Source organism: Pongo abelii, chromosome 13 (assembly GCF_028885655.2).
Source record: "Pongo abelii isolate AG06213 chromosome 13, NHGRI_mPonAbe1-v2.0_pri, whole genome shotgun sequence".
Lineage (NCBI taxonomy): Eukaryota > Metazoa > Chordata > Mammalia > Primates > Hominidae > Pongo > Pongo abelii.
This window is the reverse complement of record NC_071998.2, coordinates 123,588,027-123,693,921: the sequence shown is the minus strand read 5'-3', so window position 1 is coordinate 123,693,921 and position 105,895 is coordinate 123,588,027. Positions and strand designations below refer to the sequence as shown.

The window sequence follows — 105,895 nt, the reverse complement described above, 5'->3', positions numbered from 1 at the left end:
TTGGTCAGACTGGTCTCGAACTCCTGACCTCAGGTGATTCACCCGCCTCGGCCTCCCAAAGTGCTGGGATTACAGGCGTCAGCCACCGCGCCCGGCCTCGGTGGCTGTTTTAATCTTTTTTTGTAGATACGGGTGTCTCGCTATGTTGCACAGGCTGGTCTCTCTGAACTCCGGGCTCAAGCGAGCCTCCCGCCTGGGCCTCCCAAAGCGGTGGGATTAGAAGCGGAAGCCATCGCGCCGCCGCAGGATTTACTCTGCTGTGTTGCGCATCGCGCGCATTGTTCGCAAGACCTAAGGTCTCCCTTTCTGTAATATAAAGGATATACACATATTCCTCCGAAATTACACGTTTCCAGAATTTACATTACATTTTAGGTCTTTAAAGGAAATCTAAAGAGAAAAATTACTTCGTCACCGTAGTACATCCGCTGAGACACCTGAGGCGTGGAAAAAAGAAGAAAAACGACGGAACGGAAATGGCCAGGGGGTAAGGGCTGACCCCACCCGCAGCAGAGCTCATCCCGGGGCCGCCCCGCCCGCAGGAAGCCCGGGGCGGGGCCGAGGTCAAGGTTCCGCGGCAAACTCTCCCCGTCCACCCTGACGGAGACTCGTGATTGGTCGGGCCCCAGCTGCCCGGACGTGACGCCAGCGCCCGGCGTGGGCGGTGCACCGCGGCCTCTCTTCCCATGCCCCCCCCCCGGGGGGCACCAAAACCAGAAAGCAGCGGCCGGGGCGGGGCTTGCGGCCGGCCGACTCGGTGCGGGGGCGGGGCCTACCTCGCGGCAACGGCTGGTTGGTAGTTGCGGCTGCGGGCCCGCACTTCCGCCGGTGGCCGAGAGCGGGGCCCGGTATGGAGGTGGGCTAGAGGCCGACGCCAGGCAGAGCGCGGTGAGGGTAGCGGCGGGCTGGAGGTCGCAGGTCGGGCGGGCGTGAGCGCAGGCGCGGCTTGTGCTTGCAGGGCCGCGTCGGGGAACCATCGCGGCGCTTAGGTCCCGGTGGGCGGATGGGGGAAGAGTCGGCGCGGGCTCGGCCGCTTCTCTCGGCGCGGGGGCGGGAGTACCTCTCGACGGCTGGCGGCCGCCTGTTGCCTTCCTGCGCGCTGGACCCGGCCGCTGCGACCCCCTGTCCTTTCGTTATCTACACTGCGGTCTCGTGTGAGCTGTTTTTTGGTGTGGACACTGCGTAGTTTCCTTGGGGCTGAGCGGGAGGTCTCGGGGTGGAAAGTGTCGATTCCCTCCACACGCTCGTCTACCTCCCGCCTGGCGTCCCTCCCTTTGTTGTTTTTTCTTCTTTTTTTTTTTTTTTTTTGAGACAGGGTCTCGCTCTGTCACCCAGGCCGAAGTGCAGTGGAGCAATCACGGCTCGCTGCAACCTCGTCTTTCTGGGCTCCAGCGATCTTCCGCCTCATCCCCCCGAGTAGCTGGAACCATAGGCGCGCGTCACCACGCCCGGCTAATTAAAAACAAAATGTGTTGCAGAGACGGGGCCTGTCTGTGTTGCCCAGGCGGGGCTCAGCTACTGCAGGGATCCTCCGAGCCTCCGCGGCCGGCCGGTCCCTTCGTTTGGAGGAGAGTCTATTTCTCCCACTTGGAGGGGCTGGAGCTTTTGCTGCTGGCTTTGTCCGACCTCCCCAACTTCTGGGATCTAAGGATGCGCCCAGAAATTTGCACGACCCAAGTGAAACGGGGATGACTGCCGTGAGGAAAGGAGCTCCACAAGGAGAAGCCGAGTGTGGTATTTTATCAGTGACACAGCTGAGGATCCTAGGACTGATGTTACCTGCGCTGGCTAGTAACTTGGGGGATTTTTGGCTCGGTGCCTAGTTATCCCCGTGAGTGGGGACAGCCCCCTGTGGAACTGGGAGTCAGAATTGCAGTTCTGCTGTTACCTGGAAGTCCACAGCCAAGTTGTCTAACCTGACTGGGCTTCCTCATCAGCCAGCAGTATCTGTCTGTAATAGGATTGATACCAGGCTCAGATGAGATAAAGAGTATAAATGCCACTTACCAATTTTGTTTTTTGTTTTTTAATTTCAGAAATGTTCTTTTGGGGCCAGAATCTGGGCATATATGAATGCAAATCCGTGTTTGTTCACAACTAAGTCCAGCTGAGGCGATCACTTTTCTGTAGGCCATTTGCCCAGGTAATAATTTTTTTTTAAATAAGAGTTCAGAGCACCAAGGTGAGTGCAATGATGGAAACATGTGCAGAGTCCTAAAGGGATAGAGAAGAAGGTCATCGGAGACAGACTGGAAGAGAGGACGGGTCAGACAGGCCCCCCGCAGACGTGATGACACTCAGGAAGGGCTTGCACACTGGTTGTTCTCAAATCCAGCTTTCTCTTGGAATCTTAGTGGAGTTCTTTAAAAGGGAAACAATTTTATCCATAGGATCTTTTCTACTTTTTTTTTTTTAAGTTCCTGAGGTAAGTCTGATGTGCATTCACAGTTAAGTACCAGGCAGAGGTAGGAGGGTGGGTTTCCAAGGCCAATGGAAGAGCTTCCATAAAGGCAGGGAATACCAGTCACCATGAATGGTTTTAGGAAGAGCAAGTCAAGGGAGGTAAGTGTGGAGGAAAGAGATGATGTGGAAGCTGGATCATCGCGGGCCGTGTGTGTGTTGAGCTCAGCAATTTGAATTTTATCCAGACATTGGAGGAGGAATCATTTGTGCTTTCGAAGTCCAGTTTGGGGCTTTGGCCTCTGGCACATTTTGGAGGAGGAATTGGTGGCGATCAAACAAGAGATAGATCATTTAGGCTTCTTCAGTAATCCAGGCAAATGATGAAAATGTTTTGAACTAAGGCAGTGGCGATTGCACGGAGAAGAAAGTAGAGATGTAATTAAGGGGTAGGCTCTGGAGTTCAGAGATTGCGGCTGAGGGAGAAGGAGCATATGGGATAATTCCTAGGTTACTGGTTTGAAAATTGAATGGATGGTAATGTCATCAACAAGGGAATATAGAACAAATAACAGATTTAAGGGAAGGACTTCGTTGGGTTCTGGTCATGTTTACTTTGAGGTGTCCGTCAGATATGTGAGTAGAGATACACTGTATGCAGTTGGATGTTGAATATATCTGGAGTTCTATGCTAGGCTGTCAAAGTTATTGAGTAGGTGGAACAGTGCATCATTGCACTCAACCTCCCCAGTAGCTGGGACTACAGGTGCGTGCCACCATGCCCAGCTAATTTTTGTATTTTTAGTAGAGACAGGGTTTCACCGTGTTGGTCAGGATGGTCTCGATCTCGGATCTCTTGACATCTTGACCCCGCGCGCCTCGGCCTTCCAGAGTGCTGGGATTACAAGTGTGAGCCACCGCGCCCTGCCTGCATTAAGTTTTACGATACATTCTCAGTCGGGGCAGCTTCAATCTAGGCAGTAGTTGAAGCAGTGGTTTGAAGTAGGTCACCCAGAAAGAGAGTACTGAATGAAGAGGTGAGAATTCTCAGGACAAGCCTTCGAAAACTTTTAGCATTTATATGAGTAACAAAGGCAGGGGTAATTATGAAGGAGATTGGGTAGAAGTGGTGTCCGAAAAATGGTGTGTTGTAGGTAAGGAAAGCATGGGCAGCATTTTCATATGGTTTAGCAGGAACCTATTGGATTGGTAATGTAGAGATTGTTACGGACTTCACATTCAGTGGAGTGTAAGGGTAGAAGCCAGAGTGCAAAGGAGCTGAAGAGGTGGGAGGTAGTGAATCTAAACTTCCAGATGTTTAGCTGAGAAGTGTAGAAGAAAGAGATTGTTATTTGAAGTTTCTGGCTAGCTAATATTGAGAAATGGGTAGCCTAAGGATAAGTCTGTAGAAAATTACAGTTATACCTATGGTGAAGCATCCTATATTTTTGGTTTTGACACATTAGCTCTCTTTTTGGTGGGTGCTCAGAGAGTTGCTTTAATTTTGGTTTTGCAACTTGAGTATTGTCTGGACACACCCATTTGTCATTCAGTAATGATTCCAAGCAGTTGCAGTCTGATGAAACTAACAAAATAGACCTCAAGAAGAACTGAGTTGTATAAAAGCTTAAGAGGATTCACAGTAGTTTAGAAGCAATAGTTTTCTCCCTAAAAGACAAAATATGCCCTATTGAGGTTTCCTGGGCTTAGCCATTAGGCCAGTGATGATTTTAAATTTGAAAACAAAACCACACACACAGCCTTTTGAAGAAGAACCACGGAAGCCTATGTTATCTTGTTGGTGTGCTCTGCAGCAGTATTCCGTATCTTCTAGCGGCCATGACACTCACCTATTTTGGTAGTAACTCCTATATATTTTGAGAAAATTTAGTCTTGCTTTTTTGGTTGTGGAAATAGGCTAGTTTTCTAAGTGAAATAAAAAGCAAATTCTGTAGTTTTCTTAATAGAAGATTTCTTTTGTTGTCTCCTTTGTTAGTAATTATTTTAAAGTACACAACATTTGGAGCTTCAAGTAAGGTAAGTGAGAAAAGAAGTGTGCAACATTTTATTTGCATGGTAGCCTCACTTTAAGTTTTTTAAAGCTTAAATTGGCTGCAGTCTGTTAGCTGCTGAAATCACGCATCAAATGTTTGAGAAACCTCCATGAGTTTCACTTTCTGTTCTTACGTCTTCTGAGTTCACTTTCTGTATTAAACTAGGTTACCGGAAAAGAAACAGCTTCTGCAAGCTGTTGACTTACTAGCAGTGTGATGTTGGCGTCTTAGGTATAAGTAATTCTTCTTTTGAATAAAATAATTTTAAATTCTGCAGAAATACATTGAAGACCTTATCCCATGTTACTTGGCATTTCCTAGTCTGCAGTGCCCTTGTACTAGAAGGCATTAATAAAATGTAATTGAATTAGAGTTAGTGTCAGGAAAGGGCGGTACTCTGCGGCTATCACTGCATACTCTTTTTTTCCCCCACGTTGATGAGAACTGTGTAACTCATGTTATCCTTTTCCACTGCTTTCAGGAAGCTCCTCACGTATAATTTAGTGAAATTAAATTTCTTCTAAAGAAGTTTTGATTTTGTTTTTTGAAATCTCATTTTTAAATGTCCTTTTGTGTGTATGTACTTTAATGTTGAAAGCTACCCTAAATTCTTTTTAGAACCATGAAGAAAGTATACCTCTTCAAAAGCGTAAGTAAAAGTAATATTTAATAAATTTTTAAAAATCAATTCATATGACAATGTATTTGATTATGCTTATGCATTTCTAAATAATTACTTAATTGTGGGTATACGAAGAAATTAAAGAATTTTTAAAAATCACTTTATTTTAGGAACTAGCTTTATGCCACAGAAGCCTCAGCAGCCAAGCCTAGTTTCTGTTGAGATGTTTTGTATTTCCTGTTGGTAAAGATTATGTATTCTGAATTTTAGGGTGATGGTGATACTCAAAAATCTCACACTGCCACGTTTCCATTCCCACATACTCAGTGTCTTCACTTAGGTTTCTTTTTTTTGTTTGTTTTGAGACAGAGTTTCACTCTGTCACCCAGGCTGGAGTGCAGTGGCGCAATCTTGGCTCCCTGCAACCTCTGCCTCCCACGTTCAAGCAGTACTCCTGCCTCAGCCTCCCGAGTAGCTAGGATTGCAGATGCGCACCACCAGCTAATTTTTGTATTCTTTTTAGTAGAGACGGGGTTTCACCATGTTGGCTAGGCTGGTCTCGAACTGCGGACCTCAAGCAATCTGCCCACCTCAGCCTCCCAAAGTGCTGGGCTTACAGGCATGAGCCACCGTTCCCAGCTTACTTAGGTTTTTTAACCTCCTTCTAACCTTCTTTCTCCCTGAGTGGAGAGTTTCTAAACATTTTTAAAAACTGTCTCTCCTGTGAATTTTATTACCACCAATATATTGTGTCTCTCTTTATGTACTGTATGTTTATCTGAGCTTTATATCTAAAAAGAGGAGAGCTTTTTCACGTCCCACTAACTAGTTTTAGATCTCTTTGAGGGTGACATCACTCCTGATGAGAATGCATGAGCTAGGTCCATTCAGTTTATGAAATGAACTTAAGTTTGTAGTTGGTAACTTTTTTCCCCATTCCAAAATCTGTACTTTGAAAATATTGGTAAGTCTGGGTCTCTGTATATTTTCTATCAGTACTGTGTAGTTTTGAGCCTTCTCTGTAGCACAACTTTATGTTGCCTTATGATACTTATTCCTTATACAATGCTTTCATTTTTCTGTATTTTTCATATGTCAAAAATAGAAGGATTTTTTTAGTTTAGTGAATCAGTGATTGATAAGCCAGCCAGCAGAAGATTTGGGCTTTAGTGACACATTTTACATTGAAACCAGGGTCACAAGTTGGAAGTGTACCTATTCTTGACACACAGTAGGTCTGAAGTTGGTTTTCTTCTTGATGTCATCTTTTCTGGCTGTAGGTACAGAATGAGCACATGTTGTTGGTGTACGCCAGGTGGTGCTTCCACCGTTGACTTCCTAAAGCGCTATGCTTCCAACACACCGTCCAGTGAATTTCAAACAGCTGATGAAGACCTCTGCTACTGCTTGGAGTGTGTGGCTGAGTACCACAAAGCAAGAGATGAATTGCCATTCTTGCATGAGGTAAAATATATTAGATGGGCAATATTTTTCAGAGCTTGATAGCTAGGAAGAGAATAAGTTTGAACTCTGTTGGAAGTATTCAGAGAAATGATACGATTTCAACTTTGTGGGGGTTTTTGTTTGTTTGTTTTTGTTTTGTTTTTGTTGTTGTTAGAGATGGAGTCTCGCTCTGTCACTCAGGCTGGAGTGCAGTAGAGCGATTATACATATATCATTTTACACATTCGAGTATATTCTTAGGACAGATTCCTGAAAGTGCAAGTGCTGTCTCATGATTTTCCATGGGCCACATGGGTTTTCATAGTTTGTTTTGCTATGTTTTGGAGACAAGGTCTTTGCTCTGTTGCCCAGGCCGGAAGTGCAGTGGTGCGATCACGGTTCACTGCAGCCTCAACTTTCCGGACTCAAGCCATCCTCCCACCTCATCCTCCTGAGTAGCTGGGACTACAAGCATGTGCTACCATGCTCCGCTAATTTTTAAAATTTTTTTGTAGAGACAAGGTCTTACTATTTTGCCCAGGCTGGTCCTGAACTCCTGAGCTCCAGTGATCCTCCCGCTTTGGCCCCCCAGTGTTGGAATTACAGGCATGAGCCACCATGCCTGGCCGACTTTGAAGGCTAATATAAGTCAAGTTCCTAACTCATTGCCTGGTATATAGTAGGTGCTGAGTAAATGTTTATCACTGATGGAATTGAAACCTGGATCAGAATTTTATGATCTGTCACTTTTAGTCACATTGGTATAAAATAATTGAATGAAATAAGAGTCATTGGGAGGGGATTTGTTTCATAATTTTTTGGTCAGTGCTATAATACATGCATGTATCTGAATATCTGAATGGCCTGGGTTTTTGTTAGTGGGTTTTTTTTTTTTTTTTTTTTTTTTTTGAGACAGAGTCTGACTCTCTTGTCCAGGCTGGAGTGCGGTGGTGCAATCTCAGCTCACTTCAACCTCTGCCTCCCAGGTGGGTTCAAGTGATTCTCCTGCCTCAGCCTCCCAAGTAGCTGGGACTAAAGGCACGTGCCACCACACCCGGCTAATTTTTTATTTTTAGTAGAGATGGGGTTTTACCATGTTGGCCCAGCTGGTCTCAAACTCCTGACCTCAGGTGATCTGCCCACCTCGGCCTCCCAAAGTGCTGGGATTACAGCTGTGAGCCACACTGTGCCTGGCCAGGGTTTTTTTTTTAAATTGGTAATAATAACTTCTTTTTTTCTTTTTTTAATGGGCAAATGGCATAAACCTCTAAGGGCAAGCATATTTTCCAGTCATGATAACAAAAGTGAAAGATATAATTCTAATATTTGGCTTTGAATATTTGGTTTATTTATTTGATGAAAAACAGAATGTAGACCATAGAGATATGTATAGTGTCTAGAGGAGAGGATGGTTAGTAATGGATTCGTGCTGAGAAACGTGCATTTTATAAGGTTTTCTAATTATGAAGCTATCCAGCGTCTTTTATACTACAAGCTGCGCTAAGGTAGTTAGCTATGGCTAGAACATAGAAGGGAAGACATAGAAGGGCCTCGGTTTTGCATTTGACAGAGAAGCTCCAGCTTCTCTTTTTTTTTTGAATGTAGTTGATAGGGATGTTGAGATATTTATAGAAAAATTCTACAAGAGAAGTGTTTAAGGCTGAGCGCTGTGGCTTACACCTGTAATCCCAGCACTTTGGGATGCTGAGGCAGTTGGATTACGAGGTCAGCAGTTTGAGACCAGCCTGGCCAACATGGTGAAAGTCCGTCTCTACTAAAATACAAAAATTAGCCAGGCGCGGTGGTGGGCGCCTGTAATCCCAGCTACTCGGGAGGCTGAGGCAGGAGAATCGCTTGAACCCGGGAGGCCTAGGTTGCGGTGAGCTGAGACCACGCCATTGCACTCCGGCCTGGGTGACAGAGCGAGACTCTGTCTCAAAAAAAAAGAAAAAAAAGTGTTTAAACATATCATACTGTTTTTTGTTTTCTTGTTGTTTTTTTTCGTTTGTTTGTTTTTTTGTTTGAGATGGAGTTTCCCTGTTGTTGCCCAGGCTGGAGTGCAATGGCGTGATCTCGGCTCACTGCAATCTCCGCCTCCTGAGTTCAAACGATTCTCCTGCTTCAGCCTCCCGAATATGGGATTACAGGCATGCACCACCACGCCTGGCTATTTTTGTATTTTTAGTAGAGACGAGGTTCCTCCATGTTAGTCAGGGTGGTCCTGAACTCACGACCTCAGGTGATCAGGTGATCCGCCCACCTCGGCCTCTCAAAGTGCTGGGATTACAGGCAGGAGACACTGCGCCTGGCCTGTTTTCTTTTTCTCTTAGAGACAGGGTTTCCCTCTGTCATCCAGGCTGAAGTACAGTGGCACAATCATAGCTCACTATAGCTTCAGATTCTTGGGCTCAAGTGATCCTTCTGCTTCAGCCTTCAGAGAAGCTAGGATTGTAGGCATGCACCACACCTAGCCAATTTTTCTTTTTTTTTTTTTTTTTTTTAGTGACAGGGTCTTGCTTTGCTACCCAGGCTGGTCTCGAACTCCTGGCCTGAAACAGTCCTCCTACCTCAGCCTTCCAAAATGCTGGGATTATAGCTGTGAGCCACTGTGCCTAGCCAATATCTCATACTGTGTGTACTCATTTTTCATAAAATGAGTGGCCACATTTGAATAGTTTTCTTTAAATCTAAAATATAATCTCTAATACTTTACATTTCAGAATTTTTGTACTTAGGAAAAGGCTTTCTAGGTCGTCACATTCAGTGTATTTTGTTGATGATAAGACATAACGCATGCTGCCCATTTTATTTTCCTCTAGGTTTTATGGGAATTAGAAACCTTACGTCTCATAAATCACTTTGAAAAATCCATGAAGGCAGAAATTGGAGATGATGATGAGTTATATATAGTAGACAACAATGGAGAGATGCCACTGTTTGACATCACTGGGCAAGACTTTGAAAATAAGCTTCGAGTTCCTCTTCTTGAAATACTGAAATATCCTTACTTGCTTCTACATGAACGTGTTAGTGAGTATCTTGATGGTTCCTCAAGTTATATCAGTTTTATTATTTTAGTATCATAAGAATTTAGGCTTATCTATATTGCAAATTTGTTTACTAAACATACAATTAGGATATATAATTAGGACTTCATTTTTTTCCAACATTTTTTATTTTTTGAGTTCAAACACAAAATACCTATTTTTAGGGGTATAGTTCAAACTTATCTTGTTCAGAGGGTAACTGAAGATCGTTTTTATTTTTTTTGAGACAGGGTCTTGCTGTGTCTCCTAGGCCGAAGTGCAGTGGCGCAGTCATGGCCCACTGCAGCCTCTACCTCCTGGGCTCAAGTAATACTCCTGCCTGAGCCTTGTGGGTAGCTGGGAGTACAGGTGTGTGCCATTGCGCCCAGCTAATTTTATGTTGTATTTATTGTAGAGATGAAGTTTCACTGTGTTGCCCAGGCTGGTGTTGAACTCCTGGGCTCAAGCAGTCCTTCCACCTTAGCTTCCCAAATTGCTGGGATTATAGGCACGAACCACTATGCCTGGCTCTCAACATTTTATTGTGAAAGTTTTTTAACAAAGAAAAGTAAATTATACAGTGAACATGATATACCCATCACATAGATTATACAGTTGTTAACATTTTGCTATATTTGCTTTATTACATATCTGTTCATCTCTTTGTTCAATTATTAATAATTTTCATTCTCGCCGGGCATGGTGGCTCACGCCTGTAATCCCATCATTTTGGAAGGCTGAGGCAGGCAGATCACCTGAGGTCAGGAGTTTGAGACCAGCCTTGCTAACATAGTGAAACCCTGTCTCTACTAAAAATACAAAAATTAGCCAGGTGTGGTGGCAGGCACCTGTAATCCCAGCTACTCAGGAGGCTGAGGCAGGAGAATCACTTGAACCTGGAAGGCGGCGTTTGCAGTGAACCAAGATTGTGCCACTGCACTCCAGCCTGGGTGACAGAGGGAGACTCTGTCTTAAAAAATAGTAATAATAATAATAATTTTCATTCTTGTAGTATGTCTGTGGCAGGGTTCTCAGCCTTGCATTGGTGACATTTTGGATAATCCTTTGCTGTGGGCTGTGTCGTCCATTGTAGGATGTGTAGCAGCATCCCTGGCCTTTGTCTACTAAATGCCGCTAGCACTCCCTATCTCCTTTGTGACAACCAAAAATGTCTCCAGATGTTGCTGAATACCCCTTTTGCAGAGTGAGGTATAAAATCACCCCTGGTTGGGAAATGCTATTCTGTAGTAATTTTCATTAACCACCATAGCATGGCTTATTATAGCTCTCTAGGTTTTGGTTGTTGATATTTGCATTTCATAATACGAATCTCTTGAAAGTAAAGGCATTTCCCTAACCTATCAAATCTAACAATACCTTTTTTTTTTTTTTTTTAAAGAGTCTTACTGTCGCCCAGGCTAGAAGTGCAGTGGCATGATCTTGGCTCACTGCACCCTCTGTCTCCTGGGTTCAAGCGATTCTCCTGCCTCAGCCTCCCGAGTAGCTGGGATTACAGGCGCCTGCCACTACACCTGGCTAATTTTTTGTATTTTTAGTAGAGACAGGGTTTTGCCATGTTGGCTAGGCTAGTCTCAAGCTCCTGACCTCAAGTGATCCGCCCACCTCGGCCTCCTAAAGTGCTGAGATTACAGGTGTAAGCCAGCGTGCCTGGCCCAAAATAACAATACTAAAATCTAGTTCATTTTCATATTTTCCCAATAGTTACAAAATGTGTTTTTGGCTGATTTGCTTAAATTAGAATCTAGTCAGGGACCACACATTGCATTTGGTACATAGTTCTTCCAGCTCTTTTAATTCAAAACCGTCTTCTCAGCCTCGGCAGCTTAGCAACACCCTCCCTCCCCCATCTCTACAAAAAAGAAAATTTAGCTGGATATAGTGGCACGTGCCTGTATTCCTAGGTACTCAGGCTGAGGTGGGAGGATCATTCGAGCCCAGGAGGTTGAGCCTGAGGTGAGCCATGAGCACACCACTGTACTTTATTCTGGGCAACAGCGCAAGACCCTGTCTCTAAAAAACCCAAAAACAATCTTCAGTTGACCCTTGAACTGTGCAGATCCAGTCATACATGGATCTTTTTTCAACCAAAGTGGAATCAAAAATACCATATTTATGGGTTGCAAAACCCGCTTCTCTGGAGGGTCGACTTTAGACATATGCTGATTTCTCAGGGCCAAGTGCAGGAGTCAGCTGTGTGTGGATTTTGGTATCCTGGAACCAAACCCCTGCACGTGCCAACTGTGTTTGTACAGAAACCAACATGTGCCCTCATCTTTTTTTTTGGCCATGAGTTTGACTTGTTGGGGGAGGCCATATATTTGCCCTGTAGGATAACATACTTTATGGATTTTTCTGATTTCTTTCCTGTACGGTTTGTCTAAACCAATAAATTCAAAGTAACTAGATTTGAAAATTCTAAGACTTTTTCAAGTATTAAAGAATAATCTATCCATAAAAGTGTACAAGCTTGATGTTTTTTTGCAAGTCACAGATTTGTGTAGCCAGCATCCAGATAAAAAATCAAAACATCAACATCCCAGGAGTGTCCTTCATGCTTTTCTACTCATTATGCCTCCCCATCCCTAAAGCCAACCGCTGTCACTAGTGAAAAAACTATGATATTGAAAATGTAATATGAAAAAACGACAATATTTTTTGAAATTTTACCACTAAAGTTGATTCATCTGAAAGGGTAAGTGCATTGTTCAGTAAATGGGAGTGGGATAGCTAGTCACTTAGGGGTCAAGCTGACTTTGTTCCTTAGTTTTGTATCAGATAAAGTCTAGGTGGATCAAAACATAAAATACAAATGGAGTTGGACCTATAACCATATGGTTACAGGTCCTTTATACGTTCCCTATGAAGATAATTATCCTAAGTGTGAATAAAGAGCTACATTCTTTTTTTTTTTTTTTTTTTTTTTTGAGTTGGAGTTTTGCTCTTGTTGCCTAGGCTGGAGTGCAATGGCATGATCTCAGCTCACCGCAACCTACACCTCCTGGGTTCAAGTGATTCTCCTGCCTCAGCCTCCTGAGTAGCTGGGATTACAGGCATGCGCCACCACACCTGGCTAATTTTGTATTTTTTTTGTTTTCTTTTCTGAGACAGAGTCTCGCTCTGTCGCCCAGGCTGGAGTGCAGTGGCGCGATATCGGCTCACTGCAAGGTTTGCCTCCTGGGTTCATGCCATCCTCCTGCCTCAGCCTCCCGAGTAGCTGGAACTACAGGTGGCCACCACCACGCCCGGCTAATTTTTTGTATTTTTAGTAGAGACAGGGTTTCACCGTGTTAGCCAGGATGTTCTCAATCTCCTGACCTTGTGATCCGCCCACCTCAGCCTCCCAAAGTGCTGGGATTACAGGTGTGAGCCACCGCGCCCGGCAAAAAAGGGATCTATTCTAATAAGGTCAGAATAATTTCTAAGAACACCCTGTGATCAACGGATTTAGCCTGTCAGATAAATATTGTTCCTGCATTTTCAATATAAGCATTTTTATGCCTCAATTTGGAAAAATAAAAAGCAAATTTTTATTTATTTACAGAATAGCCCAAGGAGCCTAATTTAGGGAATCTTGATGAGGTGATAAGATTTATGTATTTTACTTATTTTTTTCTTTTTAGACGAGTTATGTGTTGAAGCACTTTGTCGGATGGAACAAGCCAATTGCTCCTTTCAGGTGTTTGACAAACATCCAGGGATCTATTTGTTTTTAGTCCATCCCAATGAAATGGTGAGTGTGAGTGTTGGGCGATAGAAGGGTATATTGTACTTTTGTACCTATAGATAGCTTATAATAGCGGTTTTTGGTGTGGATTTTGTTTAAAATGTTTGCTAAAATTTTTCTTGCTTTAAAATTTACTACAGTTAAGTAGAGGGCGCTCTGGGGTCAAAGAAGAGGAGATCTGAGAGGGTAGGGGATACTTACCGACAGGTGATGCTTGAGCGTAAAAGACAAACAGGAATAACTTGATGTACTTTCAGTATGTTGAATTGAACTCAAGGAGACCTCTTCTCTTGACTTTCTCACCTGCTTGACCCACTGGTCAACACATGGAGATACCGGTTAAAACATTTGAAAAGTTATTTTGCTGATAGATTAGAATTAAAACAAGGGAAGGTAGGGAGGGGGACTGGGAAATTCTGGTGCTAGAGATGAAGAAGGACAAAATCCAGAACAATGAGCAGGAACAGAAGCAGATAGCATTGAAACCTGACATAGCCCTTTGGCTAAGGTTTGAGATCTTGTCACCTTTTGTGGTAAGACAGTCTGTGCTTCAGGTCTCATGCCTAGTGCCACCTAGAACTGAGTGACTACGTTAAGCCAGTAGCCAGGAAGGGCTGCTCTGCCAGTGTAAGGCAAGAAAAATTACGTTTTTTTAAAAAAGCATGGTAATGGGATTGCCAGTCAAGATGATGGTGAATTTCAGTTTCCTCTGGGCCAAACACATACCAATGATATAAAAAAATGCAAAAGGAGGAAATTAAAGAAGTATAATCACATTCCTCCAAAGGAAAACTTATTTCTGTGGACCAGCAATGAAACAGAAACATAAAGTAATAAATGAGTGGAAACCTGTAGGCCTGGGTGGCAGTGGGTAGCTGGGGATTCAGCTTGTGCAGGACAGCAGGAATTAGAAGTATACTCCAGGCAGGGCAAAGAACCAAAGCCAAACTCCGCACTTCAAACAAGGGGCGGATGGGGGTGCTCCTTTGCCTGTGAAAGAAGGTTGCCAAAGTATTAAAAAGGTTCACTGGCTTTTTAAAAGCTGTTTACATATGGAGGAAGCAGGTCTGGTCTTGTAACCAGTGCCTGGGCGAAGCACTTGCAGCCTTGGTGACTGAGTCTACCTAGCCCTTGTGTAACCAAAGGTTGGGAGCCCTGAGCTGCCGACAGTAGACCTGGTTCTGGAGCAGGACTCTGAAGGATGGATGGAAAGCAGCCCAAATTGATATTTAGGAAGGGGAGGGGTAGTCGTAGGAGGGACACAGAATTCCTCCATCGGATGAGCTTGCAAACCAAATCCCTGAAACACACGAGGAAAGCGCATGCTCTGACAGAGAACAAAGACCGGCGCTGTTGGTCCTTTCCCTAGGTTTAACTCTAGAGGAACTTGAAAGAGAAAATGGAGACCATTGAGAGAAACTCTGAGTTGACAAGGGCTGGTTTATTAAAAAAATGTTTTATTATTATTATATTTTATTTTTTGAGACAGAGTCTCGCTCTGTCGCCCAGGCTGGAAGTAGAGACAGGGTTTCACCAGGTTAGCCAGGCTGGTCTCAAACTCCTAACCTCAAATGATGCATCCACCCTGGCCTCCCAAAGTGCTGAGATTGCAGGTGTGAGCCACCACGTCCAGCCAACAAGGGCTGTTTTGAAAGGTGAATGTGGGAGATGGGGAGGAGAACATCCTTAGTTTGTGAATTCCTTTTCACTCTGGGGTATTGGGTCCTATCTGGCAGTGCCTATGGGAGGCACTATGGAATTAGCTCTCAGAGCATTCTCCCACAGCCAGAGAATAAAATGGGCTGTGGGAGAATAAACTAGAAAAGGAACTGTTAAGGTTCTGCTTCCATTTCTCCCTCACCATTGCCTTAGATGAATAAAACCTGCATCCAAATCTGTTGTCAACTAAAAGATCCGATCCAGGTGAAGGTAGGAATGAAATCAGCACAGTGGATAACCCCTAATGTTTGTGAGGCACTGAGACAAGCAGGTGGAGACCAGTTAACCACCGATAATTGCTTCAGTATCATCCCCTCTTAACCCCAGGACTTGGGGGATTACAGCCCAGTAGTGTCTTCTAATGCTGCTTCTGCCCCGGAGTAAAGGGTGACGACCTGACTTAGAAAATTAAAATGCATGGCAGTGAGTGATTATGTTTTTCTGGCTTGGATTTTATCCACCACTCAGCCCTGAATTGATTGGGCATAAGCCAGTCTGGAGTCTGGCCTTCCATAGGCACTGCCTGATAGGAGCCAGTACCCCACAGTGAAAAGGAATTCACAAACTAAAAATAATAGACATACGAGAAACATGAAGATTTCAGTAGAAGCAGATATATTAGGACACTTGTCCAATAAGTTTAAAATTATTATAGTAAACACGCCAGAAGAAATACAGGGAGATACTAATGTGAAATAACTAGAAAACGTGAGAACCAACAAACTTACACGTTGTGCACATGGACCCTAGAACTTAAAAGTGTAATTAAAAAAAAGAAAATGTGAGAACCAAGCCAAGTTGTAACATTGAAAAATGAGATATTTAAAATAAAGGCTTCAGGGGATGGGATAAATAATAAGTGGATACAGCCAAGAGAATGAGTGACTGAATTAGAAGACCAGATTGAGCAAATCCCTAAGAAGAAAAAGAAATAGAAAATATAAAAAGAAAAGCTAAAAGATAAATGGAGGGTAGAAGTAGTAGTGTTAACAAAGATGTAAGACGTCCCAGAAAGAGAAAAATAAAAATCAGGACAAAGAAATACCAGAGATATGCTGGGCACGGTGGCTCATGCCTGTAATCCCAGCGCTTTGGGAGGCTGAGGTGGGCAGATCACCTGAGGCCAGGAGTTCGAGACCAGCCTGGCCAACATGATGAAACCCTGTCTCTACTAGTAATACAAAAAAATTGGCCAGGCATGGTGGTGCGTGCCTGTAGTCCCAGCTACCTGGGAGGCTGAGGCAGGAGAATCGCTTGAACCCGGGATGCAGGGGTTGCAGTGAGCCGAGATTGCAACATTGAACTCCAGCCTGGGCAACAAGAGCAAAACTCCACCTCACAAAAGGAAAGTTGTACTATATGGAAAGAGAAGTTAGATCCCTACCTCATTATCATTCATAATGACAAAATCTATCTAAAAAACCATAGTTAGGTTCAGTTTTCAAACTCTTCGCAGGAAATAGAGGTGTACAGCATTTAGATTGTAAGGTGAGGAAAGGTTTGTTTTATTTTTTTGAGACAGGGTCTTGCTCTGTCACCCAGGCTGGAGTGCAGTGGCGTGATGACAGCTCACTATAATCTCTGCCTCCCAGGCTCAGGCATTTCACCAAAATCTCCTTCCTCGGTCACCATGCCCAGCTAATTTTTTGTAGAGCTGGGATTTCACTGTGTTGCCCAGGCTGGTTTCGAACTCCTGGGCTCAAGTGCCCCCGTAGCTCAGCCTCCCAAAGTGTTGAGATTACATGCATGAGCCACCATGCCTGGCCTGAGGAAGGGTTTTATAAAAACAGAAGCATTGATTATGAAAGGAAAGTTGATGAACTTGACTATATTAAAATGAAAAGTTATTTATCAAAAAACACCATAAAGAGAGTGAAAATACTAGTTAAAAATTGAGAAAAGGGCTGGGCATGGTCGCTCATGCTCGAAAGCCCAGGCCTTTGGGAAGCCAGGGCTGGAGGATTGTTTGAAGCCAAGAATTCAAGACCAGCCTGAGCAACATAGCAAGAACCTATCTCTACAAAAAAAAATTTTTTTTAATTAGCTGGGCATAACGTTGCACACCTGTAGCCCTAGCTACTCAGGAGGCTAAGGTGGGAGGCTCACTTGAGCCCAGGAGGTTGAGGCTGCAGTGAGCCCTGATCATGCTGGTGCACTCCAGCCTGGGCAACAGAGTGAGACTCTTTCTCAAAAAAATAAAGTAAAAAATTGGAAGAAGATAATCATATTACTAACAATATGAAAAATATGAAGCTCTGAACAGGCATGTCCCAGAACAGAAGAGGAACTACCAATAGCTAATAAATATATGAAGGAATGTTTTCTATTTAATCATCAGGGAAATAAGAAGACCACAGTGATATGCCATTTTATTTTTGTGTGATAGCCTGAGAATACAATTTTGGAGAGGTCATGCATTTGCAAAATCTCTTGTTATTGCTGGTAAAAGGTCTAATTTAGCTGTCATGTCCGTTTAGTCCTCTTTAATCTGGAACATTTCATTGTCTTGCATGACAGTTACTTTTCTGAAGAATACAGTCATTCCTGCTCTGCCTCTTTTTAAAAAAATAAGTGAGGCTGGGCACGGTGGCTCACGCCTGTAATCCCAGCACTATGGGAGGCCGAGGTGGGTGGATCATGAGGTCAGGAGTTCGAGACCAGCCTGGCCAGCATGGTGAAACGCCGTCTCTACTAAAAATACAAAAGTTAGCCAGGCGTGGTGGTACACACCTGTAATCCCAGCTACTTGGGAGGCTGAGGTAGGAGAATGACTTGACCCCGGGAGGCAGAGGTTGCAGTGAGCCGAGATGGTGCCACTGCATGCCAGCCTGGGCGACAGAGTAAGACTCTGTCTCAAAAAAAAAAAGTGTGTTCCTCACTTTGGGTTTGTCTGATGTTTCCTCATGCATAGGTTCAGGTTACACATTCCCAGCTGGAGTACCATGTAAGTGATGTTACTGTCCTTCTCAGCTTGTCATATGTAGACAGAGGCACGCCATATCCTTTGCAACTCATGGTGATGTAAATTTTGAGCATTCAGTGAAGGTGCTGTCCCATTTCTCTGCTGTGTAATTTCTATTGTTTAGATACTTTAAGACCATGTAAATACTCTGCATTTCACCAACATCTCCTCCTAAATTTAGCGTTCATTAATGTGTCTTGCCTGAACTATGATGATTGCAAGATGGTAATTTCCTAACTCCAGCACTCTCCATGTTTACTGGTTACCACTTGACATTGATTGTACAGTAATCAAGAGTCTTTTTCCCTTCTACCACTTATTATCAGTAAGGTCTCATGGATTCCAAAACTTTTTCAGTAGTTTATAATTTGTTGCTTATGTTGGCATAGAGCTCATGCTTTTACCTGTGGGGTCTGTATTTTTCCAACTTTTTGATTACAATCTGTAGTAAAAAATGTTTTCCTTGTGTGTACATATGCCTATATAATGTATTTTGTAAAATAATACTTTTACTATGAAGGATGCACTCTTGATATTTTTCTGTTCTATTTAGTTTTTTTTTTTTTTTTTTTAAACGCTGGTTGTGAGCACTAAATTTAATTCATAGTCTCCAAGAAATTTAAAATCACTTTTTTATGCTATTCTGCCATTTAGAACTGCCCTTTTATTTCTTTTGAGATTCCTCATTTTGTGTTTTCTTTCCTTTTTTGGACATTCTGTTATGGAAAATTATAAACATAAAAGTAGCAAGAATGGTGTAATGAATCCCCTGTAATCCATCAGTTAGCTTTATCAATACATGGTCAACATTCCACTCCCCTTTGGATTAGTTTAGAGCAAATCTTAGACATCAGAGCATTTCATCCACAAAATATTTCAGTATGTATTTCTAAAAGATAAAGACTTAAAAAAACCGAAAAATATTATTATATATATATTTTTTGAGATGGAGTCTTACTCTGTCGCCCAGGCTGGAGTGCAGTGGTATGATCTTGGCTCACTGCAACCTTTCCCCACCAGGTTCAAACAATTCTCCTGCCTCAGCCTCCCAAGTAGCTGGGACTACAGGAGTGTACCACCATGTCCAGCTAATTTTTTTGTATTTTTAGTAGACACAAGATTTTGCCATGTTGGCCAGGCTGGTCTTGAACTCCTACCTCAGGTGATCTGCCCGCCTCAGCGTCCCAAAGTGCTGAAATTACAGGTGTGAGCCACTGCGCCCAGCCAGAGAAATACTATTATTGTATCTAAAAGAATAATTCCTTAATGTTGTGTTGCCAGTCAGTGTTTGAATGAATGGAAATGATTGTCTAAAACTGTTTATTAGGGGTTAGTATGTTCAAATCAGGATCAAATAAGGTCCACACATTGCATTAATTAATATCTCACATGTGTTTTAAAATCTGCAGAGAATCCTGTTTTCTTCTCTATGTTCTTGCTGTTTGTGGACCATTGTTTATTGAATTAAGTAATAAATATATTCTGCATTTAGGTTCGGCGTTGGGCTATCTTGACTGCAAGAAACTTGGGGAAGGTGGACAGAGATGATTATTATGACTTACAAGAAGTTTTAATTTGCCTTTTTAAAGTCATTGAGTTGGGGCTTTTAGAGAGTCCAGACATTTATACTTCTTCTGTCCTAGAGAAGGGTAAACTGATTCTTCTGCCCTCACACATGTATGATACTACCAACTACAAAAGCTATTGGTTAGGTGAGTATTGTTCCTACACTAATATAATTAGTATTTTCGTATAGTTCTGTTTTTTGAGACAGGCTCACTCTGTTGCCCAGGCTGGAGTGCAGTGGCACCATCTCCACTCACCGCAAGCTCCACCTCCCAGGTTCAAGCAATTCTCCTGCCTTAGCCTCCCGAGTAGCTGTGATTACAGGCAGCCGCCACCACACCTGGCTAATTTTTTGTATTTTTAGTGGAGACGGGGTTTCACCATGTTGGCCAGGCTGGTCTCGAACTCCTGACATCAAGTGATCTGCCCATCCTGGCCTCCTAAAGTGCTGGGATTACAGGCGTGAGCCACCGCACCCGGCCCTGTGGTTCTTATGAGGGTCCTAAAAGGGAAGTGTTCTCTTTGGTGATCTGTTAAAACTTGCTAAAGATAGGATTTTATAGTTCTCAGTTCTTATTCTGTCATTAAGTTGACTTAACTATTACATATCTTGTTATTAAACAGTATTTATATCCTAGAAACTTTTCTGTAGTAAGCGGTACGTTTTCAAGCACTGGCAAATGAATCGAATCTTGTTTACGGCCACATTTTATTAATAAAATATTAGTGTAATGGTTGGCTTTAAATAGGATTTGATTGTTAATACTCCTTTTTCAGTGTGTAAAATATTTCCTGGTAGAACTGGGCATGGTGGCGCACGCCTGTAGTCCCAGCAACTTGGGAGGCTGAGGCGGGAGGATCATTTAAGCCCAGGAATTTGAAGCTGCAGTGAGCTAGGATTGTGCCACTGCGCTCCAGCCTGGGTGACAGAGGGAGATCCTGTCTCTTAAAAAAAAAAAAAAAATTAAATTTTCCTGGTAGAGTTGTCAGTATTGTTTACAAGTCCTATAGTGGCTCAAAATACTTTTTTTTTTTTTTTTTTTGAGACGGAGTTTTGCTGTGTTGCCTAGGCTGGAGTGCAGTGGTGCAATCTCGGCTCACTGCAAGATCCGCCTCCTGGGTTCACGCCATTCTCCTGACTCAGCCTCCCGAGTAGCTGGGAGTATAGGCGCCTGCCACCATGCCTGGCTAATGTTTTGTATTTTTTAGTAGAGACGGGGTTTCACCATGTTGGCCAGGGTGGTCTCGATTTCCTGACTTTGTGATCTGCCCGCCTTGGCCTCCCAAAGTGCTGGGATTACAGGTGTGAGCCACCATGCCCGGCCTCAAAATACTTCTATACCATTTCTTTGATTCCAAATCTTAAGGTCACGTGTCATAAATGGCAGTGATTTTTTTTTCTTTCTTAGTGGTATATAGAATATGGTACATCTTAAAATTGAAGGCATTTTATATTGATGAGATGCAAGTTACATGGTAGTTATCTTAGAAATTGTTTTCTAATCATTTTCTACTTTCACACTTGAATTAGTCTAAAGTTCTATTACTTGGGAGCAGTTGTGTATGAATATCTGAGACTTAAATGTTTGAGAATCTAAATACTATCTTGCTTCATCTTCTTGCCTTGTTATTCTTTTGCAAACTAAACCAGGGATTAGTATAGTATTATTTCATCAATTCAAGATAACTCTAAATGATCTTACAGGTATTTGCATGTTGCTGACCATTCTTGAAGAACAAGCCATGGATTCCCTATTGTTGGGCTCAGACAAACAAAATGATTTTATGCAATCGATACTTCACACTATGGAGAGGGAAGCAGATGGTAATAAACTTTACTTGCTGAATGTTTTTGAATATAGTGATGATGATGCACTTTAAAAATGATAGTGTCACTGCAGGAATTGGTGTATGTTGTGGAGAAAAGAATTTTTCTGGTTTAGTAATAGATTCAGACTTTTTGTTTTGTTTTGTTTTGTTTTTTGATACGAAGTCATACTCTTGTTGCCCAGGCTGGAGTGCAATGGTGCAATGTCAGCTCACTGCAACCTCCACCTCCTGGGTTCAAGAAATTCCCCTGTCTCAGCCTCCCAAGTAGCTGGGACTACAGGCGTGCACCACCATGCCCGGCTAATTTTTTTGTATTTTTAGTAGAGGATGGGGTTTCACCACGTTGGTCAGGCTGGTCTTGAACTCTTGATCTCAGGTGATCTGCCTGCCTCAGCCTCCCAAAGTGCTGAGATTACAGACATGAGACTTTTAAATCAGAAAGGACCTTTATAATTTAATTCAATACCTTCCTTTCGTAGAAGAAGGGAAGTTAATCTACTTCTTCATGATGAAAAAGTTGGTGGTAGGATGAATATCAGAACCTCTGGGGGACCCATTTGTAATGACATTGTGGTTAGCATTGTGGGGAAAGCCTTCTCTGTCCCGTGGCCTCCCTTTGCCTGCCTCTGTCTCTCTGTGGATCTCTAATGCAGTAGCTGCCGGCCACATGTGATTATGAAAATACATTTAAGTCCATTAAAATGAAACATGCAGTTATTTGCTCCCACTAGTCATATTTCAAGGCTCAATGGCCACACGTGCCTGTACTGTATCCTGTACTGTATTTGAACAATGCAGAGACAGAACATTTCCATCGTCACAGAACATTCTCTTGGATATGCTGCTCTAGATAGTCTAAATAATGAGGCCTAAAACTTGTAGTCATGTTTATTATTAGATCCTGACCTCCTTTTGCTGATGCTTGTATCATGCTAATCATGAAGGATCTGTAATTAAATAAGTGCTTCTAATCTTTATGAAGTAATGAATTAATAAAGACCAAGTATACCAGATCCTATGAAAACATAATGAATATAATTTTTTCCCTTCATTCTCTTCTCTTCATGCAACTTGAATGTAGTATATAAACTCATTTGTGGGAGATTCTAATATAAATATATTAATATTATTCTTTTGTTGATAGGGGCGTATATGTGTGTGTGTGTGTGTCTATATATATATATATATATTTTTTTTTTTTTTTTTCTTTTTGAGACCAAGTGTTTCTCTCTCACCCAGGCTGGAGTGCAGTGGTGCAGTCTTGGCTAACTGCAGCCTCCGCCTCTGGGTTCAAGCGATTCTCCTGCCTTAGCCTCCCAAGTAGCTGGGATTACAGGTATGCGCCACCATACCTAGCTAATTTTTGTATTTTTAGTAGAGATGGCGTTTCACCCTGTTTTCCAGGCTGGTCTTGAACTCCTGGCCTCATGTGATCCGCCTGCTTTGGCCTCTCAAAGTGTTGGGATTACAGTTATGCGCCACCATACCTAGCTAATTTTTGTATTTTTAGTAGAGATGGCGTTTCACCATGTTTTCCAGGCTGGTCTTGAACTCCTGGCCTCATGTGATCCGCCTGCTTTGGCCTCTCAAAGTGTTGGGATTACAGTTATGCGCCACCATACCTAGCTAATTTTTGTATTTTTAGTAGAGATGGCGTTTCACCATGTTTTCCAGGCTGGTCTTGAACTCCTGGCCTCATGTGATCCGCCTGCTTTGGCCTCTCAAAGTGTTGGGATTACAAGCGTGAGCCACCACGCCCGGTCTTTGGCATATATTTTCTTGCTAGATAATGTCTGACCAGGGCTATTACTCTTTTGCCAACATTTACTGCATAAATTATTCATTTCTTTCCCTGTGCCTAACTACATGTATAATTCCATCCTTTCTGTTAAGCTAGCTCCCTTACCGTCTTAAAAACAAACAAACACCTTTTTTTTTTTTTTTTTTCCTTTTGAGACAGGATCTCACTCTATCACCCACCCTGGAGTGCAGTGGCTCAATCAGGTCTCACTGCAGCCTTAACCTCCCAGGCTCAAGTCATCCTCCTGCCTCTGACTCCCTAGTAGCTGGGGCCACAGGCATGTGCCACCTTACCCAGCTAATTTTTAAATTTTTGATAGAGACGAAGTCTCACTGTGGGTATAGGCTGGTCTTGAACTCCTGACCTCAAGCAGTCCTCCTGCCTCAGCCTCCCAAAGTGTTGGGATTTACAGGTGTGAGCCACTGAACCCAGCCTTGTCTTCAAAATTTTAATTACCTCTTTGAGAAACTTTTCATAATCGTCTTCACCTAACTACTTTGTTTTTTGTGAGCTTGCTAGACACAGGCACTGTTTCAGATGCAGTGGAGGATACAAAAATATATAAGAAAGTTCAAATGACTGTGGTAAAGTCTGAGAAGTATGAGGGAAGTAAAGTCACAAGTTCTAGGATGACATAACAATAGCAGTAACTGAGTGAATTCAAGCACTTGCCTCAGAAGAGTACTGTAGATGACTGAAGTGGGGGAATGTTTAATACAGGAGGAGACATTTAAGCTGGACTTTTAAGGATGGATAGGATTTTGATAGGTTGTGCTAGAAATGAGGGCATTCTAGTGCTTATTTTGGAAAAAGCCAGTGATCTATTTGTGCTGTAGATAGTGTATGATTATAGGAATATGAAAAATAAAAATGGAAATAAACAGTAGATCAATGTCTTTTAAGTTCTTGACTGAGGATTTTGAATTTTCTTGGGAGACATTAAGTAGCCATTGAAGGTCTTTGAGTAGGGCAGTATCTTGCTAGTGCATATTTGATAGAGAAGCAGGAAGTTGGATGAAAAGTAGATAACAGCAAAGCCATGTTGAGATACAGATGGATGAAGAGTGTATCTTTGCCTTATTCCTTAGCTAAAGAATTTAGTCATTTACACTAGATGCATGACACAAAATTCAGGATCATGCTGAAAGAGAATTTCTTGTATTATGGGCTTCATGGAGATCTGTAAATACCAAGTTTCTTTCTCTTTCCTTTATTTTTTTCCTCTTCTTTTCTGTTAGTTATTGGAGGATGGGACTACAAAGTTTTGGGAGGGGTTGAGGAGCTGAGTTAGAAAAGGTTGTTTCTGGTATGGCAAACAGAGTGTGAAAAGATTGTGTTTAGCTAGACTGTTTTCTTGCCCATTAAGTAATTTGTTTGCCATTAAAATTTTTTTTTTTTTTTTAATAGAAGTATCATAGTATTGCTTGCAAAAAATCTTGAAAATGTGGCTGCTTTTGAAACCCTCTGTGTGTCTGAGGACTGGCGGCGGCGCTGCTTTAAATTATTTGCTCCTTGGCTTTTAGTTGGGTTGCTACTCACCAGATAAAGAATATGTTTAATTCTCAATATATTGTTGTATGTTTTTCTGTTTAGTAATTCAATGATTGTGCCATTGTATTTCAGATGATAGTGTGGATCCTTTCTGGCCAGCGTTACACTGTTTTATGGTGATTCTGGATCGTCTTGGATCTAAGGTCTGGGGTCAACTTATTGATCCTATTGAGGCGTTTCAAACCATTATCAACAACGCAAGCTACAATAGAGAGATCCGACATATACGGAACAGCTCTGTAAGGTTAGTTCAGCTAATGTCAGGATTTAAACATCATCTCTATAAGAAAGTGTGTTCCAGCTAAATTACTTAACAAGAGGTGTTTCTTCCTTTTTTTTCCGCCTTCAGTAATTTCTATTTATTCTTAATATTTAAGGACCAAGTTAGAACCGGAGTCCTATTTGGATGATATGGTGACTTGTAGCCAGATCGTATACAATTATAATCCTGAAAAGACCAAAAAGGTATAAAACACTTTGAAAATTCAGATGCTATTTTATTGCCTTTATATTGTGTAGACTATTTTATATGATTTGTTGAGTTGCAGATTTTGTGATATGTAGCTGTTCTCAATCTACTGCTATGTAAAAGTCCTTCTCATTAAACAGCAGAGGTATTGTGTGTTGGGGAAGATGAACTCTAACTATAGTGTGCATACTTCGGAAAATTAATTTCTAAGTACATTTAGGGAAGATGGAAAGTTTATGGGGACATACATGGCATGACTAGAAATCAAAACTAGCTAGTGGAAAGAAGGTGAGAGTACATAAAGGTGTTATCAATTTGTCTTTATGAAACCTCAAAATTCAATTTATATTTTCACTTTCTTGGGAGTTAGGTGTATTACGATTGTGATATAATTATATGCCACAATTATACCATTGTATATCATAATAATGATGTGGTAAACCAAAATAAGAGAGTTGAGAAATGTATTTTTCTTAACGACTTGGGTGTTGAACCTGTCGTAAGTGGTGCTTATTTATCTGAACATCAGCATTTCTTTCATTTTAGGATTCTGGATGGAGAACAGCCATTTGCCCAGATTATTGTCCTAACATGTATGAAGAAATGGAAACATTAGCCAGTGTACTTCAGTCAGATATTGGTCAAGACATGCGTGTTCATAATAGCACATTTCTATGGTTCATCCCTTTTGTCCAGTCCCTCATGGATCTTAAGGATTTGGGTGTGGCTTACATAGTAGAGGTTGTTCATCATCTGTACTCTGAAGTCAAAGAAGTCCTCAACCAAACAGATGCCGTGTGTGACAAAGTCACTGAATTTTTTCTTCTAATTTTGGTATCAGTGATTGAACTGCATAGAAATAAAAAATGTTTGCATTTGCTGTGGGTAAGTTCCCAGCAATGGGTGGAAGCCGTCGTCAAATGTGCCAAGCTTCCTACCACTGCGTTTACACGAAGTTCTGAGAAATCATCTGGAAGTTGCTCCAAAGGAACAGCAATGATATCGTCACTGTCGTTGCATTCCATGCCATCTAACTCTGTACAACTGGCTTGTGTGCAGCTGATCAGAAGTCTCCTTAAAGAAGGTTATCAGCTTGGGCAGCAGTCTCTTTGCAAGCGATTCTGGGATAAGCTCAACTTATTCCTTAGAGGAAATTTATCTCTAGGTTGGCAGTTGACTAGTCAGGAAACCCATGAGCTGCAAACTTGTTTAAAGCAAATTATTAGAAACATAAAATTCAAAGCACCTCCATGTAACACTTTTGTGGATCTGACTTCTACATGTAAAACCTCTCCTGCATCTTATAGTAAAGAAGAAAGTGAACAAATAGGGAAGATGTCTAGAAAAGATATGCATTGTTTGGAAGCTTCCAGCCCAACATTTTCTAAAGAACCAATGAAAGTGCAAGACAGTGTATTGATCAAAGCAGATAACACTATAGAAGGTGACAATAATGAGCAAAATTATATAAAGGATGTGAAACTAGAAGACCATCTCTCAGCTGGGTCATGCTTAAAGCAGAGTAGTAAAAACATTTTTACTGAAAGAGCTGAAGATCAAATTAAAATAAGTACAAGGAAGCAGAAGTCTGTAAAAGAGATCTCTTCATATACACCAAAGGATTGTACTTCAAGAAATGGTCCAGAAAGGGGATGTGACAGAGGAATAATAGTATCAACACGTTTGTTGACTGATTCTAGCACTGATGCTTTGGAAAAAGTGTCCGCATCAAATGAAGATTTCTCTTTAAAGGATGATGCTCTTGCTAAAACCTCAAAACGAAAAACTAAGGTAAAGAAAGATGAAATCTGTGCAAAGTTATCACATGTAATAAAGAAGCAACACAGGAAGAGTACTTTGGTCGATGATACTATCAACTTAGATGAAAATTTGACTGTATCTAACATTGAGAGTTTCTATTCAAGGAAAGATACAGGAGTTCAGAAAGGAGATGGTTTCACACACGATCTTTCTTTAGACCCTGGTGGTGTTCTGGATGATAATAAGAATGGAGAACAAAAATCTCAAAACAATGTATTGCCAAAAGAGAAACAATTAAAGAATGAAGAATTAGATATTTTCTCTTCCCATGAAAACAATTGTAAAATACAGGAATTTCATGATGATAAAGATTTGATCTCCTTTACAGAAATGACCAATACTTCAGAGAAGAAATCATGTCCCTTTAAAGATCTTATGACTGTACCTGAATCAAGAGATGAGGAGATGAGTAACAGTACCAATGTGATTTATTCTAACTTGACAAGAGAACAAGCCCTTGGCATCAGTCCTAAATCCGACACCTTAACGGATTCTCAGATAGACAGAGACCTTCACAAATTATCTTTACTAGCTCAAGCCAGTGTTATTACGTTCCCATCCGATTCACCTCAGAACTCATCGCAGCTGCAAAGGAAAGTAAAAGAGGATAAAAGATGTTTCACAGCTCACCAAAATAATGTTGGAGATACCTCCCGTGGACAGGTTATTATTATTTCAGATTCTGATGATGATGATGATGATGAAAGAATCCTGAGTCTTGAGAAACTCACTAAACAGGACAAAATATGCCTTGAGAAGGAACGTCCAGAGCAGCACGTTTCAACAGTTAATAGTAAGGAGGAAAAGAATCCAGTAAAGGAAGAAAAGACAGAGACTCTCTTTCAGTTTGAGGAATCTGATTCTCAGTATTTTGAGTTTGAAAGTTCATCTGAAGTGTTTTCAGTTTGGCAAGATCATCTAGACGATAATAATTCAGTTCAAGATGGTGAGAAAAAATGTTTGGCTCCTATAGCCAATGCCACAAATGGTCAGGGTTGTACAGATTATGTATCTGAAGTTGTTAAAAAAGGAGCAGAGGGCATTGAAGAACACACAAGACCACAGAGTATTTCTGTTGAGGAATTTTGTGAAATTGAAGTAAAAAAGCCTAAGAGAAAACGATCTGAAAAACCAATGGCTGAAGATCCTGTGAGGCCTTCATCTTCTGTCAGAAATGAGGGCCAGTCTGATACTAATAAGAGAGAGCTTGTTGGAAATGATTTTAAAAGTATGGATAGAAGGACTTCAACTCCCAATTCACGTATTCAGAGAGCCACTACGGTTTCACAGAAGAAGTCTTCAAAGCTCTGTACTTGTACAGAACCCGTCAAGAAAGTTCCAGTTTCTAAGACCCCTAAGAAAACTCATTCAGATGCCAAAAAAGGACAGAATAGAAGTTCAAATTACCTAAGTTGTAGAACAACTCCTGCTATAGTGCCACCAAAGAAATTTCGTCAGTGTCCTGAGCCAGCTTCAACAGCTGAGAAACTTGGCCTGAAGAAGGGTCCTCGTAAGGCGTATGAGCTGTCCCAGCGGTCTTTGGATTATGTAGCTCAGTTACGGGATCATGGCAAAACTGTTGGAGTAGTTGATACCCGAAAAAAGACTAAATTAATTTCTCCTCAGAACCTGTCTGTCAGAAATAAGAAGAAACTTCTGACTAGTCAAGAACTTCAGATGCAAAGGCAGATCAGACCCAAATCACAAAAAAATAGACAAAGACTTTCTGATAGTGAAAGTACAGATGTTACAAGAGCAGGGTCACATACAGCACATAATTCTGACGTATTTCTACCAGAATCTGATAGGTCAGATTATAATTGTACAGGAGGAACTGAGGCACTCGCCAACAGTAACAGAAAACAGTTAATAAAATGCATGCCTTCTGAACCAGAAACCATAAAAGCAAAACATGGGTCTCCAGCAACTGATGATGCTTGCCCTTTGAACCAGTGTCATTCTGTAGTGTTAAATGGAACAATACCAACAAATGAAGTAATTGTCTGTACTTCAGAGGACCCTCTGGGTGGAGGTGATCCAACAGCACATCATATAGAGATGGCAACTTTGAAAGAGGGAGAACCTGACTCCAGCAGTGATGCAGAGGAGGAGAACTTATTTTTAACACAAAATGATCCTGAAGATATGGATTTATGTTCACAAATGGAGAATGACAATTATAAACTCATTGAACTAATTCATGGAAAAGATACAGTTGAGGTTGAAGAAGATTCTGTAAGTCGGCCTCAGTTGGAATCTTTGAGTGGCACAAAGTGTAAGTACAAAGATTGTCTTGAAACCACAAAAAACCAGGGTGAATACTGCCCAAAACACTCTGAAGTGAAAGCAGCAGATGAAGATGTATTTCGTAAACCTGGCTTGCCTCCTTCTGCATCTAAACCTTTGAGACCTACCACTAAGATTTTTAGCTCAAAGAGTACTTCACGAATTGCTGGTCTTTCTAAATCTTTGGAAACTTCTTCAGCACTTTCACCATCTCTAAAGAATAAGTCAAAGGGGATACAGTCGATTTTGAAAGTGCCACAGCCAGTTCCCCTCATAGCTCAGAAGCCAGTTGGTGAAATGAAGAATTCGTGCAATGTTCTTCATCCTCAGTCTCCGAATAATTCCAACAGGCAAGGTTGCAAAGTTCCATTTGGTGAAAGCAAATATTTTCCATCTTCCTCTCCAGTAAACATTCTCTTGTCATCACAGTCTGTCTCTGACACCTTCGTTAAAGAGGTCTTAAAATGGAAATATGAAATGTTTTTGAACTTTGGTCAGTGTGGGCCCCCTGCAAGTCTTTGTCAGTCCATCTCAAGACCTGTGCCTGTCAGATTTCACAATTATGGAGATTATTTTAATATTTTTTTCCCTTTGATGGTATTGAATACTTTTGAAACAGTAAGTATATGTTTCATTTGTGTGCCTCTCCAAACTTTTCAAGTTACCTCTTTACCTTGCTGAGTGAAAATGAGAGTATAGTTCAAAAGATCAGCCGGGCGTGGTTGTGGGCACCTGTAATCCCAGCTACTCGGGAGGCTGAGGCAGAGAATTGCTTAAACCTGGGAGGCGGAGGTTGCAGTGAGCCGAGGTCGCACCACTGCACTCCAACCTGGGCGACAGAGTGAGACTCCGTCTCAAAAGAAAAACAAAAAAAAAGTATTGTTAAATTAAAATTGGCCCTTTCGATTTAGATACTGGTTTTAGATTTCATGTTGAACAGACATTTGTGCCAGCCACTGTTTTAGATACTGGCAATACAGAGGAAACACTTTTTTTTTTTTTTAGGTGGAGTTTTGCTCTTGCTGCCCAGGCTGGAGTGCAATGGTGTGATCTTTGCTCACTGCAGCCTCTGCCTCCCAGGTTCAAGTGATTCTCCTGCCTCAGCCTCCCAAGTAGCTGAGATTACAGGCCTGCGCCACCAGGCCTGACTAATTTTGTATTTTTAGTAGAGAAGGGGTTTCACCATGTTGGTCAGGCTGGTCTCGAACTTCTGATTCTGACCTCAGGTGATCCACCAGCCTCGGCCTCCCAGAGTGCTGGGATTACGGGCATGAGCCACTGCCCGACTGGAAACACTTCTTAACTGCTCCTTGGAGCTGATAGACACGACTCTTAGTGCTAATATACTAAGTCCAGAGGTAACACAGAAGGAAATGTTTATTGATGCACAGGTAAAGGAAGACTTCTCAGAGGAGATAGTTTCCCTTCTGCATTTTTGTTTTTAAGTAAGAGACCTCTGCTGTAGTTTTCTTGAGGAGGTGGCAAAGGGTGAATTACATTGAACACAACTTAATGAATCCTAAATTTCTCTACACATCAGACTTCCCAGTTTCTTTCTTTCTTTTTTTTTTTTTTGAGACGAGTCTCGCTCTGTCGCCCAGGCTGGAGTGCAGTGGTGCGATCTTGGCTAACTGCAAGCTCTGCCTCCTGGGTTCACGCCATTCTCCTGTCTCAGCCGCCGGAGTAGCTGGGACTACAGGCACGTGCCACCACCCCTGACTAATTTTTGTATTTTTAGTAGAGACAGGGTTTCACCATGTTGGCCAGGCTGGTCTCAAATTCCTGACCTCATGATCCGCCCGCCTTGGCCTCCCAAAGTGCTGGGATTACAGGCGTGAGCCATTGCGTCCAGCTGCCAGTTTTTTACTCGTCACAGCAGCTGCTGTGTGTAACAGCCTCCCCAACCCCAGCACATCCTATTCTGGTTCTTCTCTCCTTCTTACTCAAGTAGAGTTGACAAACGATAAGATTCCCAGTTAAAATTTGAGAAAAACAGCAAATAATTCTTCAGTGTAAGCATTCAACTGCGTTTGGAAGGATTTTTGTGTGTTTTCAAGGCAGGTAAGAGGTGGGAGCAAATTTTTAGTTAATCCTCAAAAGAAATCTTCGTGATACAGTAATACTCTTAAAACCAACAATGTTGAGGTAAATAGTCATGGTTCATTAGCTTGATACATATTTGAGTGCCTAGTATGTGCCAAGTGCTCTTACAAGCATGGGAGATAAAGTGGTGAACAAGACAGATGAGGTCTCTGCCCTCTGGAAGTGACCATTTCAGATTGAGATAAAGACTCTAGTATGATCTAGAACAAAGGGGACAGGGCACTTTCTGGAGAGATCAGATAACCTCTATGAGCGGATGTCATTTATACTGAGACCCAGGTGACTAGGAGTTAACTGTGGGAAGTATGTTCCAGGCAGAGTGGAGTGCAAAGACAGTCTGGTAACAATAAGATTGGAGTGTTGGAGAAGGAAGTGTAATGTACAAAGGGATAAGTCTACAAAAGAAGAGAAGTGAGTTGTTAATACTGTACATGGCAAGATAAATGGCTTTTGTAAAGCTTGAGTCAACGTATCTTCATAAATGTACTTTATGTTAAATCTTTTGATCAATTTGTACCTCAAATTTTAGCCATTTTTGAGAGTTGCTTTATTATTTTTTTTCCTAAGGTACTTTTGTTTTAGCAGGAGTTGCTTTATTTTCGCTGGAAAGCACTAAATTGCTTAGAAGCCATTCATAACCCTATGAAGGGTAGACACATACTTTCATTTCCTAAGTTAAAAGATATTTATTAAGATTTATTTCCTTCAGGACATTTTTGTAGTCTCAGCTTTTTCAAAACAGAATGAGCACAAGTTCCATTTGTACATACACAGAGTTTAAAATAGTCAAAGATTTCTATCTGGCCCATTATAAAGAACATCAGGCACCCCTCATCCCCCCAAGTAACTATTTTCTGTTCTTAATGAGTCCTTTGGAAATTTCTTTACATTTTTCTTTATCTTTTTTTTTTTTTTTTTTCTTTTTTGGAGACAGGGTCTCACTCCTGTCCCCCAGGCTGGAGTACAGTGGCACAATTATGGCTCACTGCAGCCTCAACCTCTTGGGCTCCGGTAGTCCTTCCACCACAGCCTCTTGAGTAACTGGGACTACAGGCTCACACCATAATGTCCAGCTAATTTTTGTATTTTTAGTAGAGGCAGAGTTTTTCCCATGTTGCCTAGGCTGGTTTCAAACTACTGGGCTCAAGTCGTCCACCTGCCTTTGCCTCTCAAAGTGCTACGATTACAGGCGTGAGCCATCCCGCCTGACCCTCCTCCCATATTTCTGAATAACATGTCCATATTGTAACTCCTCGATTTTTCAGTTTTAGGCATTTCTATTTCCTGCTTCAGGAACTACCCCCGTTTCCAGCCCAACCCTTGCACACACCCTTCCTGTTCCCTCATCCTCGTTATGGGATTGTCTTGAAATTTTTAGATCCATTTTTGTTATTTTGACTATGTGAAAGATATCTTCAGCTAAGCCATGTAGTATGCTGTAATTGCCTTTCCATTTCCTTCCAAACTCTGTGTTTTCCTTGGATTTATTGTTTTATATGTTTATTTAATTTTCTACTTATCACTAAATTAATGCCAGGATGTCTTTTCTTGAATGTTTAAATCTCTCATGATCAGGTACATTAGTTAATCTATAAATTTGTTCTGTGTGTGGTGCATGATGCTATTCCTGAAATAGTAGTCCTTATCCTTGGGTTGGGTCTGTATCTCCTCCACCCCCGTCATCTTTCTTGGTTACTCATGTTAGTGAGGCCTGTCCTTTAGGCTTCCAGAGAAGAGGGTATATGAGAGGTACATTTTTGAAATCTTGCATGTCTTAGAATTTCTTTAATCTTCTCATTTTCTTTAATTTTTTCTTTCGTCTCATTTTCTTTTTGTTCTCCTTTCTTGGAGGCCACCTCAACTTTTCTCCCAAATCTGTTGAATTCTTTTTAGTGTATTTTTAGTTTCCTGGAACTCTTGTTCTCTGAATAGTCCTTTATTCTATTTCAGGGATGTGGTATTTTTTATTAGCTAAAGTTTATTAATGATAATTTTAAAGTTAGCTAAAAGTTTTTCTCTTTTTGCATGGTTCCTGTTTCCCCGGTTGGTTTTTTCCTGTTCATTTTAGTGTTTATAGTCCTTTCTATTAATTCCTTTTTTCAGGTGGTAATGATTTCTGGTGGTCTACTCACATTTAAGAACAGGAAACTAAAAAGTAGATTGGAATATTATTCATGGTAGCCAAAAAGTGGAAACAACCCAAATGTGTGTCAGTTGATGAATGGATAAACAGGTCTGTTCATACAATGAATGGAATATTATTCAGCCATAAAAAGAAGTGAAGATCTGTGTTCACTAATGAACCTTGAAAACATTGTGCTAACTGAAATAAGTCAGGGACAGAAGGGCACATGTTGTATGATTCCATTCATATGTATTGTCCAGAATAGACAAATCTGTAGAGACAGAAAGATGAGTAGTAGTCAGGGGAAGGAAGGAGGGGGGAATTGGGATTGCTGATAGGTACAATGTTTCTTTTGGGGTGACGGAAATGCTGTGGAATTAGGTAGTGGTGATGGTTGCACAGCATAGTAAATAAAACCATAGTACTAAAAACCAGTGAGACGTACACTTCAAAATGGTGAATTTTATGTTGTGTGAAATACTATCTCCATTTAAAAAATATTACTTTAAAAAGAATAAATTTGATTAGCAATAGGTTAAAAAAAGATGCTTAGGAAAATATGAAATCTTCAGATACTTTTACAAAAACGAACCCCTTTATGGTTGCACTCTGGAAGGCAAATGTGATCTGAAGGGCGCCATAGCATGGTAAAACCCAGCATTAGTTTCATTCTTCATGGTAAGGTTTTGTGCTTAGGTGCAGTTATAATCTGTATTTTGTTATATATATAAAAGATGAAAACACCAGAAGCTCTGAGTGAAAGGGTGGGCTTGTTGACCATTGGCACTTCATTAGGAAGCCCCACCCCACCATTATGTCAATCAATGTCTTTTTTTCTTTTTCTTTTTCTTTTTTCTTCAGACGGGGTCTCACTCTGTTGCCCAGGCTGGAGAGCAGTGGCACGATCTCGGCTCACCGCAACCTCTGCCTCTTGGGTTCAAGCATTTCTCCCGTCTCAGCCTCCCGAATAGCTGGGACTACAGGTGCACACCACCACACCCGGCTAATTTTTGTGGTTTTTTTTTTTTTTTTCTTTTGAGACAGTATCGCTCTGTCGCCCAGGCTGGAGTGCAGTGGCATGATCTCGGCTCACTGCAAGCTCCGCCTCCTGGGTTCATGCCATTCTCCTGCCTCAGCCTCCAGAGTAGCTGGGACTATAGGCACCTGCCACCGTGCCCGGCTAATTTTTTGTATTTTTTAGTAGAAACGGGGTTTCACCATGTTGGCCAGGATGGTCTCGATCTCCTGACCTTGTGATCCGCCCACCTCGGCCTTTCAAAGTGCTGGGATTACAGGTGTGAGCCACCGCGCCCGGCCCTAATTTTTGTGTTTTTAGTAGAGGCGGGGTTTTGCCATATTGGTCAGGCTGGTCTCAAACTCCTGACCTCAGGTGATCCACCCGCCTTGGCCTCTCAAAGTGCTGGGATTACAAGCGTGAGCCACCGCACCCAGCCTCTCAATGTCTTTCGTCTTTATTTTTCCTGTCAGGTCTCAGTTCCCAAAAAAGAATCGTCAAATATTTTACCTGGGAAACGTAGGCCTGGCAGGAAGCTGAGTGGGAAGAGGGCTGGAGTAGGAGTAGGGGACAGAGGAGAGGTGTTCAAGCATTCAGTGTATAAACATTTACTACTTTCTCTCTTTTTTTTTTTTCTGTATGGTATCCTCATCCTTGCTGTCCTCAAGGTCAGAGACTGCTTATCCTTTCTAGAGACAAAATCTCTTGTCATTTTTTGCTGGGACCAGGGAGGAACAGTTTCCCTCCAGCCATCCTTCTAGAGGTCTGTTGCTTCCCAGTTGGAGTTCACATTCTTGGGCTTGCTAAGTTAGTTCCATTCATCCCTCTGCTTTGCAGCTTCCAAAGTTTGGTTACTGTTGTCTCCTCTTCTGTCCTTTTTGTTCTAATTGGTCAATGCTGTTTTTTAAAATCTCTTTGGTGTTTTAGTGGGGTTTCAGGAGGGAAGGAAATGGTGTGTGTTCAATCTACTTTGAAGTTACACCTTTCTTTTTAACCATATGATTTCAACCGTCTTGTTTAAGCATTTCTGGTTTATACAGGCCAATAATTATTGGTGGTATTAAGGTGCCTTGTTTATTTATTTTTTTTTTTTTGAGACGAAGTCTCGCTCTGTCGCTCAGGCTGGAGTGCAGTGGCGCGATCTTGGCTCACTGCAAGCTCCGCCTCCTGGGTTCTCGCCATTCTCCTGCCTCAGCCTCCCGAGTTGCTGGGACTACAGGTGTCCACCACCGCGCCCGGCTAATTTTTGTGTATTTTTAGTAGAGACAGGGTTTCACCATGTTAGCCAGGATGGTCTGTATCTCCTGACCTCATGATCTGCCTGTCTCGGCCTCCCAAAATGCTGGAATTACAAGCGTGAGCCACCGTGCCCGGCCAATGCCTTGTTTAATTTTAGTTTTTAGTCTTTGTAATAAGCTGTGGGCTGTGGCATCAACTACGACCCTGAACCAAGAGTCACGCCCTATTCCTGTTGTAATTTGATGCAATTTTACTTTCACTTTGTTAATGAAATGCTATAGTGTGTACAGATTTTTTTTTTTTTTTTTTTTTTTTTTGAGAGGGAATTTCACTCTGTTGCCCAGGCTGGAGTGCAGTGGTGCGATCTTGGCTCACTGCCAGCTCTGCCTCCCGGGTTCACACCATTTTCTCACCTCAACCTCCCGAGTAGCTGGGATTACAGGCGCCCGCCACCAGGCGTCCGGCACCACGTCTGGCTAATTTTTGTTTTTGTATTTTTAGTAGCGATGGGGTTTCACTGTGTTAGCCAGGATGGTCTCAATCTTCTGACCTCGTGATCTGCTCGCCTCAGCCTCCCAAAATGCTAAAGTGCTGGGATTACAGGCGTGAGCCACTGCGCCCAGCCTAGACTTTTTTTTTGGGGATTACCAAATTTGGTTTATATCCTATTTAGAACCTGAAACATAGATTTAATTATTTGGTTATGTTTTATTGCAAGTGGAATGTAGTGACATTACGTAGAATTATCCCTCACGAAAGACAAATGAGAACAGATTCAGCTTTTAGAAATGAGTCTTTTGTATATTGATGTGACTGGAAGAAGAATTTTTTTTTAATCCTTGTATTTAACACATAAAAGTGTTAACTGGATACATGTTCACTGTTTTGCCAGGGGCCAATTTTTTGCAGTCAGTTGTGGCAAATGCTCTTTTATTTTAAAACTTAGGTGTGCTTTCTGTTATCTGCAGTCCTCTACTGTTGCCTCTCCTGTGTAGAGGTCATTGTAGGTTGCATGAACAGGGAGCAGGCAGGCAAGGAGTACCCTTAGGCACTAACTTAGTACCATTAGGCACTAACTTCAATTCTCAGTGCCCAGTAGGGAGCTGGCTGTATTTCTGTGGCTAATTTCTGACAAGATTGGGTGAATTTAGGGTGGTATGGCTATGGACGCTTTGGCTAATTTCAGATTGTAATCAGTTCTGTGAAGGAAGCAAATAGGCTGATATGATGAATTGTTGTGAGTGGCGATATTGGGAGGCTGCTCTTGAGACCTGGCTGACATCCAGAAGAAGAAAGTATTGTTCAGGAGGTGGGGTGGAATGTCAAGAATGTAATGCCATGAGATGGGAACTGAGTCTTAGGCTGGTATGGCCGAAGTGAAGTAGCTGATCAGGGGTAAAGAGAAATGAAATAAGATTGGAGAAATAAGAGCCAGATACAGCCCTGTAAGCTGCAGGTTGATATTACATTCTCAGTTCAGTGAGAAGGTACTGAAAGATTTTTATTTGGTTGGTCATTTAGACTGGGGGAATAGTAATAGTGACCAGTTTACGTTTTTTACACACCATTTGCTGTTGCTGTGGAGAGTAATCTTTAGAAAGGTAAGCATAAATGCAGTTGACCAGTCAAGGGGCTACTATAGTAGCCCAGGAGAAAGATGATGGTGGCGTGATTTGGGTGGGAGCTGTAGAAATGGAGAGGAATTCAATATATTGGGGGTAAATTTTGGAGAGAGTACTTAGAAGACTTGGTGATAGAATTGATGTGGGAGTTAAGAGGGAGGATGATTCTGAAGTTTTTGGCTTAAGCATCTGGTGAGATTGTGATGGTGCTTACTTGATGTCAAATGGTGATGGGCTAGTGCCCTCTCTTTTGGGAGTGACATTGCGGAAGCCAGGGAGTGTAGTTGAAGATGTTAAACTGATACACATTGTGAGAAACTCTGCGGCAGCCTAGGATGTGATTGGGTTCTTGGGATGGGAAGGAAATAGTAAGTAGAGCAGACTAGAATTCCTATAGATGGGAATTAAAGTAGAACATAATTTCTTAGGTTTTCCCCCTTTTTTCTTCCCCTCATTACCCTGGGCTAGAGTACTACCCTTATGTTACCTTGTGGTGCAGGGCAGAAAAGTTGGAACTAGCTCATGTCTGCAGTGGGTAGCATTAGAGTGGCATTGTATCCCAGCTCCTGTGAGGAGTAACTAACAGTGGATATAGTTGGATTGCTTGGTTCTTGAAAGTTCACTTGTTCCCTCCCATCCCTAGGGCTGAATTATTGTAACCAAGGAAGTCAGAATTCAGAAAGGTAAGTATCAGGGTAGACTTAGAGATTATAATACTGAAATGCTTACTCCCAGAGTTGTATCCCCATGACTCTCTACCCTACTCATCAGTAGAAATACAAAAGCTAGGTGGTGCTAGGCTATAGCCCCTTGTTCCTGCAGTGTTCCTTTGTAGCTGATGTGCCTGGTCTCCCTGGAGAGTATGAATTCAGAGGGGGAACATCTGCATTTCCAGTCTGAAGTGTAGTCACTATAAGAGAAAAGTAACAAACTGAACAACATGGAGCAGGTAAAGCAAAATTATTGGAATAGTCAGAATAAGATTTAGCTGTAAGCATATTAAATCTTCTCGAAGAAATAGGAGAGCATGCTAGAAACATGAAGCAAGAAGGAGAAACCATAAAGAACAACAAACAGGAGCTAGTTGGGGATAGAGGACACAATCATTAGAGAACTCAGTAAATGGAGTGGATAGTACGTGGATACAACTGAAGAACGTGTAGGCAAGCTAGAATGTCCACTCAGATCTCCCACAAGTTATCACGAAAGGATAGAAGCAGAAAATAGAAAAGAAAAAGCAATAAAGTGGATAGAGAAGTGTTAATATATGTGTAATAAGGATCTCGGAGAGAAAAAAAGTGATAAATTAAGACCAAGATTTTCTTAGAAATAGAGAAGGAGTTGAGAGTTGAGATTCAGAGGGCTTTTAATGCCAAGGGAATAAAACTGAATAAGTGTATACATAAGCAGTTATATGGAGACCTTTAGAATGTATTTAAAATCATAAGTTCCAGGAACAATGTTACCTGCCAGAAATAAAAGCTAGAAAGGTTTAAGATGAAAGAATGGAAAAAGATGGCCAGGTACAGTGGCTCATGCCTGTAATACCAGCATTTTGGGAGGCAGAGGCCAGAGGATCGTTTGAGCCTGGGAGTTTGAGACCAGCCTGAACAACAAAGTGAGACCCTGTCCCTTTAAAAAAAAAAAAAAAAAAAAGGAAAATGATACGGCAAACAAACATGAACCGAAGAAAGCTGGAGTTGCACTTTTACAATCAACATTTACTTTAACATGAGAACAATTCAGAGGGGCAAAGACACTAGATATCAGTAAAAGGAACAGTTACCCAAGCGTATATAATTGTGAACATGTATGTATATAATAATTTCAAAATGTACGAAGCAACAATTGATGGAACAGTTGTAGATGATGACAGCTGCTACAGATATTCAGTGATATAGTTCATAAAAATGACAAAAATGGAGCAATGAATAATTGGAAAAGACACGATTCTGATCATTTGCAGATGACCTACACAGAAACCCCAGTAGCATCAATATTTGGGCACAAGATGGATGTGCAAAAAAATAAGTAGTGTCCCTGTGTAGCAGCAATAGCCAGTTAGAAAATATGAAAGAAAATATCATGGTAACTGGAACTGCGTACCTGTTAGTAATTAGTCTAATGATGAATGCATGAGACATTTATGGAAAACACTTTAAAAGTATTTTAAAGCTGATAAAGGAAGATGTTTAGTCTTTTGTTCAAAATGGAGAGCTGCTATGTGCATGGATGTGATAGCTTCACATTGTAAAGATGTGACTTCTTTCTGAATTCATTTATAAATTTGATGTAGTTCAAGTTAAAATCCCAGCAGGATTGTTTTGAGGTGATTGATAGACTTATTTTAAAATTTGTAAGGAAAAGCAAAATCTATTATAATAAAGTCACTTTGAAAAGAACAGCATAACTAGGGCATGGGGGGAATGATAGTTGCTTTATCTGCTATGAGGCTGTTTCAAAGCCATAGTAATAGACACATATGAGAGTGGCATGGGGCCGGCAGATACCCGGAGAAACAGTGGGAAACCCTTTGGCTCCTAAGAAGGAACTCCTTCTTGCATATATGTCAATCTTAGATAAAACGAGATAAATAGGACATCACAAATCAGTGGGGAAAGGATGGATCGTTAGAGGAAACTGGCGTACTTCGTTGGGGAAAAAGCAAATTAGGCTAAGATTCGTACTTTATAGCACATAAACTTTGGTTAAATCACATATGTTTGGAAAGTAAAACTAAACGAAGAAAATATCAGAAAACATGTCAGTTTAGGTGAAGAAGGTAATCATAAAAACGTAAAAAGCATTAGCCACATTAATGGATTAATGAATATTAATGGATTTTATTCTGTCAAAGTTAATGTCTTTTTAGTGAAGGACTCTATATTTGGAGTTAACAGATGTGAAGAAGAGAGTTTTAAAACATTCCTAAACTGGCAAGAGATTAGTAGCTAAAACACACAAAGCAGTTTTGTAAATCGACAGCAAAAAACAGGGAAATCAGTAGAAGATGGACAACAAATAGACAGTTTGCAGAAAAGTTGGTGGTAATAAGTATATGAAGTATTACTGAAAGGAGGAAAGGAGGTTAAAATAACAGGTGAGCAAAAGTTTGTGGTCCTTTATGATCTAGCAGTTTCATTCCTGCGTAGCCTCACCAGAAGAACATATACACGTCTGTCTATGAGGGTTCTATGTCTTAAGATGTCATTTATAGGATATAGAGTTGGAGCTGGTTAAAAGGATGGATGAGTAAAATGAAGCCATTACATACTAAAGAGTACTATGTGAGTCAGTCCCAGAAGACTTAAAAGTTGGTTGAAAAAAACAACACCTAGTTTATGGTAGATTACTATTTGTCTAAATCTCACACGCACCCCTTCTGGATTTTTCAGTTAAACTAACACAGCTGTAGTGGATACCTAGGGTGGAGGTTGTCATGGAAGTGGAATCAGGGACAAAGGAGAAATCAAATGATGAGGGCCTTGCATAGACTCCTGACAGTGCATCACGAACCGGAGATTTGGATTAGCTCTACCTGAGATGGGTAAGGAAGAATAACAGCAAAGAGGTCATCATTGAGTTTGATGGGTGGACAATTTTTGTGCAGCAGTGGTTAAGTTGGAAACCAGATGTACAAAGAAGTGAATGGAAGGAGTGTTTTGAAAACATACGTATTGATTGGGAGCAGGAAAAAGGGGGCACTAAGCTGAATGGTCATTTGGCGACAAGGAAGGGTTTTGTGTATTGGTGGCGGAGTGTTCTTAGAGCGAATTCAGTGTGTATGCTGATGGGAATGAGCATTGGGCAGGAGGAAATTGATGCAAGAAAATGGAGAACTCTAGGAGTTGAAGTCCTCAAGGGAAGAGGGTTCCAGGACAGAAATCAGTGAGTTTGCCTTAGACTTTTGTATTGAAAGGGGACAGGACATGGAGATGAATGTCAGTTGCTTTGTCTGTCTTGGGGTTTGTGTTTGGCTGTCTTATGTAAGTCAAGGACAGTCTAGGTTATTGGGAGCCAGTGCTGCAGGAACTTCTTTTCCCCAGTGAAACAGCTGTTGTTTTAATAATGTAATTTTTTGGTCAGGCACGGTGGCTCACGCCTGTAATCCCAACACTTGGGAAGGCCACAGTAGGCGGATCATCACTTGAGATCAGGAGTTTGAGACCAGCCTGGCCAACTTTGGTGAAACCCTGTCTCTTCTAAAAATACAAAAATTAGCCGGGCGTGGTGGCACGTGCCTGTAATCCCAGCTACTCAGGAGGCTGAGGCAGGAGAATTGCTTGAACCCGGGAGGTGGCGGTTGCAGTGAGCCGAGATTGTGCCACTATAATCCATCCAGCCTGGGCGACAGAACAAGACCCTGTCTCAAAAAAAAAAAAAAAAAAAAAAAAAAACAATAAAAAATAATAATTTTTTTAAGGAGAATTTTCTTGGGGTCACACACACACACAAAAAACCCTCATTATAACCAAACAGTGTATTTAGTCTATGTGGAAGTATTTTTATCAAAACATAATATTAAACTATTTGATCTGAAAAATGTTAAATTACTAAATTATTAGGAACCTCCAGTTTTGTAGAATAATCTATTCTTAGTTACCGGGAAAAAAGAGAACTCAGACCTCCTTTGAAGATGAGGCCTAACTGGATATCTGTCTTTCCTGTCTGGAGTGGGAAGAAAAGGAACATAGTTTGCTTCTTTGAAGTGACAGTGCTTTGTGAGATTGTTACAACATTACCACTGACCTTTAATACTTGGAAAGCTAGCTAGGCTTGGTGGCTCACGTCTGTAATCCCAGCACTTTGGGAGGCCAAGGTGGGTGGATCACCTCAGGTCAGGAGTTTTGAGACCAGCTGGCCAACATGGTGAAACCCTGTCTACTAAAATACAAAATGTGGGCCGGGCACGGTGGCTAATGCCTGTAATCCCAGCACTTTGGGAGGCCAAGGCAGGTGGATCACCTGAGGTCAGGAGTTCGATACCAGCCTGACCAACGTGGAGAAACCCTGTCTCTACTAAAAATACAAAATTAGCCAGGCGTGGTGGTGGGCGCCTGTAATCCCAGCTACTTGGGAGACTGAGGCAGAAGAATCACTTGAACCTGGGAGGTGGAGGTTGTGGTGAGCCAAGATCGCGCCATTGCACTCTCGCCTGGGCAACAAGACCGAAACTCTGTCTCCAAAAAAAATAAATAAAAAGTGAGCCAGGCATGGTGGCACATGCCTGTATTCCCAGCTAATGGGAGGCGGAGGCGGGAGAATCACTTGAACCCGCGAGGCGGAGGTTGCAGTGAGCGGAAATGATGCCATTGCACTCCAGCCAGAGCAACAGGACTGAAACTCCATCTCAAAAAAAAAAAAAAAAAAAACTTGGAAGACCATTGTATATTCATCTCTGTTCAGTGTATTCTAAATGTTCTTATGTTCAGGGAGCTTGTTTTCTTTTTATTGTTTATTTTTTACAGCAGCTGACACCTTTTGAAAGGAGTATGTTTTCTAACGATCTGCATGATTTTTCATCCTCTGAACCTGGTTGATTACTTTTAACTTTGATAATGCTCTGATGGACCATAAGCATACACTTGTTTGTACTTTGAAGTTATTTCATTTCGTGTGAAACTACTAGCTCATGCAATTTATGATTTCTTAATTTCCCAGGGCCACATGAGTTATGAAACAGATAAACCTGTAACTGCATCAAATATACAAACCTGTGAATTATGTAGTATATTGAGTATATATTAATTAGGACTTTTTACCTAGCTAAGTTTCTCTTTGATAGCTCCAGAATTTCAGCTATCATTAGTCAGTCATTGTAGCTTGACTGTAAGAGATCCACTTAATCTCTGGCTCCTGGGGTTGCTGTAGAAGTTAATATTAGGCCCAAATGATTTCAGACTAAAAGTAGTTGTCCTCCTTTTTCCAAGATGGGAACTATTTAGGATCTTCTAGGTACTCTCAGGTAAATCTCTTGTGATAAAATTTTAGTGATCCATTTTTTTAATCTTTGTTGTACACACAAGGATGCATTTTAACAGCTTTATTAAGGTATACTGTACCATAAAATATACCCTTTTAAGGTGTATAATTGAATGGTTTTTTTAAGTAAATTTATAGTTGTATAGCCATCACCACAACCCAGTTTTAGAACATTTCTATTGACCTAAAACAATCCCTTCTGCCCATTGGTAGTCATTCTTCATTCCTACCACTACCCCAGGCAAACACTAATCTCTCGTCTGTCTATAAACCTGCCTCTTCTGGAAATGTCATATATATAGAAGTGTACGTATGTGGTCTCTTGAATCTGGCTCCTTTCACTTTATGTAATCTTTTTGAGGCCCATCCATGTTGTAGCATGTATTAATAGGCCATGGCTTTTTATTGCCAAATGAGATTCTATTGTATGGATATATTACATTTGTTTATGCATTCACCAACTGATGGACATTTGGGTTGTTTCCAGGTTTTGGTGATTGTAAATAATGCTGTGAACATAGAATGCACTTTTGATGATGATTCTATGGAGTTGCCTTACTGTAGGGTATTCTGGGTGATATAAACTGATCATGACTATCATGGTCCAGAGTCTGACCTTACTAGCAGATAACACAGATTCAGTATTGTTTTGTTCCCCTGTCCGTAGCATAACCCTTGTGGAGTCTTGGTTGGTTAACCAGTGCAGAAGCAGTTCAGCACCAATAGTCTTTGATGATAAGTTTCTTCAGAGGAACTGAAAGACTGTTTGTTGATTTAAATACTTAATGACTAACTGTTACGTTTAGACAAAACCCTCCTTAGGGTCCAAAAGGTAATATATTTGTTAGTTTTTTAAAAAGTGAAAGCTAATATGACTTTTTTATACTAGTAGTCTTCCTAAATTTGGGATTGGTAATAGTCTTATTTCTCAGAAGATCCTTAAGGGTACTTCTGAGTTTGGAGCTTTGACAGATTGGGAGATGGGTATAGAGCATTTTATGAACTGGCAGGATGACATGTTGGTGAGAAATCCCTAAGGTCTGCAACAAATCTAGGTCCTTTTGGACTTGTGAGCTAGCTGATCTGGTTGGGAAGTAGCATTCTACCGGAGCTGTCCAGCAGTACGTTATGCACTGCTGGAAATGCTCCACATCTGCGCACAGCAGAGCAGCCACAGGTGGCTGTTGAGCACTGCAAGTGTGACTAGTTTGAAGAACAGAATTTTTATTTTTTAACATTTTTATTAAATGTAAATAACCAGATGTAGCTAGTGGCTACTGAATTGGACAGGACAGTTCCAGATAATTTTATTTACCTGCTGCGAGTCAATTTTTAGTTTCTGTCACCTAGATTCTAGGTTCTGGATTTTACTGTTGCTTAACTTTGGAAGATGTTACTATTTAGCATCACTTTCCAGAATGTTGCTTTCTTAATTTGCTTTTGTGCTTCGTATAGGTGGCACAGGAATGGCTCAACTCTCCAAATAGAGAGAATTTCTATCAGTTGCAAGTACGAAAATTTCCTGCCGATTATATAAAATACTGGGAGTTTGCAGGTAAGTTTTTTCTTATGCAACTTGGAATATATGATGTAATAATTGGAGATTTCTAATTAAGAGGAGATAGCATTATTTGAATTTAGGGGGACACAAATTTTCTAAGCTAAACTTGTGACTTCTTAGAATATGCTTAAAGTCTTAATGAGGATAGTTACTGGAACAATTATGAATGTAAAATTTATGATTTTTTTCCCCACTCTGGTTAGAATACTACAGGCTGAATTGTCAGTGGGGGCTGGGAATGGGAGAGAGGGTGGGTGGAGGGATTTGGTGGGGGTGTTGCGTAATAGTCTTTACAGATTCTGAGTAAATCTTCCTGGCATCTGTCTTTTCATTTCATGATTGATCTGAACCACATACCACTTTTATATACTAGTTATAAATACACCAAACATTCAGAACTCTTTAAAATAAAATGAATAAGTCCTCTTTTTACCCCCAACCCCCATCCATCCTACTCTGTAGATGTGCTTAAAAAAAAAAATGAGGCTGGGCGCGGTGGCTCACGCCTGTAATCCCAGCACTTTCGGAGGCCGAGGTGGGCGGATCACCAGGTCAAGAGATCGAGACCATCCTGGCCAACATGGTGAAACCCCGTTTCTACTAAAAATGCAAAAATTAGCCAGGCATGGTGGCGGGCGCCTGTAGTCCCAGCTACTTGGGAGGCTGAGGCAGGAGAATCACTTGAGCCAGGGAGGCAGAGTTTGCAGTGAGCCGAAATAGCACCACTGCACTCCAGCCTGGCAACAGAGCGAGACTGTCTCAAAAACAAAAAAAACAAAAAAAAACAATAAACAACAACAACAATAATATGTTATATGTATTATGTACTGTATTCTTATTACAATAAAGCTAAAGAAAAGAAACTAAAATCATAAGGAAGAGAAGATATATTTATTCTTCATTAAGTGAAATGGATCATCATAAAGGTCTACATCTTTATCATCGTCATACTCAGTAGATAGATGAAGAGGAGGGGATTTGTCTTGCTCCCTCAGGAGTGGCAGAGATGGAAGAAAATCTACGAATTAGTGGACCTGTGCACTTCAAACTCATGTTGTTCAATTGTCAGCTGTACATTGAGATGCAATAGCCCAAAGCAGAAAGAAAGCAGATGTTTGGCGGGAACTTATCATTTTCACACATGGTTTAGTAACAGTGAGCCATTTTTATTAGGGAATGATGAGAACTGTCCTAAAATCTAAGTTCCTAGATACCAGCCAAGGGGCAGCCTTGCAAGCAGGTCTTTCGAAGGATAGCATGCCTGCTATGTTAACTCTTTTCTGCACAGCATGTTATGAATAATGCTACTGTGATCACCCATGTATCTCTTAGTGTTCTGAACGCATTTTTGTTCAGTTTATATCCAGAAGTAGATTGTGGAATATTAGGGTGTGTATAAGTTCAGCTTCAGTAAATAATGCCAAGCCTATTGTACAAAATTATATTCCACCAGCAGTGTATGAGAAGTTGCATTTTTCTGTGTCTTCAGCAACACATTTGTATAGATTGTTTTGAGATTTTTAGCTGTTGGGCTGTGTGTATTGATGGTGTTTTGTGGGCTTTTGTAATGTCCTCATTAGGGAGATTGAGCATCTTTTCACGTATTTAGTAGCTGTCTCAGTAACCTCTTTTGGAAAGTGCCTGTTCAAGGCTTTTGGTCATTTTCTGTTGTCTTTTTTTCAGTTGATTTGTAGGAGTTCTTTATATAATCTGGGTAGAAGTCATTTCCTCACTTTGACTTACATTCTGACTCTTTTTAGTGGTGTCTTAAAAATTTCTTTTTCATTCTTATTGAGAATTGCTTATTTGAACATAGTAAATACGTCAGTCTTTTATTGTCAGTGCTCTGTGTCCCGTTTCTTAAATGAAGAGTAAGAAATCTTTCTCTGCTGCAGGTTGCAAATTACATTCTCTTGCCTTCCTTTGCCCCCACCCCTATCACCCATGGATCAGGATCTCTCTTACCTTCTAGAACAAAGGTTGGCAAACTACAGCTTGCAGATCCACCTACCCCATGTATTGATTTTGTATTGCCCTAGGGTACGTTTTTTACGTTCCTTTTTTTTTTTTTTTTTTTTCTTAAATGTAGAGGTGGGGTCTTGTGCTGTTGCCCAGGCTGATCTCAAACTCCTGGTCTCAAGTGATCTTCCTGCGTCATCAGCCTTCTGAAGTCCTGGGATTGTAGGTGTGAACCACCTCGCCCAGCTGGTTTTTACGTTTTTAAAGCTCTATGAAAGAGAGTATGTAACAGGCATTATGTGTGGCCCCACAAGCCTATCTGGCCCTTTACAGAGGAAATTTGGGAACCCCTTCTCTAGAAGCTTTCTTGTTTTGTTTGTGACTGAGGCATGTGGGTTGGGTTCCATTTTTCTTTTTTCCCCCAAGTAGAGGTCTGATTATCCCAGTAGTATTTATTGAAAGACCATTTGTGCTTCACTGCACTGCTATGTTTGTCATGAGTCTGGAGTCCACTTAATGTCTGGGCATCAGTCTGTTCTTCTTGAGATCATTTGCCTACCCTTGGGCTCATATCACATTGTTTACTTAATCTAGCTTTATAAGACGTTTTAATAACTCATAGAGCAAGTCCTCCTACCTTGTTTTGTTTGTATGTTTGTTTTTTGTTTGTTTTGTTTTTTGAGATGGAGTCTTGCTCTGTCACCCAGGCTGGAGTGCAGTGGCGCGATCCCAGCTCACTGCAACCTCTGCTTCCCGGGTTCAAGCGATTCTCCTGCCTCAACCTCCCAAGTAGCTAGGACTACAGGTCCGCACCACTATGCCCGGCAAATTTTTGTATTTTTAGTAGAGACGGGGTTTCACCATGTTGGCCAGGCTGGTCTCAAACTCCTGGCCTCAAGTTATCTGCCCGTCTTGGCCTCCCAAAGTGCTGGTGTGAGCCATGGCGCCTCACCCCCTCCTACCTTGCTCTACTTTTTGAGTGCTTTGGCTATTCTTGGCCCTTTGCATTTCCATATAAATTTTAGAGGAAAAGAAGTGGAAATTTGGCAAGAATTGACAACTTTTAATACTTTCTAATTCATGAATAAGGTATATATCTTCAGTTATTTAGGTTAAATTTTTCTCAGTGTTTTATAGTTTTCTATGGAGAGGTTTTGCATGTCATCTTCGGTTAGTTTGTCATTTGTAACGATGTTAGTGACTATCTTTAAAAAATAAGAGCTTAAACATAACAGTCGTACCTAAAAAGTTACCAATAATCCCTTCATATCAATCAGTGTTCAAATTTTCAATTATTTCATAACACTTTTTTTCAGCTTAAGATCCAAAGTAGTCCACCCAATGGCATTGGTTGATAGGTCTTTTTAAACTAGAATTCTCTCATTTTCTTCCCTTGCAATTTTTGTGTTGAAAAAATTGAGTTAGTTTTATAGAGTTAATCATGGTCTGGATTTTGCTGATATTGCATCCCCTTGGTGGTGTTTAGAATGTGTCTCTGTCCTCTGTGTGTTTCCTATATATTGATACCTGGAGCTAGAGGATTGATCCAATTCAGGTAAATTTTTATTACTTGTTTTTGGCAAAACTATTTTATGGTTGGTGGTATGTTCCATCAGCAGCAGCAGGTACGTAGTATCTAGTTTCTTTTTCTGATAATCACAGCTGCTTGTACTTGGTCACTGATTTATTAAAGGGAGCAAAATGGTGATACTTGAATCATTTTATGTTAGCTGAACTACTTCTCTAGAGAGAAAATTCTCTACTACTACTATTTGGTTACTCAGTAGTATAGTTTATAAAGGAAAGGCAGTATAAATACTTGATGCTTGATCACTTTTCAGAATAATGAGTTTAATTCCCTAGTAGTCCAGGTGCGGTGGCTCACGCCTGTATTCCCAGCACTTTGGGAGGCTGAGGGGCAGATCACCTGAGGTCAGGGGTTCGAGACCAGCCTGACCAACATGGCAAAACCCCGTCTCTACTAAAAATACAAAAATCAGCTGGGCATGGTGGCGCATACCTGTAGTCCCAGCTCCTAGGGAGGCTGGGGCAGGAGAATCACTTGAACCCTTGGAGGCGGAGGTTGCAGTGAGCCAAGATCATGCCATTGCACTCCAGCCTGGGAGACAGAGCAAGACTCCATCTCAAAAAAAAAAAAAAAAAAAAAAATTCACTAGTAAGTGCCAGTGGTGACTGGTAAGCTTAAAAAAGAACTATGAGTGCATGGATTGGTATGCTTGTGTTTCAGTCCATTTCAGTCAGCTCATTCTAGTTGGCTCTGAGGCTATGTGCTATGACAAGATGTTCCAAGTTCATCATATATATTGTTTTTATCCCATAACTGAACTTACAGTTTTCTAAGGAGCCTTGCTATATTTTAGTTGAAAGCAGTATTTCAACACCAATCTGGGCATGCTATATGCTGTTAGTGGGTAATACATCTAAACATAAGGATACATAAAGATTGTAAGTAAAAGATAACCATGCATATCCAAATTAAAAAAAAACTTATTTATCTCTGTTAATATCAAACTAAATAGACATTAAGGCAGAAAGCATTATTATTGTTGTTGTTGTTATTATTATTATTTTTGAGACAGAGTCTTGCTCTGTCGCCCAGGCTGGAGTGCAGTAGCTGATCTTGGCTCACTGTAACTTCTGCCTCCCGAGTTCAAGCGATTCTCCTGCCTTAGCCTCCTGAGTAGCTGGGATTACAGGTGCTCACCACCACACCCGGCTAATTTTTGTATTTTTAGTACAGACTGGGTTTTGCCGTGTTGGCCAGGCTGGTCTTGAACTTCTGACCTCAGGTGACCCGCCTGCCTCAGCCTCCCAAAGTGCTGGGATTACAGGCTGAGCCACCACGCCCAGCTCAGAAAGCATTATTTGAGATAAAAAGGGAGTATTTCGGTTCAACAGAAGATATGACAATTCTGAATACATATACCTAATAAAATAGATAAAGAGCTGGGCACAGTGGCCTGTGCCTCTGTAGTCCCTGCTACGCGGTAGGCTGAGGCAAGATCACTTGAGCTCAGGAGTTTGAGGCTATACTGTGTTATGATCACATATGTGAATAGTCACTGCACTCTAGCCTAGGCAACATAACAAGATCCTGTCTCTAAATAAATAAATAAATAAAACTGATAGAACTAGAGTATACTTTTTACATATATGTGACTTTTGAACAATTAAATCAACAAAGATGAATTTTAAAAAGCAAACCTTAAAAAGAAATACAATTGAAGTAGGTGAACCTAATTATATTTTAAATTGGTCATATGTATAACCCACAGAGAAAAAAATGATACAAGTACTTTTAGAAATAGTAGACTCAGCTGGGCAGAGTGGCTCACGCCTGGAATCCTAGCACTTTGGGAGGCCAAGGCTGGTGGATCACCTGAAGTCGGGAGTTCGAGACCATCCTGGCCAACATGGTGAAACCTCGTCTGTACTAAAAATGTAAAATTAGCTGGGTGTGGTGGTGCACATCTGTAATCCCAGCTATTAGGGAGGCTGATGCAGGAGAATTGCTTGAATGCAAGAGGCAGAGGTTGCAGTGAACCGAGATTGCGCCATTGCACTCCATCCTGGGTGACAAGAACAGCCAAAATTTGTGAGATTTGTTGTCAGTAGTAGAACTGGCTTAGTATTGGTAGTTCTTAGATGATTTTGTGTATTGTAAAATAGAGCTAATGTATAAGAAAACTGGTGTTAGGAGGCAGGGTTCCCTCGTTATGGGAGAAGGGAGTTGCATGGGATGGAGTAAGGTGATGAAGAATCTTATGGGGTTGGATTTGCCTTGGAGGAATTAATTTTTTATTTTGAAATAATTGCAGATTTTTCAAAAAAATTGCAAAATTAGTAGAGTTCCTATAACCTTCACCAAGTTTCCTCAAATGTTAATATCTTACGTAAATACAGAACAGTGATCAAAACCAGGGTTTTATGTTGGTATAAACTAAGAGCTAATTAGACCTTATTCATGTTATACCACTTGTCCCACAAATGTCTGTTTTCTGCTCCAGGGTCCAATCTAGAACCACAAATCCCATTCAGTTGTGATGTCTTCTTAGTTTCCTTCAGTCTAGGACAATTAGGTCCTCATTCTCTCTTTGTCTTTCATGGCCTAAATGTTTTTAAAGAGTGCTGTCCAGTTACTTTGCAGAATGTCCCTCCATTTGGGTTTCTCTGATATTTCCTTGTGAGTCAAATTCAGGTTTTGCATTTTTGGCAAGAAAAGCATAGAAGTAGTTTGTGCTCTTCTCAGTCTGTCAGATCGGGAGGTACATGACGTTGATAAATTTGATTGCTGGTGATACTAACTTCCATCACTTTGTTAAGGTGGCGTCTCATGTTTCTCCACTGTGAAGTTACTATTTTTTCATTTGTAATGAGTAAATATCCAGTTTCTTGTCCTTTTTTTAAAGAATTCTTTTTCTTTTTATTTCTTTTCATTTTTGAGGTTTTTGTTCAAAATAGTTTTTTTTTTTTTTTTTTTTTTTTGAGACGGAGTCTTTCTCTGTCACCCAGGCTGGAGTGCGGTGGCACAATCTCAGCTCACTGCAAGCTCCACCTCCCCGGTTCACGCCATTCTCCTTCCTCAGCCTCCCGAGTTGCTGGGACTACAGGCGTCCACCACCATGCCCGGCTAATTTTTTGTATTTTCAGTAGAGGCGGGGTTTCACCATGTTAGCCAGGATGGTCTCGATCTCCTGACCTCGTGATCCGCCCGCCTCAGCCTCCCAAAGTACTGGGATTACAGGCATGAGCCACCGCGCCCGGCCCATAATAGTTTTTTATATCCCCAAATAAGTAGCTAATATGTTTAATTCAGTATTCTTTTTTTTTCTTTTTTTTTTTTTGAGATGGAGTCTCACTCTGTTACCCAGGCTGAAGTGCAGTGGTGTGATCTTGGCTCACTGCATTCCTGCCTCCTGGCTTCAAGCGATTCTCCTGCCTCAGCCTCCCAAGCAGCTGGGATTACGGCACGTGCCACCATGCCCGGCTAATGTTTATATTTTTAGTTGAGATGGGGATTTGCCATTTTGGCTAGGCTGGTCTTGAACTCCTGACCTCAGGTGATCCTCCTGCCTTGGCCCCACAACGTGCCTAAATTACAGGCGTGAGCCACTGTGCCCAGCCTAATTCGGTATTCTTTTCCTTCCCGGTTGTTGTTTTGGGGAGAATTTTCTTTTTCTTTTCTTTCTTTCTTTTTTTTTTTGAAACAGGGTCTTGTTCTGTCACCCATGCTGACGTTCAGTGGCGCAATCACAGCTCACTGCAGCCTCAAACTCCCAGGCTGAGAATTTTCGTTAGTTTGTTGGATCTCCATTTTCTTTTTGTAATCTTTACTTATGGATTTATTAATTTTATTTCTATTTCTGAGGTAATGAGATGATTTACACAATTACAAGTTCAGTGACACCCTTTTCTGCAAGTGTAGTGAAGTCCAGAGTTTGTTCCACTTTTGAGGGTCTTGCAGGACCCTAAATTTTCTCCCCTTTTGGTTCTACCTACAGTATGCAGTTATAAAAGGGTACTTCTCCCTTCTCTTGTCCCTCAGAAGCTTTGAGTTTCAAGTACTGCCAGTTCAAACCCCATGGACCATTAAGACCCTGCGCTGTATGCTGTATTCTGATTTTTGTCAGGATGCTGCTTTAGTGTTTTCACACTTGAGCTTGTCTTACCCTTCTCCTGGTAGATTTGGAGCTGGCTGAGGCTCCTGAGCTCTCTCTTTTTGAGACGGAGTCTGTTCTGTCGCCCTAGGCTAGAGTGCAGTGGCTGCAACCTCCGCCTCCCGGGTTCAAGCAGTTCTCCTGCCTCAGCTTCCCAAGTATCTGGGATTACAGGCGCCCCACCATGCCCGGCTAATTTTTGTATTTTTAGTAGAAACAGGGTTTCACCATGTTGGCCAGGCTGGTCTCAAACTTCTGATCTCAGGTGATCCACCCGCCTCGGCCTCCCAAAGTGCTGGGATTACAGACGTGAGCTACTGCGCCCATGTGGTGTTTTTAATTTTGGTGATTCGAACGGGTGTGTAGTAGTATGTCATTGTGGTTTTAATTTACTTTTCTAGAATGGCTAACAATGTTGAGCATCTTTTCACAGACTTACTGGCAATGTACATATCCCCTTCATGTATCTTCCATTTTTAGTAGGATTGTTTGTCCTCTTATTTTTACTTATTTTTCAGTTCTTTATATATTCTGGAGACAAGTTATTTATTATATTTATATATTGAAAATATTTACTCCTAATCTGTGGAATGCCTTTTAATTTTCCTAACAATATCTTTTGAAGAGCGAAAGTTTTGATTTTGATGGCATCCAGTTTATCAGTTTTTTTTCTTTCATGGTTCAGGCTTTTTGTGTCCTAAGAAGCATTTACCTAACCCACGGTCACAATTTTCTCCTTTTTTTTTTTCTAAATTTTATGGTTTAATTTTTGTGTTTATGTTGATGACCATTTCAATTTTATTTTTATATATGACGTATGTAAGGATTAAGGGTTTTTTTTTTTTTTCTTTTTTAAAGGTAGAAGTCAGACGCAGTGGTTCATACTTGTAATCTGAGCACTTTAGGAGGCCAAAACAGGAAGATCACTTCAGGCCAGGAGTTTCAGAGCAGTCTGGGCAACACAGCAAGACCCTGTCTGCACTACAGAAAAGTAAAAAAAAATCAGCTGAGCATGGTGGCACACACCTATAGTCCCAGTGACATGGGAGGCTGAGGCAGGAGGATTTCTTGAGCCCAAGTGTTCAAGGCTGCAGTGAGCTGTGATCATACCACTGCACTCCAGTCTGGGAGATAGAACAAGACGCAGTCTCTAAAAAAATAAAAACAATGTAAAAATAGGTGCTCAGTTTTAGTGTTACTTCTTAAAAAATGTAGCCTTTCTTATTGAATAACCTTGCCATTCAATAACTTGGCATGTTTGTCAGAATATCAGTTGATCTTGATTGTAGGTCTGCTTTTAGACACTGTTTTCTTTATCTGTATAGCTGCCTTCCACCAATACCACAGTCTCTTATTGTTGCTTTATAAAAAATACTGAAATTGGATAGTTTCAGTCTTCCAGTTTTGTTCTTTGTAAAAAGTTTCTTTTTATTGTCATCAGTTTTAGAATCAACTTGTCAACATTTATAAAAATGCCTGCTGGGTTTTTTTTTTTTTTTTGCTTTTTTTTTTTTTTTTTTTTTTTGAGACAAAGTCTCACTCTTGTTGCCCAGGCTGGAGTGCAATGGCATCATCTTGGCTCACAGCAATCTCCACCTCCCAGGTTCAAGCGATTCTCCTGCCTCAGCCTCCCAAGTAGCTGGGATTACAGGCGCCTGCCACCACGCCTGGCTAATTTTTGTATTTTTAGTAGAGATGGGGTTTCACCATGTTGGCCAGGCTGGTCTCAAACTCCTGACCTCAGGTGATCTGCCCGCCTCGGCTTCCCAAAGTGCTGGGATTACAGGCGTGAGCCACCACACCTGGCCTTTTTTTTTTTTTTTTTTTTTTTTTGAGATGGGTTCTTGCTCTGTCGCCCAGGCTGGAGTGCAGTGGCGCGATCTTGGCTCACTGCAAGCTCCGCCTCCTGGGTTCATGTCATTCTCCTGCCTCAGCCTCCGGAGTAGCTGGGACTACAGGTGCCTGCCACCATGCACGGCTAATGTTTTGTATTTTTAGTAGAGACAGGGTTTCACTGTGTTGGCCAGGATGTTCTCGATCTCCTGACCTCATGATCTACCCGCCTTGGCCTCCCAGAGTGCTGGGATTACAGGCATGAGCCACTGCGCCTGGCGGCCACCTGCTGGTATTTTTACTAGGATTGCTTTGACTCTAAAGATTAATTTGGGGACAGCTGACATTTTAACAGTATTAAGTCTTAGGCCTTGAACTTAGTACATTTCTTCATTTGTTTAGGCTGTCTTCAGTTTCTCTCAGCAGTGGTTTGTATTTTTCAGAGTATAGGGCTAGATTCAGCAGTTGGTACTGAACTTTATTCCAGTGCTTTCTCTGTTTTCCTAGTCCCACGTAGTTTACAACCATCTTTCCTCACTTGTTTGAAATGCGTAGAAGTTGCAGAATTCTTATATGTACAGTCACATGTCACTTGATGGGGATACATTCTCAGAAATGTGTCAGGCGATTTCATCATCATGCCAACATCGTGAGAAGTAAGAGTGTGCTTAGAGGAACCTAGGCGGTGTAGCCTACCACACACCTAGTCTGCCAATCTGTACAGTATGTTACCGTACTGAATACTAGGTAATTGTAACATGGGGAAGTATTTGTGTATCTAAACATAGACAAGATGCAGTAAAAATATATTATAATCTTATGGGACCCTTGTTGTATATATCCGGTCCATCACTGACCACAACATCCTTATGCGGTGTATAACTACTTGGATCTGTTTCCGAATTTTCTTTGGGGGTTTTGAAAGTTGGAAACAAATGAGAGAAATTTAGTTAAAAACCAGAATAGGCCGGACGCGGTGGCTCACCCCTGTAATCCCAGCACTTTGGAAGGCTGAGGCAGGCGGATCACGAGGTCAGGAGATCGAGACCATCCTGGCTAACACGGTGAAACCCCGTCTCTACTAAAAATACAAAAAAATTAGCAGGGCGTGGTGGCGGGCGCCTGTAGTCCCAGCTACTTGGGAGGCTGAGGCAGGAGAATGGCATGAACCCAGGAGGCGGAGCTTGCAGTGAGCCAAGATCACGCCACTGCACTCCAGCCTGGGCGACACAGCGAGACTCCGTCTCAAAAAAAGAAAAACAATAAACCTAAAGAAAAGAAAATTTATTAGCTACTTTTCAATATTATGGTTTTATCTGTTTTGGCCTTATAGCAGTTTTGAAGAAAACTATATTCTATAATTGATATTTTTAATATTTTAAGTTTTTGATTGGATTAGATTACCATTTTAAAGTATATGCAGAGTCCTTTAGTGCTGTGTATTTTTGAACTTAATACAAGGATTTAATTTCTTTTAAGTTAATCTTATTTAAAATAATTCTATTAGAGTTATATAAATTCTGACTTCTTGTTTCATAGTTTATCTGGAAGAATGTGAACTGGCTAAACAGCTTTATCCAAAGGAAAACGATTTGGTGTTTTTAGCTCCTGAGAGAATAAATGAAGAGAAGAAAGATACAGAGAGAAATGACATACAAGATCTCCACGAATATCATTCTGGTTATGTTCATAAATTTCGCCGCACTTCAGTCAGTAAGTAAATAATGAGGCATTGACAGGAAATGTGAGATACAATCTCATCTTCCAATTTACTTCTAAATTGTGTATATCAAGTGTATTTGATATACATTTACCGAACATGTTTTTGCTACGTTGATTACTTGGCCATTCAGAGTCTCTTTTCTAGTTTTTCTAGACTTACCTGGAAAAGACCTTGTATTTATTTTTGTAATGTTCTATCCTTTTGTTACATTTCTTTATCCATCATTGTGTTTGCTATAAAATGGACCATTTGCAGACCATCTGTTGTTTGTTAAATTACATTTCATCCTTGGTTTTGTAGCCAATTACTAATGAGATGACCAAACATAAAACTCACTGTAAGGCAGCTTGAGGAATCTGCTTACATCACTTCCATCCATTGTATGTTTCTCCCTAGGTAATTTAATAACAAAAATGTTAGCCTAAATTTAACGAATACCAGATGTGTGCAGTGAGACTTTTCCCTTTTTTTTTTTTTTTTTTTTTTTTTTGAGCCTTAGTTTCACTCTTGTTGTGCAGGCTAGAGTGCAGTGGTGCTGTATTGGCTCACTGCACTCTCTGCCTCTTGGGTTCAAGCGATTCTCCTGCCTCAGCTTCCCAAGTAGCTGGGATTATAGGCATCCGCCACCAGTCCCTGCTAATTTTTTTTTTTAATTTTTTTATTATTATTATTATTATTATACTTTAGGTTTTATGGTACATGTGCGCAATGTGCAGGTAAGTTACATATGTATACATGTGCCATGCTGGTGCGCTGCACCCACTAACTCGTCATCTAGCATTAGGTATATCTCCCAATGCTATCCTTCCCCCCTCCCCCCACCCCACAACAGTCCCCGAAGTGTGATGTTCCCCTTCCTGTGTCCATGTGTTCTCATTGTTCAATTCCCACCTATGAGTGAGAATATGCGGTGTTTGGTTTTTTGTTCTTGTGATAGTTTACTGAGAATGATGATTTCCAATTTCATCCATGTCCCTACAAAGGACATGAACTCATCATTTTTTGTGGCTGCATAGTATTCCATGGTGTATATGTGCCACATTTTCTTAATCCAGTCTATCATTGTTGGACATTTGGGTTGGTTCCAAGTCTTTGCTATTGTGAATAATGCCGCAATAAACATACATGTGCATGTGTCTTTATAGCAGCATGATTTATATACCATCTCACACCAGTTAGAATGGCAATCATTAAAAAGTCAGGAAACAACAGGTGCTGGAGAGGATGTGGAGAAATAGGAACACTTTTACACTGTTGGTGGGACTGTAAACTAGTTCAACCCTTGTGGAAGTCAGTGTGGCGATTCCTCAGGGATCTAGAACTAGAAATTCCATTCGACCCAGCCATCCCATTACTGGGTATATACCCAAAGGACTATTTTTTGTGTTTTTAGTAGAGATGGGGTTTCACCATGTTGGCCAGGCTGGTCTCGAACTCCTCACTCCCATCGACCTACCAAAGTGCTGGGATTACAGGCGTGAGCCACCACGCCTGGTCGAGACTTGTCCTTCTTATGTACATTTATAATCTTCCCCGAAGCCCCAAAAGGTAGAAGAAATTATTCCTTGCTCCTCAGGAAATCATGGTTCAGGCATGTTAAGTAAACCTGTTGAAGGCCGTCATCAGTGTTAAGTGGTAAGTCCAGAATTGAGGCCTCTGCTTTTGTTGACTGCAAAGTCCACACTGTTTTTCTTATGCCAAACTGCCTTTTTGGCAGTTGCAGCTTTTTTAGTCTTAGTTATGTGAAGAGAAGAACATTATTTCATTATTCCTTCTCGTTTTTGCATGATATCTTAATATAGCAATAAAGTGTGTCAACATTGTACTGCATTATAACAGGTGTACCGTGTTTATTTGTGTGATCAGGGCTTAATTCTGTAGAATATAGGATACATTTAGAAGAGTTGCAGTGAGGATTGATGGCTTACTCTGTGCTTTTGGCTCTTGAAAATGATTACCTTTGCCAAATTTATAGTTCTAAGGCAGTCTCCTTCCCTGAACTCCTCATAGATCAAAATCATCTCTCGGATATCTCCATTTGGAAATGTGTTAGACATTTCAAATCCACTAGTCCAAAAGTTAACACTTGATTTTCTGCCTGACATCCGCACTTCCTTCATTCTTTCCCATCTTGTTAATTGGGGCCTCCCTTCTTTCAGTTACTCAGGCCAAAAACCTTGGAGTTATCCATGATCCTTACTTTCTCTCACACCTCACTTCTAATTTGTCAGCAGATCTGATTGACTTTTCCTTTGCAATATATCCCAAATCCAGTTCCCACCTCTACTAGTACATCCTGGTCCAAGCTGTCATTAACTTTTACCTAAATTACTACAGTAACCTTGTAAGTGGTCTTTTTGTTTCTGTACTTTTCTCATTGTAGTTATTCTTTGTTCTGAGGTAAGAGTGGTTCTTTTGGTTTGTGAGATAGAGCATGTTATTTCCCTACACAGAGTGCCCAATGGTTTTCTACCTGATCCTGAATAGCGTTCAGAGTCATTACTGTGATCTGCACAGCCCTCTAAAATATAGCCCCACTTTACTCCGAGTCGCTAAGCATTCTTCTCCCTATTTTTCCTTCTAGCCATGTTAGCCTTCTTCCTATTTCTAAAATATTCCTGGCACATGTCTGTCTTATGATCTTTGCAGTTGGGGATTTTCTGCATGTAGTACTGTTTACCCCCTGCTAAGTGCATACTCCCTTACTTCAAGTCTCTGCTCAAATATTTCATCAGGAAGACCTTCTCGGACCAGCTTATCCGCCTCCATCTCCATCACTTCCTCCCTTTGTCTGCTTTCTTCAGAGCACTTAGTACCACCTGACATATTTATTTGGTTATCTGCCTCCCTCTTCTAGAAAATAAGCCTCCGGAGGATAGAACATTACTGGGTTCAGGAAGCAGTCCATAAATATTTACTGGGTAAATGATGTAAATAATATCCAAAAATATGTTAAAAATACCTAATTCTGCATGGCCTTTTAAACTAGGCAACATTATTCAGTGATAACTGAAATTGCTTTTTCTCTTTCTTGATGATAGTGCGTAATGGGAAAGCTGAGTGTTACCTTTCCATCCAGACTCAAGAGAACTTTCCGGCTAATTTAAACGAACTTGTCAATTGTATTGTAATCAGTTCTCTGGTAACTACACAAAGGAAGTTGAAAGCCATGTCTCTGTTGGGTAGTCGGAACCAACTGGCTAGAGCTGTTCTGAATCCAAACCCTATGGACTTCTGTACAAAAGATTTACTGACTACAACATCTGAGAGAATTGTGAGTGATGATTATATGATACTAGATAATTTCACGTTAGGATGTTAAAGGATCATATTTTTTAGCTGCTACATATTCCTATATGTCTACAACAAAAACGTGTTCACGGTGAACAGTTTAGTGTTAGTGTTCTTTAATGTTGCAAAGTATGTAATTTAGGTTAAGTCAACTCACTTCAGGAAAAGGTACAGTACAATAAGAGTCGAAGGTTGCTGGAAGAGCAGCATTAAAATGTTAGGTCAGCAGCCTACTTAATGTGCATTAGGTGAGAAGTCTCAGGTTTAGTGGTGTTAAATTTACATTTGAATGATTGATGGAGAATTGGCTGGTATTGTTGGAAATGCAAAGATGAAGTTGTCAACTGAACATGTGAAGCTGTGTATAAACTCTAGGAAATTAACAGAGAAACTCAAAAGGAAACTATTTTGAAACTCTACTGTATGCTATGGCTTTCATGTGCATTATCTCAGTCTATTCTCACCTTTTAAGGAATCGTAGATTTAATGAGTAACAGAGGCCAAGGCTTGGGTTAGGAACGTAGTGGCCTAGCTTGTAAGTGAAAGTGAAGCTTAGACTCAGATCTGACCCTGAAATCCATGCCTTTTCCACTGTATCACATGTGTTAGGAAATAAATAGTGTTGGGATGTTTTCACTAAGGAGAAAATTGACTAAAGAAGGAAAAAAACAGAGTAGTAAATAGAAGAAAAGTTATGGATTAGTAAATGCAGTTTATTGTGATTATCTTTGTAAGAATAAAAAATAAAAATACAGTTGTATTTGTAAGTACTTGAAGCCTTACAGACACTAATTAGTAATTAGTAAGTAATTAGCTTTCTTTCCAGTAGTGAACGTGCTTTTTAGATTAAAGGTCACTTTGGTGTCCTTGTCTTGTCTGACCATAACCAAAGCTTTTGTCTGACGCATTGAAAGAAATTTGGACAGGTCTTTTTCATGGTCTTCCTTTCAAATTCCACTACAGAAACAGCAACTCATTCTCAAAAATGTGTTTTTTATATAGATTGCGTACTTAAGAGATTTCAATGAAGACCAAAAGAAAGCAATAGAAACTGCATATGCTATGGTGAAACACTCACCATCAGTTGCCAAAATCTGCTTGATTCATGGACCACCTGGAACAGGAAAATCAAAAACTATTGTTGGCCTCCTCTATCGTCTACTGACAGAGGTAGGAATGGGTGAGGGCACTGATGGTGTTAACTAGGTGCATCATTTTACTTTACTTGAGTTAACTGACATGTAAATAAGTATTAACATGCCATTTCCTCTTTGATTTGTGTATATTTTTTATATTGTGTGTAAGTGTGTCAGAGAAAAGGGTGGCAGAGGGAGGGAAGGTTATGGGAAATAAAAAGAGGAAAAAACACCACTATCTTATGTGAAACAAATCGTAAGGACTAGAATGATTGTCTTCAGGCTTCGCTGTAGGTCACATTGAATGCTGTGAATGTTGGGCTGCATTTTGGTTGGATTGTGGTTTTTCTTTTTTTTTTTTTGAGACAGTGTCTCGCTATCATCCAGGTTAGAGTGCAGTGGCACGATCTTGGCTCACTGCAGCCTCCGCCTCCCAGGTCAAGCGATTGTCCTGCCTCAGCCTCCTGAGTACCTCCCTAGTAGCTGGGATTATAGGTGTACACCACCACCCACAGCTAATTTTTGTATTTTTAGTAGAGATGGGGTTTCGCCATGTTGGCCAGGCTGGTCTCGAGCTCCTGACCTCAAGTGATCCGCCCGCCTTGGCCTCCTGAAGTGCTGGGATTACAGGCTTGAGCCACTGTGCCTGGCCTGGATTGAGTATTGATTAAAGTAAGTGGATGATAAAGTAAGGCTCAGAGCAGTTATGACAAAATTTTTTGCTGGAGTAGTTTTAAATATCAGTGTTAGATGTAGATGTGTTTATTTATTTTTAACTTTATTATGAGAACTTTCAAAAATACATGGAAGTAAAGACAAACTTTAAAGCTATGTAATAAAGCTCACCCATATTTTTTGTGTGTTTGTTTGGTATGTGTATGTGGCAAATTGTAGAACCAGAGGAAGGGGCATTCAGACGAAAACTCCAATGCCAAAATCAAACAAAACCGTGTCCTTGTGTGTGCACCTTCCAATGCAGCTGTTGATGAACTCATGAAAAAAATTATCCTTGAATTCAAAGAAAAATGTAAAGACAAGAAGAATCCTTTAGGTATGATACTTTTGTGGATTTTTAATTTGTTTTTGTTTTCATTGTTAAGTGTAGGCAACTTTGAATGACAAAGGAAAGAGCAAGCCAGTCCTGGTAATAGCTTCTACTTGAATCTGTGGCTCGTGAGTTCATTTAGCAAGTATTTCATTGAACATTTACCCTGTGCCAGGTACTGAGGTTTCATCAGTGAAGCCTTCAAGGAGACACACGGCCTAGTGAGGAAGTGGACAGGTCAGTATAGAGTGATAAATTCCACAGTGGGGCTAAAATGTGGGGTGTTCTAGATACCTTAGAGGGACCCCGATTCAGTTGTGTGAGGGTTAGAGAAGGGCAGTTAGGAGTTAGCCACAGGAAGTAGAGGGTTAGGGAGTACTTGAGCAGCAGAGATTGCCATAAAAAAAAGAATCAGGGCAAGAGAGCCTCAGATGGTTCACGAGGTTCCTAGAGCATTAGGTGGCGGTGAAAGATGAGGCTTTGAGTAAGCACAGGCTTATTGAAAACAGTGAAAACAATCATTGTTTACAGTCACTGAGTGTTGACTATGTGTCAGTAATTCTCAAAATAATCCCATGAACTTGGTGTTAACCCTACCATCTGTATTTTATAGGTGGGGAAACTGAAGCTTAGAAATGTTAAATACACTAGAGGGATAACTTTTTTCGGTAGAATGTACATAATAATGAGCATTACAAGGGATGATTCAGGGCACTAAAGTGAAGATGTGAAGTTATTTCATTTTATTTAACCTTAATACTTATTTTTCATATCACTCGTGTTGAGTGGTGTAGTTATGGCTTTGTATTTGATGACCTTTCCAAGCTCATATGTCTTGTCTTCCCTACCAAATTTAGTTTTCCTTAAGGATACCTAACAGTGCCTTTTAACAGAATTTGATTTAGCAGACTTCCAAATACAGTGGCTTAAATATAATAGAAGTTTACTTCTTTTTTTTTAAATCAAAAACCCAGAGGTGAGCAGTTCAGAACTGGTACCAGAGTCACTGGTATGGCTACTCTGCCTTAGAGAGTCCTTGGAGAGCCAGGCTCCATCTGGTTGCTGCACCATGTGTGGCCTCCATTCTCCAGTGCAGCTGTGGTTAGGGTAGCCACTCCAGCTCCAGCAAGCGCGAGGAAAAGATGAAGAAGGGGCAGACGGAACATACTAGCCATGTTATAAGGAAAGTTTCTGGGTCCTGCCAATAGCGCCTCTGCTTATTTCCTTTCGGCCACACCGAGGTATAAGAGAGGCTGGAACGTGTCATCTGTATTCTGAGGGATCACATACATTTTCCCTTATATCACATATGTATTACATACACGTAGAATTCATTTGCTCCTAAAACATACAATACATTGTCAGTCTCTGATTTACTTTTTTCCACTTGCCTTTACATTTGTGAGATTGATTTTGTGAATAGCTGCAGTCACTCATATTAACTGCTATAGGGTGTTTCATTGAAGGTGTGCAAAATTTATTCATTGATAATTTAGTTTCTTTTCAATTTTTTATTTCAAACTTGAGCATTAAAAAAACTTTATTAAAACATGGGTCTCTAGCATATGTATATCTAGAAGTGAAAATGTGGGGGTTCAAGAGTTTGTACATCTTCAGTTTTCTAGGTAGTGCCAAATTCTTCTTGAAAGTGATTGTACCAGTTAGCTCCTGAGAGCAGTCCCTGTGCAGCCTGCAGTTGGTAGTTTTAATTTAACTTTCCCTGGTGGCGTGAGCTTAAGCTGCTTTTCAGGTGTGTATTGACTGCACAGCTGGGCCAGGACTAAGGTGAGGCAAACGAGGTGTCTAGGTTGGATATTTATTTATTTATTTATTTATTTATTTATTTATGAGATGGAATCTCGCCCTGTCGCCCAGGCTGGAGTGCATTGGCGCGATCTCCACTCACTGCAATCTCCGCCTCTCAGGTTCACGCCATTCTCCTGCCTCAGCCTCCCGAGTAGCTGGGACTATAGGCGCCCGCCACAACACCCAGCTAATTTTTTGTGTTTTTTTAGTAGAGACGGGGTTTCACAGTGTTAGCCAGGATGGTCTCAATCTCCTGACCTCGTGATCTGCCTGCCTCGGCCTCCCAAAGTGCTGGGGTTACAGGCGTGAGTCACCACGTCCAGCCTTATTTTTTTTAAATTAGAGAGCAGGCTGGGTGCAGTGGCACATGCTTATAATCCCAGCACTTTGGGAGACCAAAGTGGATGGATCACCTGAGGTCAGGAGTTTGAGACCAGCCTGACCAACGTGGTGAAACTGTGTCCCTACTAAAAATACAAATTAGCTGCGCGTCGTGGCACAGGTCTGTAATCTCAGCTTCTCGGGAGGCTGAGGCAGGAGAATCACTTGAACCTGGGAAGTGGAGGTTGCAGTGAGCTCAGATCGCGCCCTTGAACTCCAGCCTGGGCAACAAGAGTGAAACTGCCTCTAAATAAATAAATAAATAAATAAATAAATAAGAGAGCAAATGATATCCTGAGTACAGAGACCTTTTTTTCTTTTTCAGTACTTTCATTTTCACTATTTCCAGTGGTCCTGGGTCTCCTTTAAGGAAATGACTTGAACGTCTCTCCATTAAGTATAATGCTTCTGGGTTTTGTGTATACCCGTTACCAGGTTAAAGAGTTGCTTTCTCATTAGTGTTTTTATTATGAATGGATGTTGAATTTTATTGCATGCTTCAAATGGTAATGAAAATTTTCTTTAATCTGTTAATATGGTAAATTATAATATTTTTCTGATGTTAAAATATCTTTGATTCTTAGAGAATAAGGTCACCTTGGTGTCTTGTATTAGTTTTTAATACACTGCTAGATTGCTGATGTTTTATTTAGGACTTTGAAATTAATGTTCATAAATGAGGCCAGCCTGTAATTTTTGTTACACTGTATTTGTCTAGTTTTAGTACTGAAGTTACACAGGCTTTAAAAAATGAGTTGGGGCCAGGTGCGGTGGCTGACGCCTGTAATTCCAGCACTTTGGGAGGCTGAGGCGGGCGGATCACCAGGTCAGGAGATCGAAACCATCCTGGCTAACACGGTGAAACCCAGTCTCTACTAAAAATACAAAAAATTAGCCAGGCGTGGTGGCGGGCGCCTGTAGTCCCAGCTACTCGGGAGGCTGAGGCAGGAGAATGGGGTGAACCCGGGAGGCGGAGCTTGCAGTGAGCTGAGATCGCGCCACTGCACTCCAGCCTGGGCGACAGAGCGAGACTCAGTCTCAAAAAAAAAAAAAAAAAGAAAAAATGAGTTGGGAACTTTTTTGTTATTCTTTGGAATGTTTCGTATAAGACATCTTGTCTATTTCTTGAAGGCTGATTTGTTATTAGTATTGTATTTGTTGTCTTTTTTTTTTATAACAGAATGAGTAAATTTCTATTTACTGTTTAAATGTCATTAATGATTATAAGTCTAATCATGTTTTCTTTTTTTTTTTTTTTGTACCCCAGCTCAGGCTGGGGTACATTGGCATGATCATGACTCACTGCAGCCTTGCCCTCCTGGGCTTAAGTGATCTTCCTGCCTCAGCCTCCCAAGTAGCTGGATCTGCAGGTTTGCCACCACACTGGGTTAATTTTTAAATTTTTGTTGTAGAGACAGGGTCTCATCGTGTTGCCCAGGCTGGCTTCAAGCAATGCTCTTGCCTCAGCCTCCCAAGGTGCTGGGATTACAGGCATGAGACACTGCCCCGACCACATTTGCTGTATTATATATTTATTCCCTAAATGCACATGTGACACAGACTTAGGGGTAGGAAAGTACAAGGAGAAAATTTATTTTTTGTAAGCCAGAAAAAATAAATTATTTTAAAATTATTTTATCTAAATCAGTAATTAATAGATGGAATTAAATTTAATTAAATCGCTTGGTTAATAGTTTATATTTTAATTAAAATCATTTTTCCTGGCCCAGCTGAGCCTAAGCCAAGATAATTACACTTGTTTTTAATTCTTCCACCTCTTCCAGGGCCCTCTACTTTCTTGTGGGCATTACCAAGCTCCCATTGTAGAAATTTCTATGTTTTTATTGGAATGGTAGCTTTAGCAATGTCAAACTCAATAGAATTTTAAAGTCTGTTCATTTTACTGAATGTAAATTATACCTCAAGAATGTTAAAGAACAAAACAGACACCCAGGCACCTAGACACTGCCCAGCCTTGCTCCCTTATGGGTGCCACAACAGCTCAGGGGCTTTCAAATCTGGTTTTCAGCTCTCTCTCTGTTTTTGGCCTCTAGGGATTTCTCTTAACATTCCCCTGAGCTTACCCAGCAGTGTAAAGGATGTCTGTTATAATTTGCGGAACATTTCTGGGTGCTTATAGTAGGTAGGTTTCCAGGTAATCTCATCTACCTTTCTAGTGGAAACGTAAGTGCATTAAGAAGTTTTCAGGCCGGGCGCGGTGGCTCACACCTGTAATCCCAGCACTTTGGGAGGCCAAGGCAGGTGGATCACGAGGTCAGGAGATCGAGACCATCCTGGCTAACACAGTGAAACCCCATCTCTACTAAAAATACAAAAAATTAGCTGGGCATGGTGGTGGGCACCTGTAGTCGCAGCTACTCGGGAGGCTGAGGCAGGAGAATGGCGTGAACCCAGGAGGCAGAGCTTGCAGAGAGCCGAGATCGCGCCACTGCACTCCAGCCTGGGAGACAGAGCAAGACTCCGTCTCAAAAAAAAAAAAAAAAGAAAGAGGTTTTCAAACCCTCAAGTAAATGTTGACCTTAAATTTAGGAAAATGAGCTGAACTGGGATAAAAAATATGCCGTAGATAACTAAAAATCAGCCATTTTTCATATAATCATTGTATTTATTATGTGCCCACCACTCTTCTAGGTGGTGGCCAAAACCGTATTCTTTTGGGGCTTAACATTTAAAGGATGGAGATAGTCAGTAAACAAATAACTGTGACATGTCCAGTTAGAATAAATGCTGACAAACTCTACATGACTGCATAATTTAGCCCAGTGATATAGTGGGGAATATTTATTTATGAAACTGGTCTTGCCTCCCCTCCTCAAGTAATAACCCCATCTCTGCCTTCCAAGTAGCTGTGACCACAGGGGGAGGCCACCACACCTGGCTAATTTTTGTCAATTTTGATAGAGGTGGAGTTTCATCATGTTGCCCAGGCTGGTCTCAGACTCCTGGATTCAAGCGATCTGCCTACCTTGGCTTCCCAAAGTGCTAGAATTACAGCTCTGAGCCGCCGCACCTGGCTGTAGTGGTGATTTTTATTTTTTATTTTTTGAGACGGAGTCTCGCTCTGTCTCCCAGGCCGGAGTACGGTGGCGCGATTTCAGCTCACTGCAACCTCCACCTTCTGGGTTCAAGCAATTCTCCTGCCTCAGCCTCCCGAGTAGCTAGGATTACAGGCATGTGCCACTACGTCCAGCTAATTTTTGTATTTTTAGTAGAGGTGGCGTTTCACCATGTTGGCCAGGCTGGTCTCGAACCCCTGACCTCGTGATCCACCTGTCTTGGCCTCCCAGAGTGCTGGGATTACAGGCGTGAGCCACTGTGCCCAGCCTTGTAGTGGAGAATTTTTAGATAAAATAATAACGTGGGAAAAAAAAATAAAGACTAATAAAGGTGTTTTTTTGTTTGTTTGTTTGAGACGGAGTCTCGCTCTGTCACCCAGGCTGGAGTGCAGTGGTGCAATCTTTGGCTTACTGCAACTTCCACTTCCTGGGTTCAAGCAACTTTCCTGCCTCAGCCTCCTCAGTAGCTGAGATTACAGGTGTGCACCACCATGCCTGGCTAATTTTTTTATTTTTAGTAGAGATGGGGTTTTGCCATGTTGGCCAGGCTGGTCTCAAACTCCTTACCTCAAGTGATTTGCCCGCTTCTGTCTCCCAAAGTGCTGGGATTATAGGCGTGAGCCACTGTGCCCGGCCAGAAAAAAGATTTTAAAAAACCCAATAGAAGAAATTATAATAAAAGAAAAAAACAAAAACATTAAAACCAAAAGGACGAGAAAAGCAAAAAGAAATGCGTTAACCTGAGATTAAAACGTGGTTAGTAAGCAGGCAGGTTAAATTGGTTTTTATAGTTTTTGCAATTATTATATCCAAGAATTTCTATCATCTTGTGTCCCTTAGTTTCTAGAGTATCAAGGTGATGTGGAACATAGTTTTAAAAGCTTTATTCTGAGTATTCTACAAAAGAAGGCTCGATGGTCAAATAAGATTCTGTTCTGAAAATTACATATTAATATATAACATACAAAAGTTCTTGAAATATTCTGCAGTTAAGAGTGTTGGGGACCAGCCTCAGTACCACCTGTAGGGTACCCGAAGTCCAGTGGTGACAAAGGAATGAGAAGAGACAGGTTAAGAGTGCATAAAGGAGGGAGCCGGGGGCCAGAGCAAATCAGAGGCTGCAAAGGCACCAAGCTCTGATCTCCACACTATTTATTGAGTACAATCACTTAGATTTAAGAAGCAGATGTTCAGGGGTGAAATGGTGAAAGGGTGGCGGGTGTGTCATACACCTAATCTATAGCAATGGCAGTTTAGGTAAATTTTCTTTGTGCTGAAGCAGTATAAACTTAACTACTGATTTATTTTTTAACTTATCGGAGAGCAGCTGTGGGGAGTGGGCCTAACTAGGAGCTGGCATATCTGGCCATATTCCAATGCTTCAAAGGAGTGTCTTTCTCCTTGAGCACAGTGTTTATAGATAGGAGAGCAGGTCACGTTCTGGTCATGGGAACGTGATGGCAGTTAGAAGGCTTTACTCCTCAGAAGCCTTTTGTGGCTTTCTACAACTTACTGTTCCATATTTTTATGGCTGGTTTATGCAGGCACCCCACAAGCCCTTTCCCCAACATAAGATAACTGCTTCATTTATTTTATCTCATCATTTTTCTTGAAACTATTTTGCTATGGAATGTCCTACTGAACATAGTTTGAAAATGTTACTATAATAGAATCTCAACTCTGTAGTGTACTGTTTAGATGGCCTTGCTAACGTTTATTAGGTAGAAATGATAAGTACTTGTCATAGGATTGTTAGGAACAATATCTGAAATAATGTATAAGAAGTTTGTGGTGTAGTAGTCCCTGGTGTCTAGTTAATTGGAAGTTCATGTTTGCTCCCTTCTCTGATGATTAACATATTTACTTAGAAATATAGATACTATGTATAGAGACAGGATTGATCAGCAGTGTCCTTATTAGTCCTTGACTGTGATTCTTATCAACAGGAAACTGTGGAGATATAAATTTAGTACGACTGGGTCCAGAAAAGTCTATTAATAATGAGGTTCTAAAGTTCAGTTTGGACAGCCAAGTAAACCACAGAATGAGTAAGTACTGAATGTGGTATATACTAGCGTTTTCTCTTGTTTTGTTTGGTGGAAAATGACTCGGGCACTAAAGGTAATTTGAAGCCTCCAGAATTAGTCTGGCTTTGGGAAGTAATTTTCCTTCTCATTGTGTTGTATATGTGTGTGAGTTTGTTAGAATTAGAATAGCATATAATTTTTTATTTGTTATTTTTATTAGAAAAAGAGTTACCTTCTCATGTTCAGGCGATGCATAAAAGAAAGGAATTTCTAGATTATCAGTTGGATGAGCTTTCCCGGCAGCGAGCTCTGTGCCGAGGTGGACGGGAAATACAGGTATTTTTGCATTTCTTAAATAATGTTCTCTAAATAATAACTCAGGTATACGAACTAGTTAACAAGTTTTTTTTTTTTTGTTTTTTTTTTTTTGAGACAGAGTCTTGCTCTGTCTTCCAGTCTGGAGTACAGTAGCACAATCCTGACTCAGTGCAGCCTCAACTTCCTGGGTTCAGGTGATTCTCCTGCCTCAGCCTCCCGAGTAGGTGGGATTACAAGGATGTGCCGGCACACCTGGCTAATTTTTTGTATTTTTAATGGAGATGGGGTTTCACCATGTTGGCCAGGCTAGTCTCGAACTCCCGGCCTCAAGTTGATCTGCCTGCCTCAGTATTCCAAAGTGCTGGGATTACAGGCGTGAGCCATTGCGACCAGCCTAATTAATGAGTATTTAATGCCCTTTATTTATTGGGGAATGGCATGATTCATGTATAAAAATGTGTACTAAGACACTAAAAATGTGTCTCAGGTTAACACATTTCTTTCTGCTTTTTTTTGTCCTTTTGGTTTTAATTTTTTTTTTCATTTTTTCTTTTATTAAAATTACTTTTTTTTTTTTTTAATCTTTTTAAAAACTTTTTTGTAAAGGGCAAGATATTCTAGTAAAGATTTTAGGCTTTGCAAGCCATATGGTTGGTTTCTGTTGCAGCTATTCAACTCTGCTTTTGGTAGCACAAAGGCAGCCATAGATAATACATAAACAAATGGATGTGGCTGTGTTCCAGTAGAACTTTATTTACTGGATAAATAAATAATAGATGGGATGTTGCATTTTTGTTTGTTTTTGAGATAGGGTCTCACTTTGTGGCCCAGGCTGGATTGCAGTGGTGCAATTGTGGTTCAATTGAGCTTCAAGCTCTTGGACTCAAGTGAGCTGTCTTTCTGCCTCAGCCTCTTGAGTAGCTGGGACTACAGCCGTGTGCCATCATGCCTGGCTAATTTTTTTGTTTGTTTTCTGTAGAAACTGGGTCTTGCCATGTTGCCCAGGGTGGTCTGAACTTCTTGCCTCAAGCAGTCCTCTCACCTTAGCCTCCCAAAGTGCCAGGATTACAGGCATGAGTCCCTGCACGTGGCCTTGCATTTGGCTTATAGGCTGTACTGCCTTATATTAAAGCTGTACTGAGTTTATTAGTTATCTTTCAGTTGCATGTTGAGCCCAGTTCAAATTAGGTTAGACAGAAAGGGAATTAGCTTCAGTATGGGTGGATCCAGAGGGTCACATGATACCATTTCTCCACTCCATAATTTGTTTTTCTGTGTGTCAGCCATTTCTTCTCCGGGAGAAGGTGAGTGTCAGCATCTCAAGGCTTCCACCATCTCAGCTTAGAAACCCCAGAGGGAGAGAAGGTCTTTCTCTTAGCGTCCATATATCCAAAGAAGCAGTTAGTTTAGTCCCTGGGTGAGCAAGCAGGTCTGATCCCTATTTTTAAGAAAATGGGTGCATGATTGGCCAGGCCTGTGTTAGATGCCCATCACTGTGGCCAGAGGAATGTGTGATTTACAGCCTCATTTGAATCACCTGGAAGTTAAGGGCAGTGTGATGCTCCCAGTGCTGGAATGCTAAGCAGACAGCTTACGTGCAGTGCACAGGACACTAAGCAGACAGCTCACGTGCAGTGCACAGGACACAGCTGAGTCTTACACAGCAGCATACAGAGTGTGTCAGGACTCCAGTGGTAAAGAGGAACTAAGCTGGGTAAATATATTTTTCATTGGTGAAATACAGGCTCTTTTAAAATTAGAGGCAGTCCATTGGAAGTCATTTAAAAATGCTTAGTTTAGTTTTAATTATGACCTTTGAATTTTTTTCCAGAGGCAAGAATTAGATGAAAACATTTCCAAAGTTTCTAAGGAAAGGCAGGAACTTGCTTCTAAAATTAAAGAGGTAAGTAGTTCACCCGTAGCATTTTCTTGATTTTTTTTTTTCTTTTTAAAATTTAAGTATGACTGTTCAGATAAGCTGTGGGCTTTTATTTATTAATTTTTTTGGAGACTAAGTCTCACTCTGTCTCTCAGGCTGGGGTGCAGTGGCATGATCTCAGCTCACTGCAACCTCAGACTCCCATGTAGCTGGGATTACAGGCATGTACCACCGTGCCTGGCTAATTTTTTTTTTTCTTTTTTTTGAGATGGAGTCTCACTCTGTCAACAGACTGGAGTGCAGTGGCGTGATCTCAGCTCACTGCAACCTCTGCCTCCCAGGTTCAAGCGATTCTCCTGCCTCAGTCTCCCGAGTAGCAAGGATTACAGGCATGTGCCACCATGCCCAGCTAATTTTTGTATTTTTAGTAGGGTTTTACCATGTTGGCCAGGATGGTCTGGATCTCTTGATGTCATGATCCTCCCGCCTCAGCCTCCCAAAGTGCTGGGATTACAGGCGTGAGCCACCATGCCCGGCCCTTTTTTTGTATTTTTAATAGAAAACGGGGTTTCACCATGTTGGCCAGGCTGGTCTGGAACTTCCAACCTCAAGTCATCCTCTGTCTCGGCCTCCCAAAGTGTTGGCTTTACAGGCGTGAGCCACCATGCCGGGCCAGCTGTGGGCTTTTCTCAGTTACATTTTAAATTGTTATGAAAAATTACAAACATCTGTGGAAGTGGAGAAACTGGTGTAACAACATTTGCATTTTTTTCTTTAACCTAAGAATGAATTCTTACCACCATCTAAGATTTCTAAGAAAGAGGTGGTTATAAGTTATCTTTTTTCTGTTTTAAGTCTCGGTAAATATTTAAATTCTTTCTTATAAGGTGCTCTATTTCTGCTTCCCATAAACTGCAAAAAACAATTATGATAATTATCATCAGATAAACAGTTAATGAAAATAGCTTTGGCTGGGCGCGGTGGCTCACGCCTGTAATCCCAGCACTTTGGGAGGCCGAGGCGGGCGGATCACGAGGTCAGGAGATGGAGACCATCCTGGCTAACATGGTGAAACCCTGTCTCTAATAAAATACAAAAAATTAGCTGGGCGTGGTGGCGGGCACCCGTAATCCCAGCTACTCGGGAGCCTGAGGCAGGAGAATGGCGTGAACCTGGGAGGCAGAGCTTGCAGTGAGTGGAGATCACGCCACTGCACAGGGAAAGAGGGTAATAGTAACTGATGATGTTAGTAGTATTTTTGCTGAAGTTTTTCTCCTGAATGGATTATGATCTTTCTCTATGTGACTAAAATATAGTTGAATTTAATGCGTATTTTCATTAGCAGTTTATTTAAACTAAAAGTTATGTGAAAGCTTTTGATTAAACAGATTTTAATCAGATTTTAAACAGAACCCCAGATTAATCTTTCTTGAGTCAAGGATGAAGTCCATCTTCACAGATGTTTTTTGCTGCTCATCACATGTGTTCTGTGGGCCATGGAACTGTGCTCAGCAGTTTTACTCACTAGATGGCTGAGGACGGTGTCTGACAGTGCTTCACTGTGTGAGCCGTGGAGGACCACAGTGCCACCCTCTTCCTAAAGCTCGCACACATGCCTTGAATGCCATGGTTGAATATATCACATGTGCTGAGATGAATCACTACTACTTCCTAGTAGCAAAAAGAAGCAAACTGAATCTCTGATGAAAATGCTGATTGATTTGAGCACTATGTGGTTTGATTGTGAGGCATCATTCACGTTGTCTGGCTCCATCACAGTACATTGCATTATAGAAGGAGACCAAACTTGTTTTTCTTACTGTGGAAATAGAATATTTGTCAGGTTCACAGGCATTTTTGTTAGTACTAGCAAAAGCACTAAAAAAAAGACAGGGCAATATTATATACTTAAAAACTAACAGAAAAATGTACATTCAGGCTGAATTCCACCCCTGTTTTACTCATATAATTCACAACTCAGAATTATTACATCTCTACTTCAGATACCTATCTACATATATCTGACTACAGGAAGGATTGTAATCTACTTTGACCAAATCAAACCCTGGATAAAAATTTTTAATGTGCTTAAATCATATTCTATGTTTCAGCCGCAAAGCACACATTCTTTCCGGTTTGTGATTATCTTAAATGTTTCTGCTGTTTCCTAGATTTGAGGGTTTCCCCCTAACTTTTACTGAATATTTTTCTGTCATAAATATATTTTAATAAATAGTGAGTGTTTTATAGTAAACATAGGCCTGTCATAGTCAAGGATTGATGTACAGCTGAATATTGATTTAACCTTTGTTCTCTTAGGTTCAAGGACGCCCACAGAAAACACAGAGTATCATCATCTTAGAGTCCCATGTCATCTGCTGCACGTTGAGCACAAGTGGTGGTTTACTACTTGAGTCTGCTTTCCGTGGGCAAGGGGGTGTCCCCTTCAGCTGTGTCATTGTTGATGAGGTCAGTGAACGATCAGCTATACAACTTTGACTAGTACTATGACGAGTAAGTCTTAGATGAATTGTGGCTGCTGAGATGGTGAGGAAATGTGTTTTTTTTTTGCATCTGATTTTCACTTGCTATTACATGTGTATTCCCTTACGTAGAAATAACGCTCCTTAATGAACCTCCATAGTGAAAGTGGATTTTCCAGTATTGGGGGTTAGTCTTGAGGATGACTGATGGTTTCTAACAAAATCTCTGCTGAGTGACTGTCTCGCTCCTGCTTAAAATATCTCTGGTAACCTTTTGAAGTAGTTTTAATATAATTTTGTATAGCTTTGAGCCATAGTATGTTCAGCTGACATCTTTTATTCCTAGTTCACTCTTTGAGCAAACATTTATTGGCTGCCTACTGTTTGTCAAAACGTAGAGTCAGAAGACAAAAGAGATGGAGCAGGAGATACCAGAGAATTGAGTGATCAGGAGACCCAAGATCCAGTTTTCACCAGAAGGAAAGGACAAAAAGTGGAAATGATTAAATAGTTGAAGAAAATGTCATTGAATTTAAGAGAAATTTGAGTCTTGTCATCAAAGAGGCATGCTGAGGAACGAGGAAGAAAGATATGGGGAAACACACTCATGGACGCTCCTTATGTGATTTCTGAACCTCAAATACAAAGTTTTGAAAAGGGCCTGGGCATGGTGGCGCACACCTGTAATCCTGGCACTTTGGGAGACTGAGGAGGGTGGATCGCTTGAGCCCAGGAGTTTGAGACCAACCTGGGCAACATGGTGAAACCTTGTCTCTACTAAAAAGACAAAAATTAGCCAGGAGTTGATGGTGTTCGCCTGTAATTCCAGCTATTCGGGAGGCTGAGGTGGGAGGATTGCTTGAGACAGGGAGGTGGTGAACGACAATCATGTCATTGCCCTCCAGCTTGGGTGACAGAGTGAGACTCTCTCAAAAAAATAAATTCATTAATTAAAAAATAAATAAAAATTTTAAAATAAAGTTTTAAAAGGACTTTAGAGGAGAAAAATTTTTTCAGGCTCATGCTCAGCAGGAACAAAGAGCACGCATCTAGGATGTGCATGGCCTTCTGAACTTATGGCTGCTTCCCAAGTGGTAGTGGCCCCCTTGGTGGCTGACTTCAAAAATACATGTTTGATTTTTTTTTTAAACATGTATTTGGAGAGTTTACTTTTCATTTATTTATTGTTTTTTTTGAGACGGAGTCTCGCTTTTTTTTTTTTTTTTTTTTTGAGACGGAGTCTGCACTCACCCGCACCGGAGTGCAGTGATGTGATCTCGGCTCACTGCAACCTCTGCCTCCCGGGTTCAAGCAGTTCTCCTGCCTCAGCCTCCTGAGTAGCTGAGATTACAGGCACTTGCCACCATGCCCAGCTAATTTTTTTGGTTTCGCCATGTTGGTCAGGCTGGTCTTGAACTCCTGACCTCAGGTGATCCACCCGCCTCGGCCTCCCAAAGTGCTGGCATTACATGTGCGAGCCACTGCACACAGCCTGGAGGGTTTATTTTGTTGGTTTTGTTTTGTTTTTTGTTTTCAGGGAAAATTTGTATTTTTGATATTTGGTGCAGGAGAAGTGTGATACTTTTCTGAATGGTTAGAACTTTAATCAGATAAACTATATGGATAAATAGCAAAGATTGTTAAGACTGCCTCTCCCTTCTGTATCTTACCAAGGCTGGACAGTCTTGTGAAATTGAGACTCTTACTCCACTCATCCATCGCTGCAATAAGCTCATCCTAGTGGGAGATCCTAAGCAGCTCCCTCCCACAGTCATCTCTATGGTAAGTTTTTTATGTTCTATGGTAAGTTTTAAAATGGAAGGGGCTTTTTAAAATTTTTGTTTTCAGGAGGGAGAGACATCTTTCTTGGATTGGCCTCTTAATTTGGAGGGAAAAGTAAGCAGTAACTGAGAAAAGAGAAGCACTTAATAAATAAAAAAAAATTCCTAAAAATGCCCCTTTGGTCATAGTTGTTCTTCTGTGTATGTGTGGCAGAAGCAGTGTGTCAGGGACTTGGAAGCCTAGATGGATGACGTGCCATGGGAACCAAGCTTTGGGAAAGGCAGTGTGCACGCCTTTTAAGAGCTGAATCTGATTTATTTTAATCATACAAACACCAAAACAATAATAAAAGAAAAACTTCAGAAATAAAGAGAAGAATCCTACCCTCCTCATTTTTGTTTAAATATGTACAAATTGAGGAAAACATGAAGTTAAATTAATTTTGGAGTACATTTCCATTTTTAGAATTTGGTATTCTAGTGTTAATACAAGAACATGTCTGTGCTCCTCACATCATCTGAAAGTGAAGGTACAGGGGAAAAAAAGACTCAATTACGAGCTCTGACTTTGGGAAGAGAAGAACCAGACTGTAGTCTCCTCTACTCTGTTGGTTTTTTTTTAATCTCACGAAAGATTCTCCTGAAAATGCACATTAGAATCAGGATCCAGTAGATGTTTTGAAGTAATCTGAAGAGGTTTTGAAATTTAATAAAATGTGTATTTTTTACTAATAACATAGATTATTTATACAGATAATTGAGCAGTGGCCTCATAAATGATCCTAGAGAACAGATCATTTTCAAAGCATTTTTGTTGAAGTGTGGAATGAATGCAGGTGGTTATCGTTAGTGGTTTTTGACTTCGGAATTATCAGAATGATAGTGCAGTTCTTTGTATGACATTTGAGCACAGGTACATGATCATGTTAGAGTGTGACCCATTTGCACACCTGTCACCCAGTGAAAACCCGTGTGTGTAGGGAAGAACTGCTGCAGGTAACTTCGTTCATGGAGAATAATGAAGAGTAAATTCTGTATCCCATTTCTTTAAATAATGCAGTATTTCATTGAAGGGCCTTGGCGTATAGTGAAAAGAGAGATTGTTAATGGGCCTCAACTTTACTGCCTACTTTAATGATTGAGAAAAACAACAAAAATTAGAAAAAAATCCATTTGTGCTGTTTAAATTGTTGTACAAATAAAACAGGCTATTTTGAGAAAATAATTACAAAGTTCATTTCCGTAAGGTGCCTTTTTTGACCACCTATTTCTAGTGATAATTACAGTGAAAGTGAGTATTTTTAACAGATATTGCTGGGCATTTGTGTGTTTATTAATCTTTTTCAGTATGTATATATTGAGTGCCAACATAATTCAGGCACTGTTTAGGTGCTGGGGTTATGACAGTGAAGAAAACAGACAAAATCCCTGCCCTTATGGTGTTTGTATTCTAGGGGATCACAGTGAGTCAGTTACTAAAAAGTGGTATATGGTTTGTATACATGTATATATTTATGTGTATATGTACGTGGGTTTGGTTTTGTTTAAAGGTGGCAAAATCATTCTGTGCAGAATTGTTTTTTTTTTTTTTCAATCAGTAAATCAGGGACATCCTCCCATGTCAGAATATATATTAATAAATCTATGTCATTTGTAGAATGGACTAAGGTTTTGTCTGGAGGTAGATGCGTTACCTTACATAACTTCCTTTTCTGTTTCCCCAAAGAAAAGATTAAAAATTAGGTTTTGTGAGCTAACACAGATAAACTTTTGAGGATTTAGGCAAAATTGGCATATGTCTATTAATAATTATTATTTTATGCTTACACAAACCTGTTTAAAATCACACATATAAATAGGTTAAGAAGTAATGCCTTTCTTCCACTCCCATAGTTTGTGAAACAAGTTTATTCAGGCTTTGCACGTCTTCAGTGCCAGTATCTTTCACGTCACTCATGAAGATTCCATCATCTTAGTGAAGTTTTCAGCACATTTTTACTTCAGGGTTATTTAAGATAAAGTACTTTTTGAAACCTTTTTATTTTTTTAAATTATACTTTAAGTTCTAGGGTACATGTTCACAACGTGCAGGTTTGTTACATATGTATACATGTGCCATGTTGGTGTGCTGCACCCATTAACTCGTCATTTACATTAGGTATACCTCCTAATGCTGTCCCTCCCCCTCCCCTTTTTGAAACTTTCTGTGATGCTGCCATCGGAAAGTATATCCCAAGGCACAACTGTGATAACATCAAGACAGTTTATCCCATTTGTCACTTAGGTCACTGTTTTTCAGATTGCAGAATATAACCCATTATTTGGTTTGTGAAATCCATTTAGCACAGCTTGGGTGTTCCTAATTCAAAAATTTGAAATGCTTCACCATCTGAAACTTCCCAAGTGCTGACTTTATACTTAAAGTTCACACTCAAAGGATATGCTCATTGGAGTATTTTGGATTTTTGGATTAGGGATGGTCAACACATAAGTCGAGTCTGTTTCCTTCACTGGAAATTAAGTCCTGTGAGACTTCATCTTATTCACTCTAGTGGTCTTAGCACTCCAAATTATAGATGCTTAGTACATATTAGATGGATGAATGAAGAATTTTGTCTTCAAAAGGCTTGTTTACAGTGGCATTCAATATGTCTGTCTGTGAGGGTATACCCCCAGAAATAATTGTTAAAATCTATGTTACATTTCCTTTATTACTGGTTTTTTTGGGTGGCGTCTTGTAGCATCAAAATAGCATCAGTTGTCTTTCACAAGATCATATCTCTTTCATTAGCAGTATATGAGTAGAAAAGACCTCCACATATGTTCAAGATTCATGGCATTTTGGCCAGGTGTGGTGGCTCATGCCTGTTATCCCAGCTACTCAGGAGGCCAGAGACGTGAGAATCGCTTGAACCTGGGAGGTGAAGGATGCAGTGAGCTGAAGTCGCGCCACTGCACTCCAGCCTGGGCGACAGAGTGAGACTGTGTCTCCAAAAAAAAAAAAAAAAAGATTCATGGCATTTTGAGGCTCAGAGTCAGAAACACCTTTTTTCTCTGAAGCTGTGGTTGGTAATCTTATGCTGCCTGAACGTTGCCATGTACGTATTAGATCTCAGTAATTGTGTTTATAATAGTGGGAAAGATATAAATGAATTCTTGGAAATTATTGCTTTATTTTGTCCCTCACAGAAAGCACAGGAGTATGGCTACGACCAGTCAATGATGGCTCGCTTCTGCAGACTGCTGGAAGAGAATGTAGAACACAACATGATCAGCAGGCTGCCCATTCTACAGCTCACTGTTCAGTACAGGATGCATCCAGACATATGCCTCTTCCCTTCTAATTATGTTTATAACAGAAACTTAAAAACAAATAGGTGAGTTCCCCTTATTGTTTGTGACCTTATTTTGTTGTAATTTAGCTACTTATGAAGAATAGACATTTTACTGTCGTCTTAGGTCTTGTCATAAAAAGCATAAATCATGAAGGGTTAATAATTTTGTCTTGTTACAATAGCCATCATGTTGAATACAGCAAAGCACATAAAAAAGAAAAGGGGAAAAAGTCACCTATATTTATACTACCCAGAAATAATCACTGGTAACATTTTGGTGTATCCACTTTCAGTCCTTTTTTTTTTTTTTTTTTTTTTTTTTGAAGACAGGGTCTCATTCTGTCACTCACACAGAATGAGTGCAGTGGCACACAGTCCTGGCTCACTGCAGCTTCAACCTCCCAGGCTCAGTCAATCCACCTGCCTCAGCCTCCTGAGTAGCTGGGACTACACTCAGTCACCACCATGCCTGGCTAATTTTTGTATTTTTCTTTTTGTAGAAACGGGTTTTCGCTATGTTGCCCAGGCTGCTTTCGAACTCCTGAGCTCAAGCAATCCACCCGCCTTGGCCTCCCAAAGTGCTGGGATTATAGGCGAGAGTCACTGCACCTGGCCAAGTTTCAGTCCTTTTACTATGCGTATCTTTTTTTACTTTTTAAATTTTTGAAGGAAAAACATGGGACCATACTTAACATAGTATTCTGTGGCTTACTCTATTACGAGTGTCTTTCCAGTCATACTTGTTATATTTGAATGATATAGATACCTCTCCTAGCACCAGGAAAAAAATAGAATTTGTTTTGTACCTTTCACTAATACACGTCTAGAAAAGAATATTCCTATTATCCCCTTACTTGCCCCAGCCCACATCACCACACAGAAAAAATTGTAGTAATACCAAAATATTTTCTTAAATCTTGACTTTATTCTGAATATTGACTGCTTTTTTTTTACAGACAGACAGAAGCCATTCGATGTTCATCAGACTGGCCATTTCAGCCATACCTTGTGTTTGATGTCGGAGATGGTTCCGAAAGACGGGATAATGAGTATGTTCTCCTCTTGCCTCAGTCTTCTGATAGTCCCAGAATTGTTCCATGATTTGCATTCATATTTGTTAAATACATTTCCTATACACATCTGTCTGCCTAGTGTCAGAGCACAGTCATTTTCACTTAAGTTGATGCTTCTTTTTTCTGTATAATGGGGATAATATTACCTAATATCATAAGCAAGCGCTTGAGTAGATACTTGTTGAGCTCACAGCAGTGAGGGAAACAGACGTGCGCATTGCAAGATGGTGGTCTCATGGGAAGACAGGCCTTCAGCAGGTCATCACTGCAGTAAGCAGTTCTTCCAGTTGGGTTAAGTACTGTGAAGGCTAAGTATAAATTCAGTTGAATGAAGATGTGAAAGGGAGGAAGGAAGTAGTGACAGAGGTTGGATGGTATTGGGTTGTGAATAAGGGCATGTGTTCAGGTGGTCTGTATATGACAGCAAAGAGGAGTGGTGGTGTTGCTAGAAAGCGGCAGTGTCAGAGGAGCTGGGGATTCTTGTGAGAGAGTAGGGGAGGAATGGTCTAGGGGCAGCATTTGTTGGCACAGATACAAGCACCACTCTGTCATGAAGTAGGAGGAAACACAAATCCCACTTCTACATCATGGGATGGCTGCAGAGCAGGTGGCGTCCTCAGGTGAGAATCAGGCATTAGATAAGATACAGAGGTGGAAGTAGGGAACACTCATTGAAGAGGTTACACATACAGAGGAGTGGTTGGCCATGGGATTGTAGTGCTGGAGGGACTGCAGCCTAAAGGTTTTAATGGGGCCTGTTGGAGGAGAGCAAAGGATTGCGAGTTAAGCCCCAGAGCATCATGAGGAAGGAGGGTTATGAGTGGAATGTTGACCAGAGAGGGTTAATCTGGGAGGGGACCAAGGAAAATGAAGATTTCAGGGATGGAAGAGATCGCTAGCTGACTGGGTTGTCGATTTAGTAAGTCTCAAAGTTAGGAGAATAGGTATTTAAGGCTCGTAAAGCAAGGCGGGTAAGGTAGCCTCAGGAATCAAGGGATGGGGCAGTGCATCCCCCGGTCTTGGTGCATTTCGGGTCCGGTATGGTCATGAGGGAGCATGTGTTTTCAGGAGGGGTTGAGAGTGCAGGATATGAGGCTGGTGAGGACTACAAAGAGGCCATGAACCTGCTCCAGGGCCCCATGTTGTTCAACTGGGGTCAAGTGGGACACATCCTTCACATTGAGTCTGTGTGGATGGCAGCTGCTCGGTTGTGTGGTGTGTGTTGTATGCAGCCAGTGGTGAGGGACAAGGAAGGTCATACATCTAAAGCATTTTCTCAGTGTTCGGAAGATAGTTAATCCTTAATTCATGTTAGCTATCTCTTATTCACATCTTTGTTCTTATTAATACTGCTGTTCTTACTACTGCTATCCCTGTTTTAACAGATGAAGAAAGTGGCGCCAAGCTTCAGTTGATTTCAAACTCTTTTCTCTCTACAACTTCATTTTTCACTGGGCATTTCACATGTATTCATATTTACCATAGTATTTTCACATTTATTCATATATACCATATTAATGGTCATTGTAACAGCCTCTTGGAGTCACTGCCAGCTGAATAAAAGATGAAGCCTATCTGCCTGCCCTGTACTATAATGGGAAACAAACTCAGTGGAACTTAAGTTAGCAATTAGCCTGCTATTAGTTTTGATAACACTGTGTTTTCTTTTTCCATCTTGTTTAGCTCATATATAAATGTTCAAGAAATAAAACTGGTGATGGAAATAATTAAGCTTATTAAAGACAAAAGAAAGGATGTTAGTTTTCGAAACATTGGCATAATAACTCATTACAAGGCCCAGAAGACGATGATTCAGAAGGATTTGGACAAAGAGTTCGATAGAAAAGGGTGAGGTATTTTTATAAGTATTTCCAGTTTTCTTGTTGAATTAGAATGAGAGGATATAGAAGGAAAGAAGAAAAGGGAAACTCTTAAGGAGTGGTCTGTGCAAATTGGTGATATGGCACAAGGAAGCTGGGGTGCTGCTGGCTTTCATAGACTTGTGCTGTCTGACTCCTGGGTAGACAGGGTACTTCCTGGCAGTTGGAATGTCAACATTCTCCTTGGCAGTGGAATTGACTAAGAAACTTGCCAGGTCTTTACCTTTTAGTTCCATGACTTGTTCATCTGAATTCTTGTTCTAGCAAGACTAAAAGTGACATTTCACTTTAAATAAATGACTTAACGCTTGTATTGCCTTTATGTATAGAATGAAGATCGTGTTTTTGTTTCCTTCTTATCTCAGCAGTAAAATTAAAGATTAAATATTGGAGATCCATAACCTTAAAATCATCTTAACTTAGAAGCACACAGACTACCAAAATCGAATCTAGAAAACAATAGAAAATCAGACCTGTAGGCTGGGTGTGGTGGCTCACACCTGTAATCCCAGCACTTTGGGAGGCTGAGGCGGGCAGATCACCTGAGGTCAGGAGGTTGAGACCAGCCTGGGCAACATGGTGAAACCCCATCTCTACTGAAAAATACAAAAATTAGCCAGGCCTGGTGGCACGCTCCCATAGTCCCAGCTACTCGGAAGGCTGAGGTAGGTAAATCGCTTGAACCCAGGAGGTGGAGGCTGCGGTGAGCTGAGATTGCCACACTGCATCACTCCAGCCTGGGTGACAGAGCGAGACTCCATCTCAAAAAAAAGAAAAGAAAAGAAAAGAAAATCAGACCTATATAACAAATAATGAAACATTTCCCAATAATGAAAAGCCCAGAACCAAGCTAAGCTGGTAAATTCTATCAAATATTAAAAGAAGAATGAACACAGGTCATTCTCACATGCTTCCAATAAATAGAACACTCAAATTCATTTTTTGAAGCCAGTATTATACTGATATCAAAGCCAAGGGAAAGTATCACAAGAAAACTACAGATCCAAATCCCTTATGAATAGATACAAAAATCCTCAACAAAATAGTGACAAACTGAATTCAGCAGTTTATTACAAGGATTTATACATCAAGACCAAGTGGGATTTATCCCAGGAATGCAAGATTGCTTTAACATATGAAAATAAATATGATATACCATATTAGAAGAATGAGGAGACCGATACAATCAGCTCAGTAGATACAAAAAAAAAATTGCACAGAACCCAAAACGCTTTGATGATTTAAAAAAAAAAAAAAACCAACAACTAAGAATACAAAGGAACTTTTTTTATTAATAAAAGGCATTTAGAAAAAACTGATAGCTAACATTATACTTCATGGTAAGAATGAAAGCCTTTCCTCTAAGATCAGGAAAGATGTTTGAAACTCTTACTACTTTTTTTCAACATTGTGCTAGAGGTTTTAGCCAGAGCAGTTAAGTAAGGAAAATAAATAAATAAGCATTTTTATTGGAAAGAAAAAAGTAAAACTCTCTTTTCATAGGTGGCATGACCTTATTTCTAGAAACCCTAACAAAGCCACTCAAAGGCACTATTAGAGATAACAAGCTTAGCAGGATACAAGATTAATATATGAAAGTTGATTATATTTTGATGCAACTAGCAATGAACAATCTGAAAAGGAAGTTGAAACAATTCCATTTACAATAGCATCAAAAAGAATAAAACACTTCGGAATAAATAGAACCAAAGAAGTATAAGACTTGTACGCTGAAAACTGCAAAACGTTGAAAGGAATTAAAGAACACCTAAATAGGCCGGATGCAGTGGCTCATGCCTGTAATCCCAGCACTTTGGGAGGCCCAGGTGAGTGGATCACCTGAGGTCAGGAGTTCAAGACCAGCCTGGCCAACATGGTAAAACCCTGTCTCTACTAATTATACAAAAATCAGCTGGGCATGGTGGCACACTCCTGTAATCCCAACTACTCTGGAGGCTGAGGCAGGAGAATCACTTGAACCCGGGAAGTGGAGGTTGCAGTGAGCTGAGATCACTCCATTGCACTCCAGCCTGGGCAACGAGAACGAAATTCCATTTCAAAAAAAAAAAAAAAAAACTCACCTAAATAAATGTGAAGACATCCTGTTTTCATGGACTGGAAGACTTAGTGTTGTTTTGTTTTTTGCATTTTTTTGTGTGTTTTTTCATTTTTAGTAGAGACAAGGTCTTGCTAAGTTGCCCAGGCTGTTCGCAAACTCCTGAGTTCACACAGTCTTCCCAAGGTGCTTGGATTACAGACATGAGCTACCATACCCAGCCAAAGACTTAGTATCAGTGTGACCATTTCTGTAAAAAAGGCAGTTGGAATACATCTGTAGATCAATTTGGGGAGGGCTGCCACCTTAACACTAAGTCTTAGTAAATAACTTGTACTATGTGGTACAATGAAATATTAATGAAAAAAGGGATGAAGTTCTGTTACATGCTACAACATGGATGAACTTTGGAAATGTTATGCTAAGGGAACAGTCACAAATAATCACATTTTGTAATTCCATTTATGTGAAACTCACAGTATAAGAAAATCTGTAGAGACAGAAAGTATATTAGTGGTTGCCAGGGAATGGAGAGAGGAGGAAATTCAGGCTAACCTCCCAGAAAATGTTTTTTAAATTTCTTAGCAGCCGAGCATGGTGGTACATGCATCTCCTTGGGAGGCTGAGGCAAGGAGGATTGCTTGAGCCCCAGAAGTTTGAATCCAGCCTGGGCAACGCAGTGAGACTCTATCTCTCTCTCTTTTTTTTTTTAAAGTTTCTTAAAAAATAAAGACTGTAAGGCCAGGCATGGTGGCTCACATCTATAATTCTAACATTTTGGGTGGGTGAGGTGGAAGGATTGCTTGAGGCCAGGGGTTTGAGACCAGCCTGAGCAACATAGCAAGACCTCATCTCTATAAAACATGGAAAAATTAGGGTGGTGGTCCATGCTTGTAGTCCTAGCCACTTAGGAGGCTGACATGGGGCTCAGGTGTTCAAGTTACTGTGAGCTATGAATATGCCAGTGCACTCCAGCCTGGACAAGAGTGAGGCTAGACTGTCAAAAACCAAAAAACTTAAGCCGGGCGCGGTGGCTCACACCTGTAATCCCAGCACTTTGGGAGGCCAAGGTGGGCGGATCACGAGGTCAGGAGATCGAGACCACAGTGAAACCCCATCTCTACTAAAAATACAAAAAATTAGCCGGGCACGGTGGCAGGCGCCTGTAGTCCCAGCTACTCGGGAGGCTGAGATAGGAGAATGGCATGAACCCGGGAAGCGGAGCTTGCAGTGAGCTGAGATCACACCACTGCACTCCAGCCTGGGCGACAGAGTGAGACTCCGTCTCAAAAAAAAAAAAAACCAAAAAACTAGTTTATAAATACATATATTTAATAATTATCTTCCTTTTTCCAGTAAATATGTTTCTCTTTTGTAAACAGACCAGCAGAAGTAGATACAGTGGATGCATTCCAGGGTCGGCAGAAGGATTGTGTTATTGTCACATGTGTCAGAGCAAATAGCGTGCAAGGTTCAATTGGGTGAGTTACTGTCATTGTTGCTCTTTTATACTTTTATACATTGTTGCTTGTTTATAATTCAGGATTAGGTTCATTATCACTGTTAGAGAACACCATTTGCTTTCTTAATTTTCTTTTGTGAAAACCTGTGTAATACTATGAAAGTTTCCCTTTTAAGTTGTGAAACAGACATACTGTGAGATCTTGGTGCAATCTTGGCCCACTGCAACCTCCACCTCCTAGGTTCAAGCGATTCTTCTGCATCAGCCTCCCAAGTAGCTGGGACTACAGGCATGTGCTACCACGCCCAGCTAATTTTTGTATTTTTCTGTAGAGACAGGGTTTCGCCATGTTGCCCAGGCTGGTCTCAAACTCCTGAGCTCAAGTGCTCCACCCACTTTGGCCTCCCAAAATGCTGGGATTATAGGTGTGAGTCACCGCGCCCGGCCTTGGTGTCTTTTATATTAACCCATTTCATAGTGTGAATCTGTTCTTTTATTTAATAAGATTCAAATAAATAATTAGATTATACTTTGCAGAGGCATGTTACTCCCCATGGTATGTGTCAAAGTGTCATTGTTTTCTGTGTTTTCCTGCTTTGGCTAAGTTTGTTCACCTTAACTACTGTCAGTTTATTTAAGATGCTAAGGACACCTGTATGAGTGACAGAAAATACCCCAAGCCCAAGACTCTTACATGATTATTTGTTTCTTGTCATGAGAAGCAGACAGAATTTACAGGTTATAAATTAGTTTGTTTTCAAATAAAATCGTAATTAAAGTAATCTTTGCCCCTCCTTGGGATGGGCTGCATATACAGAGACCAGTTATATCTCAGGGTCAGTTTATAAATAGTCCTTTCTTTCCCAGCTAATTTGAAATTTCACGTTTATCATACATCAATTCTGTTTCTGAGCCCTTTTTCTGATCTATTAAAATATCTGGTGTTCATGTATTTCTACACTAGTTCTACAATATCTTAACAATCTAGATATATTTAAATGTAAGAATAAAGTGATTGGGCTGGTACCACATTTTTAGGATTTTTCAAGGCTTCAAGATTGCACTGTTAAAATTTCCAATTATCATCCAGGTAAAAATAGGAAATTGATAGATACATCACTTTGAAGGAAGCCTCGAGGTTTTGGTTTGTTTCCTGTTTTTAATAGGAATTCTTCTGTGCCCGGTACCCTGTATTGGGACGGAGAGTAAGAAAGCACTGTGACTTCTAGAGGAGTGGAGGAATCCTGGAAAAGCTGCCTGCAGTCCACCTGTGTCTCACATGGGCATGCTGAGTCATTCTAGAGTCCACCTGTGTCTCACACGGGCATGCTGAGTCATTCTAGAGTCCACCTGTGTCTCACATGGGCACGCTGAGTCGTTCTAGAGTCCACCTGTGTCTCACATGAGGATGCTGAGTCATTCTAGAGTCCACCTGTGTCTCACATGGGCATGCTGAGTCTGGAGTCCACCTGTGTCTCACACGGGCATGCTGAGTCATTCTAGAGTCTACCTGTGTCTCCCATGGGCATGCTGAGTCATTCTAGAGTCCACCTGTCTCTCACATGAGGATGCTGAGTCATTCTAGAGTCCACCTGTGTCTCGGGCGCACTGAGTCATTCTAGATTCCACCTCTGTCAGACATGGGCACGTTGAGTCATTCTAGAGTCCACCTGTGTCTCACATGGGCAGGTTAAGTCATTCTAGACAAAGAAGGAACTCTTTTTTATTGCCTAGATTCCTGGCAAGTTTGCAGAGATTGAATGTCACCATCACACGAGCCAAGTACAGCCTCTTCATCCTTGGACATTTGAGGACCCTGATGGTAGGTACCAGAGAGCTCAGAAGTTTACCCATTGTTACTGTTGTTGGATTGAGTTTTTGTTGTTACTTTCCATCAAAGTGTAAATGATTTCTGGATTACAAAATAATGGTTGTTATGTTTTCCAGCAACTTCTTCCTAGGAGCTTTTGTGTACACGTGAACCATTCGCCTTTTTTCAGCCCAGAACCCAAGTATCTACACTGGGCTCTCAAGGTGACCATTTTAAAACAAATTATCCACATCATAGGATTATTGTTAAGAAGGTATATTAAACCCACAAATGTAAAGTGCCATAGCAATTGCTTGGCACTTAGTAAACACTCAGTAAATGTGGTTGTTATTGGCCCAGCTTAATGCCAGAGAGAGTTTGCAGGTGCGTGCTCTGCTCTGCTTTTCGGCTGGCACTGGGAGCTGTGCTGCTCACTCTGTTTCTCCAGCACTTAGCGCCTCCGGCATTCTTCTGCCAGGACAGGCGCCCCTCTGGAAGAGGTGTACGAGTTTCCAACTTCAGTAGACAAATGGTACAGCTTAATTCACTGATATCACAGCTAGATGTAACACATATTTGCTGTTTGTCTCATTAGGGGTAATAACTTTGTAGTTTTCGTCATTTCTCTTTTTTATGGAGTCATTGATTTCATCTAAGAGCCAACTTGGTGGCTGTTTCCCCTCGTTTTAGTTTCTGCCACCAGGTGGCGCTCAGATACACCTTCTTTCTCATTTCACTCCTCTACCACCTCCAGCCTTTGTCGTTTGTGTGCTTACTCTGAAGGAAGTTTTAAAAGCTGTGTACCGTTTATTTTTATGTACCTCCTATTTTTAAGTTGATAGAAAAAATCTTTGTAAGTTTGAATATTACTGAAGATTATGCTTCTGATGTATTATCAATATTGACATTTTAAAATACAGCAATTAAAATTATTACATCATTCTTAAATATATCCAGTGGAATAGAAAGCAATATTATTTTATTTTTTCCTCTCTTTGAAATTGTACTTCCATTCCTACTTGTTTAGGATAAGATTCACTGGGGTAATCTCTTTTTAGAATTAAAAGCCTTTAAATTAATCTCACTGATCTACACCTCTCTCTCAAAAATTTCTGTATAACTTGAAAGTTTAAAAAGTTGTTTTCCCCTGGCTGGAGTGCAGTGGTACAATCACAGCTCACTGCAGCCTCCGCCTCCTGGATTTAAGCTGTTCTCCCACCTCAGCCTCCTGAGTAGCTGAGACTATAGGTGCATGTACCACCACACCCAGCTAATTTTTGTACTTTTAGTAGAGAAAGGGTCTTACCATGTTGTCCAAGCTGGTCTCAAACTCCTGGGCTCAAGTCATCCCACCTCGGCCTAAAAAGTTGATTTTTATCACTATTTGGGGAACCCATGTGAAGGGTGCATGCAACCTCTCAGTACTTTCTTTGCAACTTCCTGTAAATCTATAGTTATGTCAAAATATAGGTTTGAATTTTTAAAAATTGCTTTTCCTGTGACCATAAGGATCTGAGTGTTAAAACGTGATCTCTTATCAGTTGAATAGCCTGTTAACACTTATTTGTACGGTTGAGCAAAACAAGACAAATATATTTAATATCACAGATTTTGATCATGTTTAAACCTGAAAAGTAAATGAAATGTTACTAAAGATACATCTTTTAGTGATGCCTTGATTAAAGGAGACTTCATGGGCACTACTGTTTTTCATCCTCCCTTAATTTGGCACCTCAGGGTGTTGACGTGTCTTGGCAGTGCACTCTGGATGGATGAGGCCCATCGTGATTGTGAAGGGTGGGGTGCAGGAGGCAGGGCAGCCCAAGGAGGACATGGGAAGCTGGGGTTTGGAAGGTTTTTCCGTAACCCTTTTTCACATTCTGTTTAGACAGTGTTTGGGAGCCCCTGGGTCACATTTCCACAACTGTGCAGACCACTGACCTCCAGCTAATGGCACTGACATTGTCTTCACTCTAGGAAGGCAGTGCTACAAAAAGAGACAGATGAGAATCTGAAACTTCCCGATGTGTCAGCTGGGCTTTCTAACTTTTTTTGTCCTTGGGCTTTTTCTTTGTTGTTTTGGGGATTCGTTTGCTTTTGTTTTTAATTTTTTAGCCTAGTTCCCCTTATGGAAATGGGATCAATCATTAAAGCGTTTGATTTCCTCTGAGAAACCAAGGCTAATAGTGCCTGCTCAGAACTGTTTTTGTGATCTTAGGAATGGATTAAACACCAAGTTTAGGTGTAGTAAACTTAGCAAAAATAGCAAGGCCATCTGCTTCACATATGTGTTTGAGCCACAGGCTAAGGATCTCTAGAGATCTGAGTGAGAAAGAGAACTGAGCCCCAGAGCCTGGCGCTCCCTCCACAGACCTGTCTTCAATATGCCAGCCACCGGGCCAAGCATTTTATTCTGGTCACATGACTTTCTCCAAACCTTGAAAAACTACTGTGAAGTCAGCTTATTACCATAGTTTATCAAATTCAAGAAACCATTCATTATAATATGCTCCACTATTTTATGTACCATTATTAGACTATGACACAGTGCCTTATTTTCACTTAGAACTTTCATATTTATTGAAAGGACTCTCTTAAGACTTTAGACAGATTTTTACCATATTCTTATCCATACATAGAAAATACAAGTAAAATAATAGGTTAAGATATTCCTAAAAATATTTCACTTTCAGAATCTAGCACGAATGAATCACTTCCCAATCCATAGTCATCAGTGTTGTCATTCATCCCCAGTGCAATAATAAGGTCGGCAATTTAGCATTTGCTAAGAGTTTCACCATTGTCTCCAGGATTTTCTTAGAACCCTTTATCTCCAGTGTATAAGGTTTTTTTGGGGTTTTTTTTTTTTTTTGAGACAGAGCCTCACCTTGTTGCCCAGGCTGGAGTGCAGTGGCATGATCTCAGCTCACTGCGACCTCCGCCTCCTGGGTTCAGGCGATTCTAGTGCCTCAGCCTCTCAAGTACCTGGGATTACAGGTGTGCACCACCACACTTGGCTAATTTTTGTATTTTTAGTAGAGACAGAGTTTCACCATGTTGCCCAGGCTCGTCTTGAACCTCTGACCTCAGGTGATCTGCCCACCTCGGCCTCCCAAAGTGTTAGGATTACAGGCGTGAGCCACTGCACCCGGCCCAGTGCATAAGTTTTAATGCTGATGTTATCTTGTCTTATCAGAAAATGTCTGTAGAAGGTTTTCAGGCAAGATTTTTAAATGGTTTATTGACTAAAAGTCAATAAATCTCCAAGGATAGGTACATGGCCAAGAGGCTCCCCAAGGTCAGAAATGCTAAAATGTGAAAGCAACGTGCACTTTAGAATCCATGAAATAAAATATTACTCCTATTTACAGATGAGGGAACAGGCTCAGAGAGGTCAAATGACTTGACCAAGGTCACACAGCAAGTAAATACTGTGCAGCCTCACTGCTTCCCTAACATACCTTTATGAATAGTACAGGAGCCCCCATGAGAGGGTAGCTATCCTTTTTCTTCTTTTCTTTCTTCTTTCTGAAGAGACCCAAGTTCTAGTGGTTGTAAAGCAGCAGCCTCCTCTGAAGAAACTGTCGGGAAGAGAGGAGAGATGCATGTGTTTGGCGACTTTCCCGCGATGGGATTTAATATCTTAAGCTCCTGTAGGAAACAGGCAGAAAGTGAGATGATATCTTGAGATCTCAGTGGATGAAGATGTTTTAGCCATTTGGGGTTTGGGAGGCCTTTGGAAATCCAGTGAAAGCCATGGGCCTTTTTCTAGAATAGTCACATGCACTCAGAAGTTTGCTTTCTGAAACCAGACCTTCCTGTTTCAGAATGTTAGCCCTGCCAAGAGGTGTAGGCAGTACTCTAGATCACCAATGTCCGAAGGACCTTTCTGTGATAATGGAAATGTTTTGTGTCTGCACTGCTCAGTACAATAGCCATTAGTCACATGTGACCGCTGTGTACTTGAAATGTGGCTGATGCAATTTAGGAACAGAATTTTTTATTTTGTTTTATTTTAATTTATTGAAATATAAATAGCAACATGATGCTCCTAGTGACTAGTGCAGACCTGCATTGCAGTTGAATGCACTGATAAAAATGGTTGAAGTTCGGCCAGGCATGGTGGCTTACGCCTGTAATCCCAGCACTTTGGGAGCTGAGGCGGGCGGATCATGAGGTCAGGAGATCGAGACCATCCTGGCTAACACGATGAAACCCCGTCTCTACTAAAAATACAAAAAATTAGCTGGGTGTGGTGGCAGGCACCTGTAGTCCCAGCTATTCGGGAGGCTGAGGCAGGAGAATGGCGTGAACCCGGGAGATGGGGGTTGCAGCGAGCCAAGATCACACCACTGCACTCCAGCCTGGCGACAGAGTGAGTCTCTGTCTCAAAAAAAAAAAAAGTTGAGGTTCTCCATTTTAGGTTGTGACCAGGTCTTATTTTTTAGGAATGGGACTTTATCATTTTGTATTTGAATTTATTTTTTCCTTTCATCCTTGTCTGACGAGTAATGAATCTTGAGAATACGTTCATACAATAATATATATTATTTGTTCAGAAATGAAAGCTGGAACTCTATGCTTCCCAAGCAGTGTTTCTTTGGGGTATAATTATTTCTCCCTTCTCATTGTTTCAAGGAAAACCAGCATTGGAATCAGCTGATTCAGGATGCTCAGAAGCGTGGTGCCATTATTAAGACCTGTGACAAAAACTATAGACATGATGCAGTGAAGATTCTGAAACTCAAGCCTGTGCTACAGAGAAGTCTCACTCACCCTCCTACCATAGCCCCAGAGGTGTCCAGACCCCAGGGTGGTTTGCCCAGCAGCAAGCTAGACAGTGGATTTGCCAAGACATCTGTTGCTGCTTCTCTATACCACACACCCTCTGACTCCAAGGAAACTACTCTTACTGTTACTTCAAAGGACCCTGAAAGACCTCCTGTTCATGACCAACTTCGGGACCCACGACTGCTGAAGAGGATGGGCATTGAGGTCAAAGGGGGAATATTCCTATGGGATCCACAACCCTCGAGCCCCCAGCATCCTGGAGCAACACCTCCTACAGGGGAGTCGGGCTTCCCTGTCGTTCACCAGGACCTGAGCCATGTACAGCAGCCCGCTGCTGTAGTGGCTGCTCTGAGCAGCCACAAACCTCCCGTGCAGGGTGAACCTCCAGCTGCCAGTCCCGAGGCTTCCACGTGTCAGAGCAAATGTGATGACCCGGAAGAGGAGCTCTGTCACAGGAGAGAGGCCAGGGCTTTCAGTGAAGGGGAGCAGGAGAAGTGTGGTTCTGAGACCCATCACACCAGGAGGAACTCTAGGTGGGACAAGAGGAGACTGGAGCAGGAGGACAGCAGTTCCAAGAAAAGAAAGCTTTTATAGGAAAGCCCAGTGACATGGGCCAGCAGCGACAGCATATTGTAAACTGAAGATGACCAGCTCGTGGGACCATCTAGATAAGCTTATTTGTTTTTTGTAAGGAGTTTGTGTGCTGTTGGAAAACATGGAAAATGCATCGTTAACACCTGAGCCTCTGGTCATCTTCAGTATTTTCTGTCATTTGCAAAAGCTTTCAGAGGGCATTGCGTATCAGTAATAATGTCCTTGAAGTCAGAGACTGGAAATGTTGATCTCTTAGTCTTCTATAGACAAGGAGGTCAGACTGGAGTGAATGTTGTAAAAGTTGAAATGTATATTTGTATAGCAAATAACAAAATTCTTTTAAAATTTAATCTAGTAGACCGCTTTTCTTTCCCCCTGTTTAAAATGTTAATCATTTTTCAACAGAACAAACTTTATATTAAAAAAAAAAAAGATGGAAGGAGGGCAGGTCCTTTCAACCATTGTTAGGGCAAGACAGATTTATTTAACAGCCTAGCTTGGAATAAGCTGAGTTAGTGCTGGTGGGTCAGGTGTCTCTAGCTCTATTAAAAAAAAAAAAAAAGCAAAAAACCCCCCAAAAACCTGGAGTCTCCTAGGGGACACTTTGGGCAGCACGGTTATGTTAGGTGAAGTCTTGCTGACATGGTGCGTTTTTAGATACAGTGCATTGGCCCAGGGTATTATATTTCTGTGATGAGTTCATTTACCTGTTTTAGTATGCACATAGTTCCCTAGCTAAAATTCCTAATCTTCTTGAAAGAGAAGAATATGGAGTGAAAGAATAATTCTTGAGCTATCATTCAAATGCTCCCAGCATATTGTGAGCTTTGTGTGACTGGTGAGGTACAGACGTGGTTGTCAAATGCTAGATTAGCGCTGGGTCAGCTGTGGAAGAATCGCCTCATCTTACAGATTGTCAGACAGATCTAACTAGTTTTCCAGAAAGCCTGGGAGAGAGAGAGAGAGAGAGAGAGAGAGAGACAGAGTCTCTGCAACATTTCCCAAGGGATTATGATCACCAGGCAGCTTGGGAACCTCTGGGGAAGGCCAAATAGAATATTTTGGGCAGGAAAGAAGCACCCGGTTTAAAATGAAGCGTAACCAGAGGAGTTCAGAACTGGGAAGAGAGTGGTAGACTTCCTGTGATCTTCAGAAATCATCTACCTGGTAAAAATATCTGCTGTTTAGAATATCTGGTAGGTGTTGCCAGCTACTATTAGAGGTGATAGTGCTTTTGTGGGGGGAAAATTGGCCATGGTGAATGGAGATCAAGGAAGCTCGGGACAAGGGAGGGGTAGGCTGCCTGATTTTGTCCAATTTTTCAAATATCCACACAGTGAATTGGAGTATCCTAAACATGACAATGTACAGTTGACAGCTGTAAAAACTAGGGGTCTGTAGTGAATGCTATGCAGCCCCTTATCTCATTTGGGGGTAGGAAAATAGCTGAAGATTCATGTGCATTATTTGACATTTCCTTTGTCATCTGCTTTTTAAGCAAAAAAGGGTTTTGTGTTAGAAATTCTACTTGAGCAGATTATAAAGAGCTTTAAAAAACAACTTTTGGTTGCCAAAAGTTTGAGCATTTGATTTCATCACCTGTGTCTCTCTCACTGGTGTCCGGACATCTGACTAATGTCAACTGAACACTCCTGAAACCCAGGGAGCAGGTGACTTCCTAGAGCGCTTTGTCCCCAGAGTCAGCCGCTGCTTCCTGTGTGGGGGTGGAGAGTTTGTCTTTGGCCATGCAGTGTGCGACAGTTCAGGACGGGTAGGGACGGGCCCCACTTTGTCTGGGTCAAGGGCTCTATCAGCCTCTTCCATGTGCCTTTGGGAAGAAATCTCGTTACTTTAAGTTTGCTTTTCTGTTATCTTGATGAAGTGCCCATTTTAGCAGACACTTGTAGTGGTGACCACTTAGGGAATGTACAAACTCCTAAGCTTCTAAAGGGAGGCATGGCAGAAACAGTTGGGGTCAGGATGTCTCCCACGCTGTTCATGTTAATACTATTAACACATGATGTGAGAAATAAGTTTTCTCTAAAATGCATATTTTGCTGCCACACACTGAACAATATTATTTCCAGTGAAGTTTGATGCCTGTTCTTAACGTTGTGTTCACCTGTTGGTTCACCTCTCAGCAGATCTGATTCTGCAAGAATGAGTGGTAGAACTACATCATCCTTTCTAACAGACGAGCCTGTGTCCTGTGACGGCCTTTCACAGCGGAATGCAGTTGTACCTCACGTTACTTTTGAAACTTCACTCGTTCCAGTTGGTACAAGTATTTGCCAAAGCCATTTCTTACATTCACCGTGGCCCCTCCTGATGTGGCTGTCAGTGCAGCGTTGTTGAACAGGGCTGTTCTTTTTACAAGGTGTAAAGTGTGGCTCTTTGCTTCGTCTTTGCCATGGCATTAAAAGAAAGTTCCCTGTCTTCTTTCAATATTAGTTATTTCAAATGAATATGTGCTACTTAAAAACTTGTTTTGTTTCTTTGTATATAATTTGCCTTGGATTTATTGTGCACAGTTTGTTGAGTTGTATGTTTTTGTGAATTATCAGGAGTAAATTTGACAAGTACATGTGAATAACCTCCTGTAAATGAATTTTATAACAAAAATGTACTGAACTATTTTTTAAAGTTGTGCAGATTAGCAATTTTTTGCTATAGCTTTGACTTTTCTATGCTGTGAATTAATAGCTGCAATTTGGCAAACAGTAGCCCTGTTGTCTTTGTTAAACCCTAAATTTTAAGAGGAAATGGCAGAATTAAAAGCAGAAACAAGAAGACGGACATGGATTAGAAGTTATGTATTACGAAGTAAACTACAAGGTACTAACATTATTTCGTCTGCCATTTGGTTTGCTTTATGCTGAAATTACTTGGTGGGGATTTGTGCAGTTCAGATATAAAAAGTTTCATTATCCAGCCCGGCCCTCCTTCCTAGCTCCTTTTGGAATCTTGTCTGTACAATAATGAGGTGCATTGACCAGCTGTGCTGTTTAGTTACAGGCTGAAGTTTGGTCCAACAGAAATATGTGCTGATCATTAGGCTGGAATTGGGGTGGAGGTGAGATAGGAGGAACAGATGAACAGTGACCCATGAAAGGAGCTCCCAGAGGGACAGGTAGAATTGCCCTGGCCAGGGGTAATTGCTGATGGTTATAGAAGTGGAACACACTTTATAGAACAATAACTTCAAGAAATGTAGTCAGCTTCCCCACACTTGTGCCTGTTAAAAGGCACTTGACCTCCGCCTCTGTGTGTCATTCTGTACCCAGAAGCGTGTGCACACAGCCCACTTGGCCTGCTTGGCTTGTTCAGTATGCATACACAAATTACCAGGGAGGGTAAAATGGTGTGTTTGGGACTTAGGGGGAGTAATAAATTTGCCCAATGGCCAGGTGAGAGATGAGTGCTGCATGGTGGTCATTTGTGGAATTTGTTCCTGCAGCAGCCTTAGTGATGGTTTTTGAAGTCACCAGACATCTCTTTCCTGACCCATCCGCCCCCACAATCGCCCCCACCTCCTGGGTTTCACCATTCATTGTTTGAGGAATAAATAATTCAGGGAGGAAACTAAAATTTAGCCTCAGCTTAAATAAAATTGATAGTGTTGTATAGCACCACAAAGGCAGTTTCAGTACACAAGGGATCCCTCCATGACTCCAAAGACCTGAGTTATCGTCACCCTGTCCTACTATACAGAAGGCATTTGCCAAGTCAAATGGCAGAAATGGCATTCGTAGTTGGGGTGTTTGAAACTGCAGGATGAGGAGCTCTGTGTTGCTGTCCTGTCAGCTCAGTAGACACAGTTATCTTTGTTTTCAAGCAGCATTACAACAGAATTGTCAGATCGGTAGTTTTCAGCCTTGAGTTTTTAACCTTAGGGAGCACATTGGGCTCACCTGGGGGGCTTTTAAAAAAATTCTGAGGTCGGGCGCGATGGCTCACGCCTGTAATCCCAGCACTTTGGGAGGCCGAGGCTGGCGGATCACCTGAGGTCAGGAGTTCGAGACCAGCCTGGCCAACATGGTGAAACCCCGTCTCTACTAAAAACACAAAAAATAGCCGGGTGTGGTCGTGGGCGCCTGTAATCCCAGCTACTTGGGAGGCTGAGGCAGGAGAATCGCTTGAACCCAGGAGGCGGAGGTTGCAGTGAGTAGAGATCGTGCCACTGCACTCCATCCTGGGTGACAGAGCAAGACTCTGTCCCAAATAACAACCAAAAAAAAAAAAAAAAAAAAAAATTCTGATTGCCTCGGATCCATCCTAGCATTACTGATTTAGTGGTTTGGGGATGCAGCCCTTGGTATTTTTGTGGTGTTTTGTTTGTTGTTTGTTTTTTGTTTTTTTGAGACGGAGTTTTGCTCTGTCACCCAGGCTGGAGTGCAATGGTGCAATCCCGGCTCACTGCAACCTCTGCCTCCCGGGTTCAAGTATTTTTAGTAGAGATGGGGTTTCACCATGTTGGCCAGGCTGGTCTCGAACTGCTGACCTCAGGTGATCCGCCTGCCTCGGCCTTCCGAAGTGCTGGGATTACAGGCGTGAGCCACCGCGCCCGGCCCCACTATGAAGCCTTTCGTAAATACTAACCCTAACAACACCCCCGAGGTTCCCTGGATACGTGCCCTTTGCTTAGGAGAGCAGTGGTGAGGACCTAGGCTGTGGGCCCATTCACCTGTGGGTCTGTGGCCCGCTAGCCCGCCTGGTGCCCCTTCCTGCCTCCAGGAGGACGCAGCTGCACCCAGGCGGCCAGAGCAGAGCGGGCAGGATTTTATCCTGCCTGTGCTCCTTCAGTTCCTCGGCTTGTGCAGAGAACCCTACACACCGCCCCCGGTGGCCGTGGGCGGGACTGCAGCTGCCCCGCCCCTGTCGTTAGGCGGATGTGCCTGGGTCTTCACTGCACTCCAGTAACTCCCAAGAGACAGGGCACGCAAAGCCCATCCTCCTCAAAGGGCTGGAGAAAGAAACCCAGGGCCACGCCCCCGCCAGGCTCCCCAGGCACCTGCTTTGCCGCAGCTGAACCAGGATCGCCAGCCTCCCATCCCTCTGCCCCTCTTCAGACCCCTGAAGCCGTAAGAGTCATTCCCCTGCCTCCAGCCCTAGGCAGGACTGGAGCTTACCCTGCAGCCCTCATTTATTATACACTCGCACCCACGCACATGTGGAGTGCCCCTGCCTGGCTCACTTCTGTCTGCAATTCCTGGGCTCTCCAGCCTGGCCCCCTAGAATGTTCTTCATCCTTTTACCAGGCTCAGCTAGCAGGCCTCCCTGGGGAAGCTGGTCCCTGTCTGAAGAGGCCCATCTGCCACACTCTGACCCTGGCCCCACATCCCTTAGCCGCATCCCAGGACCAGAGCGCAGTACGCCTTCCGCAGACAGGTGATGTTTCTTGTTATTTATTTATTTTTTTATGTTGAGACGGAGTCTCGCTCTGTCGCCCAGGCTGGAGTGCAGCGGCACGATCTCGGCTCACTGCAACCTCCACCTCCCGGGTTCAAGCGATTCTCCTGCCTCAGCCTCCCGAGTAACTGGGATTACAGGCGCGGGCCACCACGCCCGGCTAATTTTTGTATTTTTAGTAGAGACGGGGTTTCACCATGTTGATTAGGCTGGTCTCGAGCTCCTGACCTCGTGGTCCACCCACCTCGGCCTCCCAAAGTGCTAGGATTACAGGTGTGAGCCCCCGCCCCAGGCCTCTTGTTATTTTTTTTAAAGGGAGATATTTCTCGCATACAGAGTAGGATAATCATAGTATAAGTAACACCCTGTACCCACCATTCCTGTTTCTTTACCTTAGATCTTTTACTTTTTAAGGAAATAAATGAAGAACTATAGATACAGTTGGAGCCCTGTGGCATGCTCTGTCCCTACACTCTCCCTTTACAGAAGTGACATGAGCCTGAGACCTCACTGCATATGTGCGCAGCCGTCATGTTTGCTTGGTGTGTTTTTAGCCCTCATATGAAAAGTGTTATACTGCATCCACCTTTCTGTGATATGGATTTTCCACTCAGCACTACGTTTTAAGATTTATCCATGAGGATTCGTATGGCTCTAATGTGGTTCTTTGTGTTTGTTTGTTTGAGACTGAGTCTCGCTCTGTCAGCCAGGCTGGAGTGCAGTGGCATGTTCAAGCAATTCCCAGGTTCCGCCTCCCAGGTTCAAGCAATTCTCCTGCCTCAGCCTCCTGAACAGCTAGGATTACAGGCGGCTGCCAGCACACCCGGCTAATTTTTGTATTTTTAGTAGAGACGGGATTTCACCATGTTGACCAGCCTGGTCTTGAGCTCCTGACCCCAAGTGATCCGCCCACCTGAGCATCCCAAAGTACTAGGATTACAGGCATGAGCCACTGTGCCCAGTCTAATGTGGTTCTTAGTTGGGCAATTCTGCCCCCTCAGGGGGACATTTGACAATATGTAGAGATATCTGTGGCTGTCACACAGGAGGATGCTATGGCGTCTCATGGGTAGAGGCCAGGGGTGCTGCTGAGCATCCTACGATAGGCAGGACAGTCCCCATGACAGGGTTATCCAGTCCCAAGTGTCAGCCAGGCTCACGGTGAGGATTCCTCTGCAGTTCACTCATTGGAAGAGCTAGAGAATGTTCCAGCATGGGAGCAGGCTGCACATCCAGCCTCTCGGTCCTATGTGTTTGGGTTGTTTCCATTTTTCACTATTTTACTACTTTGGTGATCACTCTTGGCTGGGCGCGGTGGCTTACACCTGGAATCCCAGCACTTTGGGAGGCTGAGGCATGTGGATCACAAGGTCAGGAGTCGGAGACCATCCTGGCCAACATGGTGAAACTCCGTCTCTACTAAAAATACAAAAATTACCCGGGTGTGGTGGTGTGCAACTGTAATCTCAGCTACTTGAGAGGTTGAGGCAGGAGAATTGCTTGAACCCAGGAGGTGGAGGTTGCAGTGAGCCAAGATTGCACCACCGCACTCCAGACTGGGCAACAGAGTGAGACTCCATCTCAAAAAAAAAAGAGAAAAAAGAACAAAGAAAAAAAAGAAAAGAAATTCTCCAAATATTTTCCATGTTAATCTTTTAAGTATCACATATATTTCCTATCTTTAATCTCGCTCTGTGGCTTGTGCTTTTTTACTGATCTCTTTTGTTGTACAGAAGGTTTTTATTTTATTTTATTTTATTTTTGAGATAAAGTCTCACTCTTTTGCCCAGGCTGGAATGGAGTGGCATGATCTCGGCTTACTGCAACCTCTGCCTCCCAAGTTCAAGAGATTGTCATGCCTCAGCCTCCCGAGTAGGTGGGATTACAGGCGTGAGCCACCACGCCTGGCTGGTTTTTATTTTAATGTAGTTGAATTAATCAATCTCCTAAGTGTTTTAAAGCCTCACTTTTCTCATTTATGTCTTTAACCACTTGAATTTATTTTGGGGCATGGTATGTGGAAGGGATAGAATTTTTCTCCTCACTTCTCATAAATGTAACCACATCAGTCTAGCTCTATTTATTAACAGTCATTCAACATTTTTTGTTTCTTTCTTTCTTTCTTTCTTTTTTTTTTTTTTGATACAGAGTCTTGCTCTGTCACCCAGGCTGGAGTGCAGTGGCACAATCTCTGCTCACTGCAACCTCCGCCTCCAGGGTTCCAGTGACTCTCTTGCCTCAGCCTCCTGAGTAGCCGGGATTACAGGCACCTGCCAACAGGCCCGGCTACTTTTTGTTTTCTTTTGAGATGGAGTCTCACTCTGTCGCCCAGGCTGGACTGCAGTGGCATGATCTCTGCTCACTGCAGCCTCCACTGACCTGGTTCCAGAGATTCTCCTGCCTCAGCCTCCTGGGGAGCTGGGATTACAGGCACGCACCATCGCACGCAGCTAATTTTTGTACTTTTAATAGAGACAGGTTTTCCCCATGTTGGCCAGGCTGGTCTCGAACTCCTGACCTCAGGTGGTCCACCTACCTCGGCCTCCCAAAGTGCTGGGATTACAGGCATAAGCCACTGCACCCGGCCTGTTTCTTATCCAAATTTTTATTTTGAAAATTTTAAGTTTAAAGAAAAGTTGAAATAGTACAAGGAATATCTAAATAGCCATTGCCCAGATTCACCAATCTCACCACATTGCACTCCCTTGTTTCTTTTTTTTTTTTTTTTTAGATACGGAGTCTCGTGATGTTGCCCAGGCGGTCATGAGCTCCTCTCTCTATGTGTTCAGTTTTCATTGAGCAATCTGAAAGTAAGCTATGGTGTCAGGCTATTGCACTCCTAAACACTTCACCATGTATCTCTATGGAATAAGGATATTTTTCTTTCTTTTTTTTTTTTTGAGATGGAGTCTCGCTCTGTCTCCCAGGCTGGAGTGTAGTGGCATGATCTCCGCTCACTACAAGCTCCGCCTCCTGGGTTCACGCCATTCTCCTGCCTCAGCCTCCGGAGTAACTGGGACTACAGGCGCCTGCCACCACGCCCGACTAATTTTTCTGTATTTTTTTTTTTTAGCAGAGACGGGGTTTCACTGTGTTAGCCAGGATGGTCTCGATCTCCTGACCTAGTGATCCACCTGCCTCAGCCTCCCAAAGTGCTGGGATTACAGGCATGAGCCACCACGCCTGGCCAGAATAAGGACATTTTTCTACATGACCACAGCACTATTATCACATCTAAACTTGATATAATAACACTAGCTAATATATCATCCATATTCACAATTCTGCAATGGTCCTAAGATGTCCTTTATTGCTGTATTTGTTTTTTGAGACAGAGTCTCACTCTGTGGCCCAGGCTGGAGTGCAGTGGCGCAATCTTGGCTCACTGCAACCTCCCCCTCCTGGGTTCAAGCGATTCTTCTGCCTCAGCCTCCTGAGTATCTGGGATTACAGGGATGCGCCACCACACCTGGCTAATTTTTGTATTTTTAGTAGAGACAGGGTTTCACCATATTGGCTAGGCTGGTCTCAAACTCCTGACCTTGTGATCCATGCACCTCGGCCTCCCAAAGTGCTGGGATTACAGGCATGAGCCACTGTGCCCAGCCTATTGCTGTATTTTTTTTTTTTAAAAAAGGATTTGATTTGGATCCAACATAGAATCATGCATTGTGCGTGGCTGTCCTGTATCTCTAGATTTCCTCATTCAGAACAACTCCACTCCCTTTTTATTTTATTTTTTGTTGGTCTTTCACAATATTGGCATTTTTATTTTTTTTTGTTTTTACTATTATTTTTTCCAACATAAGCCTTCTTGCACACGTATGGGCATTGTTGAGGAGTGCAGGCCAGTTATCTTAGAGAACGCCTCACTATCTGAATTTGTCCGATTGTTTCCTCGTGCGTAGAGTCAGGTTACATATTTGGGGGAAGAATACTGCGTCAGTGGTAGTGTGTCCTTCCTGTGCTGTTGTATCAGGAGCACAAAATATGTTTGTCCTGTTGTTGGTGGCATTGAGTTGGTCACTTGCTCCAGGGGGTGTCCACCAGCTTTCCATCTTCGTAATTAATCAGCCATCTGTGGGGTAAAACTCTGCGGCCATGGGAGTGCCCTGTGGCCCACAGGAACTTCACCAGTGCCTTGAGCATCTGTCTATGAGTCTGCCTGAATCCGCTGCCACACTGGAGGCTAAAAACTTCACATTTTCTTTTTTCTTTTTTTTTGAGGCAGAATTTCACTCGTTGCCGAGGCTGGAGTGCAAATGGCGCAATCAGTTCATTGCAACCTCTGCCTCCCAGGTTCAAGTGATTCTCCTGCCTCAGCCTCCCAAGTAGCTGGGATTACAGGCATAAGCCACCACACCTGGCTAATTTCTTGTACTATTAAGCAGGCATTCCCCATTCTCCCCTCCCCTAGCCCCTGGCGAACACCAGTCTACTTACTGTCCCCATGGATTTGCGTATTCTGGGCATTTCGTAGAAAAGGATGATACATTTTGTGACCTTTGGTGTCTGGCTTCTTTCATGTGGCGTAATATATATATATATTTTTTTCAGACGGAGTCTTGCTCTGTCACCCAGGCTGGAGTGCAATGGTGCGATCTCAGCTCACTGCAACCTTTGCCTCCTGGGTTCAAGCAATTCTCCTGCCTCAGCCTCCCAAGTAGCTGGGATTACAGACACCCGCCACCACCCCTGGCTAATTTTTTGTATTTTTAGTAGAGATGGGGTTTCACCATGTTGGCCAGGCTGGTCTTTGTGGGCGGCAAGCCACCCAGGTGCCAAGGCAAGAGACCGAGGGCACGAGCTGTTCCAGTGTAATAAAATATATAAAATAACAAGAATTATACTAGATATAGATCATAGATATGATTATATATGAATATCATTAATCATTAGTTTGTAGCAATTACTCTTCATTCCAATGTTATAATAATCCTTGCTCTACAATCATAACCTAAGAAAAACCAGGCCATACAGAGATACGAGCTGAAGGGGCATGGTGAGAAGTGACCAGACGTGTGAGCCCTCTGTTATGCCCGGACAGGGCCACTAGAGGGCTCCTTGGTCTAGTGGTAACGCCAGCGTCTGGGAAGACGCCCTTTGCCAAGCGGACCGTGGTCTAGTGGTAGCGTCAGTGCCAAAGAAAAGCACCCGCTACTTAGCAGACCGGAAAAGGGAGTCTCCTTCTCCCTGGGAGAGTTTAAAGAAGACTGCTCCACCACCTCTTGTGGAGGGCCTGACTAGGCCCGCCAGCAGTTATCCGGAGGCCTGTCTAGCTGTGATGCTGTGCTTCAGTGGTCATGCTCCTGTTTCACTTTTATGTTCCACTCTGTATACCTGGCTCCGCCCTCTAGATAGCAGTAGCAAAATTAGTGAAAGTATTAAAGTCTTTGATCTTTCTGAAAAGAGCATAGAAGAAATAATGATGTAAGCTGTCCTCTCTCTCTCTGCCTCGGCTACCTAACAGGGAAGGGTCCCCTATCTGGTGGACACGTGACTCACGTGACCCAATCAATCATTAGGTAAAGACTCACACTCTTTACCCTGCCCCTTTTGCTTTGTATCCAATAAATAACAGCGCAGCCAGGCATTCAGGGCCACTACCGGTCTCTGCGTCTTGGTGGTAGTGGTCCCCCGGGCCCAGCTGTCTTTTCTTCTATCTCTTTGTCTTGTGTCTTTATTTCTATGATCCCTCATCTCTCCACACAGGGAGAAAAACCCACAGATCCTGTAGGGCTGGTCCCTACAGGTCTTGAACTCCTGACCTCAGGTAATCCTCCTGCCTCGGCCTCCCAAAGTGCTGGGATTATAGGCGTGAGCCACCACGCCCGGCCGGCATAATGTTTTTAAGTTCACCCACATCGTAGGTGTATCAGTGCTTCATGCCTTTTTCTGACTGAATCACAGTCCACTGTGTGGCTGTACAGCATTTTGTTTATCCATTCATTAGTTGATGGATAGTTGATGGACAATTTGTTTCCCAAATGTGGCTTTTGTGCTGTTTTCCCAGTAGTCTTTGGTTATTGTGAATCATGCCACTGTGAGCATTTGTGTACAAGCTTTTGTTTGAATACCTTCTTTCCGTTCTTTGAGGACTGTACTAGGAGCAGAACTGCTGGATCTTATGTTAATTCTGTTTGACTTTTTGAAGAATTGGTCCCCATGATTTTAAAGCTAGACAAGGTAGTTGTCAATGTTTGAAAATCCAAAGGTTGGCATTAAACTTGAGATTTCTGGTTTTTCTTGAAACATCTAGAGCAGGGGTCCCCAACTCCCAGGCCACAGACCAGTACCGGTCCATGGCCTGCTAGGAATGGGGCCACACGGCAGGAGGCGAGCGGCAAGTGAGCATCACCGCCTGAGCTGCACGTCCTGCCAGATTCTCATAGGACACGAACCCTATTGTGAACTATGCATTCAAGGGATCTAGGTTGCATGCTGCTTATGAGAATCTAATGCCTGATGATCTGAGATGGAACAGTTTCACCTGAAAACCATCCCCCCCTCTGATTATTTATGGGAAAATTGTCTTCCACGAAACTGGTCCCCGGGGAAATGCTGATCTAAAGAACTGGCAACACCAGGGCTTATGTCCCCCTGACACGTCAGTCTGAACTGAGGCTGCTTCTCACTCAAGACTTCCCTTGGCTGCTCCAGTGGCTGGCACAGGGCTGTCCAGCTTGGCACGCGCAGCAGTACGCATTTGCTGCTGGCCGAGCAGGCAGCTGACTGGCTGGGGGTGGGCCCAAATGTCTCCACTCGTAGGTTTCCTGCTACCCCAGAGCTCTGCCCCTATGTGCACCATGTGACCGTGGGTATTTGTGGCCAGTCATCCAAGAGGGGTCACAGAGGCTGCCTGATAGCTTCTATGGCCCCAGGGGGCCCCAGGAGGTGAGGCTGGGCATCTCCAGCCCTGCTCGGGGCCTCCCCAACCCCGCCATGGGCTTAAGGGGCATACCCCCCAGAGCCTGCACACTCCTTCTAGGCCACCCAGGATCAGAGCCTGGGTAGGGTGACTGGTTGGGGAAGCTAGGCCCAGCCACCCCACCATGTGCTGGCCGCAGCTGGAGGAGTCCAAGTGTGCAGATTTGAGCCCAGCCTTTCAGGTCACTGTGAAGGGATTGCTTGTCTAGGACTGGCTGAACTTTATTCAACAGCTTGATGGGCGGCTTTAAATATCCAGACACGTGGTACAGCAGCTTCCATCTGTGCTCTTGTCCTAGCCCTGGAAATGCAGGGGGCGCTGTGTTGACACCCAGAGGTCGGGATCCTGGTCTCCGGGGTTAGCGCTGCCTGGCTGTGCCAAACTTGGGTCACAGGTCTCAAAGCCACCCCACCAAATGCATTGTCCAGGCCTGTACTCCCCAGCACTGCAAGCCTGGCCTGGGCTGTGGTGGCCTCCAGGAGCCCCATCCTCGACTTATAGGCCCGTCTTCTCCACGGGTCCCTTGCAGGCTCAGCTTCTTGGGAATTGGCCCTGCCTGGCCCTCATGTTCCTGCTGGGCCAAGCCAGGGGGCCCATACGTCCTTTCTTGGGCATGGGGAAACCTCTGAAGGCAGGTGTGCTAGAAAGGGCACTGGAACCTCCATTTCCTGGTCCCCAACTGTCCCATTCACACCCCACTTCCCCAGTCCTGTGAGCCTCCCTCTGCCCTCGTCCCCTACCCCCAACCAACCCCGTCCCTAGTCCTAAGCCCCATGTGGGCAGGAGGGGAAAGGGGAAGGAGGTGTCCGGATGTTTGAGGAACAGGCACCGAAGTTTCTGGGGCCTGCTGAGTTGGGCCGGGCTTGGCCAGGTGAGGGTGGTGGGGCAGGCAGGGGCTTCGGGAGTCTTCCTGGTCCTTCTTATTGGCGCAAAAGCTTGGGCCCCTCTGCAGATTACAAAGAATCTCAATCCTGCCTGGTGTGTAAGGCAGGTGGCAGCAAGGGGCCCACCGGGAGCTCCGGGAGGGCAGAGCCTGTGTCTGTCTGGTTCACTGGGCCAGGCTGGTCATGTTGAGGTGCTCAGGAATATGATGAGTGAGAAAGGAGGTGTGAGTGAGCCTGAACCCTCCTGGCAGGTTTTGGGGAGGGGGGCACAGAGGAAACAAAGCAATCACAGCAGCTGACACTAAGGGATGGCT

The 105,895-nt window shown here is 42.0% G+C and overlaps 1 protein-coding gene and 1 long non-coding RNA gene across 16 annotated transcripts; both read left to right on the top strand.

Moving 5' to 3' along the window:
- Nucleotides 1-687: 687 nt before the first annotated feature.
- On the top strand, nucleotides 688-95,207 carry SETX (senataxin). 15 transcript variants are annotated; one of them, XM_063714501.1, is made up of 30 exons: nucleotides 745-888; nucleotides 2,037-2,143; nucleotides 5,073-5,103; nucleotides 6,357-6,540; nucleotides 9,339-9,549; nucleotides 13,187-13,296; nucleotides 17,921-17,953; nucleotides 19,464-19,683; nucleotides 21,243-21,362; nucleotides 24,792-24,963; nucleotides 25,097-25,184; nucleotides 25,735-29,913; nucleotides 44,837-44,936; nucleotides 55,952-56,125; nucleotides 59,177-59,409; nucleotides 60,429-60,596; nucleotides 61,457-61,613; nucleotides 68,818-68,919; nucleotides 69,119-69,234; nucleotides 71,048-71,119; nucleotides 73,415-73,564; nucleotides 75,253-75,360; nucleotides 78,549-78,736; nucleotides 79,651-79,743; nucleotides 81,451-81,615; nucleotides 85,086-85,184; nucleotides 86,332-86,370; nucleotides 86,900-86,987; nucleotides 87,113-87,199; nucleotides 91,614-95,207. In XM_063714501.1, the coding sequence occupies exons 4-30, from the start codon at nucleotides 6,364-6,366 to the stop codon at nucleotides 92,358-92,360; spliced, it is 8,196 nt and encodes a 2,731-aa protein (XP_063570571.1). In that variant the 5' UTR covers nucleotides 745-888; nucleotides 2,037-2,143; nucleotides 5,073-5,103; nucleotides 6,357-6,363; the 3' UTR covers nucleotides 92,361-95,207. The 15 variants fall into 15 exon arrangements, with proteins under 15 accessions (XP_054376730.2, XP_009243254.2, XP_002820362.2 ...); XM_063714500.1 differs by lacking the exon at nucleotides 5,073-5,103; XM_054520756.2 differs by lacking the exon at nucleotides 17,921-17,953.
- LOC134759806 (uncharacterized) lies at nucleotides 29,929-42,777 on the top strand. The gene is made up of 2 exons (XR_010136609.1): nucleotides 29,929-38,082; nucleotides 40,795-42,777. It is a non-coding gene; the product is annotated as an uncharacterized LOC134759806 (long non-coding RNA).
- Nucleotides 95,208-105,895: the final 10,688 nt, after the last annotated feature.

What these genes read in the sequence shown, in the direction of transcription:
- SETX (XM_063714500.1), top strand. Translation starts at nt 6,364, where the DNA reads ATGAGCACATGTTGTTGGTGTACGCCAGGTGGTGCTTCCACCGTTGAC. An exon ending in CCAAGTAAACCACAGAATGA is followed by an intron (nt 68,920 to 69,118) that starts GTAAGTACTGAA and finishes TATTTTTATTAG; the next exon opens with AAAAAGAGTTACCTTCTCAT. An exon ending in AGAAACTTAAAAACAAATAG is followed by an intron (nt 78,737 to 79,650) that starts GTGAGTTCCCCT and finishes TTTTTTTTACAG; the next exon opens with ACAGACAGAAGCCATTCGAT.